General features: G+C 34.5%; 3 protein-coding genes across 3 annotated transcripts; 2 read left to right on the top strand and 1 right to left on the bottom strand.

Moving 5' to 3' along the window:
• Positions 1 to 4336: 4336 nt before the first annotated feature.
• plcb1 (phospholipase C beta 1) lies at positions 4337 to 76234 on the bottom strand (the record flags this gene model as incomplete). The annotated part of the gene is made up of 32 exons (XM_079385541.1): positions 4337 to 4528; positions 6812 to 6898; positions 6986 to 7043; positions 7644 to 7733; positions 7820 to 7896; positions 8451 to 8631; positions 9582 to 9801; positions 11262 to 11315; positions 11476 to 11611; positions 12618 to 12733; positions 14365 to 14469; positions 15220 to 15319; positions 15393 to 15557; positions 17087 to 17241; positions 17344 to 17468; positions 19108 to 19192; positions 19836 to 19932; positions 20818 to 20894; positions 23456 to 23642; positions 23720 to 23804; positions 24990 to 25072; positions 26075 to 26232; positions 29926 to 30072; positions 43118 to 43284; positions 44219 to 44319; positions 46123 to 46198; positions 46294 to 46347; positions 47439 to 47518; positions 47639 to 47779; positions 62615 to 62683; positions 70256 to 70333; positions 76136 to 76234. 32 exons carry the CDS (start codon positions 76232 to 76234, stop codon positions 4337 to 4339), a joined length of 3645 nt encoding a protein of 1214 aa, XP_079241667.1.
• Positions 76235 to 80312: 4078 nt separating this feature from the next.
• On the top strand, positions 80313 to 87648 carry tmx4 (thioredoxin-related transmembrane protein 4). The gene is made up of 8 exons (XM_079385523.1): positions 80313 to 80598; positions 81042 to 81157; positions 83272 to 83317; positions 83459 to 83587; positions 83730 to 83775; positions 84764 to 84865; positions 85323 to 85386; positions 85752 to 87648. Exons 1-8 carry the CDS (start codon positions 80399 to 80401, stop codon positions 85985 to 85987), a joined length of 939 nt encoding a protein of 312 aa, XP_079241649.1. The 5' UTR covers positions 80313 to 80398; the 3' UTR covers positions 85988 to 87648.
• Positions 87649 to 92085: 4437 nt separating this feature from the next.
• hao1 (hydroxyacid oxidase (glycolate oxidase) 1) lies at positions 92086 to 105100 on the top strand. Its single transcript, XM_079385526.1, has 8 exons — positions 92086 to 92261; positions 94731 to 94882; positions 95817 to 96072; positions 99679 to 99854; positions 103108 to 103199; positions 104309 to 104467; positions 104551 to 104620; positions 104852 to 105100. Exons 1-8 carry the CDS (start codon positions 92125 to 92127, stop codon positions 104917 to 104919), a joined length of 1110 nt encoding a protein of 369 aa, XP_079241652.1. The 5' UTR covers positions 92086 to 92124; the 3' UTR covers positions 104920 to 105100.
• Positions 105101 to 125127: the final 20027 nt, after the last annotated feature.

Below are 125127 nucleotides of genomic sequence, written 5' to 3'. Positions count from 1 at the left end.
AATATATGTCTGATGTGTTTTGATCCGGATAAAAAAACAATAGAAACCATCACAGAAATTCTAAAACCTTTACAAAATTCCTTTTTGTACTGTGTTTTGGGCATTTTTCCAATAGGATTTAACATCCCACCAATATAATCCATCACATACAAGATAGCATTATAGTTTCCATTAAAACCAATACAATTCCCATTAAATCCATTACATTTTCTATTGTGTTTTTCAGCAGGGATGGTTAAATACTTCAAAGGGAAAATAATAGAAACCTTATGAACTTGATCTCAATAGAACATTTAAATAATTGAATTTAGAAATGTCATAGAAATTTAATATTCGTGATTTATTAAGTATTAATCTGTCAAGGGTTATATTAGGCTATGCACCACAAACATCTAAAAGCTCGTATACTTTTCATTTCTCACTGAGAAAGTTATGGGAAAAGGTTGACAAATGATCAATATTGTACAAAGCCCAAATTTCACAAGAACAATTTTATTAAAACCAATGCACAACACGAGCACAACTTACATTCAACAATCTTGATATGTGTGATACTAATAACAGAAGTGGATCAAATCAAATGTCTTTAAATGTCGAATCGGGGTCTTTTCTGTCAACAGAAACAAATAAATGTCGAAAATAATAAAGTGGCATTCAGTAGCATACATATTCTGACACGTCATATCTATCTAATTCTGTACTAGTATAAATATCTTAAAAGTGCGCTTACGGTTTATACAAAAATGAGCTCTATTCATCAATACTTTTTACATTCCACATCTAACATAGATTCAACATTCAAAGGCACAGGACTTCACTTCAAAACAATCAAAAATAATCAGAGTCAGAAAAGGAATTCAAGTAATCTTACATTGCAAAAATATTTTGGTCGAAAGGAAACGATGGCACAGAATCAACAGTGCTGTAAAAAGAAGTGAATATACAGGATTCATTTTACATGTAAACTAGTAATTATGGGGAAATTAAGAGCAAATGATCAACTCTCTGCAGCTGCTTCCCAATAATCCAGCAAATCATAAAACCAATAGTTCAGTCTGTGACCTGACTAGACGGATATTATGCAAGGTTTCAACATTTGTGGTTTATGATGGTTTTTCTGGACCAATCTGTGAAAAGAGAGTTCAAAGAAACATATTTTGGCACTTTTTAGTAGTTGACAAAGATCAGATATTAAGCATAAATATCAAAACCTTGCAAATATACAAAAAATCAGTCAAACTTAATTTAATTTCTTACTAGGTGTAACTTTAAATACATCACTAACCCAACCAGAGTAGATTAAAAAGATTAAAAAAGCAAAAATTGTTAAATTAAAATCTAGTAGCAAGTAGAAATAACAGCTAATCAATGTGCTGACGTATGGCATAAAGTAGAAAAGAATTAACAATCAAATTCCACTTGGCATAAAAATCCTTAAACATATCCTACATCCAAAACGGAAGGAAATAAAGTTTTAAAAAGGAAATATTACATGCTTTCTGACTTATGTAGAAAGATTGCATAATGATGATAATACCTCGGGACATCCAAAGTGCATATCCTTTTTTTTTTTTGCCTTTGTCTGCATTATTAATTTTATTTATAACTGAGGTGAATCTCATAAATATGAAAGTCCATTTCCGCCATGGGATAAACAATAAAAAAAGGTAACTGCGACATTTTATCTCAAAATTCTAACTTTTTTCCTCACAATTCTGAGAAAAATGTCAGAATTCTGATATAAACTCAGAATTCCAAGATAAAAATTCTAAATTTTGAGATATAACCTTGGAACTGTAAGATATAAACTCAGAATTCTGAGATTAAAAACTTGTAATTCTGAAGGGGAAAAAATTGAATTGCAAGATAAAAATTTACAATTATTTTTAATACATAGAGAATAAAAATAAATAAATAAAAAAATGAAAATGAAACTCATAATTCAAAGAAAAAAAGGTCAGAATTGCAAGAAAAAAGTCAGATTCTAATTTTATATATCATAATTAGTATTATTATTGTTTTCAAAATTCTATTTATATATCACAATTCATATCTCACACATGAAAAAAATAAAAAAATGCAATTATCTTTCTTATTCCATGACAGAAACAAACAAAATCTGACAAAAACATGTTTGCGTCATTTTCCCCAAAACCAGAAATAAATAAGTTGCATATTGCAAAAATAAAACAAACAAATAAATAAATAAAATACAAATAAAGCGTATTTCATCACGCTTTTTGTAACATTTTAATGACACATTGTCATTACTGTAATGCAAATATTAATAAATAATATATGCATCATGAAGTTGTACTGCCTTTTAGTTTATTCTGATAAAACACTGTATTCCAGTAAAGTACAACGCCTGTAAACGGGGATTTGAGGGCAAACTGTCATACGGTCTGATTTTGGGGTGAAATGTGAGTTGGATATGTTTTCATGAGATTCCCTCAGTCATTAAAGTGACCTATTGATGCTAATTGGAAAATAAAATTCTGACTGTTATAACAAAAGAAAGAATAAACGAGTTTCATTAAACAGAAACCGGGAGGAATTGAAATGGTCCCTCAATACAGCAAATAAAACACTATATGCATTTTTGTTTTTTTAAATACCTTAAGGTGTCTGTTATGGGTTTGAAAATAAATAAAGCTTATAAACTTGAAACACATCTTCACAAATTGATAATAGTTCATCACATTACAACACAAGCTATATTGCTGACATTTACAAATGTGTAGAAGCACAAACGGCCGGCTGACTGTAAGCATGCATCCCTGAAACTGCTCCAGGTCAGTGTGGGACAGGGCTCAAGCACCTCCAGACCAGTCTGTTTCTAATGTACATCAGGACAGTCGTTTACACGGCACCATCCAACCAAACCAACAGCAGCAAGAAGAAGACGAATCAAAGAATCATCATCCGTTTCAGTGCAAATAAACCAGGAACCGCTCACAAACTCTCACGCCCGGAAGAGTGAATCTCACAAAGCCTGTCGAGAAATCAACCCAAGAATCCAAAGAGAAAAGCACACATTTAAATACATCATAAAAATTAATTAATATATATATATATATATATATATATATATATATATATATATTAGGGGTTAATTACAATTTTAAAATGTCATTTACAAAATAAATAAATAATATATATTTTTTTTTATAATTTTGAGGTGAAATGACTTCATGTAAATAAAAATGATGTGGAAAAGTCTGGTTAACTAAGCATCAGAGAGAGGAAAATTCATTTGATGAATGTAAATATAACTTGACAGTTTTTGGTAGAATTTTTATTTATTTTAGTTTCTTTATTTATTCATTTTAAATTCCTATATTCCTAAAATCAATAGAAAAACAAAAAACAAAACAAGAATTTATATTTTGCTGAATAAAAAAACAAAAAGACCAATTTTATGGGTACAATTTAAAAATGCATATATCTTACATATTTTTATTTAAGCAAAATATATTTTGGGGGTGAAATATGACCCAGATTGCAAAAGAAAAAAAAAAAAGAGGACTAACAAATATACTGTGAAATAAATAATGTTGTGAGATGCCTTGTCTAACATACAAGAATTCATATTTTAACAAATGACCTATTTTAGGGGTGAAATATGGTTAATTACAATTCAAAAATGCAATGCAATTAAAAAACAATTTTTGAAGCAAAATATAATTTTGTGGTTTAAAAAAACCAGCAAATAATTTTAGAGGACTTCACATAAATAAAAAATGAAACATAAATAATAAATGTGGAAAAGTATAGAAAAAAAAAAGTTAAAAATACTATATTTTGCTTTAAATAAATAAATAAATTCCCTATTGTAAGGTTTGCAATTTAAAAATGCTAAAATCTCAGTGGCCCTAAAACAGACACACACACACACACATATATATATATATATATATATATATATATATATATATGCAAAACATATTTTCTGGGTGAAATAAGCCCCAGATTGTTGTTTTGGGTTGACTTGACCAGCAGGGTGTTTTTGTGAGATTCATCCATTAAAGATAATCGATGGCTACAGTATCTCTGTGCAGTGTCATGACCTGCGCTCTCTTCCATTAAAACACTGTTTACTCGTTATCATGAGAAGCATATCAACAGCACACTAGAAATAAATCTGAGTGTGTATCCAGTCGAGTAGAAAACAAAAAATGAAAACAAACGCATAACTCCCAGCGTGACATGAAGCCATGTTTCTGATGCGATGCAAACTCTCCTTCGTCTGCTGGAGTCAACGCAAGCCTTAAAAATGTCTAGTTTGGAAATGAAGGAACGTAAAAGTGGGAAGAGATCCTGAAGGTTTCCGACATCAGTCTTTCTTCTCCTCCTCTGTGTCGTCTTCAGACTGTGCGAGTTTCTCCAGCGTGGAGGAGGAAGAGGGAAGAACCTCCTGCTCTCCGTCCTCAGTCTTTCTCTTGGTGCTTTCCTGCACAAACTCCTGGATCTCCAGCGGAAGCCGCCGGAATTTATCCTGGTATTCCTGATCCAGGTCGTTCTGGAGCTGCGAACACAGGCCACAATATTCAAGTTACAGTCTACAGGAAATCAAAAGTGACCATCAGCGCAGGTTATTCTTAAAAAATAAAACCTTTTTCAGCTGACATCAGTACTTTTGTGTACTATGAAAACAAAACTTCTTCTATGTCCAAAATCAGCATTTATTGAAACAACTGCAAGCTTTATTTCAAACTCACATCTGACAGATATCACTTTACACGTCAATGAAACATATTATATGTTTGGAAACTTTATCTGTGCAGTCACAGTGAAGTAATAAGGAGATTAACTAACAATAAGACATTCATAAATGATAAAATGAAGGAAAGTCCATGAAAAAAGCAAACAGAGTCTGAGAGAGGGAGGAAAATCATTCAGAAAAAAGATTAATTTGACTGTTTTTGGTGCAAAAAAGTCTTGAATAACATTAGAGGACTTCTAAGGAAAGAAAAATAAACATAAATAATTAATGTGGAAAAGTCTATAAAAAAAGCAAATAACAGCCTGTTTAATTGTAAGTGTAAAATGAGAAATTAAAATATAAAGAAATATTACATTTAACTCATTATAACTTTTAAATAGATTTGATGCAAAAAAAAAAAAAAAACGTATGAGGACTTCAAGAAAAATAAATAAATAAATAAATAATAAAAGTGCTAAAAGTCTATAGGAAAACAAACAAACAAATAACAATCTGTTTAATAATTGTAATAACTGAGTCAGAGAGAGAGAGGGTGGAAAATGGTCCCAAAAAATAAATTAATAAATTTGATAAATTTAAATATAATTTAATAATAAACCTAAATATATCATAAATACATTTATTATAATTCTCAAAATAGATTCAGTGCAAAAACCCTCACTAACATTATGAAAGGACTTCAAGAAAATAAAAGAAACACGAATAAATAATAAAAGTTGGAAAAGTCAATGAAAAAAGCCTGCTTAATTGTACAAATCAGAAAGCGGGTGGAAAATCACTCAAAAATTAATTTAATAAATATAGGTATAATTACATAATAAATCTAAAAGTATCATACTTTTAAAACAAATTTAATGATACATTAAAATAAATGTGGTGCAAAAAAAAAAAACAAATAAACTAGACTAATATTATTAGAGGAATTCATAATAAGACCCCTGTAAACATCATCATTGTGAAAGTGCAGTAATGGTCACGGAGCATTTCTACTACCATACAGTGCAAACGTGGTGCTGTTCAGTGTGTGAATGTGTTTCTGTCTGACTGAGTCGATGGCATGAACGCTAATGTGACACAGGACACTATTGACAGATACGGATCGATATCCACTAATGCTGAGGCAGATCCAGGCCGTTCAGAGCGGCAGTGCTCAGGAATCACAAATCAACAGTGCAGAGATTTCACCATATCACTCCTCTTATCCACATAAAACACTCAATTTGGAGAGTTATATGCATAAAAACACAAAAGCATGTCATTTACAAGCTCAGGGCTTATAGGAAGACGTGCAATATGATTGGTCAGTTCTGATGAGTGACCGCTCACAATTTAGAGCGGATTGAGTCAGATCTGTACTGCCATTGAAAAGCATGTTTCTGTATTAGGATCCTCACTAAAAATGTTCACAGTGAAATTCTACAGCAGATTTAAATTGAAATACTCCTGACAGCTGTTGAAATATTTCAAGATATTTAAATTATAAAGGGTCAGCCCTGAATGAACAGTCTGTCGTCGTTCCCTCATGTTGTTATAAACCTGCAGAAGGTCTTTAACAGGTCTTTCAATGATGACTGAATAATTTTCATAAGCTCTACGACGTCAGAATAACTGTAGTCATATTTCCAGATGAACACTTACTGGACTGAAGCAGCTCAGTGCACCAGTTTGCATATTTTTGCTCAGTTTGATTCTCTGCATAAAACTGAGCTGTTTTTTCCTCTATATTCTCATTATATCAGACTATATCAACCATAAAAGCCTTATTTTTTAAAATATGATACTCAACAAAAACAATACACTGTTGCATTGTTCTGACTATGATTTCTTATGCCAGGCTTTACAGGGTTAAAATCACAAAGCATGCTGGTGAATGACAGCTGCGGAAAATCGATGATGACGGTTGTGAAATATGTATTGATCTACAGTATCATGATGCAACAAACTCCAAATCTCATCAGTCAGATGAGTTCTGCTCTGCTGTGTGCATTTATGTGACATTAAACTCCAGCTGAGGCGACAGACAGAAATCTGATCATGTTGGCACTTTTTTATTAGTTGTTGCAGTAAAACACAGTAAACTCGTACCTTGGGTTTCTCGTCTAATATCTGTTGCAGGATGCTCTTATGGGTTTCTACCAGCTTCTCGTGTCTTTTAGTCTGAGCGTCTTCCAGCTGGTGACAGAAAACACAAGCAGTGAGAAGTGTGACGAGTCATATCAGTTCTCGGCTTGATGATGAGAAATGGAGAAAGTGTTTTACCCTCTTGATGTGCTGCACCACCTCGTTCACATACGACCTGTTGATCTCCAGCTTCTCCCTGAAATCAGACAGAGACTCTCACGGTGTCATGTGAGGCCTTTAACACTCTTTTATTGCCATCTAGAGGACACTTTTATATAGAATCATAAAAATCTCTCTTTAATTGCCTCCCAGAACATTAATAAAAAAACAACCTGAAAATAATCTCTCTTTTTTTCTCTCTCTTAAGAGGCTCACAATTAGTTAGATGATGGTTATTTTATATTAATATATCATATGATATAAAGTTTCTGTCATTTATTAAGGTTTTTGTAATATCCATACACATATACAGAAAATATTATTATAATATTCTTGGATGATTATTATTTACAATTAAATCTAAATATATTACATAATTTGTTGTTATTATTAATCAGATATAATACAAATTAAGCATATATATATATATACACACACACAACACACAGGTAAAATTCTTTATAAATCTTTATATTTTTTGTATTACCAATTAATATTATTATCAAATGTAGTTTACTAGTAGTATTTTCTTTTAGTATTTACCATAAGTATTTAATATGCTTCAATATGCTCATCTAAAACCATAACATTATTTGGTGCACAAAATAAGCATGATGATGAGCAGATGAAGTCTTACTCTTCTGTCAGGTGCTTCTCCTTTGATTTGGCTTCACTGATCTTCTCTTGTCTCTTCTTGTCCATTTTCTTTTTCAGCTCTTTCTTTTCTCTGTAAACACAGGCGGGACAGCGAGGGTGACTGGACATGACCTTATGAATTATTGAAGAAGCTGGTGATATTCATAACAGACTCACTTCTCACACAGCTCCTTGATTTTCTTCATCTGGTTGCTCTGACTCTCCTCAGCGATGGCCGTCAGCTTCTCGATCACCTACAGACAAAGCATTTCACTTGCAGACCAATTCATCTGTCGTTCTGACTGATTCATTAAAAAGAACAGATATTTTTTTCACACACTACACAGACACACAATTAATATATTAATATCCAAATATTATTTGTATTATTAATTAATATTATTATCAATTAATACTCTCTTTCTATAAATAAAATGTTAATATTAATATTAAAATTACCTGTTAATATTTATTGTTTATTAGTACCAGCTCTAAAAACATGAGCAAATTAATAAATCAATTTTTTTCTCAGTAAGAAACATACTTTCTGAAATATTTTTATTCATTACATTTCTGCACCGTTTTACGTTTTTGAATTTTAATATTTAAATTAGATTTTAAAATCATTGCAATGGTTTGATTATTTTCTGTATATTTGTTATATTACAGAAACATGACTTAATAAAATATTAATAAAAAAATACTAACTATATATACTACATATATAGTATGGTATTTAGTACCGATTTGCGAATGAATCTTTTTTTTGCAGTAATATGTTTTTCTTGATGTGCGTCTGTAATCTGACCTGTTTGATGTGCTCTTTCTTCAGATATTTCTCGCTGTAATACTGTTCCTGACGCAGATTGAGGAGCTGCTGCTGCTGCTGTTCTTTGAGTTCAGACAGTTTCTGTCCGCTGTCCTGATCCAGATTGGCCAGTTCCTGCTCGAAGAACGAGGGTCCGTGTTCAGGACTGGACGACAAGCACCTGACGAGACACACACAAAACCATGAAACGATATTTATACAGCTAAAGTTAAACAATGCTTTAGTTATTATAAAGGATTTACTACACCCCTCGCACTACCAGTTTTAACCTTGAGCAATTAAAAAGGTTTAATATGCATGCAAAAATATGTACTTGTGGGAATCTATATGTGCATGCTAAGGGAAATATTGAGTCTATTGTGTTGTTTTTTTAAGCGCTGTCAAACGATTAATCGCATCCAAAATAAAAGTTTTTATTTACATAATATATGTGTGTGTGCTGTGTATGTTTATTATGCATATATAAATACACACATATTATATATTTTGAAAATATTTACATGTACATACATTTATATTATATATTATATACAAACATATTTACTATATAAACAACATGTTTTTCTTAAATATATACATGCATGTGTTTGCATTTATATAAACATAATAAATATACACAGTTCACACACATACAGTATATTATGTAAACAAAAACTTTTATTTTGGATACAATTAATCGGGATAAAAAAAAAAAAAACCCATTGTATGGGTCTTTTTTTTTTTTTTTTTTTTTTTAATCGGGATTAATCATTTGACAGCACTATTAAATATATTTATATATATAATATAAATTTTACGAATATAAATATATACATGTAAATATTTTCAAAATGTGTGTGTATTTATATATACATAAATATATACAGCACACACATATATTATGTCAACAAAAAACTTTTATTTTGGATGCAATTAATCATGATTAATCCTTTGACAGCACTAGTTTTTTTTTTTTTTTAGTATATTGGTCTTGTTATAATGTGTTGTGAATCCAAAGACAGATTTCCACTTGTGGACAATAAAGGAAAGTAACAGTGCGTGAGACGCTGGTTCTCCTGACGTTCCTCCTCTCAATCCCAACAGTGATCGGATCAGCGGACGTCTACCTACCTCTTCTTACCGTCTCGTTTGGCAGACTTCAGCAGGACGGCCCGTTTGCGCAGGTAGTCGTGCTGGAACTCGTTGTATTTGGCCGTGTGCTCCTTGATCATCTCGGTGGTCTTCTTGTGGTGTTTCTTCACCAGGTCCTTCATCTCTTTATAGTGTCGTCTCTGCTCTCGGACGAAGCCCTTCTGCTGTTTCAGCTCCTCCACGGTTTGCGCCTCCATCTCTGAAACAGAGGTTTCATGGACTGTAAAATTAGTTTTTATAATATCACCACCTCCATATTTAATGAATCTTTTCTGAAGCTCATGTCGGTCGATGGATTTTCTGAAGCTGTACATCAGCAACGTTTCAATAATTTATAGCGCATTCAAAATGATTGAAACTCAACGGCTACCTAATAAAACACAACTTCACCTGTGGCTGTTTGTGTGTTTTATTATTATTTTTTCTCTCATAAAATAAGCAAAATAGAGCTTCTCTCAAGATACAGACATCATTTATATTGCACACTTGATTCGATTATTTAATTTTTTATTTGTTTCGGTATATTTAGTATTTTAATATATTTTTATTTAAAATAACCTGTCATGGTTTGTTTATTCAATTCGTTTATGTATGTCTACAGAAACATACATTTATTATATATAGACATACATACTTAATATTAGTGCTGTCAAATGATTAATCGCATTCAAAATATGACATAATATATGTATGTGTACTGTGTATATTTATTATGTATATATAAATACATATATATTTAAGAAAAATATATTATGTTTATATATTAAATATGTTTATGTATAATATAAAATATACATAATAAATATACACAGTACACACATATATTATGTAAACAAAAACTTTTATTTTGGATGCGATTAATCATGATTAATCGTTTGACAGCACTACTTTATATATTAACATAATATAATATAGCAATGTTATTTTTATATAACCTGCAATGGTGTTGTATTCTCTTTTTTTCTGTATATGTGCATAGATATATATATATATATATATATATATATATATGTATGTATATGTATGTATAGGTGGTTGACAAATAAAAATTGGACTGTGTCCTATGGTGTGACATAGCAAAAGTGTACAAAAAAAAAACTTAACATACAAATGACATGAGAAAGATGTATCTTCATTCTTAGAGTTACAAATAGCATTATATGTCATTATATATATGTCACACCATAGGACACATTGATAAATCACCTACCAATATATATATACACACAAACACACCTAACATATTAATGTAAATATCAATAATTTGATAAAAAACAATGTATTATGAAATAATATAATCTAATATAATGTTATTTTTTAAATAACCTGCCATGGTTTGTTTTAGCCTCTTTTTTTTGTATGTGTTTAGAAAATTCATTATAGTTCTGTATTCTTTTGTATTTTAATAACTTTGTTGTCATGGTTTGTTTATTCTATTATGTGTCTATGTGTATTATTACAAAATTAATTGATATAAAAGTAAAAAAATAAAATAATACAATGTAATTTAATTAATAATATAAATTAAAATGATATATTATTACATATTGAAATCAAATGATAGAATAAACAAACCATGGCGAGTTATTTCACATTTTTATGTTACTGCATCAAAACTACATTTCTTAAATAGGTGATAAAAAGCAGTCGGTTACTGACCGGTGAGGACGCTCTGAATCAGATCTTCAGTCTTCGCCGCTGGTTTGGTTGAGCCTGAATCATAATGGGATAAAATCTCATCAGATAAGATTCATGCATGTCCAGTAATACTCATTGGTTTTGTGGAAAGCAGGTTTGGATTAGGAGTGGATGGTACAGGTTTATGCTCAGTATCAGCGGAGATGATGTAGTGTAAGCTGTGTGAAGCTCTGACCTGTGGACTGCGGCTGTGTGCTGATCTGGGACGCGGGTTTCGGAGCGGCGCTAGGCGTGTGACTCAGACCGTTCTCAATCGGGACGGGTTTGGGTTCGCTTTTAACCTCCGAAGTGTTTTCAACATCAGGATCCACCTGCAGAACAACATGCTTCATCATCAAAGCCTCCGATACTGTTCAAACATGATCAGTTTCACAGACGCGCCGCAAAATGAAAACTACAAATTCAATACATTTACATTTAGTCATTTAGCAGATGCCTTTATCCAAAGCAACTTACAAATGAGGACAATAGAAGCAATCAAAACCAACAAAAGAGCAATAATAAGCAAGTGCTATGACAAGTCTCAGTTAACCTAACGCAGAACATGTAGCAAGGTTATATGACCCTGGAGCACAAAACCAGTCTTAAGTCGCTGGGGTATATTTGTAGCAATAGCCAAAAATACATTGTATGGGTCACAATTAATGATTTTACTTTTATGCCAAAAACATAAAAATATTAAGTAAAGATCATGTTCCATGAAGAATACTGTATATATTAAAATTTACTACCGTAAATATATCAAAACTTCATTTTTGATTAGTAATATGCATTGCTAAGAACTTCATTTGGACAACTTTAAAGGTGCTTTTCTCAATATTTGGATTTTTTTGCACCTTTTTTGCAGCTTTCAGATGATGTATAAATCTCAATTTCCAAAAATTGACTGATTTCCCCTTATGACTGATTTTGTGGTCCAGGGTCACATATACATATACATATACATATACTGTGCGAAAAGTCTTAGGCCACTAGTATTTTCACCAACCAAAAAGGATTGTGTTTTAAGTCAGTTATTTCTATCTTTTGCTGTAGTGTGTCAGTAGGAAATAACAGTTTACATAACTGACTTAAAACCATTTTTTGTTGGTGAAAATACTTGTGGCCTAAGACTTTTGCACAGTACTGTATATTACAGAAAACGAATACAGAGTGCAAGTGTTAGAGGGTCATAAAGACTTATTATAAAGACATTCATTCATTAGTAATGAGTGATGTGATTAGAGTTCAGATGGAGTAATTAGTGAAGTAATCTGATCTGCTCTCTGATGGCCATATCTGAGCTCTTCAGAGCTTCAGCGCTGGAGACGTCTCTACCTCTTTGGTGTCTTTCTCCTCTTCTCCCTCCTCTAGAGTGAGCGCCGCCAGCTGTTTGGATCTCTGCTCCATCAGGTTGACGTATCTGATGGGGTTGGACAGCGCTTCGATGACATCTGATCAGCACAGAAACACACACGTCAGTCCCAAACTCACAACACACTCCAGTCCTGCAGCTCACAGCCAGTTCAGATCTTTTTCACTATTTTGCAACTCAAAAACATCAAGAAGTTCAAAAATGTTATATTTTATGTTATTTAGGAAATAAGATTTCAGTTTAGTTAACAATTAACAGCTTTTGGTTAACAATTATAACTTCTTCCACAATATTTTGCAACTTAAACTTATAAATTCTAAACTATTATATTTGATTTTATATGACATGATCTAATAATGCAATGTTATCTAATGTTATTAGTGAACAATTATAACTCATTAGTTAACAATTATAACTCATTAGTTAACAATTATAACTTTTTCACAATTCAAAAAACATCCAAAATAATAGTAAAAGAAAATAAAAATGTTTGATTTCATATATGATTTAATTTAGTTAACAATTAACAGTTTCTAGTTAACAATATTTTTTTCACAATATTTTGCAACTTTAAATGTTTCAAAAACATCCAAAATAATAGCCAAAGAAATGAAAAGATATTATATTTGATTTTATTTATGACACAGGATTTTAGTTTAGTTATCATTTAATAATTAACAGTTTTTCACAATATTTTGCAACTTCAAAATAACTTTTATATGACATTAGCACTGGTTTGCCTCTTTTAATTGGCTCAGACATATGTAATATCTGAAGCTTCAGAACAGGTGGAAAACCTTAATTAAGACACATTTTGGAAAATTGTATTTCTTGGCATTTAACGGGTAATTTCATTTAAAAAGGCCAAACATTGCCTTCATTTACATAAACAAAGTGTTATATTCAACATCCTCTAACGAAGAACTAAAAGCCTGTATAAACAATTATTTGATTTACATAAAATAAAGCATCTGACATCTGTTGGGTTTATATAACTTTTGATATAATATTCCAATACATATTTCCATATTGAATGGATGACGCCTCATTTTTAACGTAACAGTTTTCATAAATGAAGTCAATTTGTTTTCAGATGGCTTTAATAAAGCAATTTCATTTTTTATTTATTAAATAAAATGACAAATCTGGCGTATTCTTTGACTTCCTCATGATTTGCTTTGCTGAAGAGCAGACGTGATTGTGTTGGTAATACAGTCAGACCAAACAAACGTGTGAAACACTGCTGAGCAGGTCAGTTCTGTCGTTCCTCTGTGGTTTAACACCTCTTAACTACAGCACAACACCAACAGGTGCATTCTGGGTACTGGAGACGTCGATCTGTCCCACAATCCCTCGTCTCATAGATTCGAGATACAAATGAGGACCAATGAGGACTGCTGGGATACAGATAGAATCGCTCCTCACAAAAAACACTGCGGTACAGGGAAGGTATCAGATGGAAATACCATGGTACTTTCATATATACCACAGTACTGAATGATTTTCAGTCATAAACATTTTTTTACTTTATTTATGCAAAATGTGATTGCTTAATTTTGATTCAGACGACTTGTGAAACTCACTCATATTTACCGTGGTATTTCATGGGACTCCACAGTAATACTACGGTACTTCTTGACAGTGGCAGATCCTAAACAAGCAAATGAAGCTGTTTCATGTGGCAGATGATTACAGTAATTCATTTCTTACCGGCGAATGTATCGGGAACGTAGTCCTTCACCTCGATATTCACAAATATAGCAGGAAGAGTCAGCGCTTGATTCTTTTCATTTCTCAAACCGATGTAACGATAACCTGTGAGAACAAGACAAAATTATGTTTTAGCAAATAAAAGAAAAATGTTTTAACTACTTACAAAATATCTTGTAATAATGCAATACAATAAAATACAATACAATGCAATTTTTATTTTTGTTTAATGTTGCATAATAATAATAATAAATTCTTATTAATCTACTAAAATGACATACAGTAAATTAAAATGCTAAAAAACACATAAAATCTAAATAAAAACTGAAATCATATTTTATTTCCCTGGTCCCTGGTCCCCAAAACCAGCCATAAGGCTAAATTTTTCAAAATTGAGATTTATACATGATCTGAAATCTGAATAAATAAGCTTTCCATTGATGTATGGTTTGTTGGGACAGGACAATATTTGGCTGAGATATAGGGTGAGGGTGCAAAAAAAAATCTAAATACTGAGAAAATCTCCTTTAAAGTTGTCCAAATTAAGTTCTTAGCAATGCATATTACTAATCAAAAATAAAGTTTTGATATATTTATGGTAGGAAATTTACAAAATATCTTCATGGAACATGATCTTTATTTAATCTCCTAATGATTTTTGGCATAAAATTAAAATCAATCATTTTGACCCATACAGTGTATTTTTGGCTATTGCTACAAATATACCCCAGCGACTTAAGACTGCTTTTGTGCTCCAGGGTCGCAAATAAAGATGCAAGACAGAAAAAAACAATCATATGTCAGTATGCAAAAAAGCATAAGCAACAGCACATTTCAGGCTGAAGTGAGTCTCACCCGGACGAATGGCTGAGACGGGGATGATGCGATGGCCGATGAACTTGCCGCCCTCTTCATACACGGCTATCCTGAGGGATGCCAGCGTGGGCAAAACCACCTGACCCATAAACAACAGCGTTATTATTCACGCTCTCCGAGCGACTGAAGAACGCTTGCAGAAACAGCCCTACTTTTTTAAAGACGATGGGCTCCTCGTCCCACACAGGGTTGATGGCGTTGCTCTGGGACGTCTTTGTCTTGAAAGCTTTTCGTCTCGTGTCGACGGGGAGTCCAAACATGTCAAGCTCCACATAAACGCCCACCTTCTTGTCAGTCAGAAACTGTCCTGATATGATCTGAAGAGACATCGAGATATAAATGACATACTGTATAAACACATAACCAGCGCTCAGAAAGCCAGTCTGACAATGTATCAAGAGCGTAGGTTTAATTTTGGCATTGGTGGCGACAAAACGGCAGACAACAGACATTTAATTATTTGATCAAAATTATTGCTATAGGAACAATTTAGTAGTGCCTGGTATTGGTAGGATCATGTCAGAGCATCTCTACTAAACTCTACACCCTTGAAAATCATAACAAGCGATAACAAGTTCTCTCCTTAAATATGAAGAGCTCAAACAAAAGATTAATTTATTAATCAATCCAAATTTCACAAAAAGCTTATGGATTATGGGGTTTGGCAATGTCCGATTTTTAATGTTCATCTAATCTCATTTTGTAAGTGACTTTTCTTTCTGTTTTAAAGATGTTTTCTTTGGATTGTTTGACTACTCAAAAGAGAATATAGGAAAATATAACTATTTATATACAACACTATAACTTTCTATAACTAGAAAACTATAACTCCTATAATATAAGTGTTTCCTGCTAAATTTCACATACATAAACAAAAATCTGTCTCTAAACCTCTCTTTTCTTTATTCAGTGTTGATCTAGATGAGTGTATGGAAAATATCCAAAGCTCTGTTAAAATCAGTCAAAACTGCATCTCTATATTCATATCTCTATATTCATTCTATCTGTCGTCTTAAGATGTACATTGATGACTTTTTTTAAACCTGGCAACACATTCCATACAAAAACATGGTTACTACACTTTTACTATAGCAAAACCATGATTAAACATGTATATATGAATGATAAATTATAACTTATAATATTTTTCAGGAACAAAAACTAAAATTGGCATCAAAACTGAAGATATAAAACCGAAGATACAAACTGAAGATGTAAATTTAAATCATAAATTACATAATTTTTTGGCCATCAAATGTGAACATACAGTATACTGTCAATTCCAATTATAAATGATATCATTTTATGGCATTTTTCCAGAACAAAAACTAATTTGGCAATCAAAACTAAACATAAATTCAAATAAAAAATTATAAAACATTTATAGTATTTTTCTGGAACAAAATCTAATTTGGGTATCAAAATTTAAAATATAAATTATACATAATATAGTTTTTATGATACAGTATTTGTCTGGAACAAAAGCTAATTTGGCTATCAAAATTCAAACTAAATTTCATTTAAAATGTACATAATTGTATTGTATTTTGTTGGGGCAAAAACAGATTTGGGCATCAAAAGTGAAAAAAAAAATAATTATAATATTTTTTATAGTAGTTTTCTGGAACAAAAACTATTCGGGGCATCAAAACGGAACATAAATCTACACTAAATACAACAAATAATAATAAATAAAAATCCATCAGATCACTGATTGCACTGCAATAATGCATTGCAGATGAGTTTCCTGGTGCTAAAGGTTTTGGCAACAGTGTCATGTGTCAGTTAAAAGCTATTAATGCTTTGAAAGCTGCTTTTGAAGAAGTCGAGCTGTATAACGTCTAACCTTCACTGATAAGGTGTTGGCTACGATGCCGTCCACAGTGCTTTCTGTGAAGGGGTCGAAGTGCTTGTCCGGTCGTCTCATGAACTCTGGTTTGAGTCTGTAGCCGCTCTTGCCGTTGTACTCGTACATGCCGAGGTTCAGCTGCATGGACAGATCTGAGAGAGAAAAACAACAGCTTTGATTACAGTGGGCATTTCATATCACAGTCATATTTTCATGAGCCTCTCCCAGAGCGTCTTCATTAGTCATGGTCTCACCGATGGTCTGAAAGTTGAGTGCGACGAGCTGACAGCCAGCGTTCCAGAAGACCTGCGGCATGTAGTTGGAGGAATCCACGCGCGTTCCTTTAGGATAAATCCTGCTCAGCTGGAACTTGTTGTATCTACATGCACACGGTTAAGGGAGCGTCATAACGAATTATACCGATAAATCAATAAATCATTCACCCCCGTCAATACCAGGACAGACCAACATCAATTGACAAAACATTAAAGAGATTATTCATGAAGTAAATTTGTTAGAATTTTGTAAATTCTAATTTAAACTAGTTTGAAAAGTTTGTAGACAAAGTTTAGGTTGGCTCGAAAAAGCCTAGCCAGAAAGCGTGAAAACGTTTTAAAAGCTTAAAGTTTGAAGGTGTTTAGTTTGAAGTAGTTTGAAATTTAAAATAGTTTTAAAGTTTGAATGTTTTGAAGGCAATACAGCCGATCAGAAAAACAGATGTGATTGCTAAGGCATTCTGGGTGGTTGCTAGGGTGTTGCTATGCAGCTGCTAGGGTGCCCAGATTGGTTGCTAGGGTGTTCCTATGCAATTGCTAGGGTACTCGAAGTGGTTTCTAGGGTGGTTGCTAGGGTATTCAAAGTGGTTACTAGGGTACCTAGGGGGGTTGCTATGCTATTCCTACGTGGTTGCTATGCAGTTGCTAAGGTACTCTGGGTAGTTGCTAAGTTATTGCTATGTTGCTGCTAGGTTACTCACAGTGGTTGCTAAGATGTTGCTATGCGTTTGTGAGGGTACTTGGGGTGGTTGCTAAGGTACTCTGGGTGGTTGCTAGGGTGTTGCTATTTGGTTGCTAGGGTACCTGGATTGGCTGCCAGGGTGTTGCTATGCGGTTTCTAGCATGACCAGCATGTGGCTAACATGTTTCCAGCATGATTATCATGTTACTAACATCTTGCTAGTATGATTAGCAAGTTACTACCATGGTGCTAGCATGTTTAGCATGTTACTAGCATATTTCTAACATTATTAGCATTTTATTATCTTACTACTTTTTCTATTCTATCTGTTTTCTTTTTATTTATTATATAATAAAAAAAACTTGTTATAGCACTTGTGTATCATTGCTCTTTTGTTGATTTTGATTGCTTCCATTGTCCTCATTTGTAATCCGCTTAATCATGTAAATCATGTTGATAGCATAATTATCAAGTTACTAACATGTTGATAACATGATTAGCATGTTAGTAAATTATAATCAGTCATATTTTCCGTAAAAGATGGCAAGCAAAATTGAACATATACATTTAAAATATAAATTATACAATTTTTATAGTATTTTTCTGCAACAAAAATGAATTTGGGCATCAAAATTGAACATAAATTAAATAAAAAAACTACAGCCTTAACTGGCTTCTAAAGACTTGGAAACAGAGCATGAGTCAGATGGACTCCGTTTCTGAAATCTTTCTGACAGATTTGATTATTTAGGTCATACGTTATGGCATAAATAAAAGATGTGCTTGTCCTGGTTTGACGTTTTGTGTCTGATCAGATATGTGGGCTGCGTGTGAAGAGCGGCAGAACAAAATAAATAGAGAAAACATTAAATAATTGTAATTTTTAATTTTTTTTTTATTATTTCATTTTTATTAAATAAATATGAATAAACAAATACAATAATTGTCATTTTATGTGGTCTACTTAATTTGTACATGGATTTAAATTATGTATGTAATTATTTATTTATCATTAAATGTTATGTCCTGGTTTGCCGTCAGATATGTGTTTTAAAGGATGCTCGACGAACTCCACCGGCGTCTTGGTGAGATGCTCCAGTGCTTTGGTCTCCACGAATGACGACATCTGATAACTGCGTTTGCTCTCTGAAAACAGACAAATCTGGTTTGAATCAGGGCCCGTATTCACAAAACAAGATGAAGAGGACTCCTATGTCACTCAAAGACCACAAACTATCCTAAAATAGCTGTTGCTGGCAACCTGCCTCAGAATGTAAACATTTTACAAACACGCTGCATTTATTTGCACACATATGTTTTCACATGCATCTTTTTTTGGTTTTGGAGGTTATCCCAACTCCAAATTTTCCTTTGATTATATCCTTGTTTTCATTAACAAGTTGGGCAAGAAGTAACAGCTGTTCTTGCACCCAGTTTGGTTTTCTTTTACGTTTGCATGTCTTACTATCAGCCATGATTATTCCACTCTGTTAATTAAAGGGCTGTTTATATGCATATCCACTAACTGTTTACGAGAAGCACACATGTAAGAGGTTGACAATTAGCTGCACATATAATTGTTTAATTAGTGACACTTAGCCTGAATTTTAAAATCTTTATTTGATTGTGGCAATTTATTTTAAAATCTTTATTTGAATATGGCAACATAATATCGTGCTCTACAATATTTCTATGAATAAATCTCTGACAGAGACTATCAGCCAATCACTGTGTGCATAGTTAATAAGCATGCTGATATCACCCTTCCTCATATGCGGTCAAAGCTTACTCTTGGAAATCTCAAACGAGTGGAACTTGGTGGGCTGGATGTAGTTGACCAGCGTGGACATTTCTTCAGTGGCAAAGGCTTCACATCCTGCTGTACCCTGAATAAAATGACCAAACATCAGTGAGGTTGAGCTCATGAGGTGCATGGACATCATTTTCTGAATATCATTTCAAATAGTTTGACAGTTTCACAATAGTTTCACATTTAATAGTTTCAAACCTTATTTTGTACTCCATTGGTGAAAACGTATACAAGAGTTAAAATACTTTATTTACAAGCAGAGCAATTCACTTCTGCTGATGACCTCAAAATGATTCATGAATCAGTTTCAGAATGAAACTGACTAAAAGTAAAACTATTAACGATAAATATTAGGGGAAAAACTTTTAAACTTAAAAAAAAAAAAAAAAAATAGAAACTAAAAGGACTAAAACAAAAGGAAATATTTAAATATTTAGAAATAGTTAAAAAATATAAATTATTTTAGTTGCCAACATTTCTAATTTTAAGTCGAAGTGGTAAAATTACTAAAACTAAAATTTAAATAAAAATAAATTAAAGCTAGAAGAAATATTAAATAATAATAAAAAAAAATAGATTTTTAGAAATGTTGCCTTGGCAACTAACTCAAATAAATAGGTTTAAGCTGAAGTGCTAAAATGAATAAAATTTAGATAAAATAGATTAAAGGTACATAGATATGTATTATATTTATTAAAACGTATTAAAATTCGAAATTCGAAATGTTGCCTTGGCAACTAACTGAAATAAAATAAGTTATTTATATTTATTAAAAAGTACTAAAATAACTAAAACTAAAATAAAAATAAAGCTACGTGGAAATTAAAACTAGAAAAGAAAAACTTAAAAGCACATAAAGTTACTCAAATTTCCACTAAAATGAAATCTGAAAATATACAAATAAAAGCTAATTCAAAATATGAATGAATACTATAATATAAAAGCATCATCTCTTGCTGACCTCATCCATGGACTTCTTACAGTCATCATCATCATCATCTTCATCCTCGTCATCCTCAGCCTCCACTTCTGCAGGTGCTGAAGCACAAAAATGTGAGGGGTGTACTCACTTCTGTGAGATACTGTAAATTCTTTATTTAATTATTTAATTATCCTTAAATAAATAGCAATAAATAAATTAGACAATTGTCATTATTGGCTGATCTGTTTCATTTGTACATAAATATAAATAATTTATGTAATTATTTATTTATCATTAAATATCAATAAATAAAGTAAATAATTGTCAATAATGGGTGATGTATTTATCTATCATTAAATAAATATAAATAAATAAATAACATAGAATTGACATTTTTGGATCTATTTAATTGCGCATACATATAAATAATTTTTGTGATTATTTATTTATCTTAAAATAAATACCAATAAATAAACTAAATAATTGTCAGTTATGTGTGATCTATTTAATTTGTGCGTAAATATACATTATTTATTTATCATTAAATAATTGTCATTTTTCGGCGATCTTCTTCATTTGTGCATAAAATAATAGTTTTTTAACTATTTAAATATACTAAATATTAAATTAAATATATAATATTAAATAAACATCTATAAATAAACAATTGCCTTTTTTTGTCATTGTCTATTGCATGTGGTGCATTCATATTAATTAATTTATCTATCAGTCCATTAATCAAATATCAAATAAAGGATATTTATTTGATTGTGAAAGCCTGCTAGCTGCGCTCTCCTGGCTCATGTGAAACGGCTGTGATGTTTCCGGCTCTCAGTGGTGTTACAGGTGACTCCACACAGTCCTGCTGTTCAACATCTGCTTTCTACCTCAATGCTGTCTGCATGGACTCAACCTTTCAGAGCCCTTGCATCCATCACAGGCTCCCACACAAACACACGCTCAAATGTCATCCGCTCAACTCCTCGACCACATGCTGCCACACACAACAACACTGTCTGCTTTCTTTCTTTCCACTTGCTAAAGATAGACGTGAGCACAGTCCACATAATAACTGACTTATCGCAGATTTTCCTACCACTTTTGAAAGATTTCAAAGATTTCAATAAACTGTGGAAACCAGCTGCTGCTTGTCGACAAATGTCAGATATCAATGGCGAAAAATGCGCTTGGATCAAAGTTATAATTTTGTTGTCTGTATCTTTACTCCCAAGGCATTCAAGCCTCTCCAGCAAACAACTAGGACAGAGTCACTTTACCAAACAAACTAAGCTCAAATTTATACATTTACACATTAGAAATTTATCAAAATTTAATTTTCATTTGTTTTATTACAATATATTGTATTTTTTTTTATAATATAGTAATTTATTATATAATATAGTGTTTAATTACAATTTAGAAAAATTTGAATCTATTATTTTACAATTCAGACATTTTTGTCCAACAGGATCAAGGATTTATATTGTATTTAGGGATGCACGATATTGGATTTTTGCCGATATCCGATATGCCAATATTTTTACCTGATACCGCTACCGATATATGCCCTTTTTTTTTTTTAAACAACACCAAGTCTCTCCTGTGCAAAAATTATAAGCAAAATATTTTTAATTTTGGTTAGATTTTAACAAGAACTTATTTGTTAGAATTAAATAAACCATAATGAAGTTTTTTTGACAGCACATTGAAGATTTGAAAATAACTATAAATAAACTATATATCAATCGCAGCATTTTTTTCCCCCAGAAAGATGCAGTGTTAACCCTAACATTTTATTTTATTTATAAGATTTAACATTTGTAAATGGTCTAAAGCAAAAAAGATGTAAAAATTCTGAAAATCTTTTAGAGCTCATGATTTGTTTAAAAAATAAAACATATTACACATTAATGAATAAATCGGTATATATTAAATTATTTAATTTACAAGCGTCATGTTTGTGATTTTTTTTCATACAATCTATAGCTTCTGACATTTAAATCAAAACACTCATTATTTTATGACATCAATTACTGCTTTATTTAATCAGAAACTGTCTAAATGTTTCTTGTGTAGGCTATTTTACTTTTAATTTAATTAGAAGTAAGCCAACAGCGCCCCTTACGGAATTAAAACTCCTTACCGAACGGGTGTTAGGACCGGGGGAGGCTGCCGCTGCACGTGCTATTACTGTTTACTCTATCACACACTGAACACCTCATTCTGTACGTGCTTTCACAGATTAAATGCAGCAATGCAAACAGTCTATGAATGATGATCTAATCATGTGATTTAATCACTAGCACACCCCGAGCACATGTGAGTTAATGTATTCCTCTTATCGGCAAGACATATCGGCATAATTTTTCATATCGGTGCAGATATTTATATTTAAAGCCATTATCGGCCGATTCAGATATCAGTCCGATAAAATCTTGCATCCATAATTGTATTATATTATATTATATTATACAATTGACAAATTTTATTTAAATTTATTATATTATATTGAATATTTACAAATTTATACTCATATATTTCTTTACAATTAAACAATTTAAATGTTATTATATATTTACAATTAGTTATTTCAATAAATATTTAAAATAATAAACACTTAAATTAACTGAATTAAATCTTCTTTAATTTAGCACTGTCTGATTTGAGGGTGTAAGACCTGCGGGTCCAGCGCTGGGAGACGACGGCTCAAAGACGCTGGATGAGTCACTGTTGGTGTTGGAAGCCTGCTCGGACAGCTTCTTCTTAGTGCTGCCGTCTGAGGGTTTGGGGTGAGATTTCTTGTTCTTTATGAGGATCTTTCCCATGAGCTCTTGAGGGCTTGGCAGAGGAACACCAGACTCGAGCTGAAACACAGCAGAATCAGTTAGGAGGACGCTGGCTGATAACAGAGCACCAATGCATCAGGGACAGAGACACTTACAGGATATTTCTCCAGAGTCTCAGTCAAAAGAGCATCCCCGAATATCGATCGGCAATATTCTGCCATCTTGGCTTGCTGTTTGGGGCTGCCATTCAACAGAAACACATGAAACAGCCGTTATTGCAAAAATAACGAGTAACAAAGTAGCACTTTGCAACGTTTGCTGCATCAACAACACTAAATGAAAGTATAAAGTCCAAGACCAAGATGAAATCTGCAGACCTTTTTCATAATTTCTTTGCTGATTTAGGGGGAAAATTTGGAAAATTCTGCTGAATAGATATAAATATGATAATAAACAAAATCATAGTGGAACAAAATAAAATAAAATAAAATAAAATCTTCACTTATTTAGGGGTAGGTTTTGAATTCTGCAGAATAGATGGCATTAAAATAGAATAAACGTATTGGGAGCAGAAAGCATAATACAAAATTAAATAAATTAAAATAAAATAATACAATTAAATTAAATTAAATTAAATAAGAAATACAAAATTGAATAAAAATATAGAACAATAATCTAAAATTACACTGATATCGATTTAGGGGAAAGTTTTGTAGAATTCTGCAGAATAGATTTAAATATGGTAATAAATAAAATATCCTAAACTCTTATTAGAAGCATAATGAAATAAAATATAAAAATAAAATAATAAAATAAAAAAAAACATATTGATAAAATCTAATTTAAATATGGCAATAAACAATATGTACTAAACTCTAATATGAAGCTGAAAGCAAAATGACAAAATAAAACAATAAAATAAAGAATAAAATATAGAATAAAAAATTTAATTAAATTGATTTAGGGAGAAAGCTTCTAAATATGGTAAAATATGTAATATGGTAATAAATAAAATATCCAAAACCCTAACTGGAAGGTGAAAGCATAATGAAATAAAATAAAATACAATATACAATAAATAAAATTAAAGAATTAAATAAATAAAAGGAAATGATAATTAAAATAAAATTTCAAAATTAGCACCTGGCAACGTTCACATGCATGTCATTCTGTGAAACTGTGATGTGACTGAAGTGAAATTCCCTGACTGCTCGCACATCATGTCATCTCTGATTTGATGCAGAAAACGAAGCGAGCACTCAGCCACCAGCGCGTGTGACATCTCATAAGAGAACATTGATGACTGAAAACAAATTATGCATCTCAGAGATGCTTCTAATCGCGCCACTCCTTGTTGCCATAGTTGCAGTCGGCCCCGAGGAGCCGTGGCGTTACGGGAAGAAAACCAGCAGCGTCTACACTTACGAGTCCACATGATTCTCAAAGGACAGGATGACAGGGAACGGAGACGTCTTAAAAGCGCACTCTGCTATGGCTTCGATCACTTCCTGGAAAACAAAACAGATTGAAATGAATTTAGTTTGTCTGAGTAATTTATCTAACAGGAGATATTTTGATATGTCAAAGTGTAATAGCTACATTTATATTGTTTATTTCTCTTTTTTAATGCAGTTATAATACTAAATGCATAGGCATAGCTGATTTTTATTATTGTATTTTCTATTTAACTTGTTACTGAATACAATGTACTTTAATTATAAATTACACAAAAAAATAAAAAAATAAATAATAATAAAAAATTGGGTAGAATTCTGCAGAATATATTTAAATATAGCAATGAATAAAATGTACTGAACTCTTTGTGGAATCTGAAAATAATAAAATAAAATAAAATAAAAAGATGAAAGCATAATGAAAATTAAAGCAAAACATTTATTAAAAAATAATAATATTTTAATAAAAAATAATAATTAATAATAAAAATAACAATAGGTATAATTATGCAGAATAGATTTAAAATAAAAATAAAAATAAATAAAATGTAATTTAATTTAATAAAATTATATAAATACATAAGAATAATAAAAAATGAAAAAGTAAGATAAAATAAAAAAAGAATCACAATAAAATAAAATATCATCTTTGGTGGTTAAAATACAAATATGGTAAGAAATAAAAACATACTAAACTCTTTTTAGAATCTGAAATTAAACAAAATATAGAATAAAATAAAGAATAAAATCTAAAAATAATAGTACAAAACTCTGAAATCTGAAATCATAATTTTATCAAATCAAATAATTATTAAAAATGAATTAGCTTTAATAAAATTAAATGAGCACTCACATGGCTGTAAACTGCAGACAGTTTTTGTATGGGACTGTGTATCAGTAAGTGAAAAATGACTCAGTGCACCTATTATTTTTAAAGAAACGTCTCCAAAAGCAGAAAATAGCTCTAAGTTAAGCACTACTTAACAGTGTGCACTTATGAAAGGCTGCGTGAGAACTCAAAGGTAACCTAACTCTGGTGAGTGTGTGGTGGGTCACCTTGAAGCAGATTTCTGAGGTCATGGTGAAGCCGTGTGTGATGACGGGTTCCTCCTCCGCTGTCCGGCCCTTCCAGCAGTCCAGCTCCACACAGCGACAGCCAGACAGCAGCGTCTGCCGGTACATCTCAACCGAGGAGCTCCCCGCGAGCTGCCCCGCTGACAACACACACGCACACACACACACACAAACGCTGACTGCATGCACAAACTAATATGCACTCACGCAAATATTTTACTTGAGTTGAAAGCTTGTTTCCACCATGGAATTAAACAAAATAAAAAATGTAATTGTGACTTTTTATCTCAAAATTCTGATTTGATCAATTGTGCGATATAAACTCAGAAAAAAAAGTTGCAGATACCTTTTTTTATTCTGTGGCAAAAAAAAACAAAAAACACACACACACACAGTTGCATGATGTAAAATCAGAGTTTCAAAAAACCTGAGAATTGCTTGATGTAAACTTAGAATTCAGTGAAAACAACTGAAAAAATTATGAATTATGTCATGCAAACTTTTAGAGATTCAAAATAATAAAAAAATGTATTTGTGACTTTTTATCTCACAATTCAGATTTTATAAACTTGCAGATCTGAGGAACAAGTTTGAAATGCATGGTATAAATAAATAGGGGAAAAAAGTCATAATTGTGAGAAAAACAGTCGTAATTACCTTTTTTATATAAAAAAAGTCAGAATTACAAGATGTAAACTCTGAGAAAAAGAAGCATAAAAACTGCTAGAAAAGTCAGCCAAAAAAAAGTCAGAATTGTGAGATATTTTTTCCATGGCAGAAACAATCTTTGACAGTATGGACTGCATTATGATATTCATAATTGTTCATGTTTTTTGTCCTTTTTTTGAGCATGACAGAATTCTTCTTATGCATTTTATAAAAATAAAAAAAAACACACAGCAACAGCACATTGCCTTGAATGTCATAAAGCTGAAAATAATGAAGACAGAAGATAATTTGTTTGGGTGTGCTGTTGCTTTAAGAACACCAGTTGTTGCATGTAGCGGTTAAGTATGTACTTTAGCTGCTTTGCACTGTGTGTTAGATTGGTACATTAGCAGTACATTGACCATAATTACATTCATTATTCATTTCCTCTTTGTTTTTGTGGCTAGCATGTTCTCAGCTCCCTCTCCAGATAATTGGTTCTTATGTGATGTAATGCACTTTATCGTAAGTAGACTTTGATAAGAACACAAATGTAAATGCACTAATGCATATAAAACATTTCCAGATGTGGTATTATTATTATTACAGAGCTTGTAAGGACACACAGATTCCTCTCACACCATAATCTTCTTCTTTTTAGCATTTTTATGCAAACTGATTCAAATAAAGGCTCCATTCAAACTTTGTTTAGCAGATCATTTCAGCTTTAGGTCTTCAGTCTACTTTGAGATTTTGCAACTTTATGCATCTTTAGAAACTTAAAAGATATTTTAAGATATCTATACTGTAAGTTGTTGTTTTCTTCTTAATAAAAGTTTTTACACTCTGATCAGTGAAGCCCTTTAAGCAGGTGCTATAAAAAAAATAAAATGCATTATTATAATGCATTCTCTAATAAATTGTGTTCAGACAGTAGTGTGTGTGTGTGTGTGTGTTTTTGTGACAAATGAGGATGTAGATCTTGGTCGAAAACAAGAACACATAAACAGGTCTATTGACAGGACTAAAAGTTAATTAACGACCAGCACCGCGCTCAAGCATCTTGCTCTGCTCTCCTTAATGTCTCACGAGACCCCTAAAACAAAGGGGCATATGTGTGGAAAAATCTGGAATGTATTTAAAACAGGACTTCCCGGTTTTTTTTATCACTTAAGCATAATTCAACCAGAAACAGGACAAGACCTCTGTGTCTGGAAAGGTTCCAGCACCAACCCTCCCATACCTCCTGATCACTAACGCATAAATTCAATGATTGTATCGACCAGGAGAGACATTTTTATGATGAGACTGGACGTTGAAGTCTCCTGTACAGATACATGTCCAACAGAACCCTCGTGACCCCCGGACAACCTCTCTCTCATTTGAACAATCATTTTCTTTCTCTAACAGACAAAGAGACTCAATGCTTTGCTGAAGGATTGCAAAAAGAACAAGTTATAATTGTTGCTGCTCTTGAAGCAATATACTCGGAAACAATATATACAATGTATTTACAATATATATTAAGGTTGTTTTCATGTCATTTATAAGTTGTGTTATTGGAATCTATGGTATTGTTGTAATCTTTTGATGTCTAATTTTCCCGATCACTATTGTTTAGTTTCACATGCTTGGTGTGATTATTTAGAATTAAGCATTGTTTCATCTATGGCTTAACCGCGTAATAGATACAATGGATATATGTACTTTGGGTATGCAAAATACTTGATGTTTGATTTCGAATGAAAGCTGATTTCATCAGCAATAATCTGGTGTGGATGAAAGTCGACTTTTCTCATCATAATGCATGATTACAACACGAATATAAATCTGCTGTCAATAATTTCTTAATGTGATAAAATAACTGAACAGATAATGTATGCACGGAAAAAAGCCGTGCAGGGCGGGGCTCCGCCCCACAGGAAGAATCCGATTGGGTCAGTCGCCCGTGGGTGGATCCCAAATCAGCCCGTTAAAGACAGACACCCAACTGTGTGTCTCGGCTCGTCTCTCTCTGCTTGCTCACGCGCTGTTTGAACTTCGGTTCCTGCTCTGATCGCGCTGCTAAGCGCTTCTTGCCATTAACATCATGGCCGAGCATTGAACAACGATCAGGACTCAGTCAAACTTCTAAAGAAACTTTAACACCAGAAGCCAAAGAACTGAAACAAACTTCCTGAGAGAGTCATCACTTCACAGAGAAACCAACCAACTGCGAGAGGGGTTCCCCGTGACGACACATCAGCCGCCAATCCAAACCGGATTCCCTCGGAACAGCAAAGGAACGGAAACTCAGCTGAAAGCAAGTAAATCAAACAATATTTCCTAATTCTGCTGGAAACTGGTTGTATTCGTCTTTAAGAGTAAAGATAGTGAAGTTCCATGCTTGTGATTCCCTCAGGTTGAAGTCAGAGCATTCTTAAAAACGAGCATTAGAACCTAAAACTCTCTTCAGATCAAAACAATTCATTGCCTGCAATGTGTGTGTGTGTGTTTACGTATTCTGTTTTGTGTTATTTAGCTTAGTATTGTGTTAGAGTAGTGAAATAAACTTTGATTCCATTACGAAATCTCTTGTCTGTTGCTGTGATTTTGCAAGTCTGAAACAATTTGCCAAAGATCGCGTTACCTACGCTCAAAGTTTACCAATGCTAATTTTACTTATGCTAAAATTACCTAATATCAACATTACCTAATCAATTCAGTAGTACTGTGGCCACGGAATTATTCAGAATTATTAAGGCATACTGGTTTAATGCTTGCTGGACAAGTTGTTAATGAGGTATGGTTAACAAGGTATAAGTTGGACATTTTGATTAATATCAATTAATCATATAAATATCAAATCTTAAGAATGATTCCCTAAAAGCTAAAATTAAAGTAATAGTTCTAAAGTTACTACAAGGACATAAATTTGTATAATGACACAGGTATAACAAGGTGAAGGTGACTTTTCAGGACATTGACCCATGTCCCCACTTTTCAAACCGCTTATAAATCATACAGAGTGATTTTTTTTTTTTTGGGGGGGGGGGGGGGGGGGGTGGAGTAGAAATGCACAGTCTCCTGTGAGTTTAGGTGTAGGGCAATGGCACATACAGTTTGTACAGTATAAAAACCATTACGCCAGTGGGATGTCCCCACTTTTCACAAAAACAAACGTGTGTGTGTGTGTGTTGTGATACCTGTAAGGTAGGTGTTGTGGGAGGAGTTGATGAAGTACTGAGAAAGAGGGAATGTCATGTCTTCACTCTGGTCCAGTTTTTCTGGAGGAATGACGCTGTTCTCCTCACTGATCAGATACCTGGCGAAGCCCTCCACTGAGATCTGCCCTGTTACACAAATCAGATATAAAAAAAACTTCATGCATCACATTTCAGTAGACAAGATAATAGGCATCATTTCAGGACGCTTAAACTGCATAATTGCATTCACAACCCTGGTAAGATTTTTTTATGCTTTTGAAAGAAGAGTCTTCTGCTCATAAAAGCTGCATTTATTTGATTAAAATACAGTAAAAACAGCAAAATTGTAAAATATTACTCAAATTTAAAATAGCTGTTTTCTGTGTGAATATATGATAAAATGTCATTTACTTCTGTGATCAAATCTGAATTTTCAGCATCATTACTCCCGTCTTTAGTGTCACATGATCCTTCAGAAATCATTCTAATATGCTGATTTACTGCTCAAGAAACATTTCTGATTATTATCAGTGTTGAAAACAGTTCATATTTTTGTAGAAATTGTCATGCATTTTATTTTTCAGAATTCTTTGATGAATAGAAAGTTCCAAAGAACAGCATTTATTTGAATTAGAAATATTTTGTAACAATAATACTTTTGATCAATTGAATTCGTCCTTGCTAACTAAAAGCATTAATTTCCTTCAACGGTTGTGATGGTAGTGTATGAAGTCCATGACAGTAGAGCGCTACGCATGCAACAGGGTTGACTTCACCTCAGAATATTATCACTGTCTTTCTCTCTTTTGCACCTCAAGTAACAGCTCGTCTCCTGGAGTAAATTAGCACTGCGACTGCAAACAGACTTCAAATTAAACTCAAGCTGGAGATCAGCACTGGCAGCTGAAGGGAAGACACTCGGGACGAGCGTCCCCTGCGACTCATTCTCATCAGCACTTTACATTAATTAAAGCTGTTCTTTGCAGAGCTCCGGAGGTAATTAACTGTGGCCCTTTTTCTGGTGGGACGGGGCAGCGCGGTGGGGATCGCCGGCGTCTCTGTCGCTCCAGAGCAAGCAGCCTTTGATTTGTACGCACCGAAATAACACCAACTACCTTGCTGTCGCGAACGGGGAGGCGCATGGCTTTTAAAGACTACAATTACCACACACTGCTGAAATTCAGCAATTGCCCTGTCGAGTTAAATGAAGAACGAAAGAACAAGATCCCATCTGCTGTCACGGTCCTGCATCTTAAGGTGCTTTTCAGGCCAGTTAGATGCTCAGACAGGTCTACTTTCAAGATTTCACAGGGTTTTGTGCTGGCTTGGCCATTGTTTTAGCCCTATATGGTATCATATTTGATTTGCAATTTTATAATGATCTAAATGATCAGCATGATCAAAACTTTGTGTTGTTCAAGTTTGATTGATATTTTAGACTTTATCATCAAGTAGAAACTCTTTTAGTCTGATTGTACAAGCGTCCACCTTCAGCTGGTGGTTCAGGTGTCTTTCTGCTGTCAAATCTTGACTGGTTTTTAGTAAGAAGTAAGAATATTGTTAGTGATATTTCAAGATGACCATTTACTGGACTGTTAACTGTTATTTTAGTACCTTTGAGTTTTTATTTTAATATTTTTATTTTCATTTTAAAGTTTTAGTAATTTTGTTGTGTTTTGTCATTTTTATTATGTCTATATTGTTTTTTTAAGTTTTAGTTTATTTAATATTTTGAGTTAGATTTCATGTTTTATAGTTTGTTTGTTTTAATTTTAATGTAAACGTTGTATTAACTTTATTTTCTATATTTTTTTAAGTTTTTAGTTTTATTTAGATTTGATTTATTTTTTATAGTTTCTGATTTTATTTCAACTATAGATAAAGTTTTAATAACTTTGTTGTGCTTTTGTAATTTTTTAGATTTATTTATTGCCAATATTGTTTTTATTAAGTTTTAGGTTTAGTTCATTTAGTTAATTTTATTGAACATATCTTATATCAATGAATGACATTTTTATGATTTTAGTTTTAGTTAGCAAAAAATAACACTCGCTTCAGTTGAGTGAATCATCATCATCTTTATTTATTTATTTAAAATAATATTAACTGAATCATGTTCAAATATGTCTCATATATCATATATTGTATATCATCAGTCTTCTGAGCAGCGTTTATTTCTTCATCTCTCAGTCAGCATTGGATTGCATTGCATTATATGTTTGGATCATTTCAGTCTCATCTTACCAAGACATCTAAAAAATCCTGGGTTATTTTTTCTACCCAAATGCTGGGTTAAGCCATTTGGGTATTTTTTGGGGGTTATTTTCTCAGTCCTGGGTAGTTTTGGGGTAGTTCTTTGTAACCCAACCGCTGGGTTATTTTCTGGGTCATTTTGACTGAGAGTTGAATCAATACACCCCCTCCCCCACCCAGACGCATCAACCCAGCTTCTTGGGTCAAATCAACTCAGTAGGCTCAGCGCAGCGCGGGCTGACTGAATTCGAGGTGGAGGTGGATGCCACACACACACTGTAATATTTGGAGAAATAAGGTTCGTATCAATATATTTATACATATAACATGTATTTTTTAACCTATTTATACACATAACATAATACTGAGGGCTATAAAAAGACAAATGTGCGATAACAGTCAAGTTTACATGGCATTAAATGCGCCGCCAGCTTCGTTCGTTTTGCTTTGCTGGTTTATAATGCCCGCTGGTCTGATAGTAAATAAATTTTCAAATTTATGCAACGAGATGTAATGTAAACTTGCATTCCTTGCCTTTTCAGATTATTAAAATGAGATTTCTGTCCATTACAGCTAAATCTTTGGTAATACATTTCTGAAAACCACCTTTTGTACACGTACAGTCAAACCTGCCCATCCTCCATCGTACTGCAGTGCTGCTGAGTCAAAACAACCCAATTTTTGGGTCATCTGTCGCGGGCTTTTTGGATCGTCAGCAGGAGGACTTCTAGACGGCACTTTTTCAAACACTGTCTTCAGCGTTTTTTCTGGTGAAATTAAGGTTTGTATTTGTCTTCGTATTATTTAATCGTTTCCGACTGGTAAAATGTGCCGTTCTGTATCTAAAATATCACTTATATGATGGATCATAATCACCTAAAGCCGAGGTAGCTTAGCCCATCTGCATTTTTTTTGTGGCCCGCGTCATGGTTGTACAATCGTTTGTTCTGATTATTCACTATTTTTGTCTTTTCTTGTTCATAGTCCAAGCTCGGAGACAAAAAAGGGCCTAGCATCAGCCTTGGTGCAAGCAGTCCCCTGTCTGCACGATAAAACTGCCAATGGTTATGTAAGTAGTAAGATTTGTTGCTATGTAAATAGTACATGTTACTGTGTACTTTTCAGAGAGGGCATACAGAATTGTTTAAATTGCTGAATTTTTTAAATATATAAGTGACAATGTGTAGAGGAATGTATAGAATTATTCACAATACCCACAATCCCGCACTGAAATTCAGGCCCTGTGTTCATGTGTATTGTATGTTCATACATTATTTATGTCTTTCCAGGACACATGGTATGCCCAATGCCGAAATAATAGACCAGCCACTGGGTTCATTGAAGAGAGACTGAGGAACATACGAAAGCGACTGAGGCGCTTGAGAAGACCACAAGGAGAGAAAGAAGATGCACCATGCAGGACAGTCGTGCCAGGTAATGGGTAGACTCGATTCTTAAAGGAGTAGTTCATGCAAAAAAATCCCTGCAATCTCAAAGTCTGATGATTTTAAGATGTCAAGACAAAGGGACTTTTTGTTGTTTATAATGCAGAAAAAAGAAGCATCCTCTCGTTTTCAAATGCATTTTTTTCAGCAAATTTCTTAACATGTAAATATTTGTGTGTGTGTATATATATATATATATATATATATATATATATATATATATATATATTGTATATCTCATTTGTTAATATTAATGTGTTAACTAACATAAACTAACAATGAGCAATACATTTGTTACAGTATTTATTGAATTTTTGTTACTGTTAGTTTGAAAAAAAGCAACAGTCATTCATATTTTCACAGTGCATTAACCAATGTTAACAAATACAATGTGATTTCAACAGTAAATGTAGAAATTAAGATTATTAAATTCTGTAGAAGTATTGTTCATGCTTAGTTCATTTTAACTAATAAAACGTTATTGTAAAGTGTAACCGAAACTCTTTTGACTTGCTTTGTATGCCTGTCAGTGGCTCTGTCAAAGTGGGCCATAATAACTTTCAGGTATTTTGCCTCATCCAAAGCTCTGGCCCTTGATTGAATAAACATTTTGGATTAACTACCCAACCCACCACCCATACCCACACCCCGATACCCCCATTATTTTTCACCTTAATTCATTTGCATTATCTGTCCTTTAGGTTGGAACAAATATGGTGGAGTACCTCCAGCAGGCTGAAGCATCAAGACCTTACCCTTATGTCCTGTCACTTGAAAATGGACTCATTGACTCTCAGGCATTTGTCATCCTTGCAGGAAAAGCTTTGGAGCAAAGCACTCTCATTGGGGCAGTAGATGCATGCTTCAAATCATTTTATGTTTTCGATGTAACCTATCCAAAACAGTGTTTCTATTGTTGGGAGTTTATTCAAAATATTTTTCAGTTGGAGGGAAGTGAATCCCCAACAGTGAAATTTTTACACTCGGCACTACATTCTTGCAAGTAGACGATAAGAAGTTCTTTGAACAAGTAGTGGTTCAAGTATATGAGGTAGCAATTTATTTTTCATTTTATTTGCAGTTAAGTTTTTTTTTATATATATATATATATATATATTTATATATATATATATATATATATATTTATTTATTTTTTTGCTTGAGGAAGAGTAGTACTTTGTGCACATACTGATGATTATCAATATTTTTGTGAAAACTTTTTACTGGGAAAATTCTGTATTTCATCGTTTTATTTTTGTGTTCATACTGTAGGCTAAAAACAATAGGTTCGTAGACTAAAAACAATACTGCTTTGTAACAAACAGTTGAGGTATTTCAGAGTTTTTAACTTCATGTGCATATGGATTCATGTGCAAACTGTTTTACTAAACCTTGAGGTTTTTTGTAGTTCATGAATTTTTAAAAATGTTAAAACATTTACAGTTTTTCAACTACAGAGGCAAACCATAAAAATGAAATAAATTGTTTTTGAATGCTGTTTATAAATGGAATTTTATTGTTTTACTTTTGTATGATCTCTTGAATTTTTGGTTGAGTAAAGTGTATTTACAAAGTGTAATGTGCTGAAAAATATTAATGAAAAAATAAAGCTTATACAATGTTGACCTGTTTATTTGTCATGTGGTATATTTAATTTTAAAATATGATTTTAAAAGGAATACAAATAAATTACCTTTCAAAATATAACCCATTTATGAAATCAAATTAACCCATCATTTTAGTAAAAAATAACCAAGTTTTGGGTAGAAAAACAACCCATTTGCTGGGTTAAAATTAATAACCCAACTTCTTGGGTTAGTTTAACCCCATATGGGTTCTGTCCTATATTTACCCAGCAGTTGGGTTAAAAACAACCCAATTTGGGTTGTTTTTAACCCAGTGTTTTTTAGAGTGTGGAGATATAGAGTGATGAATCATATTTATATAATTTTATATCAGTATCTGCTGTACAAATAAATAAAGATCTCACTGATTTACATTACAAGCATCAAAATGTCAGCATATTAATATCAGCATCTGCAGGAAATTCTCAGAGTCTCTGAATAAAATTGATCTGTATTTTCCTCCTTATTCTCACTATATCAGACTATATGAGCCAGAAAAGCCTGATATATCAAATATGATACTCAACAAAAAACACATATGAAACATTTTTGCTTAAGATTTGTTTTTATATTGTGTCTAAAGGTTCAATAAACTGTTCCATTTAAAAAAAAAAAAAAAAAAGTGATTATTTCTTATGTCAGGCTTCACAAGGTTAAAGAAAGATGCTTTTTTTTTAACAGCCAAATACAAAAATAAGCATCTCGTCTCCAGCGTTTATCAGACAATGAATGTCCCTCAGACAAAATGTAATCCTGCCAATGCAGACCATTCCTGCTTTACAACCCGATTGTTCCTCCAAATCTGCAATCAATACTATGCAAATATGAGCGTCCCGTGTGTCTGGCGTGTCTGGTGTGGGCGGTGGACTGTCCTCTGTCTGTCTCTGAGATGACACTGAGAAAACAGAGTTGTAATCTGCGTGACAGAGAGGTGTCTTGTTGAACCGGCAGCTAAAGAACCCGACGATCCTCCTCATCTATCGCCATCGCTAGCCCCTCTGGACTCAATGTGCCTAATCAATCACCAGTCACGCATTATCATCCCGTGACCTGATCTCCAGTTCGCCCGTGGAGCCTTGTGCTCTGAGAGATATAAATAAACCGGCTCCACTGCAGCATCGGACTGCATCTCGTGAGTTATTGTTGCTATGGTAATGAAACGGTGCAGAATGTTATGGAGGTTTGGTTTTCTTTCTGCAGAATAAGAAAACTCACAGGTTGTGTCCAAAAACAAGTACACTTCCTCGCTGTCCGCCTCCTACAAGTACCAGTGTGTACTTTTGTGTGTGTGTATTTTATTGTGTAATGTCTATTGCTGTATTAATTAATGGTAAACGCTATGGGATGCGAGAAGAAATTCCAACAATAAAGTGAAATTGAATTGAATTGAACATAGGCAGCTGCCTTATAAGGAGATGTCCTAACTTAAACACATACTTACAGTTAGGTCCATATATATTTGGACACTGAAACAATTTTCATCATTTCGGCTCTGTATGCCACCAGAATAGTATTAAAATGAAACAATCAAGGTGAAATTGAAGTGCAGACTTTAAGCTTTAATTCAAGGGGTTGAACAAAAATATAATATAACATGCTTAGAAATTACAACCATTTTTATACACAGTCCCTCCATTTTCAAGGGCTATAATAAATTTAATCATAAATAAAATGTTCATTTTTAATATTTTGTTGAGAATTTTGTTTGTCTTCAGTGAGTGAAATGCAGCTCAGTCGGGTTCAGATCAGGAGACTGACTCGGCCTTTGCCCACTTTTTTACCTTCAAAATCTCCTGGGTCGCTTTTGCTGTATGTTTTGGGTCCATTTGCACTATGAAGAGCTGTCCAATCAACTTTTGCATTTGTCTGAATCTGGGCAGAGAGTATATCTCTACACACGTCAGAACTGATCCGGCTGTCTCATCATCACTAAACACCAGTAACCCAGTGCCACTGGAAGCCATGCAGCTCATGATCACACTGCTCCATGTTTCACAGATGATGCTGTGTGCTTTGGATCATGAGCTGTTCTAAGCCTTCTCCATACTTTTTTCTTCCCATCATTCTGGTATAGGTTGATCTTAATTTCATCTGTCTAAAGAATGCTTTTCCAGAAGTGCTCTGGCTTTTTTAGATGTTTTTTTTGGCAAAGTCTACTCTGGCCTTGTTTTCAGCTTATGGTGAAGCCTCTGTATTTGCTGTGGTGAAGTCTTCTCTTGATTATAGATGCGTCTGCCTCCTGGAGAGTGTTCTTCTCTTGGCTGGATATTGTTAAACGGTTTTTCTTTACCATGGAGAGGATCCTCCTATCATCCACCACGGTTGTACTCTGTGAACATCCAGGACTTTTTATGTTTCTGAGCTCACCAGTGCACTCTTTTTCTAAAAATGTGCGAAACTAAGAATGTTTCTAAGAATGTTTATTTGGCCGGTCCTAATGTTCCTGCTACCTCTCTGATGGAAATGTTTTGTTTTTGAAGCCTAACAATTTTCTGTTTGACTTGTATGGAGAGATCCTTTGACCGCATGATGTGGGTTCACAGCAACAGCTTCCAAATACAAATGACACACTTAGAATCAACTCCAGAGCTTTTACCTGCTTAATTGATGTAGAAATAACAAAGGAATAGTCCACTTCTGGCCATGAAACAGCTTTTGAATCAACTGTCCAATTACTTATGGTGCCTTGAAAAAGGGGGAGGTACATATTAATGAGTTATTCCTTAACCTTTCCTCCAATTTTGATGTGAATAGCCTCAAATTAAAGCTCAGAGTGTGCACTTTAAGAACATATTCATATTATAACTACAAACATTTTGGATAAAATAACCACTTTTTAATCTATATTTTTCAGTTTAGAATGAATTAGTATATTTGTTTGTACATTAAATAACTTAAGTATATTAACTATTAGTATTTTGTTTTCCCATTATTTGCTCCAACATCATCTTTTCAGCAAATCATTTAGGGCGAAAGTCACAATCTAATTAATATTCATGACCCTGTGTGCTGATTCGCTGACAGACAGCAACAAACAAGTCGAAATGACTATGAATATCTGACAAAAGTATGCGTTTATATTTAGCTGTTGCAATAATGTTTCAGGCCTAACTACCTACTCTCATGAGGAAAATTCTCAAATGTGACTGATGTTTCTGTAAAATTTCATATTTTCAAACGGCATCTTATATGAATGTATCCATGGCAACAGGCCTTTAAATTGGATGGGATGTATATCGGGATCGTTGCTGGTTGAATCCCGAGGTGTTTGCCGTTTGAACATGGAAACACAGGAATCCATCAGTGTTTAATGCGGCTGTCAATCAACAAGTTGGGAGGAAAAACTAATGAGGGATTAGATTTCATATTAGCGCGATGGCGGGAACAGACGGAGTGCGATTAGAAAGACCTGACATCTTCTGCTCTTGTATAAATGTGACACCTCATGGGAACGCAAGGCAAAACCCTCCCACGTAATTATCAGGAATTAACAATTACACAGAGCTGTCTATCAGCGATCGATGGAGAAAACACCATCCAGCCGAGAGCTGCTGATGGATTCTGACTGGAATTAAAAGCTGCAGCGAATGGGATGATTTTCAGTGAATTTTTACGTAAATTTGGATCTGTTTCTTACACAAAACATCACATGATTTCAGAGGATTTGCAATATAGTGAATGAGTTATTTGATTAGCTGAATGGTTAATTGAAATCAAATTAATATCACAGATTTGTGATGAGAAGCATTAATAAAGCTGCTGCCAAAAATGGAGAAGCTTTAAGGGTGTCAGATGGTTTTCTGCCAAAATAAAAGCTTGATGGGTTAAAACTTAGAAATTAAGAAATGAAAACATAAATGTTAGAACTATAATAAATAGTAAATAGTTATTATCATTACTATTAATACAATTGTCATACAATTGGGAAGTCGTGGCCTAATGGTTAGAGAGTCGGACTCGTAATCGGAAGGTTGCGGGTTCGAGTCCCCGGCCGGCAGGGATTGTAGGTGGGGGGAGTGAATGTACAGCGCTCTCTCCACCCTCAATACCACGACTGAGGTGCCCATGAGCAAGGCACCGAACCCCCAATTGCTCCCCGGGCGCCGCAGCATGGCTGCCCACTGCTCCGGGTGTGTGTTCACGGTGTGTGTGTGTGTGTGTGTGCATTTGTTCACTACTCACTGCTGTGTGTGTGCACTTGGATGGGTTAAACGCAGAGCACCAATTTCGAGTATGGGTCACCATACTTGACAATACGTCACGACGATTGTTGTTGTTTATTTATTATTTTTCTTATTATTATTCTATTAATAATTTTCTTTATTCCTATTTTTATTAATATAATTAGTAGTAGTGCTATTATTTCATAAACATACTGAAACATAATTCCAATATCCCCCCAATATTTAATAGTTGATGGAAACTTAGAATCAGGCTATTTATTAATTGTTTGAATCGCGCCTTCGGCACTTTTATAAAGCTAACCTCTTGTACGAACCGAACGGAGCGCTTATCAGCACAACATGACTGAAGCACAGTTCTTTTAATTGTGCACGAGCGGCGCGCGAATCACCCTATACTCTGTGCGCGTTCACCAGCGCGCTCGTGAAGTGTGAGAAGATTTGCGCGAACCATTCCTATCGCCAAGCTGATGATAAAATATGCAATCTATTTTAATTCTATTGAGAAACTGCCACTTTAAAATGCTATGGAGAAAGTCGAACATTATCTAAAAAAAAGGCACAAACTAAAAAGACTGATGAAAAGAGGAGAAAACATAATCTTGCACCAGCACTAACATAATATTCAAATATTTTTAAACTAGCCTACTCATGACCACCTTTACTATAATTTATCACGTTTTACTGTAGGCTTATTTATTGTGGTAAATTTTGTCCAACTTTAGAATTTATAATTGATAATCTGATTGCCACGGTTTGGTTTCCTTTCAGTTCTGTTTTGCCCTTATTTGGTAGTTCCTGTCCTTGTTTAGTTAATAATTCATCCTGTTCACCTGTCTTGTGTTTATTATCTCGTTTACTCCTTTGTTCCTGTTCTTTTATAAGCATTCAGTTATGTTCAAGCCTTCGTCGAGTCTCAAACTAACGTTATGTTAATGCTGATATTTCTGTTGTTAATACGTCTGCACTATTAAAATAACCTGTTTATCCTGAATCCCTCGTCTTCCTGTCTCCTACGATCAGCAACGCGTAACAGAAGACTCGACCTACAAAGAACAAATGGATGAACGTAACCAGTTCATTTTGATGGCTCACGCCACCAAGGAGCCTCTGGATTTTGTCTGGGCTTTTGTGCTGCTCGCCCTCACCAGCTCCCTCAATGGAGATGCCCTTAAAACACAGTTCCGGCTCGGGATCACATATCACCAGCGGGCGGAGCTCCCAGACATCTCCAACCTAAACTGGAGGGAGGCGGTTATCAGGTGTCTGGAGAGTCTCCGATCCCGAGCCGGAGCCCAGTCCGTAGCGATGATGGTCCCGACCAGCTTCAAACCTCCAGAGCGCCCTCAAGTGTCCGCGCCTCCAGAGCGCCCTCCTGTGCCCGCTCCGCGCCAACGCTTTCCAGTGCCCGCTCCTAGTCAGCATTCCCCAGTGCTCGCTTCTCCAGAGCCAGTCCCTCCAGTGCCCGATTCTCCAGGGCCAGTCCCTCCTGTACCTATGCTGACAGAGCGCCCCCAGGGAATTAGCGTTTCCCGAGCGCCCCCAGGAATTAGCGCTGCCTGAGCGCCCCCAAGAGTCTGTGCCTCGCAAGTGCCCTCCAGTGCCAACTCCTCGCAAGAGCCCTCCAGTGCCTGCTTCTCGCAAATGCCCTCCAGTGCCTGCTCCACGCAAGTGCCCTCCAATTCCCGCTTCTTGCAAGTGCTCTCCTGAGTCTCCGCTGGTCCCGTCCAGCCCTCCTACGTCTCCGCTGGTCCCGTCCAGCCCTCCTGCGTCTCGACTGGTCCCGTCCAGCTCCGCGCTGCCCAAGCGCCCTCAAGTGTCCACGCTTCCAGAGCGCCCTCCTATGTCTCTGCTGGTCCCGTCCAGCTCCACGCTTCCAGAGCGCCCCCTAGAGTCCGCGCGTCCAGAGCGTCCCCAAGAGTCTGTGCCTTGCAAGTGCCCTCCAGTGCCAACTCCTCGCAAGAGCCCTCCAGTGCCTGCTTCTCGCAAATGCCCTCCAGTGCCTGCTCCACGCAAGTGCCCTCCAATTCCCGCTTCTTGCAAGTGCTCTCCTGAGTCTCCGCTGGTCCCGTCCAGCCCTCCTACGTCTCCGCTGGTCCCGTCCAGCCCTCCTGCGTCTCGACTGGTCCCGTCCAGCTCCGCGCTGCCCAAGCGCCCTCAAGAGTCCACGCTTCCAGAGCGCCCCCTAGAGTCCTCGCGTCCAGAGCGTCCCCAAGAATCCACGCTTCCAGAGCGCCCTCTAGTGCCCGCTCCTCCAGAGCGCCCCACAGAGCCCGCTCCTCCTCAATGGCTCCCAGAGGGGAACTTCCCCAAGAAAATTGGGGGGGGGGGGGCATATACCCTCTGCCTGTGTGGCCGGGCCTAAAGCCAAGGCCACGGAACCCCTTGTTTACTCCTGTGTTTCTGTTCCTTTATAAGCATTCAGTTTTGTTCCAGCCTTTGTCGAGTCTCAAACTAACGTTATGTTAATGCTGATATTTCTGTTGTTAATACGTCTGCACTATTAAAAGAACCTGTTAATCCTGAATCCCTCGTCTTCCTGTCTCCTACAATCAGCAATGCGTAACACTGATAAGGAATAGATTTTTCCCTATAGATTTATATTACAATTGTGGCATGCTGTAGTTGTTTCTAAAGGCTGTTGTTTCTCATAACAAATGCAATATAGATTAATAAAAAAGTCATTATTGGCCTGGAGATGATTAATAGGCTAGCCTTATTATAACAAATGCTACAGTTAAGAACTATGGTACTTTTTCATAAGAGCAAGAACAAGTCAGAATCGAGAGCCAATGGGTTCTAATGATGAGTGATGGAGAAACCTGGCCTTCAGATATTCCAATGATGGCACAGATTAAATCATTAAGAGCCTGATGAACTGTTAAGGAGTAAGAAATAAACAATATCAATAAAACGTTAAGTTAGATTGACTTCCTATGGCGTGTTGAATTAGAACATTCTGTCAAACTATAGCCTAAGTGTCTAAATAATATAAAATAAACGATATCCTATGTAAACAAGTAATTGTTAACTAGCCTATTACTTTATTGCAGTTACGCAATCAACCAACTTTGCATGTGTGGTGGATAGCACAAAAGACCATTTTACAAAAATAAACATTTAAGCAAACAAACAAATAAATAAACCTTAAGAGGGAGCATGACCCGGGGTCCACTTCAACCCCCTCAATGTTCAAACCAAAACTACGCCCTCGTCCAATATGATTTGGGCCATATTTTGCAGCCCTTGATACAATAAAATTATGATTAATTATGATTAAAAGTGATAATGATGATGATTATTATATTAATATATATTAAATACTTGTTTTTTTTAATTGTGAAAGTATTATAACAACCGTAATATATTCCATTTTGTTAACTATTGTATTATTATTATTAAATCGATCATTTATAGTCATACTGATACATAATCCTAATAAGGTTTTTGGGGGCAAAATTTTGCAGCCCCACATACAAATACAGCAAACTTGGATCTCTGAATTAAATAATTAATAATGAGATAAACAAATAAATGAATATACAAACAAATACATAAAAATCACTTTTTCCCCAAAAAACATTCAGCCTTACTATAAAGTTATTATAAATGTATGGAAAAGAGTTTTTATTGTGCTCCACAGAAGAAAACGAGAGTGAGAGCGGATGAATTATGAATAATGACAGACCTTTCTGAATCACCGCTCCGTTGGGCTCGAACTTCTCCATGAGCAGCTGGGTTTGGTCAGGCTTGAGCGGCGGGTACAGGATCTCGTTCAGACGCGGGTCCCGCTGCTTGTTGTTGATGAATTCTGTCATCTGATCCACCGTCAGATAGTTTCTGCTCTTCGCGCCGCTGGAGAGAGACAGGAGATCCATAAGAGAGCATATGGTTTACAGTGATAATCATAACACACAGATGAGCAACTGCATTATCCCAGCATGCAAATTACACAATGACTTTCAGCGAGGTGGATTTTTTGGTAAAGGAACGTCTCGGTTATGATCAATACCAATTATCTTTCATCAGGATTTTTTAATTGTTACACTCCCCAACTAATTACAACACTGTAATGCACTCGTCTCATAAATATCATTCCAACATGACTTGAAGGCAACATTATGTACAGTACATGCATACACTTAAAAATAAGAAAAACGAATAAAAATTAATGAATACATAAAAAAACAGGAAAAACAGTTAAATATATAAAGCAATGTATATACAAAAAAGATAAATAAAAGTAAAAATAAATAACAGATAAATCAAGAAAAACAGATAAATAGATAAAACAATGGATGAATGGATGAAAAAACATTCAAATAAACAAAAGCATTCATGAAAAAGATACATAGAAAAATAAATAAATACATAAAAACAGGAAAAAACTGATAAAAGGATCAAATAAATAAATAAATAAATAAATAGAAAAACTAGACAAATAAATAAATAAAAAAAGAAGAAAACAAACAGATAAACAGATAAAAACAATATATAAATAATACAAAAAACAAACAAACAAAAATAAATAAATGATAAATGAATGGAAAAAATTGACAAATAAATAAATGGATGAAAACAGAAAAAAACTGAAAAATATAAAGCCTACAGCAATACATAAATAATTAAATGTATAAATACAAATAAACAAGTAAAAGTATAATCTGAAAATTAGAAAAATAAATAAATACATGAAATCATAAAACAAACAAACAAACATTTTTTTATTATTATTATTATAATTGAAGGCATCATTAGCTACGGCATCAGCTGTTCCATAAAGACTTACAGATCAGCAAATATTTGGTTGATCTCAGATCGTGGGCAGAGGTTGTTGATGAATGATTTGTAAACGTCAGGCGTCAAATCCTCCAAAGGGATGGAGTCGTTCTGCAGAGACGAACAAGATCAGACCATCAAATCATGAAATACATACAGCCCTTAACAACTAGAGAGGCCAAACCTGCTTTTAATAACACGTGGTCTCATATGAATAGCAACAAAAATATTTAAGCTGAATTCAAAATGAATTAGCTCATTTCATCCTAAGAAGCATTTAATTCACCTGGCAACGAATCGATTGGTTTGTTACCACAAACTCAATAACGTCAGCGAGCGAACATTACTCATGTCGTCCACATGCTGCTGTCAGACGCTCATCTCTGCAGTGAACATTCAAAACATGCAGCTCTCGCCCGCAGCTGATTAATGCTTCACCGCGCAAAATATAAAAGCAGCAAATAAAGAAGAAAAAACAGATGAAAGGATGTGAATGTGAGTGAGTCAGAGGCGGAGGCCAGCCAGAATAACACAGCGAGGATTTCTCATTAGTTACACACTTCTCCCCTCCTGACTCTCCTGAGGCCTTTTAGCATTATGGATTTTGACAATCTCCCCATGTTCAACGCTCGACCTTTAAATTTGCCATAAAATGATAAAGCAAACAAACAGACTGATGCTAGGAATTAAAAAGCGGGAGGGGGGGACGGGACTGAGAAATAGGTAAAATAACGTATAAATAAATAAGTGTATAAATAAAAAAATATATAAAAATAAACAGATAAAAAAAAGATTAAAAAACAGTTAAATAGGTAAAAACAATGTATAAACAAATCAATAACGATAAAACGGAAAAACATAAATAAAATAAAACAAAGCAATAAACAGATAAAAATATAAATAAATACAAGATATATAAATAAACTGACAAAATAGACAAATAAATAAATAGATAAAAATAAAAAACAGATAAATAAATAAAACAATGTGTAAATAAAAAAATTATAATATAATTACAGATAATAAATAAATAAAATAATAAAAATAAATAAATAAAATAAATGGATAAAAACGGTTAAATAGATAAAAACTATAAAATAAATAAATAAGTAAACAGATAAATAGATAAAAACAATGTATAAATAAATATAGGTGTAACCCGGATAACCCAGGCTACTAATAAAATAAAATAAAAGAAGTAAAAAACAATAATATGCAGAAAGAAATCACTGATTAAATGTGGTGATGGGCTCTTTAAGAGCTAATAGAGAGAGAGATCTTCAAAACCCCTCCATGCAAGTGATCAATTCAGAGAAAAGTGATCGGATTCAACAGAAAAACAGGATTTCTGATCTGATGCTATAATATGAAGGAGCTGTTGCCGGAGAGGCGGAGGCTTGCGAAACAGATGCATCAATGTGCCACAAATTAACTTCCTTGTTTGAAAATATATCAATTCCTTGCCTTGGTGAGTTAAAACAGTCAAACATTAACTTGACATTTATGCAAATCTGATACGAGGTGTGTTTTTTATATAGGCCGTGCGAGCCGAAGTGGACAGCACATGGGCTAAAGCTAACGCACGTGTGAAAATGCTAATTAAGTATCATACAATATGGTATTTAAGTGTTATTTGAAGTGCATACATGTGATTTGATGATGAAATTGTTTGAATTGAAGATTAATTATTGTTCTGACTGGGTAATGCAGATAAATTCCCGATAATGAAACGATAATGCAAATAAATTCCCCTTGATCTGGGAGAGAAAATATAAGATGTCATTTGTCAGGTGGTGTGCCTCGATCCGAGAGCACATATATTTGGTAAAACCCACAAATTGACTTCCTGTGGAAACACGCGGTCTTCCTGTCTGCCAGCGGGATTCTGGAGCGATTAGCTGAACATATGCTCACCCGGCCGGACGGAAGATTGCAGCTCTCCAGCGCCGTCTCCACGCGCTTCCGGTCAGTCGAGAACATGCGGAATATACTGCAGAGAGACAGAGAAACATCAGAGGAGGAGTGAAGTCTGATCACATTCTCAGTTATCATGTGACACAGAGGTGCAGACGGATGCTGTCTTACTTTTTCACTGGGATTCGACCCTCTTGATTCGTCTGCAGCTTGAGTCTCGTGAAGCTGGTGAGAAAACAATACCACGGAAAAACTACATCAGTCATTCACAGGAACGTGTGCTTACGTGACTTACTGACTGTGTTTAGACAAAACAGACAGATAAATAATAGATATACATATAGACAGAAAAATAAATAAAATAGACAAAAGGATAAATGAGATAAACATAAAGAATAAATAGATTTTATATATATATATATATATATATATATATATATATATATATATATATATTATATAAATAAATAGGGACACTGATTTTACATTGGACACAACTTTTTTTTATCAAAATAACCAATAAATGAATAAATAAACAAATAATATCTTCATTTTGCTTTTATCAAAATTACTTCAGATAATCAGGTAAAAATACACAGATAAAAGATTAAAAAGACAAACAAAATGTATAAATAAAAATAGACAAAGGATAACTAAATATATAGATTTTTTTAAATTGATAAAAATATAAGAATATATTATATATAATAAATATAACATAATTAGCTAAAAATAGACAAAAAATCCCTAAATTCTAAATTTTTCTTTTATTTAAATTAACACTATTGTTTTCCACTTAAATTTGGTTAGTTCACTTAAAATGTAAATAATAATAATAAATGTATATAACAAATTTAAGTACTAATTCATTAAAAAGCATATTCCGTAATTCTTTACTTAAAGTCTTTATATAGTTTTACTGCATTAATTATGCCTTGTAATGCTCCTTATAATATGATCCCATGAACAACTATAACCAGTTATAAAACATTATAATACTTTTTTTTAATCGTTACACATTATTAGAAAGTGCAATGCATTAAAACACACAACAGACCTTCAAATATTCTAATGCATTGTTGGTTACAATTATTTATGAAACCATATAATGCATTACATCATGCATTATGAATATATTTCTAATGCATTACAAAGAAAAGCTTCAATTGTTACCATCTATTTTTTTTAAATCCAGTACAGTTTCCTGACAATGACTCATCAACACATTTTAAAACTCTTAGAAGAACAGAATCGGGTGACTGAGGTGTGAACGGCCTCCTGATGGAAGCAGGTAAATGTGAGCATCAGGTACTCACGCTTTCTCCAGACAGGACTCTCGGCCCATGTTCTGAGCAAGCAGGTTAGATGCCAGACTGAACAGCTCATCTGCCCACTCCTTCATCAGCGACAGCGCACAAACACAAAAGGCATTTCATTAAAACGGTCCAGGTCAAGCATCCTGACTGGGATTTAATATCTGCACTAATATCTGCTGATCTGATCTAATCACACGCACCTTGGCGACGTCTTCTTGGAAGGCCATGAAGTTCAGGTATTGGATGTTGACCATGTCTGGTCCTGTCACCACCGTCAGCATCCGGTTCTCTATCCGGCCCACCAGATTCCCCACGTCCAGCAGCTCCCGCAGCTTCGCCTCCTGAGGGAGAACCGCAGTAAACACGGCAGAATAAGACCGCTGCCATCTCGCCCAGGAGAGCTTTCATCTGTGTGCTAAAAACTCCATCTGAGCTGCTCAACACCTGCTCAAACATTCAATACATCAGCCCAGTATCATACAAGAGAAGATATTCTATCTAAATATTTCTGCTTTTATTGAAATTAATTCAGGACCAACATTTTACACTGAAAGGAAATGTATTAATATAATCAAACATTGGACAGACGGATGGAGAAACAGATAGATAAATAAATAAACAAATACTTAAATTAAAAATATACATAAATGTATAAACAAATAACACATAACATTTTTGCTGATTCATACTGAAATTACCACTCAGCTATTTTCTTGTAAAGTACAAACTAATTAATTATTTTATCACTTTTTTTAATCACACATAAATACGAAAAATTAAATGCATTAATCTAAATAAGTATTTGGGTGAATGGATAAATAGATAGAAAGATGAATATATAAATACATAACAAAATATATAGATTATTAAAATTACTCAAATAAATAAATAAATAATGGTAGATGAATATATAAATAAACAAAAAGAAAATCACCAAATAAATAGAAAAAAATATAATAAAATTATTTGAGAAATAAAAAATATAAATGAATGAATGAATGAATAATGGATGGATGGATAAATAAGCAGGTAGGTAGGTAGACGATTAATAAATTAAAATAAAATAAACAAATAAATAAATAGATAAAAATATATCAAAATAGCTAAAAAATAAAAATACATAAGTATGTATAAATGAATGAATAAATACATAAAACATGCAATTCTATATATATTTTTTATTGGAATTGACACTCAATTGTTTTCCTCTAAAAAAAAAATCTATCAATCAAACCAATCTTTTTATCACTCAAAATAAGCTAAAAATGTATGTATTTAAATAAATAAGTAAACAAAAATAAATACATTCTACTTCAAATGTGCTTTTATTATATTTACTTCAAACAAACCCAGCTTTCTTACATATACAAAAATAACCCAAAATGAAATATAATAATATTAACAAGCTTACGTATGTCCATGCCAATTGTCTCATATAAACCTGGAGCGTAAAATTGAAATAAGCACTGTTCCTGTCTGAGTGGGCATTTGTTGGCCAGAATGAGCTGCAATGTGGAGCCCGTTTACAGCCAAAAAAGCCTCTGTCTGTGTGTGTGTGTGTGTGTGTGTGTCTGTGTGTGTGTGTGTGTGTGTCTGTGTGTGTGTGTGTGTGTGTGTGTGTGTGTGGCTGAGAGTGTTGGTCAGGTAGATAGTCTCTCCGCTTCTGGAGCAGATCTTTTATCTGTGTGTCGCTCAACAAGTGTTTCTCATGCAGCTGTGCAACAGGTGTGTGTTCGGCTCTCAGCTGTCAGCGGCTAATTAAAGGCAGCGCGGCGACTCTTCAATCAAGCGCCGATGTGCGAGAGCCATTCATCTGCGCCACAGCAGAACCAATGCTTCAACAAATATAATCAAGCCTGAAAAACACGACTGGAGGATTGAGAACGAGCAAAAACCCAGAGAGCACCCGAGCACGTCACAGAGAACAAATCATTTCAACATGATTCATTCATTCATTCATTCATTCATTCATTCATGATTCCAAAAATAACCATAAATGACATTTTATACATATAAACAGTAAACAAATAAACAATTTAATAACTTGATTCTTTCTAAATTTATTGAAATTATTGCCTTTATTGAAATTATTTCACGACCCAGATTTTACATTAAAACATTAGATGTTTTTATTACACTTTTTTTATTATACCGAAGTAACAGGTAAAATGAAATATATGAATATAAATAATAAAAAAAATGAACAAATAAGTAAATAAATCAAACAAACCAAACCAAATCAAATGTATTTAAATAAATAAATATTACCTAAATTTACCTTATATTATTTACTTCATTATATTTACTTTACTATCATTTATTTTACTTTTTTGCTCAAGCAAAAGCAATCAAAAAATAAAATGTAATAATGTAATAAATAAATACATAAATAAAATTTTGCTTTTGTAGAATCTAACCCAGATTCTACACTGGATACAGTTTTTTTAAATAACTGAAAAATGAATTGTATACATAAATAAAATCTACCTAAATTTTGCTTGAAATTACTTTAAGATCCAAACTTTACATTGGGTACAACAGTATTTTTTATTTGTCATACAAAAATAACTAATTAACTAAATACACAAATTAGAATTTATAAATGTAAATGTATAAATGAATTAATTATTTTTAATACATTTTTTTATCATACAAAAGTAACTGAATAACATTTTGCTTTTATTGAAATTAATTCAGGATCTGGATTTTACATTGGATTTTATTGCAATGACTCAACACTTTTTTCACTAAAAATAACCAAAAATTACACAATTACAAGAAATGCATTTCCTGTGAATGCGATCCATGTCAGCAGACAAATATAATCAGACAAATTGAAAAAACATAATCAAGGGTAAAAACAGTCCCACCATCAAACAGGTCTGGATGTTTGCATGAGGACGAGTGAAATCCCAAAACACATGTGAGCACAAGAACAAATGGGAAAAAAAAACATCTGATGGTTTTTCATAAAAAAAATCAGTTCCGGCTGTGACTCACAAAAAACACACCCAGAGGAAAAGAGCGCTATTACAGGATCCATCAGCGCTCCGGGAGCTTCGCTAATTTCAGTGAAGGCACTGAGTAATATTACAGCTTCAATTGTCTTCTCACCACTTCCGGGGCCAAATGATTGATGCCGCCACCAATGTCTCGCTCCAAACTAGCGTTCAGATGCATTGCTAAATGATGCTCATAAATATTTGATTCAATCGGAAAGATGTTAAAACGCTGAATAGACCGTCACACCCAACACAGAGTACATCAATGAATCCAACTGTCCCTTTCATTTCTGTGAACGCATACATACAGCGATAAAGATGGCATCTGCTGAAAATGTGCTCATCCTCGGGCCTTCCAAGATGTAGAGGAGTTTGTTTCTTCATCAGATTTGGAGAAATGTGTCATTCCATCACTTGCTCAGCAATGGATCCTCTGCAGTGAATGGGTGCCAAACACACAGCCTTTGTCTTCTCCAGATGTTAACTGATGGACTGGAGTGGTGTGGAATATTAAGATGTTTTTATCAGCTGTCTGGAGTGAACTCTCATTCTGACGGCACCCATTCACTGCTGATGATCCATTGCTGAGCAAGTGATGGAACGCTACATTTCTCCAAATCTGTAAAGTAAAAACAATTGAAAAAGAAAAATAATATAACAACAATAATATAAATTATATAAAAACATATATTTAAATTATTATATTAAAAATATTACACAAAAATAAAAAATACTAATAAAATAAAAACCAAAAGAGATATTATCTTATTAATATATTAAATTATTAAAAAATAATGACAGAAAAAATAAAATAGTAAAACATAAAAACAAAAACACTAAATAAGAGAAATTACTATTGTAATATTTCACTGTAAAATAAAAAAAATCAAGTATAATAAAAATAATATAAACTTTTTTATGATTTTAAAAGTTAAACCATCAAACTTTTATTTTGTAAAAAAAAAAAAACACAGGGAACCCTTAAAGCTTTTGCATGGGAAAAAAATTATATATATAACAGTTATACCATTTTATTCCAATATTTGTCTGTGATCATGTTCCAGTGAAGCTCTACAGTGAGGAGACTGGATTTTCCCGTATACCTCATGACTCATGACTGGGTTTGGCCCCGGGGCCCCTGCAGTCAGACTACTGTTAGACTTTTATTTAAAGCGCTTTCTTCCGACAGCATGACAGATGACACAGGTTCATTAGTGAAAGCCGCTGTGTGTACTGCAGACACCAGCTCTGAATAGCACATGAATAATACATGCAGTTATTGAATATTAAATCGACTCTTTAAAAGGGGAGTTCTGTGTCAGCCGGACAGATGTGTGTGAGACTGCCGCTAAAAACAGATCAAGCCTGTAAATAGCCTATGCTTGCTGTATGATCATTTTCATTGCATTGTATTTTTCAGTATGAAAATGTGCACTAAACTATTCTTTTACATGTTGCATGTATTAATTTTCACATTTTTATGATGCTTTCTTATGCAAAAACTCAACATCACGATGCAAGCGTGTTCTTGGTTTACTTGGTTCATGATATTGGCACTGTGATATGAAAAAATACAGGAATTTACAACCAGATGATTTGAATAAATCTATTAGGAAAGAATTAACGATTCAAGAAAGATTGGAGTAATATTTGCAGTAGAGTGCATCTTCATAGAAAATAAAAATAATTGTTAAAAAGCTTGAACAATCCTTTTAGGGTTAAACCATTTGTAAAAATGTTTTTTCCCATTCAGTATGACTTAAAATCATAATTATTCTTTGTAACTTTTTTTGTATTCTGATTATTAAAATAAATAATAATAATGTAAAAATATCCTGTAAAAAAAAAAAAAAACTATTTATAAATACTAAATATTTTTATAGTACAACTGTAAAATTACAATACCTATATTTACATCTTAATTTCTTCATGTTCAAACATTCTGTAAAATGAACAAAAAATATAAAAAAAACTACTTATATAAACGTTAATAAAATAAGATAATAAATATATTGTAAAAATATTGTAATATTGTACTACAATTATTCTCTTTCATAGTAAAACTGTAAAATTTCAAAACTAGTATTTTTGTCTTCATTTCAAACAGTAAATCATCCAGCATGGCATATATTTAATAAACTGCATGCAATCTTCGGCATGATAATCGCGTGCCAGATTCTCAAACACAGAGACTGTATCATCAAGTCTGTGATTCTCTCATGTGCGCTTGTTTCATGCAAATCTGTTTTTTTTATTCTCTGCAGGACGCCGGGCAAAATAAAAGGTCCTGCTGAGAGGAAAATAAATTGGATTTAGATTTATCTGCACACCTGCATATATTACAGCTGTGTTCCTTTCTCTCTCTCTGTCTTCAGGAATCCAGCGCTGCCTGGAATAAAACATGATTCCTGCTCGCTGACCGGCAGACGGAAACATCAGCAGCATAATCACAAAAACCACAAAACCACCGACATCACCTCAACACTTCAGCGTTTAAAGAGAATAAAAGCAACACGAGATGAAAGCTGCTGCCTTCAAACTCACTCTCATGATGCTGGGCTGCTAGGTGGGGTTCTGGATGGTTGCTAAGGTGTTGCTATAGTGTTCTGGGTGGTTGTTATTTTTTTTAAAGTCACCATTTGAATGTTTATATTTCAACAATGTACTGGAGTGGAAACAATTACATCATTAAAAAAGATATATAAACTGCCTTGTGAAATGTTTACATGCAACTCAGTATTCTAGTGTTCATTATCACATAAATGTGATTAATTGATTGATTATTAAATAACATTTTATGTGCAAGTGAAATGTTTATATGCAACTCAGTTTGCATTTGAGTGTTGATTATTTATAATAAGGGTACATGAATAATCATGTACTAATGGCTAAATTAATACTTAATTCATCACATACTAATGATTATTAAAGGAGTTAACTAATTATGAAATAACAAAGAGCTATCCTTAACTATGACTGGAGTCATATGGATTGATGTATGAATAACGGCAGCCTTAACTACATGTTAGTAATTATTTCATAATTAGTTAACTCCTTTAATAATCATTAGTATCTGATGAATTACGTATTAATTTAGGCATTAGTACATGATTATTCATGTACCCTTATTGTAAAGTGTTACCTAAATGTGATTAACTGATTATTAAATCAACTTTATTTTCAGTTTTTGGCAAAATTTTAATTTTGATATTTTGGTAAAAAAAAAAAAACAGTTTTCTGCACCCCCCCTATTTTAATTTTTTTTGTTTCAAATTTAAATTTAAATATAATTTTACATTTAAATGGGTCATATTGATATTTAGTCACATATTTTTTGGGCCAAATTATGCAACCTGACAAAAAAGGACTGCACCTGGTACTTTTACAACTGATTGCATTTGACTATTGATTATTAATTAAATGTGATTAATTGATTATTAAATCAACTTTATTTTCAGTTTCCATTTTTGGCTAAATAAAAACTTAATTTTATTTTTGATGTTTCAATAAAAAAATCAGTTTGGTGTACCACTATTATTGTTGTTTTAAGTTTAATTTAGAGTCATATTGATGACAATATTTGTCCAATTTATGCATCCCAACGAAGAAGCATTCCAAACCTGGTGCTTTTCACACATTCATGCAAAAAGAAGAAGAAGAAAAAAAAGAAAAGAATCACAAGACCAGAAAAATCATAATTATATTTTTCCCCATATTGTGCAGCCTAAGGTTAGCATGTTTATTCAAATCACTGAATAGCATTACTCATGCTTTCCCAAGCAAACACCACTAACAAAGGTGCAAGATCCAAACACGCGCACCAACAAAAGCGCCAGTCCACCTACATCTGTGATAATCAACAACATTTCTCTCTTTCTTCCAGGAAAGAATGCAATGCAATGCATATTGATTGTGATGATGGCAGTGCTGTTTAAAACAGATGAGTCAGTGTCTCTGGCGTGCTGGAGAGCCGCTGCTGTCATTGTTGTCACCTTGTCCTCCGCGAGGCTCCTCGCCATGTTGGACGCCCTTTCTCGCAACCTCATTAGCTCCGGCGCCTTTGGCTCCGGTCACACACAGGGAGCCTTTGCACCAGAGTTTCTATGGCAACATGCACCGAGACTTAACCGAACCACGCCGTATCAAAGTGCAGGGCTCTGACCAGAATCACTGGAGCGCTGTCAACCACCAAAGACCTTGACACGCATGCGCTGATTTGTGACTGCGTGTTTTGAGTTTGAGCTCCATCAAGTTGATTCTTTATCGTCTATTTTCTATCTTAAAAATAATTTTATACATTATCATTTTTGTTTCTATAACGTGTGAATATATCCTTGTTGTGTGAATATAGCCTTGTTATCACTAGTTTTATTTTGATTTCTTGAGTCTGCTATTAGCTTATATCCCGTTAGCATCGGCAGCGTGGCCGCCGCTAATCTCGCTTACATTGCTAATACTCTATTCACACACATTACCATTGTTTCACTGTTACTTGCTTAAATGGCGGATTTGTGTCTACCTCTGAGTGCAGGTGAGGACACATTCGAGCTGCATTCGGTGCAGCTGGAGCTGGAGGCCATGGAGAAGCAGATCCGCGACCTGCTGGAGAAGCAGGCCCAGCTGAGGGAGCGGAGAGCCGCGCTGGAAACATCCCGGGCTGACGCTCACAAGTCCGGGGTAAGTATACAGCACGCTGCTAACACTCCCACCACCTCTACTCCGTGTGTTTCTCTGCACAGACCCTGTGCACCCAGGACGCGATCTTCCCAGATGTCCTTCACTCCGGCGCCGGGACGCCACAGACCCTGGGTGCACCAGCAGCGGAAGACAGGCCCCGGGCGATGACCTCTCCCCCTCCGGTCTTCGAGATCTCCACCCGGAACCGCTTCGCTCCCCTCCGCGAGACGGAATGCGATGCTGTGATCGTCGGAGACTCCATCATCCGGCACGTCCGTGCTACGTTAGCTTAAGGTAAAGTGCACACTCACCGTTTCCCCGGTGCTCATGTTCTCGATGTTTCTGTGCAGATACCCGCGATCCTGAAGGGCGACGAGAGCATCGGTGCTGTCGTGCTGCACGCGGGGGTTAACGACACCAAGCTGCGGCAGACAGAGACACTGAAGAGGGACTAAAGGAGCCTGATCGAGACGGTACGCAGCACATCGCCCGCGACGACGATCATCATGTCAGGACCGCTTCCCACGTATCGACGAGGACACGATACAGTCAGTAGATTGTTTGCTATAAACTAATGGTTATTGTCATGGTGTAAAGAACAGAAACTGCTCTTTGTTAATAATTGGAATATTTTCTGGGAGCGTCCTAGGCTTTTCCGTGCTGATGGCCTGCACCCCAGCAGAGTCGGAGCGGAACTCCTGTCGGACAACATCTCCAGGACGCTACGCTCCATCTGACTAGTAAGCCAATTCTCAAATAACTGCTATGATTGACTTTTGCTCTACCCACTTAAAAGATAGAAGTACTTGCGTTGTCCAATCTATACAGACTGTGTCTGTTCCCCGAATAGCGAGGTCAAAATATTAATTTAATGCAGGATCTAGAAAAAATCTGATCATGATTAAACCAGAAAAAACACAAAATAAATGAACAAAAACAATTTTTAAAGCTTAGGCTCCTAAACATTAGATCACTCGCACCCAAAGCAGTTATTTTAAATGAAATGATCACAGATAATAATTTTGATGTACTCTGCCTGACTGAAATCTGGCTTAAACCAAATGAATATATTGGTCTCTAATTATACAGGGAAACAACCTCCCTGTATAATTAGTGAAGAAAATGTGACTAAAGTCATGTATGTATTTATGTACATATTTATATTTGTATTCATTTCTTTATATATTTATAAATACCATATTTATTAATAACTATCACTTATGTATTTATATATTTAAATCAAGTTTATTTGTGAAGCACTTGCAGTTGTTTCAAAGAAGCTTCACTGAAAGTCATGTCATATGACAACAAATAAATAAATGTATAACTACATATGTACAAAAACATTTTGATTTATAAATACAGTTTAAAATCAGTAAAATCAGATTTAAAATCAGACATTTATATGTTTATTATAGGTTAAAAAAAAGCTTCACCTTCCAGTCTTATATTCAACAAATTGTTTGCTTAAAACTAAAAATTCTGTCATCATGTACACACCCTCACGACTTTTGGTTAATTAAAGTAAATGATCTGGTTGATGTGTCCTTACACACCAATAACACTGCACACACTTCAAACGATCACGTCTTACACTTCAGTACTGATCCAGCAAGTTCTTAAAAACATTGTGTTTTCTCCATCACTCGTGTATTATTCTGGCCTATAGAAAGTTGCTGTTGCCCTCTGAAAACATGGTGCTCCTGGACGAGTTATGCGTGAAAGTTCAGCTCACTGACCCCATACATGAGCAACAGCCATGCTCCTGCTGATTCCACACACGCACAGGCACATGTGAGTTTACCGTGGTAAACCTGCAGTAGGTGGAAGCGGCAGCAGTAGCAGCGTGTCGAGGATTCATCGCACTGCTGATCTTCTCCAGGCGCTGGTTTGGGACCTCCAGAGTGCCCACCCCCCCTGGGATGTTGCACGGTGCGGGACGCGCCTTCCGGGAGGGGGGAGTAATTGTCCGACTTTTGTCCCCGTGTCTTGTTTTTCCACGTGTTCCCAGTGTTTCCATGCCCTTATTTGGTTAGTTTCCTGTTCCAGTCCTCGTTGTGTTCATTTGTATCCAGCTGTGTTTTATTAATTATCTCGTTTTCCCCTTGCATTTAAGCCCTGTGTTTCCTTGAGTCTAGCGTCCGCTGTTAAACGTCATGTTCTATGTCTTCCTGTGTTCCTCTGTTGGATTCCCTGGTGAAGCTCCGTGCTTCCTCATTCCTTGCTCCAAGTGATACGTGACAGTTATACATAAAAAGAAATGATGGACTTTTTAAGTGAACTATTAAAGAATACTGAGATGCTAAAATATTGTCCGCAAAAGGGGTGCAACTGTTTAGTAAAGTTGCCTTTCATAAATTGTATATGTATGCCAATATAGATGCTCGGACAAGCTGGAGACTTCACTCTGAGACTCTCACAGCAGAACAGGAACAGCCGTTCCTCAAGCATATGGTCGTTGCCAGCAGCAGTGCCATTAGCAAAGCTCTGGTTGCTTTTCGACAGATGGGCGCATGTAAACAACCCACTACTGCTTCAGACGATGTGATTGGTTTTAATATGAATCATATACATTTATGACATAACCGTCTCATTATCTTCTCTATTTTTCAATGGCGTAATTAACAGGCCACTATTGTTCTCGCCGGGAGCTTTAACAAGAAGCCAAGATCTGGAGAACATGTGAAAAACTCCTGAAAGATGAGCAGTTCTTCTGTATTCATCTGCTGTCGGCTTCACAAGCGCACAACAAATCAATGGCATCTTTCCTCATTTCAATTAACAACACATCTTTAATGGCTCACATAAAAAAGCAATTGCAAACAAAAGCAGCAGGATATTTTTCATGGTCTCAATGCACTAGTGATTAAAATCTCATTCAAATTCCTTTCTTAATAAAAAAAGTTAGTTAAGCAGCTTGCAATTAGGAGTCACCTGCTACTCTGGGACAAACACAACACAGAAGATCAGAGTAGGAGTTTAATGACTTGCCATAAAGTAAAGAAAGGGGGATGGGATCGGATGACGTGACGTGACGTCACACAAATAAAAATAAAGCCTACTGCCCACCAAGGCTGCATTTATCTGATTAAAAATACAGTAATGTTGTAAAATATTATTACAATATAACTGTCTTCTATTGAATATATTGTCAAATGTAATTAATTGCTGTAATCAAAGCCACATTTTCAGCATCATTACTCCAGTCTTCAAGGTTATTTTATTTTATTTTATTTTATTTTATTTTATACCTGTGGTAAATACAAGTAAATGCATATATTTAAAAACATATTTATTAAATAATAATTATTACTTTATAATTTATTAGTGTATTATTATTATAGTAAAATCATTATTTTAGAATTCTATAATCCTAAATCATAGGTCTATAATATTTCATAAGAACTTTGTACATCTAAACATTACTATAAAATAAAACACTCATAATATATATATATATATATATATATATATGTATTAACAATTTATTTTAATTTGTAATAATAATAATAATAATGTATTATAACTCAAATGTATTATATACTCAAATGTATTATTATTAATAAAAAAATATATTATTAATATTTTTAATAATTAATAAGTTGTAAATCTATACTTTTTTAGAACTATTATTATAACAAAATCTATACTTTTATTTATACTATTACATATATAAACACTTACTATACATATAAACATGTATAAGTGTGTGTATATATAAATATAATATTTTTAGGTTTTATAAATATAACAATTATATACTTTGACATATAAACACTTATAAACATCTTATAAATATCTTGATATTTACAGTATATAGTTTTTTCTGAAATTACCACCATATATGCATAAAAATGGCCTATATAAATCATGATGGTGGTGATTCACAATATTGGTCAATTTTTATAACTTTAAGTAAATAATAGATTGAGTAAACATTCAATGTCAATCCGCCCTACCACAAACAACCAATTATTTCTCCAAAACAGCAGGCGGTGAGAGCAGCATTTCTCCAGCAGCTTCGTGCATGATGTTTTATTGTGTGCTGAGAGGCTCAATCGATCATCAGAATCATCACGTCTCACTCTCTCTCACTCATACAGTGTCTGTGGAAATAGCTTCGACCTCTACATCCAAGGGTGGATGGACGGTTTGTTGTGGCTCATGGACGCCTTCATATAAACGCACTGCTTCAAGATTTATTCAGCTGCCTCTGACACCAACACACTGCATTTCCCAGAATCACTATCAATCATGACACAGAGTCAGAGCGCACTCGCTCCGAGAAGATGCTTTATATCACAGAACAGAGAGAGAGAGACCCAAGATTCACTCTGACCACCACAGCACAAGATTATGAAGAGAAATCAACAAATAATAACCTATTTAGACTGATAATCAGACTAACCAGTAACGGCAAACAACAGGTGAAGTAAATGTACTTGAAAGTGAATGTTAAAATGACAAAAATTCCAATAGTCCAACAAACAGTTTGTTTAAAAACATGAAATAAAATAATGATTATTTTTTTATTAAACTGTAGAAATTATTTATAAAAACATAAAATGATATATACACTTAGGTGTATATATATTTGGACACAATTTTCATAATTTTGGCTCTGTATGCCACCAGAATATAATTAAAATGAAACAATCAAGATGAAATTGAAGAGCAGCTCTGTTTTTCTGAATTAACGAGTTAATTATCTCAGAATTACGAGATAATTTTTAATGAAAAAAAAAAAGTTTTTGCTCTGTTTTTCTGAATTAATGACTTAATTATCTCGTAATTCTGAGATAATTAAGTCATTAATTCAGAAAAACAGAGCAATAACCTTTTTCATGAAAAATTATCTTGTAATTCTGAGATAATTAACTCGTTAATTCAGAAAAACAGAGTAGATTTTTTTCCCTCAAGTGAATGCAATACGCTTCCGTAGCAAACAACAGGTAAAGTAAAAGTGCTTAAAATTTAATGCTAAAATGGCAAAAAATTAAACAAACTGGCTATATTTTCTTAAAAAAAAGGTCAAATAAATAATGATCATTTAAAATTTGAAATAACTTCTTTGTTTTTATCTTTTATGAATTATTTCTAATTATTTCTTATTTTTTTCCTTGTATTTTTTTAAACTGTTGAACAGGAATCAACAGTTAATGTGCTTAAAAACAATAAAAAAAATAAATCACAATGATACTATAAACAAGCATTTTATTTCAAACAAGTCTGTTTTCTTTATAAAAGACATAATATTAAATAATTTCTTTATTATTTTTATATTATAAAGTATTTATGAAAATTACCATATTTTCTTAATTCCTTTTTTAATTTTGGAATAAAACCTAAGTATCTATGAATATAAAATACAAGACACTGGAAAACACAACTAGACACCAAGAATACTGCAGAAGTTATAATTTTCTTACATTTTGGTTGCACAATCAACCACTTTCACAAGCCCTTGCATTTTTTAACTGTGTGTGTTGAACAGCAAACAACAGGAAAAGTAAATGTGCTTGTTAATTTTCTTTATAAAAATAAATAAACAATAAGATAAAATTACTTTTATTTTATAAGTTATGCATAAAAATTCTAAAAAATTGTTAAATTCTAAAAGTCTCAAAGAGTGTACAAAAATCTTAATTTATTTTATAAAAATAAAATAATTTCTTTATCATTTTATTTTATAAATTTCAAAATATTTTTATTTCTTTTGTTTGATTTTGGGATAAAACAAGTATCCATGAACATAAAATACAAGTAACTGAAACTGGAAACCATAGACCACCGGATGCAAAAGATATCATTTGTTACATTGTGATTGTATGATCAACCACTTTCACAAAGCCTTCTTCCTCCACATCCGTGTGATGCACCACATAGAAATCAATGAATTCGGCAGCATGAACTCAAGACTAAAACAGACATCCGCTGTGGCCTAACACATGATGCGACTCTTCACTGCATTTGTGCGTTTTTTTTGGCACCAGTGCCATTTTCTCATTTTACAGACACAAATAACGTCCATGAGCGTCAGGAAAGAGTTCACCTGGGAGACCCGCAGCCCACGGGCTCCATATTTAGACTGCAGCGGTCCAGATATAGCGTGGGTGCAGATGTCTGTCTGCCTGTGGCCATTCCACACCAGATTGCACAGACCATTACCCTCATAGAGAGATACTTATCGCCCACAAGAGCTATTAACCTATATAGGGCCTGGGAAACAGAGCACACTGCCGTAGTAATGGCTAAACCTCCTTTACACAAGGACAGGCTTATAAACGGATGCAAGCTAATGAAGGAGAATGGATAAACCACCACCTCTAACGGTGACGCCCATCTTTCCCACACTCTCAGAAATAAAAGGTACAAAAGCTGTCACTGGGGCTGCTGTCACTTTTGTACCTTTTAGGTTCTAATATGTACACTTTAAGTACTAATATGTACCTTTAAGGTACCAAAATGGTACCTTTAGATACAAACATGTACTTTTTGAAAAGGTACCAAAAGGTTTTTCTTGGTTTTTCAAACGCTAAGGGAACATTCTGTTTTACATTTACAAACATTATGGGAATGCTACTTTTGAATGTTCTCTGAACAAGGCCATCATTGAGAAATTTTGCCTGGGAACTTTTTTGAGCAGTGTTGCTTGGGCACTTTCCCATGAGAATGGGGACAAATTTGTGTCTGGATACTTTAAATCGGTCGTGGGCCCTGTGCCTCACCTGGTTGCCCGCTGATGGCAACATTAACCAAAATTGCCTGGCAGTAACATTGCTCAAAAAGTTACCCTGTGTATCATCAGCCTAACACAAGGATACTCAAATCTGGCTCGCGAGATCCACTTTCCTGCAGAGTTTAGCTCTAACCCTAATCAAACACACCTGAGCATGCTAATCAATGCTTTCAGGATCATTAGAAAATCACAGGTTGGCGAGTTTGATCAGGGTTGGAGCTAAACTCTGAACCAGATTTGAGGATCACTGGCTCTACTAAACACTCTACTAAAACCTTTCAAACAACATTCCATGAACAATGTACAAATAATGTTTTAAACTTTAAATGAACATTCTATTAATGATATTGAAAGAATGATTGTTCATAACTTGGCAGAATGTTAGCCAAGCATTATAAACATGCTATAAGTAAATACAACTTGCAGTAAACAGTACGATCCGATCCAGGGTTTATAATTATGGCAATACATTAAAATATTATGATAATACCAGTTTGCAATACTAAGCAGTGTAATGATCTTTGGTAGGCATACTGCTAAAAATGTGTGGAAACGAGTCACACCGGAAGACTCTCACATTTACATTACAAAATGGTGTTAAAAAATAAGGTTGACGTTGTTTGACTTGACTACTTAAGATTTATGATTGTGAATGAACTTTCCTTTTCTTGCTTTAAAATATGTTGGAACTAGTATTGGCTGGCATATTGTCCCGGATGTATTCATCTGATTGTGTGCGTTGAATACAGCAGTCCTACCTTTGGCGTTTTGGTGCATTTCCCCGTTCTTGCATCTTTGATGTAGGTGATGTCCAATAGATCGGTTTCCTGAAAGAGGGAGGGGCAAATTTTATGCCACAGCTCACAAAAAAATTTCATGCTGTTGAACCGAATCATTATGATGTTAAATATCACTAAAGACATTCATACGTCACACAAGAAATGTTGACAGAGAAAACAATGACGGAAAATCAAGAATAAATAATTAGACTTGAATCATAGCGACTAATTCACACGCACAGATCCAGATCAAAGAATTAATAGAAAGGCTTGTTAAAATACCCTGGTAAGGGAATGATGCAGGGCCAGAGCACCGCATTATTTGCGTCTGCAGTGTGTAATGGACACACTGATAGATATGCTTTCTGACTGCTGCAGCAGAAACCAAAGCTGACGGCATTCTGCTGGCACGACCGAGCTACAACTGAGCCGGAACAAAACAAAGAGGCATTTGCTCTTTATACTCATTTATGCAACACAGCAATGATTGGAGGGTAAAAATAGAACATAATTGTTATGATGGTAAAGCCTGAATGTCCTCTTGTGCTCCACAAACAACTTCTAACATTTGTCAACATGACATGTGACATCATACTCTAAAAACTAAACAGCATTTGTCTGATTCCTTTATTTTTTTCGTGCATGCTGTTTTATGAGCTCATAATAAGAAATGCATACATAAAAACAAAACCCAACACAGAACTACAATATTTAAATACGAGCCAGGACATATTTATGCATTATCATGCGTGCAAGAGTGCTGCTGTTTACCAATATGTATATCACAAACAGTGTGATTGCAACATTTCCATAAACATTATATTTTAGGCACAATACAAGGGTGTATTGTATACAACAGACATTTAATTGTTTGATCAAAATTATTGCTAGGGTTAAGGGATTCTTAAGGGATTTGCATTTATGTATACCTTTTGTTGGTTTGTTTTTATAACTGTCCCGTCTTCATGGTTTGATGTTTTCTATTGTTCAAGTTAAAAAAGAAATAAGAATAAATGACTTGCAAATGTAGCAGAGGCCAGTGGGCAAGTGCTGTGCAGGTAAAACCTCACTCCATGATCTCAAGAGGCGCTCTAGCGATTGATGCTAGAAGCCGTGGCCTTTAGCCTCCTTGTTAGAGCACCCGCCTCCCACGCCGGACCGCACGGAACGGGGCGAGTAGGACCGCAACATTGGTGCCGTGACCCGGATGGGAGTGAGATTTAGGGGGGGGGTGTAGCAGAGGCCAGTGGATAAGTGCTGTGCAGGTAAAACCTCACTCCCCAATCTCAAGTGGCGCTCTAGCGACTGATGCTAGAAGCCGTGGCCTTTAGCCTCCTTGTTAGAGCATCCGCCTCCAATGCCGGAGACCGAGGTCGGAGCGGAGCGAGTTGGAACGCAACACGAACCTGCTCCAAAGTCTTGATTCCTAATAAAATGATTCATGATATACGCTCCTAAATCCAGATCTGAAAAATGATTCTTGAACCATAATCTTATGTCATGGATAGATAGAGCATGGATCGCAAAACATTCAATTCGCAAAATGATTCAGGAAACCGCTCCGAAGTCCCGATCTAAATCAAATGATTCGCCATGCGTGATCTGATTGGATCGCTTCCAGTATAAATAACTCACTCAATTGAATCGGTTTGTCTGTTCCTCTGCTTTTCGCGCCTTCAGTCACCTTTGCATGACACGGTCAGTACTACTACTGGCTTAGCTCACTAGTTTTATGACATTAACTGAAATAAGCGGAAAAAAGTATGATGTTTACAAATAAAATATCAATATTTCCATTCAAAAGATTACATCCTACACAAATCTACGAACATATTCAAGTGAGGTAACCAGTTTACTGCTAACTATAGCCTACTATATAAAACATATATTAGGTATTACACATTATATCTGTTATATATCTGTGTTTCTGCACGCCTTTAAAACATCCATATCTGTGATTAAACTAACACTTTCTATAAGGATAAATTGGCACAAAACAACCTATTATAATTTCAAAATCAACATATTTTCATTATTTCTATTGTATATTTCTCTTCATTTCTAGACATTTTGGATGGGCTACAATCCCCAGCCCTCGCTGACACACTTTTGTGCGCGTGACACACTTCTGTGAACGCGGGAGGACAGCAGACTCCAGGAGATTATATAAAGACATCCAGGATGTCATTTGTTCAGAGCTTTGACCTAAAACACTAACACAGGACAAGAAACACGTCTCCTTTAATATTCACTAGGCCACGAGGTCATTTCCAACTCAACTCGCATTTAGCCTACTAACTTTGAAATCAAAACATGCAAAAATGACATTGGCGGGGAAACCAAACAATGCAAATGTAAATGTGCTCATTTTCTGAACACATGAAAGTCCCTGCATGCATGCAGCTATGATGCAGTGCAGTTGCTATTTTTTCTGATATATGACTAGGATATAATATTTATGATAATTGCAAGTGCGTGCCAAGGCTGTCTGAATAATGAAAGCATCTCTCACTCAGCTGGTTCATCTATGAAAACCCGCGTATGGTGGCGGGAGCTTCACCAGCGCCATGGCAACAGGGGATGGAGGTGGTCTGTGACGGGGAGTCGGGCTAAAGCAATCTGAAGACAGGCACCAGGAACCCTTGAAATCAGCTTGCAGAAGACGTCACCAGCGAGCTCAGACTCCGCTTCTGAAAATCCATTGAGACTACATGATCAAATATCTGTTAGTTCAGCAGAGCAAACCGCACTCTATTGACTCTGCATCCACAGAAAACTCACAAACCTGCTACAATATTCAATAATGGAGCCGCTTGTAAATGACTGTGATGATTTGCTCGACTCTCAATGGCGACAATCCGGCCTGCAGTGCTGCTAAATATAGAAATGCATGTATTGATTCAAATACACGCTTGGTTTGCATAACAATACAGGATGCTATTATATTACTATTGGCCAGAGGCACCTGTGCTGGAATTCTGAGCTTATTTTATGGACAGGAAAAACTGTCAGGTTTGCTTTCATTGCTTTCATTGGCTGACAAGTAGATTGTTATCTGAGTAAAAAAAAACCCCCAAAAAACAGGGTGATTCTCACAAAACCTGTACAGAATGAGTCCAAGCCTTATTTTATCCATCATATTTCATCCATTCATATTTCATTTTTTTTTTTTTTTTAAGTTCCATTTTAGGGCCATTAAGATTATATTGCATTGTGATGCACATTTTACTATATATTGTGATTAAGTAATATAGTGTGATCACGTAAAAAACAAAGGCAGAATAACAAATACTACCATAAACACTTACATTTATGCATTTAGCAGACACTTTTATCCAAAGCGACTCACATTGCATTCAAGTTACAGTTTTTACATTTTATCAGCTCTTGCTTTCCCTGGGAATCGAACCCATGACCTTGGCGTTGCTAGCACCATGCTCTACTATTTGAGCTACAGGAAAGCTATACACTTAATTTAAATGGGGGGGGGGATAAAGCTAATTAAACACATTAAAAACAGGGGTAAAGGCAGAATCAGGGTTATTAGTGCTGACTAAATCTAAAACTGAAAAAAAACAATATAAATTATATATATCAAAAAAATTCAGAAAACACAACAAAATTACTAAAACTTAAGAAAAACTGATTCAAAATATGAATAAAAATTATAGTATTGTATCTCAATAATACTAAAAAACACTGGGCAGGATAAACAATACACCATAAATATTTAACTATTTAAATTTAACTTAAGTAGTTATAATAATTTTATTCTTGTTATTCTTTTATTTTATAAAAAAAAAAAATTGCCTAACCTTTAAAAAAATATTAGGTATTTATTTTTTGCCTTAAAAAGAACACAAAGCCCATTTTAGGACAATTAATATTTTATTTCATTGTGATTTTGTTTTCAATTGTGTGATTCTACTTCGCAAATTTTCATTACTATAATGTTCATATTAGTGCTGTCAAATGATTAATTGCATCCAAAATAAAAGTTTTTGTTTACATAATATATGCATGTGTGCCGTGTATATTTATTGTGTATATATAAATACACACACATGCATGTATACATTTAAGAAAATATAGCCACTATCAATATCTATACGTACAGACACTGAATCTGATAACTGAATGCAGTTTAGGTGTCCTGAGCCCTTCACAGTCCGTCACAATTAGCAGCGTTTTATTCAATACCATCTGTTATCTGAAGATTGAGTCACTCAGATGAATATTATTCTGACGTTACTCACTGCTGCTTTCACAAACTGACATCAGAAATGACATGCTAAAGTGTGCTGGAATACATTCGCACTCGACTGAATCATAATTGATTCTCTTACATAAAAGGGCAAGAGGAGAGGAGAAGAGAGGCTGTTATATGCTGCCAAATTCACATTCAACTCATATGACCTCACTTCCTGTTGAGTTTACATTACATTAACATTTAGTCATTTAGCAGACGCCTTTATCCAAAGCGACTTACAAATGAGGACAATAGAAGCAATCAAAACCAACAACAACATGCAAGCACCTTGACAAGTCTCGGTTAGCCTAACGCAGTACATATAGCAAGGTTTTTTTTTTTTTGGAGTAAATAGAATATACAAAAAAAAGAAACCCAGTGTTTTTTTTTTTGTTGTTTTTAGAGAAACAAGTAGATAGAATAGAAAAAAAGAAAGCTAGTGTTAGTTTTTCAAGAAAAGCTAGCAGTTAGAGGATAAATATGCAATTGATAGTGTCAAGTGTGTGTGGGGTTTTTAAATAAAAAGAAGACATAGATAAAACAGAATTAGAATAGAGAGTACTAGAGTTAGAGGTCTAGGTCAAATAAAGATGAAAGAGATGTGTTTTTGAAGATGGAAGATTAAACTATTCAACTTCTTGAAGGTTACTCTCAAAGCATGTCCAGGTCACATTATATTTTAAATAAAATTTGAATAAAATTCGAATAAATGAATAAATAAATTGGGAAAATAATAAATAAATTAGAAAATAATAAATAAATTAGTAATAAATAAATAAGATACAGTAGACAGACAGAAAAACCCGAAATACTTGAAATAAAGTAAACTTGGACTGAAATTTAAAATAATAATAATTTCATCTAGTTGTCAAGGCAACATTTCAACATTTTAATTTAGTTTAACTTATATAACTGATATAAACTTATTTAAAAACTATCAAGATATATATAAAAACAAAAACACAATAAAATGACTAAATCTTTAACTAAAATTAAAATGACAACTGTAAATATAAAAATAAAAACTCATTCAAAATATTAATAAAATCTATAATATTATCCCAATGATCCTAAAATAACACTGCTTACAAGAAAATACTATTTCATTGATTCTACTTCAAAATGTTGTTTAATTTAATGTGTTACTTGCAGTTTCTTTGCAGTTTTTTTTTCTTTTCAGTTTACATTTTGAAAACAAACAAACAGATAAATAAATCATTTTTTAAACGGCATTCAAGACCAGGAACATGACTTACGATTTGATTTCATGTAAAATTCTGTCTACAAATAGAAAATATATTTTAGGTTTATCAAAAGAGGTGAATTAATATGTAAAATGAAAAAGTGCATAGTATTTTTCAACATTCTTTTACTCAAAATCAATATCATGGCAGGTGAGCTCTTCATTTTCTGGTTTTATCAGCTCATTGGCCTTAATTTGCCATAATAAGATGCGAGGAACAGACGTGAAGATGACATTCATAAACAAGCTTTAAAGGCATAGTTCACCCAAAAATGAAAATCATCATTTACTCACCCTCAAGTAGTTCCAAACCTGTATGAATGTCTTTGTTCTGCTGAACACAAAGGAAGATATTCTGAAGAAAGTAGGAAACAGAGCAGTTCTGGGGCACCATTGACTTTTTTCCTACTGTGGAAGTCAATGGTGCCCCAAAACAGCCTGGTTACAAACTTTCTTCAGAATATCTTCCTTTGTGTTCAGCAGAACAAAGACATTCATACAGGTTTGGAACTACTTGATGGTGAGTAAATGATGACAGAATTTTCATTTTTGGGTGAAATATCCCTTTAATAATCCACAAGGGTAATATCCAGACAAGGCAGGGTGAGACACTTATAAGACCCGACAAACAGACACTAAACAGACTAGGACTTAAGTACCAAAGCAAACAAAGATACCAAACGAGACACAGCTAAACAGAATGACGAAATCAAATCAATAACCATGACAACTAACACAACGGTGAAAACGGTGCAAACAGAGTCCAAACAGAGTGATGGCGTGCTTTCTGACGCTTTCTGAACCGATAAATATGCCTGTGATTCATGTGTAATCATCATACAGCAATGCTGTATGCTTTTAATACAGCGTGACGTCTGTTCTGCTCTTCACCCACACTTAACTCCATCAGATCATTTCAGCGCAATTACTACTGAGCACAAGCTATTAGATGCTGTTTATCAGATCAGTCAAGATCAACACTGAATGAACAGTACGCCTTTGTTTTCATGTTTGGAATATTAATGCAAACCCAAAAAGTGAAAGACAGACTCTGGAACAGTTCAAATGAAAAATCATCCATACTTGGATGAAAATGGCTCATTTAAAGTGGGATATCTCTCTGAGCCAGACTCTGAGGCGATGTGAGCATTTGGCTGTCGGTGCTCCATCTGGACAAAAGACTCAACCTCATTCCCTCCGGACAGACTTTGGAAAGTGACACCACACTAGATAAAACCAACTGTTTCATTCTGATTAGATGTATATTTATAATGTCTCGTTTTAATGCTCAGGACACTTGAGATTAAGGGTGAAGAGTGAAATTTTTAATGTTAAAACACTTTAAAATAAAATACTTTTATTTTAATATGTCATAGGCAGGTTAGTCTTGGAAAACGTCAGGAAAACCCAGGACCAGTGTTATTATTGTCAACTAAAACTAAAAACACGAAAATATATTTGTGTTAATTGCAATAAATAAAATGTAAAATTTTATAAATAGATAAAAAATAATCAATTTAATGTTAATTTAATCCAATAGAATATTACAAATGTATTAGATATTCGTTTGCATTTATTTCTAAATTGCAAAGGCAAAACATAAAAATAAAAAATATCATTTTCATTAAGTTTAACTACTAAATGAAGAAATAAAAAATTAAATAAATTGTTAAAAACTAAAAAGAAATATTTCATAAAAAAAAAAAAAAAAAAAACTGCAACAAAATTACTAAAACCCTAACTAAAATTAAAATGAGAATGGACAATACAGAAATAAAAAACTACATTTAAAGTTAATTTAAATAAATAAATAAAAACTTATTAGAGAGATATAAAACACAATTTCAATTAGTTGCATAAAGGCAAAATTTCAGTTTAAGTACTAAATGAAGAAATAAAAATCAAATAAAAGATTTATAAAAAATAAATAGACATATTTAATCAACGCAGGAAACTAAATTACATAAAAATATGTAAATACAAATGAAATACTAATAAATAGTAAGTGCAATGGACAACCTGATTAGCAAACATTGCACACAAAACCGGGACGCACTTGTGGAAAAATGAAAAATAAAATATCACAAGCTTCAATCAGGCTGTATTGGGTTTTGATTTGAGAAATTACCTTATTCTGATCCGTCCAGTACAGGAAGTATCCCTGCGGATCAACGCGCAACGTCACTGGAGTCACCGTAGATGAATCCTAAGCAGAGAAAAATACAGACAATACACAGCAGAATGAATGTAAAAAATGGTTATGGACAACATATTCACAATATGCATTAAGGTCCCATGAAAAGATCAAGATATTCTTTAATGCACAGATGCATTTTCTTTTGAAAAAGGGCTGGAAAAGGGGACCTTAGTCAGGACATAATGAAATGTAAAATAGCCAATAACCTTTAGTTTACATAAACCATTTACCACTTGCTATTGCTAGACAACAATTTTGGACAATCCACATCATGCATACGGATCTGAATGCAATATGGCATTATTTTTGGTCGCTACTGCTGGAAGAGAAAGACGGATTTTAAATATATACATCATAAAAGTTCCTTTTACACTAGCATATAGAGGAGCTCCGAGAAGAATGATAATTAACTAAAAAAAAAACATAACAAACGTTGCTTTAAACTAAAAAACTTCAATGGAAATAAAATCTGCAGTTTTATTTCTGATATACATGCAAAGGCAACATTTCACATTTTTGTTTAGTTTAACTTGACGTATTAAAATAACTAAATGGACAACAATTTTGGACAATGTGGATTTAAATGCATGATGTCATTATTTTTGGTCTGTAATGTCATACATATTAAGAGCATATATTCTGCTGAAAGGTTCCTTTAACACTAGCATACAAGCATGATTATAATTAACTAAAACTAAAAACATAAATAAAAATTGCTAAATCAAATATAAATAAATAATATAAAATACAAATATATAAAATAAAATATTGCTTATTTTTATTTTGTTTAACTTGAAGTATTAAAATGACTAAAATAAAAAAATTTATAAAAAGATAGATTCATCAAATATCAAGGACACACAAAATTACTAAAACTATCTACAAATAAAATAAAAAAATTGACAATTTGACAAAATATTAACAAAAGCTAATAGTATGTACTAAAATAACAATGTCTTAGACAAATAGATGGAATAAAGCCCATTCCAGTCCACTTTTGACATCAAATGGCAGAATATAACCCATAAAATTCAATTATAATAATAATAATAAAAAAAAACATTTTCATTACTTGAAATAAATAAACTGAAAATAATACATATATAAACTATGTATTTTAAATAACTAAAATGACTAAAATTATACAAAAACTAATGAATAAAATACAGAGTATTAAAATAACAAACAAAATTACTTAAAAATAAAATCCAATTCAAAATTTAAAAAGCTAATAAATAAAAATGTATAAAACTATATAGATCAATAAAACATCCTAAACTAAAATAAACTACAATATCTGTAAAAATAAAGTTCCTACAATTTAAAATAAAGTTAAAAAGTGAAAAAAAAAACTTAAAATAAAGTTAAAAATATAAAAAAAGAAAGCTAATATTATATACTAAAACAGCAGTGGCTCAGAGCAAATAGATGGAATAAAGCCCATAAAAGTCTAATTTTGATATCATATGACAGAATATAACCCATAAAATTCAATAATAATAATAACAAATATTTTTGTTAGTTTAAATTAGAAAAAAAACTTACAAATATAATATTATATAATATAATATTAAATTATTTTAAATTATAAAAAAAAAATCTAATACATACATAAATAAAATAAAATATTTATTAATTAATAAAATATAGTAGTCAACATTTGAAGAGGATCAAAACCTTTCATCAAAGCTGTCCTAAAACCAAAATGTGTTCTTATAGGACAACTTTGATTAACTTTTGTGATCCACTTCAAATGTTGACTACTGTATACATATAAATTAATAAAATGACAAAAGCACAAGAAAATAACTAAGACATTAACTAAAAAAATAAAATAAAATTCAAATAATTAACAAAAGCTTATAGCATATACTAAAATAACAGTGGCTCAGAGCAAATGGATGGAATAAAAGTGCAATTTTGACTACATATGATCTGTACATGCAACTGCAGGAGTTATTTTAAGTGCACTAAATAAAAAGCACAGCAGAATCAAAGTCTTGTGTAAGCCGACGTCATGTTTCTGTGGGAGGTGAAGACTAATCTTGAATACTTGGGATTTCTGTGGCAGTCCACTTGAAAACATGTTTCTCGATACGGTTTCGGGACGGACCGAAATTTGAGGTTTGACTCAGACGTTGCATAAGCGCTCTATATGAGTGTGACTCATGCTGGCTGGTAATCATTTCCCACCGGTGGAAGTCACAAAATTCAAGTCACAGGTCTGTTTAAGCAGAACTAACGTCTCATCCGCCGAGCGAAGGGGAGCATTTACCGTCCTCTCCACAGAGATCTGTAATTGATTGTGTTATTTTAGCTCTTGCGTGGGTCTGCCCACATTCTAGCTGCACATCTAAGTTGGGCGGCGCGGCGTGTCTTCGCTAATGTAAGGCAGGCAAGGAAGACGGGAATTTAAAGCATGAAAGTTGCCATAGCAACAGGCCAACATTTCCCCTTTTATTTGCAGTGAAAAGCTTTTAAACGTCAACATTTTCAGCATAAGCTCATGTAAAGCTGCACGGCATTATTGTGCTGATGGCAGTCAGACTCCTCCAGAAAACTCACACCTACTTAGTGATTACAGCTTCTAAAAGAGCACGGTTACAGCCAAAAGATAGGATTTTTCCCCCCTTTTAAACCTGAAAAAGTAAAACCGAGATGCGAGATGAAGCAATATTTCAGATTCTGGGTTATATCATCACATTTGAGGCACAGACACACCTTTATAGCATCTCAAATCATTCTAAAACCCATGTTAATTATGTTCTTTATTCTTATGTTGTTCATTTGTAATGCAGATGTGTTTAAATTGGATAGAAAATGCTAGATAAATGGTATCAGACTTAAATTTGTGACTAAAAAAAAAGTTTTAAATGAGAAAAAGTGCTGAAGATTGTATCAGACTTCATTTTAATGGTATAACCAGCTTTTTTGGGCAGAATTTATAGCAGAAGTTTCTAAAATGAATGTATTTAGCTTTGGAGCATTACATAATAGACAAAAGTACTGATGTTACCAACATCAACAAATGTTTTACTTTAAATCATTTGGATAAAAAAAGTGTTTAAATGAGAAAAAAATCTAAAAATGCTAGAAAAATGCTATCAGACTTATTAAATGTACTAACATAACAAACCAGATGTTTTGTAATGAAAAATGTTTTCAATTAAATTCATTTAAGAAAACAAATGCTAGTAAAATGTTGAAAATTATAGACTTCAATGAGTTACACTAACATAAACCAGCTTTTTTTGGACAGAATTTAGAGCATACGTTTCTAAAACGAATGCATTTTGCTTTCGAGCATTACATAATAGACAAAAGTACTGATATTACCAACATCAACAAATGTTTTACCCTGGATAATTTGTATACAACTAGGTTAAACCAGCTTTTCTGGACAGAATTTATAGCAGCAGGTTCTAAAATGAAAGTAGCATGTGTGATTAAAGCTAAATAGAAAAGTCATTTTTAAAGCATTACATATAACAGACAGAAGTACTGATGTTACCAACAGAACAAGAATCTCAGAATCTCTTAATAACTGAATTACATCTGATTTTTGAACAAGATCTGTGTGACATAAAAGCAAAAGTCCAAGAATTATTGTTCAACCACTAAATATTATTCATTTTATAATATTATACAAATATTATTATTAAAATATGTAATACATGTATTTATACTATACACAATATTAGGGGGAATATGCTAAATATTCAATTAAATGTGTCTCTTCTTAAAATCTCTGGTAGCTTTTCTGGACAGAATTTATAGGAGCAGGTTCTAAAATGAATGTAGCCTGTATGATTAATGGCTTTTAGCGTTAAAGCATTAAAAGTATACTGATGTTACCAATACCACCAAACGTTTTACTTTACCTGATTTACAGCACCACATTAAAATCTCTTAATATTTAATGTGGCAAAGAGAACACGCCACATGCATTCTCAAATACATGTTAATACTTCTTGTTCTGATTATAATTTGCAATAAAACAATTGTTTAAATATTTTTTTTTAAATGCTAGAAAAATGGTATCAGACTTAAATGCATTACCTAGATTTACACTAACAAGCTTTTAAAATTTTTTTTTTTTTGTAATATGTAATGAAAAAAAAAGTTTAAAATTATAAAATAAATAAAATGCTGAAAATTATATCAGATTTAATGAAGATTTACACTAACATAATATACCAGCTTTTTTGGACAGAATTTATAGAATTTTTTCAAATGAATGCATGGCATTAATATAACATAACCACATCAAAACCTCTTAATAGTTGAATTACAATTGATTTTTGATTAATGGTGCAACCAGATATTCAAGATCAGCATGAACTCAAACTTAACACTCATATTAACTACTAAATGTAATATTGCACTGTAAAAATTATAGTTGTAAATTAAAACAAAGATTATTGGAGTATGGAAATACACTCTTAAAAATAAAGGTGCTTCACGATGCCATAGAAGAACCTTTTTCAACTGAAGAAGTCGTGGCCTAATGGTTAGAGAGTCGGACTCGTAATCGAAAGATTGCGGGTTCGAGTCCCCGGCCGGCAGGGATTGTAGGTGGGGGGAGTGAATGTACAGCGCTGTCTCCACCCTCAATACCACGACTGAGGTGCCCTTGAGCAAGGCACCGAACCCCCAACTGCTCCCCGGGCGCTGCAGCATGGCTGCCCACTGTTCCGGGTGTGTGTTCACGGTGTGTGTGTGTGTGTGTGTGTGTGCATTTGTTCACTACTCACTGCTGTGTGTGTGCACTTGGATGGGTTAAACGCAGAGCACCAATTTCGAGTATGGGTCACCATACTTGACAATACGTCACGACTAGAACCTTTCTGTTTCACAAAAGCTTCTTTGTAGCGAAAGAAGGTTCTTCAGATTACAAAAAGGTAAGGAGATGGTTCTTTAAAGTTCTTTGTGGAAGCAAAAATGGTTCTTCTATGGCATCGCTGTGAAAAACCTTTTAAACACCTTTATTTTTAAGAGTGTACTTCAGTCAGTCTATTGTCAAGATTTTACATTTATTTACTTCAATATGTTACTTTTTAGAATTAATGATCAAATATTCTAGCAATTTCTAAAAGAAAACTCTTTCTATATATATTTTTTTTTTTCTTTTCAGTGTAGGGAGAACGTACTAAATATTCAACAAAAGCCCTCATTTCTCAACATCTGGTACAAAATAAAGCATCTGCAATAACAGAAACAAATGAAATCATGTATATGTGTAACATTTTTCATATGTGAAGTCTTTAAATTCCTTCATCTAGAGCTGCAGGGAGTTTTTCCTGGCAGAAAACTCTCTCATCCAACAGGTGAATGTGTGTGAGATCCTGGTCCTCAGCACTCAATCAATGCTCATGCAGCACTCGCTATAATGCGACATTCTTTAGCTGCACGCGTGTTTTAAAGGCTTCATATTACAGTGAGCAATCACATTTGAGTTAGTTGCATTAGTGAAGTCAGGTCTGCAGTGATACATTACTGCACACAAAGTAATCTGATGTCATTCTCGAGGCTCTGCAGAGACTCTGACACTCGCTCCAGATGGAGTCTGTGCTGATGGACTTGAGAAGTCAAAGCCCGTCTAGCATCAATACAGATCAATGGGGAGCTGATTGAGAGGCTCTGCGGCGTTTGTTGCGTTCATGCTGGGCTTGTGAACAATGCAACATCCGCGCGAGCGATCAAACACACCGCATTCACCGCACAAACATCACATGCGTTCATTCTCTAACTTGAAGACGTCAAACACCCGCGCACACACACACACACACACACAGGCTGATGGTGACTTACCTCATCCCATTTCATAAATCTACTGCCTCGCTTCAGACTCTCAGACACGCGCACCGGCTTGAGTTGAAGCGCATGGACGCCAGGTTGAGCTCCAGCCATTCAAGCTTCAACATTTACACCCAAAGCAGCACAAAGAAAAAAATAAATAATCAAGAGTCTCTCTCTTTCTTCTCCGGGAAGAAGCCCAAGCGGAGCGCGCTGGATGACAGCGGAACAGTTATGGTGAATGGAAACGCTTTACGCGCTCGGATGGTCATTTAGAAGCGTTCAATTCATGCTGTCTGACTGGACTGAACGCCGCAGATTTGTGGTTGAGAACGGAAGGAGTGATCGAGGACGTGGAGGAAATGGGCAGCGGAGAGGATGAGCGATCATAAATGATGAAGAGAAAGAGAGAGAGAGAGAGAGAGAGAGAGAGAGAGAGAGAGGGAGAGTGTGTGTGTGTGTGTGTCCTCCGCGCATTGATTCATGTGCGCACTGAGATCCAGCGCCTCCTAGCGCGCACCGCGTCCCTCCTCGGCTGGAGCAACCAGCACAATTAAACATTTCATAACACCTCTACAAAGAGAAAGCAGGCAGGAAACACGCTGGGATTTTTTGCCAGCTAATTTAGCACTATAGAAATCAGCATCATCATTTCATCTGTTTTAATAATTACAAATAAATCGAAGTTCGAATGCTTAAATATGCTGCAGTGGGAAATTAAATTAAATTGTAAGTGTAGCGCATATATATATATATATATTTATATATATATATATATATATATATATATATATATATATATATATATATATATATATATATATATATATCTATGTGCGTGTGTGTGTGTGTGTGTGTGTGTGTGTGTTTGTGTGTGTGTGTGTGTGTGTGTGTGTGTGTGTATGTATGTATGTATATATATATATATATATTTTTTTTTATATTAGTAAAATAATTAATGTTTTTTTTTATTAAAGTTTGAATGCACAATAATACAGTATGCTGCATGCTGCATAAATAAAAATAATTTATATTTTATAAATACATATATAAAAAAGAAAGAGCCTTTTTTATTTTTTATTTATTTATTTTTTGCATTGTGACATTTTTTCATGTCTAAAATGTGGAGGAAAAGTATTTTAAATTACAAATAAATTAATATATAAATCAAAGTTTAAATGCACAATAATATTATGCTACAGTAAATAAAAAGAATATACATTTTATAAATAAAGAAAAAAGGCTATTTTACATTTTAAAGCCTATTTTTACTAACATTATTATTATTATTATTTTATTTATTTTACTTTTTTGCATTCACTGTAAAAAGAAAAAAAAAAAAAAAAAGTTGAGCCAACTCAAAATTTTAAGGAAACCAGCTTCAGCAGATTTTTGAGATTCTCAACTTTTTGTTGTATAAACTTAAAACAACAAGTTGAGAAAACTCAAAAATCTGCTGGTTGCCTTAAAATTTTAAGTTGGCTCAACTTAATTTTTTTTTTACAGTGTTTTCATGACTAATTTGCTTTTAGTAACCTTTTGTAATGAGACTAAAATGTGGGAAAAAGCAGGCATGTGTTATGTAAGGCTGTCCCTGAACAGAGCTCACATATACGGGAAATAACATTACTTCATAAAATCCACCTTTAATTCACAGTGTGTGGGACAGATTGGATAACGCACCCAAAAGTATATATGTATATAAGTATATGCATATATAAGTGTATATATATATATATATATATATATATATATTTTTTTTTTTTTATTATTATATGTATAAAAATCTCTCTCTCTCTACACACACACACACACACACACATATATATATATATATGCACTATATTGCCAAAAGTATTGGGTCACCCCCTTCTAATGAACATGTTTGACTACTTTAGTAATTTCTATGAGTACAAATCTTAATGTTTAAGCATATAATGATATTCTAGGGAATTGTGTGCTTCTAATTTTATAGCAACAGTTTGGACAGGACCCTTTTCTATTCTAACATGACAGTGTCTCTGTGTATAAGACACGGTTCAAAAAGACATGATTGATTGAGTCAGTGTGAAGAACTTGACTGGTCTGCAGAAAGACAAGTCCTGATCCCAGCTGAACTCCTCTGGTGTGACTTTATATGCAGACCTTGAGCCAAAAACTCATCACCAAACACCAATGACTTGTACATAAGGGTACTGTTATTTTAGACAGGTCCAAAACTGGTGCAACAGAGATGGAAATACAATTTTTAAATACATGAATTCTGTTTCCATCTTTGTTGCCACAGTTTTGTTAGTGTCTTTTTCTGTTCTAGAGAAGGGGGTGTCCCAACACTTTTGTCCTTATAGTGTCTATACAAGTCATTTTTGGCTCAAGGTCTGCATATAAAGTCTTATATATATATATATATTATTATTATTATGACTTGTATTTTTGGGATTTTGGAAATTGGATTTTTCCATTTAAATATATATTTAAGATTTAAAAAAAATATATTTAGTTGCAGATCCCTTACACACAATCACAGCAGTCTTGACATCACCAGACTCTTGGTCTCATCCTTTACACCCAAATATTTTCCCCAGCCTTTAATGCAGCCGATTCCAATTGTTGCTGGTTTTGGGGAGTTTCTGCCTTTACTCTCCTCTCCAGCTGGTGAAATTCATGTTCAATTGGATTTAAATCTGGAGATTTAAACTTTCCATTTCTTTGCTCTTATAAATTCCTTGACTGAACTAGCAGGGTGTTTTGGGTCATTGTCCTGATGCAATATGAAGCACTTCCCAATGAACCTGGTGGCATTTTCTTGAATATTGGTGGCAATATGGTTTTGTACCCTTCCAAATTCATTCTGCTACTGTCATCATACATTAAGTCATCAGTAAAGTTGAGAGGGCCTGTTCCAGAGACAGCCATGCATGCCCATGCCATGACACCACCTCCACCATGCTTTACAGATGAGGCTGTATGCTTGGGATCCTTTGCAGTTCCCTTTTTTTCTCCACATTTTTTCTTTCCCATCACTTAGATAAAGGTTCATCTTTGTCTCATCGGACCATAAACACAGTTCCAAAACTCTTCTGACTCACCTTTGTGCTTTTTTGCAAACTCTAATCTTGTCTTTCTATTTTTGGTGCTGGTCAGAGGTTTGCATCTTGCTGTGTAGCATCTGTAATTCTGTGTCAAAGTCTCCTGAGGACAGTAGATTGTCAGAGCATCACCCCAGCTTTCTGGAAGTTGTTGGTGATTTTACAGACACGTCTTTTAGGATTCATTTTCACAGCTTTTATGATTTGTCTGTCATCAACTACTGTTGTTTTCTCAGCCGATCAGGTCGTTGTTGGTTGCTGGTGGTTTCCAAACTCTTGATTTCTCCATGCCCTTTGTTTTTGCTAGAGCTCTAATTGACTTCCTCTTTTCTTTTAGCATCCAAATCACTTGCTTTTCTCTCAAAGTCAGCTCCCTCATCTTCATCCTGGTTTGTGTGTGTCATCATCGAATGCAAGATTCAGAATGCAGAAGTAATGTATATAACTGATACGACACATTCCCTGCTTTTAATATCTGAAGAATTAATGCAACAGGACACAGCTGATCACTTAGAAAGGCCCGTGAGGAAACTGTCCCAATACTTATGATCACATCAGATAGAGGGATGAAACTCTAAAAGTGCTGAACTTCTTAGCTGGTGAAACATCTATGTGTTGAATTACCCAATAATAAAATGTGACATTCTGTAGTTTTGTCTCATATTCATCTTTTAATCATATTTGTAAATGTATTGACTGCACAGCCAACAGAGAAATGTTGTCTTTACTGTACTTTTGGAGGGCACTGTATATATATATATATATATATATATATATATATATATATTTACACATACACAAACAATCTCACTCTCACTCACATACACACACTCACTCTTATGTGTATTTTTTTAAATCTGGTTGGTTTGTATTGTGTGTTTCTTGCTAATGGACCTTGAGTCTGGAAATAAAGTCGAATGAATTAATTATATACACAATAATAATAATGCAAATATAATTAAATAAACAAACATACTAAATGTTCAGTATATTTTTTAATATATTGACAAAAAAAATGTTGTACATGATATGTAATATACAATGTTTTAAATACATGAAAACTCTGTTGAAGATGAGGTACTAGTAGAGTGTGTACACAGGCTGCAGAGGTGCTTCCTGCGCATCTGTCGACCTGAGCTCAAAGCTCCGGCGCTGCTGCTGCTGCTGTATTTCCTGCTTGTGTTGAATCATGTGCTCCTGCAGCAGCAGCAATATGGCGGGACTGAGACGGGCTGACATGCAGAAATATGGCAGAAGCTCCTTCTGCATCAGTGCTGTGTTCCTGACGCTCGCGGCTGGACTGATCGCTCAGACGGACGCTAGTGATGTGCTGACGGTGACCGACGCCAACTGGACGCTCATCCTGCAGGGCGAGTGGATGATCAAGTTGTGAGTACAGTATGTGTGATTTGATCACGAGCTGCAGGATTCATGTGTCAATGATCAGATTAATAGCGCTACGATTCGATGACACTTTGATCTGGCGCGCTCTGCAACAATATAACAATTTATACTTAAAGAATGTATCGAAATAATAAAAACAGTGTCTGGTTTCAGTGACGTGTGTGTTGTTATAACCGGAAGTGTTCACAGACCTCTCTTTTTTGCTGCAATAATATATCTATAAATGCACAAAAATCGTTTCAAATCGTCATGTTATGCAGTAAGCATTATGCTGCACACATATTGTGGATGTTATTGCGTAAATAATGGCCCACGGTGGACATGTTCACAGCATCAGGGTTACACCCACCTTTACGTTCAGTATGCAGCGAGTTAAATATATTTGTATGCATGCATGTAATTGAATCGATCTGTTTGTGTTGTATTAGTTATGCTCCGTGGTGTCCGGCCTGCCAGCATTTACAAACAGACTGGGAGAGTCTTGGAAGACAAAGTGAAAGTCTGGGTATATCAGTGGGTAGAGTCGACGTTACACAACAACCAGGTTTGACCATTGCTTCTTACCGTATATGGTATCACATATTGTGAAATTAAAATGCGAATCATTTCAAGTCTTTAATGATCTATCTATCTATCTGTCTATCTATCGTGTGTGTGTGTGTGTGTGTGTGTGTGTACACACACACATACATATATTTTTATTACACATATACATATACACACACACACACACAATACAATAATATAACATTTTGTGTTATATTTGAATTATTTCAATAATTTTTTTATTATTTGTGTGTATAAATTCATACAGGAAATACAATAAACAGTAGTAGTACTAATCATAGTTCAATCATGACAACTCTAAGAAGATTTCAGTATAGTGATGGCTATGACAGTGTTAATGTATTTGATCTTGGCGGAATAGATCTCCTACACTGCTGCTGTTGGTTATTGCTTTAGTTGTAGATTATTGCTGCTGCTGCAAGCCAGTACAGGAACTTGCTTACTGCCAATGCATATGGCAATACCGTGAGTATTTAAGACATACTGCTGCTGCACAGATGTGACCCTGGAGCACAAAACCAGTCTTAAGTAGCTGGGGTATATTAGTAGCAATAGCCAAAAATACATTCTATAGTACAAAATGATCGATTTTTCTTTTATGCCAAAAATCATTAGGAGATTAAGTAAAGATCATGTTCCATGAAGATATTTTGTAAATTTCCTACCATAAATATATTAAAACTTAATTTTTGATTAGTAATATGCATTAGTAAGAACTTCATTTGGACAACTTTAAAGGCGACTTTCTCAATATTTAGATTTTTTTGAACCCTCAGATTCCAAATAATTGTATCTCGGCCAAATATTACATACCATACATCAATGGAAAGCTTATTTATTCAACTTTCAAATGATGTAGAAATCTCAATTTAAAAAAAATGACTCTTATTTTTAGTTTTGTGGTCCAGGATCACAAATAGCATATAAATAAAATAACCCGTAGCAGATCTATCCAGGGTTTCAGAGAAACTCTGAAAGTGTGCTGCAAGAATCTCAAGTGAAATGCTAGCTAGCCATATAAATGCAAGGCAGTAAGCTCATTGGCTGCATATGCAGTATGAACCAATCAGCTTGTGCCAAGTCATTTAACTCTCTGAATATCATCAGATGTGTTAACAACCCTCATTCTGCACCATCTAGAGTTTCATGATTGATATTAATGTATAGTTCAATACATTTGAATAATATTAAATAATATATAAATATAACAAAATATATCACAATAGTTGTTGGTTTATATATTGCATTTTAAATAACAATATGGTAATACATATGTTTTGTCAAAGCAAGTGAATGAAATGCTTATTTGTTTTATAATTTATTTTATTTGGAACTTGGATATGATTTGTCTGAGATCAGTGCAAAAACATCTTCACATTATGCAACAGCTGAGCTGAAACAAAAGACTTCAACAGCGATGCTAATATTATAAAACGGGATGTGGCACATTCAAAGCCATTGCAAATAATTATGGGCATAAGATACTATCAATAGCATGAACGTCTTGTTTGCGTCCAGTCTGATCAGCAGCAGTGTGTCTGGATTGTTTGCACACAGAGCTGTTTAAGTTTAGTCATGTGGCTCGAATGAACTACTGTGGGACTTTAAAAGGAATTAGAGTTTTAACACGTCACTAATTTAAATTCCTCCTGCAGTTATTATCAGCTATATTTGATGTGTGCCTTTGAGTGATATCACAAGCAGATGAAAGCCTTTATTATTAATACCATTATATCCAGACCAGTTTAGACCATTGCCTTTGAATGCTAATTGCATTTTAAATGCAAGCAAAGATTGTATGTAAGCGACTAATGATGCAGGTGAAGCGGAGTCTGTTGTCCTGTGCTTCCACCTGCAGCGGGGCTTGAATGGCGTCTCTCTCATGTGTTTCTGTGGAAATCTCAGCTGGCGGGGAGAAAACGCCTGTTACTGTCAGAAAGCTGTCAGGCTTTACTCTTATTACAGCTCTGCTATAGACCGCTCACCGCCTTCCCATGCCGAAGGGACTTCTTTGGCCGGTATAGGATGTGCTCGCTCTTCTATCTGTGTTTCTGCATCAATATATCCATCCTCTCTTCTTTTGTTCTGCAGGTCTGAGTGGGAGGTTTCTGGTTACAACACTGCCGACTATATTTCAGTAAGTCCTCAGATGGCTGAATTTATTTTCCCTCAGGTGTTATGACAAAACTGGCTTTCAAAACGTTCTTTTAGGTTCCATTTTTTGATAAAAAATAGCATGTATCAGTTTAAAGTATTGAACAACCCATCTCATCCACAGCGCTAAAGATGGAAATTTCCGCAAATATGTTTCATCACGTACTATTGAGGATATCCAGGCGTATGTTGTGCAGAAAAAGTGGGCGATGGTTGAGCCGGTGCCAGGATGGAAGTCGCCATCCTCTCTTCTGTAAATACAACCTTTTCTGTCTGGAAAAAAAGTGCCGATGTGTTTGCTGCTTGAAATCGCATACTGTATAAAATTAAGTTGTTCGAATTGAATACATTTTGTTTATTAATTCCTTGCTTAATACCATTTTATTATTTTTCAGAATGTCAGGAATGGCTAATCTGTTTCGTCTCTCAGTGTGGATCAGAGTAAGAAATATTTTGCAGTTTGATCGGTGGTATTGTCTTTAAAAAAGCCCAAAATGAAAATTTGCTAAAAATTAGATGTATAAAAGTAATAGCTTTGGAGAAATGTAGCATTGCATCACTTGCTCATCAATGGATGCTCTGCAGTGAATGGGTGCCGTCAGAATGAGAGTCCAAACAGCTGATTAAAAACATCACAATAATCCACACCACTCCAGTCCATCAAATAATGTCTTGAGAAGACAAAAAGCTGAAACAAATCCATCACTAAGACATTAACTAAAATCCAAGTCCATAATCCATAATAACGCTTCCTCCAATGAAAAAGGTCTGGTGTGAATCAGGAGAGAAACCTGCACAGATCAAGCACCGTTTACAAGCCAAAACAGTTCAAAACAAAAATGTGGCTGGATTTTGATGTGAGAGACAACAGGAGATGGACTTTTGATTGTGGACTAGTATTTTAGGCAGTTTGAAGTTAAAAAGGTCTTAATGTATTTTGTCTTCTCGAGACATTACCTGATGCACTGGAGTGGATTATTGTGATGTTTTTATGAGCTGTTTGGACTCTCATTCTGACGGCACCCATTCACTGCAGAGCATCCATTGCTGAGCATTTCTTCAAATCTGATGAAGAAACAAACATCCTCAACTCAGCGAGTACATTTTCAGCAAAATGTTAATTTTTGGATGAACTGATCCTTTAATTTCCAAGTCTGAAGCAATGCACTTGAGTCAGCAATTCATAACATTTTATAATAATAATACGTTTTGATTTGTTAACATTAGCTGACATGAACTAACAATGAAAAATACTTCTAAAGCATTTATTAATCTTCTATTTTCTAATGTAAAGTGTGATACTCATGTCTTTTCTTTTCTTTCCTTTCATCTACCAAATGGAGTTTTATTTCATGAAGAAACCTGTCAAGTCTGAATTTGATCTTGTCATTTGTATTAAATGTATTCCTATTTTGTCTATTCAACGTAGCAAATCCACACGTACCTGACGAATACGCTCGGTATCCCTTCCTGGGGCTCTTATGTGATTTTTGCCATCATTACGCTCTTTATGGGACTGATGCTCGGCCTGGTGAGTTTAAAAACATAATTTTCACAGTTTAATTGGGTTAATGTATTATTCATGCTCCAAGCCTAAAGTGAAAAGCTTTACTCTTTGCATGAAAGTATCTCATGCATAAATATTCCTGCGGACGAAGCGTCCATGCTACAGATCTAAAAAGACCATTTACCAAAGGGAGCCAACAAAGTGCACTTGACTTCATCTGATGCGAGAGCTCTATGAAGCAGATCGCACATACTGTACAGATACATGATGACTTGCAGCAGAAGGAATTATATAATAAATTTAGAAAAAAGAAGTTGCTACATTATACAACGGCGAGTTGTGTAACACTGGTCGATTCTGCGGCTCTTTTGAGGATCCGGTGGGTGGTTCTCACATGTAGTGGATCAAACTTTCAAAAGTGAACTTCAGCTGCTGGCTTTGAGATAATTACTCAGTCTAATGGTAACAATATCTCAATTAGATGCTGGTTTTGATCGCTGACTGTATTTGGCCGTCCAGACCCAAGCGCAGAGAAGACAAAACAGGTGAGATTAGAAACACATTTATTATTTACTCTGCACTAAGGATCTGAATTACGTTTCATTTTACTTAAAATATTACAGTGTAGCTAAATGTTATTTGAAACTTATTGCACCTTATTTTTTTATTTGTCTGTATAATTTTAATTAATTTTATATTTCAGTTTTCATTTTAGCTATTGTAGCACAGAGTTAAACTAAATAAAAATGAGAAGCGTTTCATTGGCAACAAGCTGAAATAAGTTGACTTTTTTTTCATTTTCTTTTCTTTTTTTTTTTTTAAATACCCAGTTCAACTTGAATTGGTCTATAAAGTAGTGTTTTTGAACTATCGCTAATATAATGAATCATTTGAATCTGTGTCTGTGCAGTTGTGATAGTGAAGGAGGAAGTGTCAGAGGAAGAGGTGGAGGACATCCTCATGGAGGAGAAACGCACATCTGACCTGGACAACGAGAACGAGCGAGTGTCTGGAGACGAGTCGACCGAAGAGGAAGGAGCGATGAGCGATGCCGCTGGCAGCGACCAGTCTCCGTCAGAGGGGGCAGCAGAGAGTTCAGTGAGGAAACGCAAACCACAGGCGCAGAACACTACTGAGGGAACATAATGTCACTGCATAATGCCACTGCAGTCACCACCAAAAACAAGAAGAAACTGCCATATCTGTAGGATATGCAAAGCAGCGCCAGGTATCGGCTGATTTCTGCATCACGCATGCAGACCGTGGTTTCGACGCTTTCCTTGCATTTTACCTGCTTCTCGCTGCGGTTCAATTCCGTTTCATTTTTAAGAGTAGTTGCTTAAATTTATTGCTGAAAGGTGATGCCAAACATTGACAGACCTTCTTTAACATATAATTTTATATTTTCTATAAATGCCAAAAATACGAATGCGCATCATTTTAGAATAATTTTAATGCTGATGTTATGAAAAAAAAGGTTACACAATGTATTACGATGAGTCTCTCAAAAAAAGGAAGTTTTTTTCGCCTCAAAGAACAAGACAAAAATGCAGCCTGTTAATAAATAATTAACGTTACATTGTTCATGCTGATTAAGCACATACAGTGTCGCACGATCCCTCAGAAATCATTGTAATGAAGGATCATGTGACACTGAAGACTGAAGTAATGATGCTGAAAATTCAGCTTTGCAAAGGAATAGATTACGTTTTAAAAGATATCAAATCAGTTATTTTAAATTATAATAATGTTTCACAATATTACTGTATTTTTAATCAAATAAATGCAGCCTTGGTGACTTTTGAAAATATTAAAAGATCTTAATTATTCCACACGTTACACAGTGATGTAATTAATGTATTTAAATATTAAAATATTTATGTACCATGGTAGTATTTGTTGTACTGCCTCAATGCTGATATTGTGACAAATTGTTCGTGACTTGTCTAAATCTTTGCTGCAGTATCCTGTAATGTAGTATAAAGTGTTATTACAGAACTTAAAGAAAAAAAAAATACTAATGCATTACAATAATGAGAATTTGGGAGAAATGTGCTTAATTGTCATGAAAATGTCGCAATGCAAAACTTTGCATTTATATTTTTATTTTGGAGTGAAATGAATGACGTGTTCTTAACAGGTTGGATGAGATTCATGCATTACACTGTTGTTTTACCATGTTTCCTTAATTGTTCTATATTTGCTGTAATGATAAACGCTTCCATGTTTCACAATCCTGTGCCACAGCTAATTCCTGACTGTTTTCAGAAGGAAATGTTCTTAAAGTATGATAAATATGAAGAGTATTTTTGCACTATTGCATTCATCCACACGTGATGCATATAGTGTTGAATAGCACAAACTGTCCATAATCATGGCATATTATCAGAGGATGCTTTGCGTACCAGGTCTCAGGATAAGTATTTCTCAGTGGTATGAAGATGTTGTTTTGTACAGTGTGGATTTGTAATGTATTCCCTGTAATTGCAAATTGAATTTATAATTTGCACAAAACTTTGACAATGTCTTTGGTATTAAAATCGGTGCAGTCTTTGACTGGCGGCTCAACGGTCAATTGCCTTTCATTTTTATACTATGGACAGACTGTTTGAATCGGTGTAGCAAATAAATATTTTGTAAGCTGTATTCTGCACAGAAACACACCAGCACATCTGTTCAATGTTTCTGTGTCATTTATCATATGCTGAACATCGATTGTCAATTTCATTGTATTGTGTGACAAGATTGTTATATTGTAAGCTGTTCATAACTGCAGAGTTTGTGTGTTCATTAAACAGTTTGACTTGATATGAAGTGTTTTGGATTTTAGTTTGTCATGTCAGCATCAAAGGAATACATTGTTTTAAAAGATATTAAAATACAAATCAGTTATTTTAAATTATAATAATATTTAACAATATTACTATTTTTAATCAAATAAATGCAGCCTTGATGAAAACATTAAAACCCGAATGTACCCAAAACAAGAACCCATGTTTTGGGTTAAAAAAGCATCTAAACATGCATCAATTACTACAGAAAATTTCAGTTTGTAAAACCAATCAAACATTGCGTTTACCCAAGTGTAGTGTTTTGCTCATTGCATTACTGCAAGAAACTAGTTTTCAAGCACTGGTCAGTTTTGAAATTTTGGATTGTTTGGCTTTCCGTAATGTGTTTTTTCAGATTAGTGGAAAGAAAACATCCAAAATGCACTCTTAAGCATTCCTTTTATTGCACTTTATCTATCTGCATCTTCAAATTATAATGCATATTTTTAAAGGTTGTGTTCTCAAAATGAGTTTTTTCTCCCCTTCAGCAGCACTTACAAACACCATAACTTAGAGTTTTATTCCTAAATATATTCTGAAGGTTTATATAGAGCCGTTTGTTCACATATAATTTGCTTGATTTTTTTTTTATTGATCACACTTTATATATAGGCTATTTGTAGATTTCAATTACAATACATATTTTTAAAGGACATGCATTTTCTCAAAATGAGTTTATCTTCAGCAGCGCTTACACTAAAATTTGCTGTATTCTGAAGAGTTTGACTGAGGGATTTGTTCATATAAAATTTGCCCGATTTTATCTTGTTTTTTCTAAAAATCTGTCGACTGTATTTTCGGATTCACAGATTGATGAAAGAGATCCTCCAAAATCCCCTCTCTAAAAACTTTTAACTCTAGTATATCAACAAAACTACCGGTCTTTATTCAATGTCTAGATTTATTTTCTGGAGAACATATGCAAATTAGTGCATATTTAAACATTTCACTTTCTGTAACTTGTAAAACAAACAACAAAAAAGGTTTGCAATTCTTAATGCAATCAACTATACTGTAGGTAAGCATGGTGATTTCAATTAGTCCAAGTTTATACCCTTTTAAAGCAGACATCTATGGAGCAAGAAACTGGAATAACCATTAAAATACAGCGTTTTGAAACCATCACTAAAAGACATAAACATTATGTTCAAAAGATACGAGAAACATGACTGTTTAAACAGAAAGGAAGTAAATTAGTTACACAACACTGAACCTCATAACTACACCATTCATCATTCTGCTGTCAAAAACCATTGGCATTCAAAAGTAGCCATGTATAGCTTTTAGTAATTAACTGCATTTTTCAGCTAATGAGCAATTAACTATAGTTTTCGAGCAACATACAGATCTGAAGTAGGTCATTTCATCATGTGATTTCTTTGAATTTTTTTAAATGTCACATGGGCTTACATTGTTTCCCGTCTGCTGTTGTTGACGTCATACTGCTGAAGGTTTGAGACTGTGTTCACGTTCATCAGTTCATAGCAAGATGGCAGATTTCATACACAGTATGCCTAACTGAGCCGCTGAGCTGAATATGAATGCAAAGATAAAACTGAAATGAATCTAAACTAACTTGCAAGAAAGGTTGATATGCAGTTAGTGTTGTGTAGACAGTCTTCCTCACGCCTGGAGCTCCCAGCATGCACTCTATAATCAAACGCACCTGATTCAACTCATCAGGATTATTAGAGGCTCCAAGAACTCAAATATGTCAGAAAATGGAAAGAATTCACCAATAAACTACAAAGTTCATGTATAAACGAATTAAAACTAAAACTAGAAGCACTTAAAAATCTGGTACTGGAAATTAAATAAAATACAAGAAAACTTATTTTATTTCAGCTAGTTGCCAAGGCAACATTTTATTTAGTTTAACTTCATGTCCTAAAATAACTCAAACTGAAATATGATAAAACCTGCATAGACATTTAAAAAAAAATATATATATATACAGTTGGGCAAAAAAGTATTTAGTCAGCCACCAATTGTGCAAGTTCTCCCACTTAAAAAGATGAGAGAGGCCTGTAATGTTCATCATAGGTACACTTCAACTATGAGAGACAGAATGGGGGGAAAGAATCCAGGAAATCACATCCAAACTCCACTATGGCCAAGACCAAAGAGCTGTCGAAGGACACCAGAAACAAAATTGTAGACCTGCACCAGGCAGGGAAGACTGAATCTGCAATAGGTCTAGTACTAGTACTACTACCTAGTGAATGACCTGCAGAGAGCTGGGACCAAAGTAACAAAGGCTACCATCAGTAACACACTACGCCGCCAGGGACTCAAATCCTGCAGTGCCAGACGTGTCCCCCTGCTTAAGCCAGTACATGTCCGGCCCGTATGAAGTTTGCTAGAGAGCATTTGGATGATCCAGAAGAGGATTGGGAGAATGTCACATGGTCGATGAAACCAAAATAGAACTTTTTGGTAAAAACTCAACTCGTCGTGTTTGGAGGAGAAAGAATGCTGAGTTGCATCCAAAGAACACCATACCTACTGTGAAGCATGGGGGTGGAAACAGCATGCTTTGGGGCTGTTCTTCTGCAAAGGGACCAGGACGACTGATCCATGTAAAGGAAAGAATGAATGGGGCCATGTATCGTGAGATTTTGAGTGAAAACCTCCTTCCATCAGCAAGGGCATTGAAGATGAAACGTGGCTGGGTCTTTCAGCATGACAATGATCCCAAACACACCGCCCGGGCAACGAAGAAGTGGCTTCGTCAGAAGCATTTCAAGGTCCTGGAGTGGCCTAGCCAATCTCCAGATCTCAACCCCATAGAAAATCTTTGGAGGGAGTTGACAGCCCCAAAACATCACGGCTCTAGAGGAGATCTGCATGGAGGAATGGGCCAAAATACCAGCAACAGTGTGTGAAAACCTTGTGAAGACTTCAGAAAACAGAAACGTTTGACCTCTGTCATTGCCAACAAAGAGTATATAACAAAGTATTGAGATTAACTTTTGTTATTGACCAAATACTTATTTTCCACCATAATTTGCAAATAAATTTTCCTACAATGTGATTTCCTGGATTCTTTCCCCCCATTCTGTCTCTCATAGTTGAAGTGTACCTATGATAAATTACAGGCCTCTCTCATTGGTGGCTGACTAAATACTTTTTTGCCCAACTGTAAATACTACGTCTAAAAATAATCTAAATAAACAAATACATGAATAAAATATATAACCATAATTGCATTTTTTTTTTATGTATGTTATAATAGTGAAGAAAAAAACATCATCAGACATATTCCTCCTTCAATAGTGTTTAAAAGCAAAGCATGATGAATGGTTGATGAAAGTGCAGAATGAGCAGAGCTGGAATATAAGAGTTGTGTCACACATTATCATCACTATTATTCTCATACTTAGTTTGTATTTTCATGGAAATTGGTTAATTGGGACAACAGAATAAATGTTTGAAAGGAATGAGCATTTGATAGTTTGTGTGTGGTGTGTGAGCAGCTGTTGTGAAGCTCTGCAAAGCTGTTACGCAAAGCTGCAGAGGAGGCTGAGAGGAGACGCACATCTCAACATCCTACACACGCTCAAGTTTGTGCTGGAGGAGAAATACTGCCGCGATCATGCATCTCACCAAACCTGCCAGAAATATGTCTGTTATATATTCCACCCCAAGAAATTGTATTTTGTCGACTGAATGAAGCCTAATTTTGGACCTTTAAGACTGTTACATAATCTGATGATAGTTTTTTTAAATTAAGTTTAATTATTTAGGGCTGTAAAGACATTATATTGCATTATTTGATGACAATTAAAAAAAAAAAACTGTAAAAACAACAAATTATTTTAATTACTTAAATACAACTAAATAAATTAACAGAATAAAATGAAATAAAATCAATATAATATAACTGAATTATTATTATAATAACTATAATTGATTATAATTCTAAATGGTAATTCTCATATAACATTTTTCCTTTTCCTGTCATATGCAAGTTTTAATTTCCTGTAAAATTACCTTAGAGAATAATTGATACTAACAATAAATAATAAATACAAACAAATTCAAAAGGAAATAATGGATTACATAATGAAAATTTGGGGTCAAAATGTGTTTTATTGTCAAGAAAAATTATAATTATAAATTAACAATTTTCTTTATGAAAAAAAAAAGTACACATTGTACTTTTTACAAGTACACATTGTTCTGGTCATATGCATTTGCTAATTCCATGAGTAATTTTAATGTAAATCTCTTTATTTGACCGTTACGCATAGACGCCATTGATTTTTACTCAGTTGTGTGTTGGTTGTTCACATATTTTTGAGGAGAAGCCCCTATAGCTGTGACAGGGCAAAGGGACATTAGTTGAAAGACTGCAGAAAGTTAACTTGAGAGAGTTAATAATTGATCAGTGGCTCTCTGATCCCGGTGAAATCCAGCTGCTGAAGAGCTCTGAGTCTCATCAGTGGAAACATGTCGGACTCGCTGGTGTGTGTCAGTGATTATGAGCGTCAGGCTCAGAGACTTCTACCAAAGTCAGTGTTTGATTATTATTTCTCAGGAGCAGACGAGCAGCAAACTCTGCATGATAATGTAGCAGCATTCACCAGGTATGTGATCGTTCATCATCATGTGAACAGCATTTGATCTGACAAGCTTTTATGATCAACCTGAAGAGAATTAGTTCAATTACAAATCAAAACATCTGACATCATGTGCTAACAAACGGCTAATTTATATATTAAGAACTCTGTGATGTTTATAAACATCTATAATTAGTGGTGTGACTTTGTAGTTAAAAATCTGGTCTTGTCACCCAAGGGTTGAAGGTTCAAAGCCCAGATGATCTGATTTCATTGAGCCCTCGAGCAAAACACGCAAGCGCACGTTTCTCCAGGTGCAAGACAGACATATTCTCAGCTGATCGGGTTAAGAGCGTATATCGGCTAAATGAACAACATAATGACAGTTAAAAACATTAGCAAAAGAGCCAAGTATTATCTCATAACAACTAAGAAATCTTATATTGGAGGCTGGGGCAAGTTGTCAGATACAAGGGGCAATAATTTATGAACTTTAAAGCATTTTTATCTTTATTTTATTATTTAGAATGAAAGAATTTATCTCTGAAAATAATAAGATAAAAAGAAAATTATTCTTAAAAATAAACATTACATACTAAGTAATAATTATGAGATAAAAGGGATGGAAATGAGATGGTTGAAATTATGACATAAAAAGTTAAAATGATTACAAAGTCAGAAAATATGACATAAAATGTCAAAATTATGAAATACCGTTATAATCATGAGATAAGTGATAAAAATTACATGTCAAAACTGACATAAATAGTCATTAATGACTAAAAGCTCAAATTATGACATACTAAGTCATAATTATGAGATGCTAAGTCATAACTGAAATATAGAGTTAAAAATGAGACAAAAGTTTCAATTACAACACAAAGACAAAATGACAAAAAGCTGAAATTGACACACTAAGCCATAATTATGATTATTGAAACTACTACAAAAGTTGAAACTACTGTATGACATAAAAAGTCAAAATTATGACATAGTATGTCACACTGTGGTTATGAGATCAAGTTGAAATGATGAAATACTAAGTCATGAGATAAAAGAGTTAAACATGAGATAAAAGTCATAATTATGACAAAGTATAACAATGACTAAAATCACTAATATGACTAAAATACATGACTTTTTGTGTCATAAATTCGGCTTTTTAATCACATCATTTATATTTTTTAAATCTCATAATTATGATTTTTCCAAAGCATGATTTTTTTTTTGGGCAGAATTTGTCTTCCATACTTTTACTGTTATTACACACACACACACACACACACACACACACACACACACAGTTAATTGGACACATACAATGGGGCATGTTGTCACACTGTTTTATCAAATTCTTTCATTGATTTGTGAAGAACAACTTTTCTTGAAAAATTAATATCTTGAAATATGAACTATAATTGTCTATAAACCCTATTAAGAATCATCAAGCTTCTGTACATACAAAACTTCAGTAAGACAAATGAAACGATGTTAAAAAAAACTACAGCAAAGAGTTAATAACACAGAACTCTGGCAAATTGCTTTCAAGTCATGAAATAAACAGCACGAGTCAGTCTGTAATAGTTTGAGTCAGTCTATCACAATGTTGACAAGAATTACACTTCCTCTGAATGTTTTGGCCTAATTTTAGACAGTCTCTCTGGGTTGTGTGGGGTCAGTTATAATTATGTGTGTTTATCTTGGCCTGGAGCGCTCGTGTGGGTGGGCAGACGGACCCTACAGACCTAAACACGGCCTTACAGCAGTGTCAGCAGAGGCTCTGTCCAGATGAATAATGCCACTCTATTACTCATACATATATATTAGTCATATATGCATATTTATAAAATGTGCAAACAAGACGTCCTTCCAGTTAAGTGAGCTGTGGTCAGACGACTCGATGAGTCACATAATCAACGTAAATATTAACACAAAACTGAGTGACCGTCAGGGTTGAAGTCATATGCTACAGGAAAAAAACAAACATAAACATTTCATCTATTTATAAAGATGGTTTCTACAAACAGTAGCTAGTTGCAGTTGCGTTTCTTAATTGTTTTATTGAATATATTTAGCTGAAAATACCTTTACAAATGCAAATGTTGATTTATTTATTTATTTTTAGTATAGAAACCAAACTTTGCAAATTAATGAGCCAAGGCTATCAAATTATAAATCATTAAATTTTTCTAGGATTTTTAGAAGAGTTGTTTTTTTTTAAAGAAATATAACATTTAACTTTAGACTGTATTTCATGTATCAACAGGTTTTCATAACCCTTATAATGGGACAACATGCCCCAATGTAGTTGAGGTCTCTTTTAGGTTTGTGTCTGGAAAAATGGACTATAAGCAATTTATATAAATAAACCCACCCATCCGCTATAAAAAAATAAATAAAAAAGTGTGGCAACTACCACCAACTGCATCTATATTACATTATTATATAAAGTTGTTATTTCTGAAATACGAGTTGTGACTCTGCTGTGTCTTGTAGGTGGTGCATTTACCCTCGTGTGCTCAGGGATGTGTCCTCAGTGGACATGTCCACCACAGTTCTGGGTCAGAGAGTCAGTATGCCCATCTGTGTGGCAGCTACTGCTATGCAGAGAATGGCGCATCCCGACGGCGAGACGGCCACTGCGAGAGGTCAGACACCAGTAACTTACTCTGGAGCTACAAGAGTCACAGTGACTGCAATTACTGTAACTGACCACATGGTGGCGCCATTAGCCTTTCCTACAGTGTGGCTATAGTATGGAAGTCCATTTCTGCCACTTAAGAAAACAATTACATCAAATTAAAAGTCTAAATTATTACATAAGTCATAATTAAAAGCTGAAATGATGTTATAGTCAATATGAGATAAAAAAACTTATGACACATAATTGTCATAATTATGACATACTAAGTCATAATCATGAAATAAAAAATTTGATAAAAGCCAAAAAGATGAAAGTCATATGACAAAAAGACAAAATCATAATTATGAAATAAAGGTTTGACATATACAATTTTGACAAAGTAAAAAAAAAAAAAAAAAATAAGATAATGGTTGAAATTATTACATAAAAAGTCAGTTATGACACACAAAGTCATGATATAAGAGGTCATAATAATTAGATACAAGTTGATATTATGACCTAAAAAAGTAATAATTATGACATACTAAATCATAATTATGAGATAAAATAAATAATGCCATACTGTCAATTGAGATAAAAATTCATAATTACGAGATATAATTAATGAGATAAAATGTCTAAATTATGACATTCTAAGTCATTATATAATTGTGACTATCATATTTTCAATTTATGTCATATTTCACATGATTTTTTCTTTTGTGGCTGAAATGGATCTCATAATGTTGTACTGTCAGTAGTAGTGTATGTCAAACTACCAGACTTTGTGAGGGATCTATGATCACGGAGCAGATCCTACACACTTTAGATGACAGTTAAAGGAGCAGCCCTGTTTGAAGATTCGAACCCAAGGCCACTCAGTGTCTTGTAAGCCACAGCAGCCTTATGGCAATCACCCTGCTGTTCTGACATCTTCTCCGGTCTCTTCCCGTCCGCAGCCTGCCTGTCCTGTGACACGGGGATGATGCTGAGCTCATGGGCCACCTCCACCATAGAGGAAGTAGCGGAGGCCGCACCTGGGGCCGTGCGCTGGATGCAGCTGTACATTTATAAAGACCGAGCGCTGACTCAGTCTCTGGTCAGGAGGGCCGAGGAGGCCGGGTATAAGGGTATCTTTGTCACAGTGGACACACCTTATCTTGGCAGGCGACGTGATGACGTGCGCAACCGATTTAAGCTGCCCTCTCATTTGAGGTAAACACTGAGACAACCACACGTGACGTGTGTGTGTGTGTGTGTGCCAGCAGCATGCTTTACAGACATCGCTGGCTGTGTTTGTAAACTCACAAACACTCTGTGAATTGTCCATCTGATCTGAAATCAGAATATACACAGAATGATCTGATTATATGCTGATTTCAGTGCAAACTTCAGCAGCAGCATATGAAGGGCAGGACGTGTTATTATGTTGTCACACTGTCACGGTTTCTGCCATTCTGGAAGTTTTCTATGACTTTTGCACCAAAGATTCACAATTATATGGTCAGATCTATAATTATATATTCCAATTTTACACCTTAGCAATTGCATATCACTGAAAACCACCCTAAATCCTTTAGCAACTGCTTAGCAACCAGTGGCGGACCTAGAGTTTTATACACGGGGTGGCCAGGGGGTGGTCAAGGCTAATTCAGGGGGTCCATGGACCATGACAGAAAATCAGTTTATAACTCCAACCTGGCATAAAAAAAGCATGAATAAATCCTACAATTGCTAATTACTTCATATTACCACACATTAGCTATACATTCCCACCGTAACTTCTATCAGCTCATTAACCAGTGGCTGGAGCAGCCTGGAGTGAGAATTATTCATGAATAATTAACAAGCCTGTCATTAACACCAGTCAAAAGTTTTAGAACAGTAAGATTTATGTTTTTTAATTCTCTTCTGCTCACCAAGCCTGCATTTATTTGATCCAAAATACAGCAAAAGAAAAAATATTTTTACTATTTAAACAACTGCTTTCTATTTGAATATATTTTAAAATGTAATTTATTCCTGTGATTTCAAAGCTGAATTTTTAGCTCAAAAAACATGTATTATTATTATTATTATTGAAAACAGGCGAGTAGAATTTTTCAGGTTTCTTTGATGAATAGAAAGTTATCAGCATTTACCTGAAATATAAATATTTTGTAACATTATAAATGTCTTTAGCATCATTGCTAAATAAAAGTATTAATTTCTATAATACCCCCCCCCCCAAAAAAAAAAATTCAAAAAAAATAAAATAAAAATAAAAATAAATAATTATACCGACTCCAAGCTATAAAAAAAATAAAAAATAAAAAATAAAAAAACTTATTTCAGATAAATGCTAATCTTTTCATCTTTGTATTCATTAAAATAATCCTGAAAAAAATTACTCAACTGTTTTAAATATTTATAATAATAATGATTAAAAAAATGTTTCTTGAGCAGTAAATCAGCATATTAGAATGATTTCTGAAGATCATGTGACCCTGAAGACTGGAGAAATGATGCTGAAAATACAGCTGCGCATCACAGAAATAAATTACATTGTAAAATATATTCACATAAAGCTGTTATTTTAAATAGTAAACATATTTCACAATATTACTGCTTTTGCTGCATTTTGGATCAAATAAATGTAGGCTTGGTGAGCAGAAGAGAATTCTTTAAAAACATTAAAAATCTTATTGTTCAAACACTTTTGACTGGTAATGTACACTTTATTTTTTTCTCATTTTTTCTAAACTAAACTATTTTTAAGGTTAAAGTAACAATTGGTTTGTATACAAGTTCATATTAGACTTTTTATAATAACGTTATATCTATTCATTATTATTAATTATAATTAAAAAAAGAGCAATTGAGTAAATTTTAAATGTAATTTTTGCCAAATTCTCAATTTTATGGACACTGTGTGGATTTTCTTTTATGTGACAATGTTTTCTAGCTGCTGTCTTTCTGCGGTTGAAACACTCATTGAGTGATTACATGAGACACTATACAGTCAGTAAGTAGTAGTGTATCTTTCAGCATGGATCAGGTGTTCATTAAATGTTTACTTCATGCTAATAAGAATGCACTCCTGCTTCGCTTGAACTTAAAAAGCGGGAGCGCACATGATCCGTCACGCCAGCCACTGAACGAAGCGCGATGCCGAATACCAAACGTGTCACATCCTTGAGTTCGAGGCTAAAATAAACGCTTATTTCAGTACGATTAAACAAAGAAAATGAAATCGTAGCATATACATTTTTGGGGTGGCCGATCCGATGTCAGGGGTGTCCAGTGCCACCCTGGACACCCCTCTGGCTCCGCCACTGTTAGCAACACCTTACCATCCATTCAGAACACCTTAGCAACTGCATATAAACGTTCTAGCAACTACTTAGAACTCCCTAGCAACTGCAAAGCAACATACTGACAACATCTGAGCATGTGGAAAAATGTACATATTTATCACGTATATATTTAACTACCAAAAGGAGGTGATTTCATTGCAATTTTTTACAGAATCATGTGACATTTTTTACAACTCATCCCCTAAACAGCACCTTAGTAACCTCAAAGTGCACTAATAGCGATTCAGAGCACTTACAAACCACATAGCAACATCCTGGCAACTGCACAGTAACACCTAAGCAACCACATAATGCGTTAACAGCAACTCAGAACATTTACAAACTACATAGCAACACCCTGGCAACCATTCAGAACATGCTCATAACATTCTAACAGAATGCTTAGAAACCACATAGCAACACCCTAGCAACCATGTAAATCTCCCTAGCAAATGCCCTGTCATGCATTTATAAATTATATTGTTAGATCTACAACTTTACTCACCTTAGCAACTGCATATCAAGTCCCTGGCAACCACTAAGAGCACCCTGGTAACTGCGTAACAACAGCTTAGCAACCACATAACATTCTAACAACAACTCAGAATGCTTATAAACCACGTAACAACACCCTGGTAACTGCATAGCAACACCTTAGCAACCACATAATGTGCTAACACACTCTAGATGCTTTAATACTTCATTTTAATACTATAAAGGCATAAAATGGCAATATCTACAATAAAGCAGCAACTTCATTTACATATTTCTAGTCAAACAGATGCTGCATTGTAAACATTACAGTTTAGATTTAATGCATGATAAAGAAACCTCACAAGAACTATAAAGAAAAACTGATCATATTAACTCCTTTTACAATTCTCGTGAGGTTTCTTAATAAACAAGGCCTCAGTTTTTTCATCCTCGTGGACAGATTATTTTACAGATTTGTCGTCCCTTGAAAACCGAAGCGCTCACTGAAGAGCTTTATGTATTTATGGAAACAGAAATCTCTCTCTTACAGTAGATCACGCCGCTCGTGGGGATTCATACTCGCCGCTTCAGCTCCGTCAACACTCGCTACATTATGCTTTTTATGTGGGGAAACATTCAGATATCAGCAGTTCTACAGATACGCCAACAGCGGCCTGCTATAAAAATGCCCTCACGAAAGTAAAGCCTTCCTGCTCCGGATCCCACGAGGTGAATTACGGCTATTAGAAATCCAAAAAAGCATCACGGCCCCACCGTATATTTCAGCACTACTGCCTCCGTTTCCATCAGCAGTGACACAACATGAACTTCATCTCAACCCTCCCGGAGACTTTCGCTCGGCCCCACAAATCAAAGCACAGCAGCGGCAACAAGGTGCCATTGAGCGCGAGCTCTGCTGTTTGGATAAAACCCTGGCTCAGTTTTCATATGCTGACCAAAAACAACACTCCCAGGACTAATTCCATTTTGCACTCTCGATTTTTTTCCCCAGGATGGCCAATTTCGAGACCCCTGATTTAGCCTTCTCCTCAAAAGAGGGTTACGGGGAGGATAGCGGCCTGGCGGTGTATGTAACTCAGGCCATAGATGCCACGGTGAAGTGGGACGACATCGCCTGGCTGAAGAGATTGACCTCGCTGCCTGTGGTGGTCAAAGGGGTTTTGACAGGTGAGCTATCCTGCCGTGTTTGGGGATTGGAGGAGCTGTCGTGTCGTGTGTGCTTGTGTCCAAAAGCTGTGACTTCACAGGATTCAGATAGTCTTCAAATGTGCCATAACATCAGAGATAACCAAACAAACATTTAGTGACAATGCAATGCAATATTTTTTATTTTGTAAAAAAAAAAAAAAAAATTACAATATTACACTCACAACATCTGTGGTTGTGTCTGCTTTAGACACAATCAAATAAAGATTTAGTGGCTATGTTTATTATAAAGTAAAATAAAAAAATATTTGTTTGTATTTCCAAAACCCAAGGTCACTTTATAAAGTTAGATAAAGGGGGGAAAATAGATAAATAACAAACATCCCTAAAGTATATATAATAAAGTAAATATGATAAACTATAAAATAAAATAGACAATAAAATTAAAATAAAATAAAGTGAAAATATAACAAATATAAAATAAAAAACTAAAGTAAATAAAGTAAAAAAATAAGTTGAATTAAGAAATGTGTATGAATAAATTTACATCTTTAAACCACTTCATCAGACATAATTTTGATTCTTTCCATTAATGCCAAACTTGCACACATAGGATTGTGGGATATCAAGAACAAATCTGTTCTGCCTGGAAAAAGTGGCCATAAAAATGCATTCTATGCAAATATTATTTCATTATTATTTCATTAAGATCTGTAATGTCTTCTCTCTCTCGAACCGCCTCTCTTGCCTGCGCCCTTAAAAATAAAGGTTTTATGGAGATTAATAACGTTCTTGATGTTGCGTCGTAGCTTTTTAAATGGATTCTTAATTAATGAAAATTTTCCGATCTGAGCACTGTTGATCACTCTTCCCGTATTACTCTTCTGAGGTCAAGGATCTGGGATTCATACTGGACAGCGACCTAAAGCTGAATAAACAAATCAATTCTACTGTGAGTGCCAGCTTTTACCATCTGCGAAGATTAGCAAAAGTCAAACCCTTCCTATAGGAGGAGTTTTGAGATTATAATTCATGCTTTAATTTCTTCGCGACTAGATTACTGTAACTCAGCTATTCATCGTTTACAACTGGTTCAAAATGCGGCTGCTCGTTTGCTCACAGGCAGTCGCAGAAGTAATCACATCACACCTATCTTGTGTTCATTGCACTGGTTACTGGTTAGCTATCGTATTCAATTTAAAAGTCTGCTATTTGTGTACAAAGCTCTGAACATCCTTGCTCCTTCATATCTCTCGGAGTTGATTGCTGTACACAATCCAGCTAGATCGCTTAGGTCACAGACTCAGCAACTGCTTTTGGTTCCAAGAACTAGATTGAAATGTAGGGGTGATGGAGCCTTTGCTGTTGCTGGCCCCAAGCTATGGAACAGCTTGCCTTTGTCCATCAGAACAGCTTCTTCGGTGACTGAGTTTAAACGTCTCTTAAAGACTTATCTTTTTTCCCATGCTTCTAATGTTTTGTGACTGTGTTTTTCTGATGATGTGTTTATCTATTGTGTGATTGAGTCAATGTAACTGTGTACAGCACTTTGGTAAACTAAGGTTGTTTTAAAGTGCTTTATAAATACATTTGAAATTAAAGAAAGACAGAATTAAAAGTTCTGACTCTTTGCTTCCAAATGAAACCTTTATGCTTAAGAGGTGGAATGCTCACCGTCACTGATACAGAACGACCTATTTGCATAATCTAATCAAAACAAAGCAGCCGGTCGACCCCGTCTGTCAGCGAGGGGCCGCTAATTAAAGATAATATGTCATTTATCTCCCGGGAGGAAAAAGCAGTCAGTCTGTGAGCGCTGAGGTTATCTCAGAAACGTCTAGAAGCTTTACTGCTGTTATTGTGTCTTCAGATAAACTTTTATCTTCTCTTTGGCTCTGGAAATGGCACATTCTGTAAATAAAAGAGTCAACACACACACACACAAAATCTTTTCATTTCAGCGCAGACCAAAGGATTTAAATGTGTTCCCTGACAAACTCAGAAATGTATGTTGAGGAGGGGGAAGTAATAGGGGAACACCATTAGTTATTTTAGCTCATGTGTGGAACATAATTTTCCTTGAAATGTGCATCCTTTCCTGTTGGCCTCGGCTGAAAGGAAAAAGCCATTTAATCATTTTCGGCATTTTTCCGAACAGAACAGACTAGGAGAAATTAAATTACACTATGTAAAGCTAATTTTTGCTTTCCTGTGCAAAAATTGGGATCATGATGCTATTTTTGAGCGATAGTTTCCTGCAATAGCAACAGAATGCAATAGCAACAGAAATGCACGATTAAAAGTTTTAAAGGAATAGTTCACCCAAAAACGAAAATCTGCTTACAGTTTACTCATTACCCATCCAAGATGTAGAGAAGTTTATTTCTTCATCAGATTTGGAGAAATGTAGCATTGCATCACTTACTCTCCGATGGATCCTCTGTAGTGAATGGGTGCCGTCAGAATGAGAGTCCAAACAGCTGATAAAAACATCCACACCACTCCAGTCCATCAGTTAACATCCGGAGAATACAAAAGCTGTGTGTTTGTAAGAAACAAATTCATCATTAAAGTGTATAATACTTCAAACCATTGCTAAAATACAAGTCCATAATCCATTATAACGCGTCCTCCAGTGAAAAAAGTTGTCTCATCTGAATCAGGAGAGAAATATGCACAGATCAAGCACCGTTTACAAGCCAAAAACAGCTCTAAACAAATATGTGGCTGGATTTTGATGTGAGAGACAACAGGAGATGGACTTTTTCACTGGAGGAAGCTTTATTTTGGATTACCAAGCAAAAAAAAAAAAAAGATTTTTGAAGTTAAAAACATCTTAATGAAGGATTTGTTTCTTACAAGCACAGCTTTTGTCTTCTCCAGATGTTAACTGATGGACTGGAGTGGTGTGGATTATTGTGATGTTTTTAATCAGCTGTTTGGACTCTCATTCTGACGGCACCCATTCACTGCAGAGCATCCATTGCTGAGCAAGTGATGAAATGCTACATTTCTTCAAATTTGATGAAGAAACAAACTCATCCACATCTTGGATGGCCTGAGGGGGAGCACATTTTCAGCAAATTGTAATTTTTGCATGAACTCTTCATTTAAATCCAGATAAAGACAGCTTTGCATACCATAATTGCAATGTAACATAATTTCCTCCATGCAAAAGATTTTGATTCCAAATTGTAGAATGAGAAACGGCAAAACTGCTTTAGAGGAACCACAGTAATTAATGTTCTGCTCATGGTGAATCTCACTGTTTTAGCTGAAGATGCCAAAGAAGCGCTGAAGTATGGGGTGGATGGAATACTTGTGTCAAACCACGGAGCAAGACAGCTTGATGGAGTTCCAGCCACCGTAAGTGTCTGTTGAAGAAATGAGGCATTATTGTTCTCCAGAGACCTCCAACCCACAAGTCCTCTTTGCAAACTATCCTCTGCGGCCTGTAAATTGCATCTTTGATAGTGTGAAATACGGTCTCTGGTTTACCGAAGTGGACGCCAAACAAAGGTTTGGATGCAACCTCAAGTTTTATGAGTGCATAGTGGTCTCCAAAACTGAAGAACATCAACTGAGCGTGAAGAGCGCTCTGAATATAGATACAGAGATGGTATATCTGCTCCAGGTCTTCCAACACTTGCGTTTTATGTTATGATCTATAATTAGTGATGATGATGATTTATTGAAACTCTATCCTTCTAGAACTTTCTGTGATAACCAATTTTGGCGATACAATATACTGCAAGACAAAAAACATAAGACAAAGTTTTGATACTGAAAATACATTAGTTTGGAATAATTAATATTTTTAATGGTTTTGAAAGAAGCATTTTCTACTCACCAAGGCTGCATTTATTTGATCAAAAATACATTAAAAGCAGTAATATTGTGAAATGTTTTTACCTTTTAAAATTGTTGTTTTCTATGTGAATATCTGTTGAAATGTAATTAATCGCTGAGATCAAAGCTTAATTTTCAACATCATTACTCCAGTCTTCAGTGTCACATGATCCAGCTCAAGAAACATTTCTGATTATAATCAGAAATATTGTGAAAACTGAGAGATTTTTTTTTTTCAGGATTCTTTGATGAATAAAAAGTTCAAAAGAACAGTGTTCATTTGAAACAAATCTTTTGTAACATTATAGATGTATTTAATCAATTTAATGCATCCTTACCCCACATTTCTGAATGGTAGTTTATCATAGTTTTCACAGAAATATGAAGCAGCACAACTGTTTTAAACATTGATAATCAGAAATGTTTCTTGAGCAGCAAATCAGTATATTATGATGATTTCTGAAGGATCATGTGACACTGAAGACTGGAGTAATGATGCTGAAAATTCAGCTTTGCATCACAGGAATAAATTACATTTTATTATATCTTTCAAAATATTACAAATCTTATGCAGGGCAATCTTTGAGCAATAGCATACAGTAATGTGATGGAGTATGTCAGTGCAGATTGACGCTCTGCCTGAGGTTGTGGAGGCTGTAGAAGGAAAGGTGGATGTCTTCATGGACGGAGGTGTTCGTAAGGGCACAGATGTGCTGAAGGCTCTGGCTCTGGGAGCAAAGGCAGTGTTTGTAGGGAGACCCGTCCTGTGGGCGCTTGCCTGTGAGGTGAGACACAGTAAATACTGAATTACTGGACATGCATGTTAGGTCTTAATGTTTAACCAGACATCAAACTTTCCGGTCTTCAGGGTGACAAAGGAGTCAGCGATGTTCTCCAAATACTACGCGAGGAACTTCACCTTGCATTGGCGCTGACAGGTATTTGTATTGGTGCTTACAGGTAGTTTTGAAGAAAAAAAAAAAAAAAAAAAAAAAAAAAAAAAATTAATATTTGTTTTTATTTGAATGAAAGAATAAAATTAGAAACAGTAATGAACAACATAAAATACATATAAAAATACTATATGAAAAAGTTACATAAATTCAGATCACACTGCATTGGATTGTTCTGGATTTTATCTTTTTTTTCTGTATGATGTCTTCTGGCAGGCTGTTGCTCTCTAAAGGAAGTCAACAGATCCCTTCTGAGAAGACATGAACTCATTTCAAGGATCTAATGAGCAGAACTGTTGCATGCTGGGAGATTTCATGTGTGCCAGTGACTGGACCGAGTTGTGTAATTCAAATGAACCCAGAGGATTTGGGCACGACAGATTTAGCATCATGAATAAAACATTTGTGTAAGTCATTCGTGTAAAAGTTTGAATAAATGCATCAAAAGCATGTGGTTTGTACAGACGTACCGTGCCTGACAGCAGTAATTCTTCCTGTTTACTGGAAGCAGGCAATGTTTAGTAACCCAAACCAGTTTTGTGACTCTTCCAGTTTTCTTCACTGTCTGGACACTGGGAACAAAACGAAGAGGATTTTTAAAGGCATATCACATCTAAACATGAACTTGGGTTATTAAACTAAAAAACTAAAAACATAAAAAACAACATTTTTGTTACTTTAAATAAAATATTGAACAATATTAAGAATATTAAACATTTTATTATTTAAAAAAAAAAAAAAAGATAATATATATAGCTAATTTCCAAAACTGGATTAAAATAAAACAAACATACATACATATAAAAAAAAAAGAAAACTAATAAAATGACAAAAACAGACAATAAAATTACTAAAACATTAACTAAAATTAAAATGGATAATATAAAATATGGAAGCCCATTTCCGCAAAATAAACAAACAAACAAATAAATATTCAGGTTTTTGAGATTTAAATTCAGAATTTCAAGATATAAACGTGCAATTCTGAGAAGAAAATTCTGAATTGTGAAATAGAAAATAACAATTGTGAGAAAAAGGTCAGAATTTCGAGATAAATGTCTTTTTTTTTATTCCATGGTGGAATTTTTTTATTTTTTTTTAATCTGTAATTTGATAATAGTGAGGAAAAAATTTTGAATTATGAGGAAAAAAGTATTTATTTTTACCTCATAATAACCTCTTTTTTTTTTCTGTGGTTGAAAAAGGCTTCCATAAAAGAAAACCTAATTATTATTAAAACTATTATTAAAGACTATAATAATATATAAAACTAATATTTTGCCATTGTTTACTCAGTCATTTCGCAGCTGTTTTCCACACAAAGATGCATACGCTAATAAAAATTTGATTTTTGAGTGAGCTAACCATTTAATTAATGCCAGAGTATTTGTCACGCAGTAATAAGTGAAGTATAAGTGAAGTGACATACTGCCAAGTATGGTGATCCATACTCGGAATTTGTGCTCTGCATTTAACCCATCCAATGTGCACACACAAAGCAGTGAACACACACACACACACACACACACACACACACACACACACACACGCGGAGCAGTGGGCAGCCATTTATGCTGCGGCGCCCGGGGAGCAGTTGGGGGTTCGGTGCCTTGCTCAAGGGCACCTCAGTCGTGGTATTGAGGGTGGAGAGAGCGCTGGACATTCACTCCCCCCACCTACAATCCCTGCCGGCCTGAGACTCGAACCCGCAACCTTTGGATTACAAGTCCGACTCTCTAACCATTAGGCCACGACTTCCCCTGTAATATATTTCCACTAAAAGAAACAATCATAAAAAAAATTACTTTATGATTTATGTTAATGCCATTTTATTTGCATGCACATGAAAACCAAAAAAAGATTTCCCCATATTGTACTTGTCATTTGCGTTTCTCTCTTTGCTTACAGTACTGTGAACGGTTTCACTGCTGCGAGTTTCTCATGAATATGCATTCTCCCTCCACGGGGCCCGAAAGGCAAACAGGTTTGTGAGAGGTTCAGAAAGGTCACACACAAGGCATGGGATTTCTTTACTAGCTCTTTCCATGGCTGAACCACAGGACCTGAATGAAGCCATTATATGCATTGACTCTCCACAGGAAAACAAACTTGGTCAGGGTCTGTTCATTAGCACCTAACACTTTGTTTGAGCCGCCTACTTGTGTGCAGGGGCCAGAAAGGGGAAGTGAGCTCCTGCTGAAATCAAACAAAACCTACCCTTTATGAGAGCTTTTGCATTGTTTGCGTGCAACCTAGATACTTAGATAATAAAAGTACAGTGGCTCCAAATGTTTTTGCATTAGATAAATGATTTATAATCAATTGCATATGCATGCAAACGATGCCATCTCTTGCTTTGCTGGTTTGTAATCCAATGCAATGATATTTAAACATTTTTAAGTGTAAGTTGTGCATCCAAAAGCATGCAAATGATGCCATTTTTGCATCTTTCTTTGATGCTTTGTTATTAAATGCAATGATATTTAAACATTTTCAAATGTGAGAAGTAAAACTGCTTAAGATATTAAGTCTTGTTTTATCAAAATTGAGTTTTTGCTTTAAACAAGCACAAATATCTTCCTATGGAGTAAGAAAAAATAAACTTGCTTTCTCTCTTTGAATTAAGTTTCTCTTTCTGACCCCATTGGCAGATATATTGGCAGGCATAAACTCACTTCATTTTGATAGTTTTTTTTGGAAACAAGACTTAATATCTTAAGTCATTTTGCATCTCACGTACTTGTATCTTGATTTACGAATGTTTCGATCATTTATACAGCAAAAGAAGTCAAAACTACTGAGGGAAAAAAATCTTTTTTTACAGTGTTCACTTGTGATTCACTGAAAAACGCACATGCCTGTTGATCTTCAGCTGTCATCTCACTAGTGCTGACGCAGCAGGTCACCAGTTATCTCAATATAACCTCGCCTGCAGGCCGCAGAAAAAGAGCTACATTGAAGGATATCATTTTGAAACACTGTGTGGCCACGAAGAATCTGAGCGAAAAGCGCCCGCATCACACAGCTGTTATTCTAATTTGTTTGAGCGTTTGCAAATAGCACCGAGACCGCATCACCCATAAAAGTTAGCAGAGGTTTTGCTTAACAAGGCGCTTTTGTCTGACCAGAGGAGGGCACTTGTTCAAACACACAAACCAAAGTGAAGAAAACAAAAGTGGCTCATCGAGAGAGAGAAGAAACGTTCTCCTCTCATGTCACCAGCCCTGCATGCAGATTCTCAGAATGGCATACTACAATACTACTATTTTTGCAACAGTACTGTGGGAATACCGTATCTAGATGAATTACTACATATGTAAAAATGTGCATTGTACAACTGAAGCACGCTGTGTGTGAGAATGCATTTCATAATGCGATTCACTCAACCTGATCTTACATCTCCAGTGCAGTGTTGTTATTGTTAACTAAAACTATTAAAAGGTTTCATTAATTTTTAAAATTGAAATAAAGCTGATATGAAATCAAATATATGAAATATTAAATATTATAAAATATCAAAAATATAAAATATTAAAATAAAAATAAATCAAATTAAATAATATAACACTATAAAATATTAAAATAAATTAGATAAACTACTATAAAAATGTAAAAATATAAACATATAAATATAAAAGTTGTGGTAGTAGTAAAATCACTAAATGTAAAACTGAAACAAACAGAAATAAAAGCTCAAAAAAATAAATAAAATAAAAATAAATAAATAATAATAATAATAATAATAATAATAATAAATATATATATATATATATATATATATATATATATATATATATATATATATATATATATATATATATATATATATATATATATATATGTATTTTTTTTTATTTATTTTTTTATAACAAAATTGCTAAAACATAAAAATAAACAAAAACTGAAAATACAAAAATAAAAGCTAATTCAAAGTGTTGATGAATACTATAATGGTACCTAAATAACACTAAAATAACACTAGTGTTGTGTGATGAATAAACCAAGTAATGTCATCTCAAAAATATTTTATTTAAAATCTTTAACTACAGAAACAAAATTAATATATTAAATAATAATGTGATATGCTTCACTCAGATTATTCTATGACGTACTGTATAAATATAAATATTTTACTTTCATATTTGGTGGTAAATCATCACATTTACTGGTTACGGATTTGAAAACCCCTAATTGTAAGTATTAAACTTCACAATTTGTGAAATAAGGCCTCAGTTCCGTGTGTATCTCAGCTGTAGTGTGTATGGATTTGTGGAGCCGTGATCTGGCAGGCAAATGCGTGTCTGTTTCTGAAATACAGCTTCTGGCCGCAGCTTTAGCTTGGGTTTGTGCACACTGAAGTCAGCGTGGGACAGGGTGTGTCCCGCTGAAGCTGCGCTCGCTGTGACACAGCAGAGATCTGCACCTGTGTGTCTAGACAGAGACTCGCTCTGCTGGACCGCAGCCTGGCTCTTCTCTGAGGACAGAATAAGAGATTGCTTATTTCTCACGAGGTTTCACATACGATTTCATTCCTCTTTGCTACAAGAGAACATAAATCATGGATAAAGTGACTATAGGAAATGTTGAGAGCACAACTCACTAGAGTGGTCGTTGCCTGTGCTGCGAGTGATTGCCAAGGTGTTGCAATGCAGTTGCTAGGGTGTTCCAGGAAGTGCTTGCCAGTGCAAAACTCACCAACATGATTTTATGATGTTCTATACGTTCTTAGGGTGTTGCTATGTTGTTGCTAAGCTGTTGCTAGGGTGTTCTGGGTAGTTACTAGGGAGTGTTTGACAACGCAAAACTCATCACCATGCGAGAGTGTTACTATGTGGTTGTTATGGTGTTCTGTATGTTCATAGGTGTTGCTATGTGGTTGCTATGGTGTTCCATACATTCTTAGGGTGTTGCTATGTGGATGATAGTTTTCTGTGCATTCAGGGTGCTTTTATACGGTTGCTAGGGTGTTTTGGGTAGTTACCATGGTGTGTTAGTCCATTCAAAACTCACCACTATGATGCTAGGGTGTTGCTATGTGGTTGCTATGGTTTTCTATGCATTCTTAGGGTGTTGCCATGTAGTTGCTATAGTTTTCTATGCATTAGGGTGTTGCTATGTAGTTGCTAGGGTGTTCTGGGTTGTTACCAGGGTGTGTTTGTCCATGCAAAACTCGTCACCATGTTAGGGTGTCACTATATGGTTGCTATGGTGCTCTTTGTGTTCATGGGTGTTGTTATGTGGTTACTATGGTGTTCTATGTGTTCATACTCCATTGCTATGTAGGTGCCAGGGATTTCTGGGTAGTTACCAGGGCGTGTTTGTCCATACAATACTCAGGACTATGATGCTAGGGTGTTGCTATATGTTTGCTATGGTGTTCAATGTGTTCTTAGGGCATTGCTGTGTGGTTGCTATGAGTTTTGTATGCATTCTTAGGGTGTTGCTATGCTGTTGCTATGGTGTTCTACTGTGTTTTTGGTAGTTACTAGGGTGTGTTTGTCCATGTAAAACATGTCAGCATACTAATGTGTTAGGATGTGGTTGCTATGATGTTCTATGCATTCTTAGGGCATTGCTGTGTGGTTGCTGTGGTTTTCTATGCATGCTTAGGGTGTTGCTATGCAGTTGCTAGGGTGTTCTGGGTAGTTACCAGGATGTGCTTGCCCATGCAAAACTAGCCACCATGATACTAATGTTTTGCTATGTGGTTGCTAGGGTGTTGCTATGCATTCTTAGGGTGTTGCTATACAGTTGCTATGAGATATTGTTTGAACACTAAAAGGTGTAGGCAATACACCTCTCAAAAGTATCTATTTTAGCCTGAGATACCAACAAAACAATCTAATATGCATAAAAATACACAGCACATACAAATACTGTATAAATAAAATTCACAAAATATTCCAAACTACTTTCACTGAGATCGTTTCAATGCATTGTGGGATTTACTTCCCCATCTCCTTCTTAGAAGACAGTATAGTTATGCTGCCTACCTTTTGGGACACGCTTCACTGAAATTATGCCTTAAACGGCACCTACGTAGGGCCTAAAAATCTGCTCCCTATAGATTGGCTCATCACGCAAGAGATTCCAGTCATATATCCAGGAGAGGGCAATGTTTAGCTTCTCATCTGTGAAAAAACATCTGTCTGATTATTGGGTTTCCCCTGTAAAGACAAGCACATTATTATTTAAAACAACTGTTCTGCATCGAGACAAACATCTTTTCATCATTGTTCAGAAAACATCTTTGCAGGATGCAATTAATGCGCTCTGAATTAATGCTGTCGTGTGGGATTAAACAAATCTGCATTAAACACAAGAGAAACAAACCTGACGTGCAGATCGTTGAGTTATACCCTCATTAAATGTCAACAAATGCATCTGATTAACTCTTTTATTGCTCTTTCAAGCCCAACTGTTGATGGAAAATCAGCAGAGTTAAAAGATCTGGCATGGGCGATACGGCAAACAGAACAAGGCAGTTCCTTCCTGTGGCACAGAATGTAATGGCCTGGAAAACCATATCAATGTGCAAGTAATTACTCCATCATACTTCCCACAGTAGTCATCTGCCTGGGGATCAGGAATGATTGTTAACCCACCAGAACTGATCTCAAACTAACACTCAGGGTCACTAAAACAACTTTGGACTGACACTAACGCACAGCCGTCAAGATGGTCTTGACACGTAGGGCATCTATGAGGAGAAACGAGAAGGGGAATAAGAAAAACAAACCGTGCATGCTGTGATTTCATACGTTTCGGGGTGGCTCTGCTTCTGAAGCCTTCCCACGTGTTTCGCCACTCTGGCTGCATTCAGAAAGGAATACTAGCTCACTGTATACTGCATACTTATTTTTTTTTAAATACTGTGTATTATGCAATCCTGTAGCTAAAAAAAAAAAAAAAAAGAAAAGGTCATGGGTTCGATTCCCAGGGAGTGCATGAACTGATGTACCTTGATTGCAATGCAAGTCGCTTTGGAAAAAAACATCTACAAAATGCATAAATGCAAATAATGCAAACAGTATCCCAGCTAACAAGGTACATTTTGGCAAGGTTATATCAAAGTTATGAACAAATGTTCTTCCAGTAATGTTAATAGAGCATTTGTTCAGAGTTATCTGGTCTTTACTAATGTTCTCTTAACTTTGGCACAAAAGTGTTATTTATACATCATTCTTGGAATGTTACAAGTCTGAAACTTTTAGTTGTACTGTAAGTTCGTTTAATGTTTTTTTTTTAAAAGTTACTATTTGTTTCAGAATGTTCAGAGAACATTCAACACCAACATTCCCATAATGTTTGTATGTTCGTATAACCAAGAAAAAAAAAAAAAACACGTTTTAAGACATTTTAAAACTGGATGTTTCAGAAAAATGTTTTTATAATTTAATGAAACATTAGCAAAAGGTTCTTAGAATATATTTTGAGTTATTTTGAGTCTTTAATAATGTTCTCAAAAAGTTATTGCACAAATGTGATACATTATTCATGGAAGGTTTTATGTCTGAAACAATTAGTTGGATGTTCATGTAACATTTTTTTAAATGTTACTACTTGTTTCAAAACATTCAGAGAACATTCAAAAATAATATTCACGTAATGTTTACGTTCCCTTCGTATAACCAAGAAAAAAAAAGTTTTTAAAACATGCAGAAATGAGAACATTAAGAAATAACATTTTCATACCTTAATAACATTCTTAGAACATATTTTTGTTAGCTGGGGAGTTACCTGGTCTTTAATAATATTCTCAAAACATTATTTGTGCATCATTCATGGAACGTTCATCTAATGTCTTTTAAATGTATTTGTTTCAGAATGTTCAGAGAATATTCAAAAACAACATTTCCATAACGTTTGCAAAATTCTAAATGAATTCTAAATTCTAAATCTCATCCAAATAAACAAACAAACAAACAAATACAATAAAATTGTAATTTTGAACATGCAGAGAACATCCATAAATAACATTTTCATAACTTAATGAAAACAGCCAAATATTCTTAGAACATATTTTTGTCAGCTGCTATCATGCCACATTGTTGCCACATGATCTCATTATGTTGCATGTTGCAAATTACAGTTGATATAAATGAAAGGTCAAGTCAAGTGGTTACAGTTTTGCATTGCTTGTATACTGGACATTTTAGCAAGCCATGCATGCAGTTCATATACTACTGCTGAAATAGTACGAGTAGCATAATATTTCGAACACAGCCCACGTTTTGCGTTCATCAGACAGAAACTCTTAAATTCTTTTTTTTTGTTCTCTACGTGCATGTGCAAGTTTTTCAAATGAGCGTTTAAGTCATACCAGGTGAAGAAATATGATTGCGGGGAAAGCAGTTTTGAAAACACTCCATGTCTCTTTAACACTCAGTGACAATTGCCCCAAATTATCCATTTATTTTTGCACAGGCCTGGTGACAGTACGTGTTTTCAGATATGGAACTCACAGCTGCGTCCAATTAATAACAACTTCATGTGCAACGCTGCAGCAGGCCACGGCCGAGGGAGGGGGTTCGGTTCGAGTAAATTTAGTTTCAGAACAAGAGGAACGTTCAAACCAGAGAGAGAGAGAGAGAGAGAGAGAGAGAGATAGAGAGAGAGAGAGGAGGGAAGGAGGAAAAAGCGCACATCTGTTGACATCAAAATTGTGGAACCTTGAATTCTTCTTTTTTTCAGTCATTGTGGTGTTTTACTACCACGAGTCCGAGTCCAACATCTGGGCCTGTTGTTTTACGAAACATTTCCCACAGATCTTTCTGTTTTGTTTGTCAATTCACGGACGTTTAGCGCATGAATCCATAAGACATGAAAGCGAGAGCATTGTATGTGGTCTCGTGCTCTCTGCCTGACGCAGCTGCGTCTGTTCGATATCCATCTAAAATCAATATCTGTTGATGATTACGGCCAACACTATTTATTCTTCTTGGGCTGGGATGTGGCCTTTGGTCAGCAGATGTTCGGCTGTGATTTGCATTCCTGTTTTCTTCCCATTTACCAGCAGATGTGCAGATGTTCAGAAATATAAAAGTTGTGTTGGTGGGTCTGGCTGCGTTCGGAATAGCACACTACCATACTAGCCTTACTATTTGCATACTTAAGCCACACTTAACTGCAGGATGTCATGCCAAACATTTGATGAAAAGATGTTTATGCATTCTGAAATGCTAAAACAATGGTTCTAGTTTTAAAAAAGAAGACAAATATTGTGGACGGACAACACCTGGTTCCTCTGCTAGGACACCTGTGTGAACTTGAGGAGAACTGATTTTATGGATACACTAAAAATCACCAAAACACCAGCTAATACAGAGCAGAAATGATCACGAAAAATGGATAAACTTCTACATTTGCCAAGATGTGTAGTATAAAACCGCAGCATACTGCATTCCACAATGCAATGCACTTTACTGGCTTGATCAAAACAGAAACAATATCAACCAATCTTATTCATTATTTAAAACATTAAAACACAAAATTGGTCAATAAAAATAGGTTAATATCTGAGATGATATCAAAACATCAATCTGTGACAATTACTTAATCAAGAATTTGTCATTCAACACATAGCAAACAGTGTTCTAAGTAACATGCTATTTTAAGTTAACACATACTTAAGACGTTTACAGTATCCCATATGGTAAAAATAAATTTAAAATAATATATATACACTCCCCTCCAAAAGTATTGGGATAGTGAGGCCAATTCCTTTATTTTTGCTGTAGAATGAAAACATTTGGGTTTGACATCAAAAGATGAATATCAGACAAGAGATTTACATGCCGGCTTTTATTTCCAGGTATTTATATCTGGATCTGACACACAACTTAAGATATCACCTTTTGTTTGAACCCAGTTTTTTGACAACTGTTTGAACTGCAGTTGATGACAGAAACATTGTGAGAGCTGTCAGGAAAGACCCTAAAACAACTAAGTGAGATCAGCAACAACCTCCAGAGGGAAGGAGTGAAGGTATTACAATCTACTGTTCACAGAAGACATCATGATCACAAGTACAGAGGCTACACCAGAAGATGCAAACCACTCATTAGCAAGAAGAATAGGAAGGCCAGGCTGGAATTTGCCAAAAAGTACAGAGATGAGCCTCAAAAATTCTGTGGCAAAGTTTTATGGACTGATGAGACAAAGATTAACCTTTACCAAAGTGACGGAAAGGCTAAAGTTTGGAGAAAGAAAGGATCTGCTCATGATCCCAAATATACAAGCTCATCTGTGAAACACAGTGGAGGTAATGTCATGGCTTGGGCTTGCATGGCTTCTTCTGGGACGGGCTCATTAATCTTCATTGATGATATAATATATGATGGCAGCAGCAAAATGAACTCAGAAGTCTACAGAAACATTTTGTCTGCCAATTTAAAGACAGATGCAACCAAACTTATTGGGAGATCCTTCATCATGCAGCAAGATAATGACCCAAAACATAGTGCCAAAACAACAAAGGAGTTCATCAGGGGCTAGAAGTGAAAGGTTTTAGACTGGCCAAGTCAATCTCCAGACTTAAACCCTATAGAGCACGCCTTTAACCTGCTAAAGAGGAGACTGAAGGGGGTAACCCCCCAAAACAAACAACAACTGAAAGAGGCTGCGCTGAAAGCCTGGGAAAGCATCACAAAAGAAGAATGCAAAAGTCTGGAGATGTCAATGGGTCACAGGCTTGATGCAGTTATTGAAAGCAAAGGATTTGCAACTAAATATTAAGTCTTTTTCGCTTTAATCTGTGTTAATTCTATCTGTTCCAATACTTTTGCTCACATGAAAAATGGGTGGGTTCAAACAAAAGGTGATATCTTCTAAGTTGTGTGTCATATACTGATGTAAATTCATGGAAATAAAAGACGGCATGTAAATCTCTTGTCTGATATTCATCTTTTGATGTCAAACCCAAATGTTTTCAGTCTTGAAAACACTTGAAATCATTGAAAATCCTTTCACTTTTGGAGGGCACTGTATAAATGATAGATATATACATATATATATATACATACACACACTGTAAAAAATGTCTGCCCTCCCAACTCAATTTTCTAAGTTTGGCAGATCTGCTCTGTCTGTCATTTGCAGAGCATCTGCTCATAATGCAGGTGGAATGTGTTCATGCAGACCAAAGTTCAGAAAAGAATGAATTTATTAAATGAGCATGTTGATGTACTGCTTTAATTAGCTGAAATATTTTATAGGGCTTACTCATAATGGCAGTCATACTTAAAAAAAAAAAAAAAAAAAGTTTTAAAGAAAGGCATTAAAGTGTCTCCTAAAGAAATGCTTTACTGGGATCCCTCTGAGAGTCTGGGACTGGAACATAACGAGCAGATTTAAATCATCTGAACTTCTCTGCTGGACTTGTTATGATTGAGATAAGAAACATTCTCGGTAACAACAAAAAAAAAAGTCAAATTTGAAGTCATGAATATTATCTGCGTAGATTCATCACTAAATCATCCAGGTGTTTAAAACTTTCCAAAATAATTACTATAAAAAGCTTAAGACATTTCGGTGTCTATCCAAACATCTTCATCAGTTGTAAAAACAGGAAGTAACTCCGGCAAATATATCCACAAAAGTCACATGAACAACAGACCTATAGAGGTCAAATGACTACTATTAAATGTGTACCACGTCCCAGATGGTGTTACAGCTCACGATGGAGCCCCTCCTACTCTCCGAACGGAGCACTCCAATCTCTCCTTGCAGCGTCGTGGCACTGTTTCCAGCACAGCATCATAGGCATGGGACAGATGGTGTCTCAAACCCCCTCCCCTATTCAAAGAAGGACGCTCCACCTTTACATGAATCGCTTCCTTAACGCCTCTTTCAAACCACCTCTCTTCTCTATCCAGAATTCTCACCTCATGGTCATGAAAGTGATGTTTCTTTTGTTGTAAATGAGACTGCCGAATCCTGCCCAGAAAGTCATAAATATTGTTTTGATTTAGGGTCTCGACCAATTAAACATGGCATAACAAATATAACAAAACCAGAGCTACAGTCCTGCAACATATGATATCATATGAAAATATAAGTGTGTTCTGGCTGGTGATGACTTCACTAATATGATCCTTGTGTGCTTTGGGTGGTTTCCAAGGTGTTGTTCCAAGGTATTCAGCATGTTGCTATGCAGTTACTAGGGAGTTCTGAGGGGCTAACACTGCATGCTTGTTCATGCAAAACATAAGGAGTTATGTGTGTTTGCCATGGTGTTGCTAGGGTACTATAGCTGGTTGCCAGGTTGTTGCTATGGTATTCAGAATGTTGCTATGCAGTTGCTAGGGAGTTATAAGAGTTTAACAACACATGCTTGTTCATGTAAAACACAAGGTGTCATGGTCGTTGCCATGGTGTTTCTATGCGGTTGCTTGGATACTATGAGTGGTTACCAAGGTGATGATATGGTATTCAGCAGGTTGAAATGCGGTTGCTAGGCAGTTCTGAGAAGCAACCAATGCATTCTTGTTCATGCAAAACATGACAAGGTGTTATGGGTGGTTGCCATGGCGTTGATATGCAGTTGCTAAGGTACTATGGGTGGTTGAGAAGATGTTGCTATGGTATTCAACATGTTGAAATGTGGTTGCTAGATAGTAATGCATTCTTGTTCATGCAAAACGTGTTATAGGTGGTTGCCAAGGTGTTGCTATGTGGTTACTAAGCCACTGTGGGCAGTTGTCAGGGTGTTTCTATACAGTTGTTTAGGTATTCAGAGTGTTTTTAATATGCTGCTAGGGAGTTCTGAGAGGCTACCAACACATGCTTGTTCATGCAAATCATGACTAAATGCTATGGGTTGTTGCCATAGTGTTGCTATGTTGTTGTTAGGGTACTGTGGATGAATGCCAAGGTTCTTCAGTTTTTCTTTTTAACCATGTTGTTATGTGGTTGATATCTGCTACTGACAACATGTTATGGGTGGTTGCCATGGTGTTGTTGTTAGAGTACTGTGTATGTTTGCCAAGATGTTTCTTTGTGGTTTCTCAGGTGTTTGGAGTGATTTGTAGCATGCTGCTTGTTGTCAAGTAAAAAGACTTGTGCACCCTTAAGTCTCTTTAATATCCTCTAGTCATACGTCTCTTGTCCCTCCTTCAATAAAAGTCTATGAGATTTATAAAAACAAACCATTAAAGTCAATTGCTTAGATTAATAGCACAATTCTTTGCACTAATCCTAAATATGAGTAATAGCAATTGTGATGCTTGACTCAGCAAACGCTATAAATCAAAATGCATAGACAAACACACATACAGACACAGCTCATTTATCACGCTGGTTGTTCAAAAGGCTTCTCCCACACTTAATTGATATGACACACTAATCTGGCATTTGTTTTGTGGTTTTGCCCTATGAGGAAATATATTCACGTAACAAGCTATTATATGTGATGTGACAGTGGTTTGGACAAGTGTAAACAGGAAGCGATGCGGGGCAGATAAAGCTGGTGCGTATGTCGTAATGGTTTGTTATGACCTATATGACCTATACACAAACTTTCATATGGAGCTCATATGGAAGGCAGACAGGGCCAAAATCTTTAAACAGAATGCGTGAAATTTGTCTGCATTAACATGACAACACGTGGAGCAACCAATGAAGTTGCTCTATTTGAGACTAAATTTGCATATGTGATGCAATGGTACCAATACTTATAGAAACACGCAACATGTATCTACAACAACAAACAAATTTGAGTGGGACCGTTTGCTAGGAAAAACTGAGACTTGTGTGGACACTGGCTCTCAGGCAATATTGTGCATAAACAAACACAGAGGAAGAGAACATCAGCCATAGTACACAAATAAACGTAAACTGCACAGCTGGGCGTCTTTGGCGTCACACCAGAATGAGAGGTATACAAAAATATTTAGACAGGCAGGGTTTGATTTCAAGAACGAAAACGAAAAGTAGCCGTGACTATAAAATGTTAAACATTTGAGTTTTTTGTTTCTTGGCACTCTGAAATTGAGATTTATTTCACAGAGCCATCTCCATCATGCTATGTTCAGAAATTGGAAAATATTCGAGAAATAAAACCTTAGAGAAAAATGTTACGGCTCAGAGGTGAAATAAGATATTCAATGGAGAAAAAAATAAGGTGGGGTGTGATTTTAGCCATAAGGAATTGATCGGTAGGTGAAAAAGTTGATGAGATCAGCTAAAAATGATTACAAAAAGATTTTTTTTTCTTGGAATAATGTGCACTGATGAGTAATTAAACTGAAACATGTACTAAGAAAGTAAACGAAAAAAAGAGTCAATTCTAATTTTATATACTCTCAGCAATGGAAGAAATATATATATATATATATATATATATATATATATATATATATATATATATATATATATATATATATATATATATATAAATACTAATACTACTACTACTAATAACAATAATATCAGAATAATTTTATTGTATTTATATGACTACATTTATATTTATGACTTTATATTTCTTATAAATAATTTATATTTTTATTCATTTAATTTATATATATTAAGTGTGAGTGTGTGTGTGTGTGTGTGTGGATGGAAGAAGACCTCTTTATGCACCGGCCATTAAGCCGTGTGAGAAATGACAGCAGACGTGCACCTGCAGCCCTTCAAAGTGCCACATCCTTACATCAACAGCATGACTGCTCTGTGTTACGAAAAGCTGTACATTTACAATGCAGGGGTCGAGCTCCGTCCGATTACACAGACCTAGATCTGCTGCCAAACAAACTAAATCCTCTGCCAGAACCACTCAGCCCATTTAACACGATATTCCCCAATACAGCATCACTCTAACACTGTCTCTGAAGTCTGTAATGTGACTGTGGATGAAAAACTTAAAATAAGTCAAATATGACCCAGTTATTTTCAGCCATCATCCTTCTGATGATGTGAAGTTCATCAGTGTTGTTATCATTGATAAAAACTAAACCTTTTAAAAACATTTTCGTATATACACACACACACACACACATATATAGTATTACATATATGTATATATATAAACTTTGTTAGATTTATGTGGATTATAACTGTGGAATCAATCAGTCTGTGAAAAGAATCCATTGAAGTAAAACTGGAAACAAATAAATGAAAAACAATGAAAATTAGAAAACCTTGGAAACTGACTGAAAGAAAAATAAAGAGCTACTAAATATAAACAGACAACTCCAACATATTTAAAATTGTATTTCTATCTTAACTGTGTTGAAATAATGTAAAGATTTTAAAAGGATAGTTCACTCAAAAATGAAAATAATAATAATAATAAACAAATTTTTCACATCCCACAAAAATTTCTCCTTTTTTAAAAACTTTTTTTTTATTTTATTAAAAACTAATAAAACATGCAACAAACAATTTCAAAATATGAATAAATACTACAATAGTATACTGTATTAATAATACTAAACACACAGCCAACAAATTTAAGAGAAAACAATAATAATTTGATTTGTACTGTGGAAATACTATAAAAAGTTTTTAAAGGGATAGTTCACAACAAAATTACAAATTTCATCAAACTCATTGTACACGGTCCACAAAAGGAGATTTTTTTTTTTCCATGAAAAGAAAGTGAATATGGAGTACAGTTGAGGTGCAAAATAAACAAACAAAAAACTGACTTTTCAGACAGTACTGAATTAAAATTTGGTCAGTTCCACACACAATGCATCATAAGATGCATCACAAGTTATAGCTGAAATGCATGCATCCCCACTCATCTGCATGGAAAAGAGCAGCGCGTTCATTCTCCATTTGTGCTCCACAGAAGAAAGAATAACAAACAGGTTCACAACAACACAAGGCTAAGTGAATGCAGAAGCGAAAGCCACATCACACGCATTCAGCCTGCAGTATCGCGACGCGTTACGCCAACAAAGGTCAGGAGAACACACATGGGAGCCAAAACACACAGAGAGGGTGATGTAAACTAGAGGAACAGTGGTGTACCCCGCTGGATTCGCCTCTTCAACTGCTACTGGTTTCCATTTCCATTTAACAAATTCCTTGATAATGAATCCCACATGCGCTAATAAATGACTTTGAGAATTGCTCACTGGCTGGAGCAGCTGGATCTGCTGGAATGCTCGTGTGGTTTACTAACAGTTCACCATCTTTGGCGTAATGCACATGTGACATCTATTACTGCGCAGCTCAGACTCTTTTATTGTGTCTTTGGAGTGTTTGGTGGTGAAAGCCAGGCAAATGATACGAGGAGCCAAACCTCCCCGGACTGGATTGTGTGCATGCAAAATCTCCATGCGGTTGTTATATTCCATGCATATTCCATATATCTGGGTGCTAGTTATTCCATTGCATCTTTCATTTGGAAGTATGTACTGCATGCATTTTGGCTAAGTGCACTTGAGTGTTGATCTGCTGAGTTTGGTTGTCACTTTATGTCCTGGTATGCCATTGGCTAATATTGATTGCAATGTTGTTCTCATTGGCTACTTTATGTTTTAAAGTATGTTTCATGTTTGAAAACAATGCTTGATGAACTTCGACTGACCGAAATGTTGCTTTAAAATATGATTTTGCAAGCTTAAAGGCAAGGAAACACAAAATCTAGTGTTATAAATGTACATTAAAAATTAAATAAAATAAGAAAGTAAACAAAAAAGAAAATATATTCATCTGTGCAAAAGATCCAGTGAAATTAAATAAAATAATTTTATTTTATTTCATTTCAGTTAGCTGCCAAGGCAACATTTCTTATTTTTGTTTAGTTTAGTTTTTCCATCTACTATTTTTAAGTAGATGTAGCAAAATGACTAAAATAATACAAAACTAAATAAAAAAATAAACTGAAACATTAAAAACTAATAAAACGTCTGAAAACATGCCTGGTGAAGGTCAAAATTATGCATTAAAATTTAATTTGCAAGCATAAAGCTAAGAATTGGTTATAAATGTAAATTAATTGTTTTAAAAATGAAAATATAAAAACTGTGCTATTTACCAGGTTAATAGCTATTAAAATTGATGTCTGTGCACTGTAATAAATAAAATAAAATAAAATAAAATAAAATAAAATAAATGCAATAAATAAAATTACCTGTCAAGGCAACATTTCTAATTTTCTTTTAGTTTAGTTTTTCATTTAATATTTTTAAGACTATGTACTAAAATTACATAATAAAAAATTACATAATATTATAGAAACATTAACTAATAAAACTGTTTGAAAACAAAGCCTGGTGCTGGTTGCATGACTAAATATACAGTAAAAACGGTAATATTGCAAAATATTAAGTGTTTTCTATGTGAATATATTGTATTTATTCCTGTGATCCTTCAGAAATAATTCTAATATGCTGATTTGCTGCTCAAGAAACATTTCTTATCATTACAGAAAACAGTTGTGCTGCTTCATATTTCTGTGCAAAGCGTGATACATTTTAATTTTTCAGGATTCTTTGATGAATAGAAAGTTTAAAAGAACAGCATTTATTTGAACTATAAATCTTTTGAAACATTATAAATGTCTTGATCAATTTAAATGATCAATTTAATGCATCCTTGCTGAATAAAAGTAGTAATTTCTTTCAAAAACAAAATATTTTTTAACGGTATAGTATAGGATGCACATTGCATGTGTCTCTTTTCACTCACTCACAGATGAACAGGAAGTTACGTCGAGAGACGACGTTCCAGCCAATCACGTCACGGCCACATTGACTTCATGTCTTCGCCATCTTCAAGCAAGCTTTGTTTGCTCACAGCTGAGGATTCCGATGAAAAGAGAGATTATCGACTCTAGCGTTGCCATTTTACACACAAAGACAGTCCTGTTGTCTAACAGTGGTTTTCCTGTTGGAGGAACTTTTCACGCTTCCAAAGACGCATTTCATGGAACAGTTAACAAGGTCAAAGCATCCCATCAACGAACACCGTACTAAACACAACAGCTCAGCTTCCCCATTCACACAAATCAACACGAGAGTTCGCAAACACTTCACTTTCTCGTGTTTCTCCTCGCCTGGAAGTACTTCCATGTGTCCAAATACAAAGCAAAAGTCATGGAAGCTGTGAGTGAATCACACTTTGCTTTCATTCTGAAAAAAGTGGAACCATTAGGGAAGCAAACAAGAGCTTCTCCAGTGTCTTATGGTTTGTTTGTCTAAGGTTTTAATACTATTGCATGGATATACCGGTCTGCCTTGAAAAATAAGCAACCCTGTAACTGGTTTCGAGTTCGCATGAAGTAAAACTCAAAGAAAAATACCGCATTCAAATCAGCAGAACGAAGTTAAGAGGTAACATTTTTATAGCAATGCTAGATACTTAAACTAAAAAAACATGCAAAAATAAATTATACAGTAAAACATCATGATAGCATTTAAATCATAAAAGATATATATATATATGCTTAATTCAGTGTGTTACTTGGCATTTATTTGTAATTATTTAGAAAATTTGCTAGCCAGATTTCTGTTAAAATTCACTCTGCTTGAAAATAAAATGTTTTAAAGTAAATTCTACAAAAAATTTTTAAATTATTTAATCTATGCTGATTTCAACTTTATTTAATTAAAGATTTAATCAAATTCTAATTCAAATTCATGTAAAATTCAATAAATTCATCATTTTAATTCAATTCATTTCATTCAAAACTGTAATGAAAATCCAATACAAAAAGTCTAAAAACAGGCTTAATGCGAAATACTAATATATATACATACACACACATAATATGTTTTACACAACATAACCATTTTTCATTTTTCACAAGATAACCAACTGAAGGAAAAATATTATACAAAATATTTGTGGCATAAACTAAAAAAAATTACATCAAAAATATGAATAACATTAAAATATGTTTGCAAAAATAGTAAGGAATTGTGCATATTATGTAATATGTAACAGTTACCATTTTTAAAACAATACCAAATACATGGGAAAAAAAGCAAAACATTATTATATGATATACATATATAAAGTCTTATTAAATCTAAAAACATTTTCTTAATGCAAAATATATCATTTTACTTAAATAAAAAAAATAATAATAATTAAAGAATAACTTAAATAAGCATTGTAATTGTTTAGTTCATTATATTGGTGGTTATACTCTTCACTCAACCAAACTAGTATTTTAAATTATGTTATTGCCTATTTTCCTTTCTTTTCTTTTTCCCAGCAATTTGGATCACGTTGGTGGAGCGCAGGAACAGATGAACACAAAGTAGAGACGGGAACGTGGGGGACAGTATCGGGGACTCTGATGTAGAGAAGTTCAAGTGTGAAAGGCCCCGCACCTGGACCAGCGACATAAAGAGCCACATTCATTCACTGATGCCAACACAAATGTCAGCGAACACAAAAGCCTATCGTTTCAATCAGAGCGCCGTCTCATGTACATCATACAGAGCTTTCTTCACACATAGATGACGTCACTAAGTGGATACAGATCCCAAAGAGCTGCAATCGATTCACTCAACACTGAAGCGGATCAGACAAAAAAAGGTTTAATTGAGTAGACACAGACGCTGCCAGATCACGAAAACTGTCTAATTGACACAGAGGATTCATGCCAGAAAATTCACAGCTAACAGAGTGGTTCATTAAAAAAGAGAGAGAAAAGCATGACTTCAACACGATGAAGCTTATCCTGATAAAAAATAAAAGAAAAACGCTTAAACCAGTCTAAGGTGGTCTAAGGATATTAAGTCTGGTTTGGTCTAAGCCTAATCCACCTAAGACCAGCAAACAATGATACATTAACTAAAAAAAAAAATTTTATTATATATATACAGTGGTGTGAAAAAGTGTTGGCCCCCTTCCTGATTTTAATTTTTTTTGCATGTTTGTCACACTTTAATGTTTCAGATTATCAAACAAATTTAAATATTAATCAAAGATAACACAAGTAAACACAACATGCAGTTTTTGAATGAAGGTTTTTATTATGAAGGGAAAACTAAATCCAAACCAACATGGCCCTGTGTGAAAAAGTGCTTGCCCCCTAAACCTAATAACTGGTTGGGCCACCCTTAGCAGCAACAACTGCAATCAAGCGTTTGCCATAACTTGCAATGAGTCTGTTACAGCGCTGTGGAGGAATTTTGGCCCACTCATCTTGGCAGAATTGTTGTAATTCAGCCACATTGGAGGGTTTTCCAGCATGAACCGCCTTTTTAAGGTCATGCCACAGCATCTCAATAGGATTCAGGTCAGGACTTTGACTAGGCCACTCCAAAGTCTTCATTTTGTTTTTCTTCAGCCATTCAGAGGTGGATTTGCTGGTGTGTTTTGGATCATTGTCCTGCTGCAGAACCCAAGTTCGCTTCAGCTTGAGGTCACGAACAGATGGCCGGACATTGTCCTTCAGGATTTTTGATAGACAGCTGAATTCATGGTTCATTTATCACAGCAAGTCTTCCAGGACCTGAAGCAGCAAAACAGCCCCAGACCATCACACTACCACCACCATATTTTACTGTTGCTATGATGTTCTT

This window comes from Barbus barbus (genome assembly GCF_936440315.1).
Source record: "Barbus barbus genome assembly, chromosome: 30".
NCBI lineage: Eukaryota > Metazoa > Chordata > Actinopteri > Cypriniformes > Cyprinidae > Barbus > Barbus barbus.
The sequence above is the reverse complement of the archived record's forward strand: the minus strand, read 5'-3'. Positions and strand labels throughout refer to the sequence as shown.

Excerpts from the sequence above, each read along its gene's own strand:
- tmx4 (XM_079385523.1), top strand. The coding sequence starts at position 80,399 with ATGTGCTCCTGCAGCAGCAGCAATATGGCGGGACTGAGACGGGCTGAC. Across the intron at positions 83,776-84,763 it reads GTCTCTCAGTGTGGATCAGA|CAAATCCACACGTACCTGAC; the intron begins GTAAGAAATATT and ends TATTCAACGTAG. Across the intron at positions 84,866-85,322 it reads TGGGACTGATGCTCGGCCTG|ATGCTGGTTTTGATCGCTGA; the intron begins GTGAGTTTAAAA and ends TATCTCAATTAG.
- hao1 (XM_079385526.1), top strand. The coding sequence starts at position 92,125 with ATGTCGGACTCGCTGGTGTGTGTCAGTGATTATGAGCGTCAGGCTCAG. Across the intron at positions 99,855-103,107 it reads GGTCAAAGGGGTTTTGACAG|CTGAAGATGCCAAAGAAGCG; the intron begins GTGAGCTATCCT and ends TCACTGTTTTAG. Across the intron at positions 104,621-104,851 it reads CCTTGCATTGGCGCTGACAG|GCTGTTGCTCTCTAAAGGAA; the intron begins GTATTTGTATTG and ends GTCTTCTGGCAG.